The 144,179-nt window shown below is 35.3% G+C and overlaps 3 protein-coding genes across 3 annotated transcripts; 1 reads left to right on the top strand and 2 right to left on the bottom strand.

The window, feature by feature from the left end:
* The first annotated feature begins 68,541 nt into the window (after nt 1-68,541).
* ptrh2 (peptidyl-tRNA hydrolase 2) lies at nt 68,542-70,764 on the top strand. Its single transcript, XM_073830152.1, has 2 exons — nt 68,542-68,623; nt 70,088-70,764. Exon 2 carries the CDS (start codon nt 70,096-70,098, stop codon nt 70,618-70,620), a length of 525 nt encoding a protein of 174 aa, XP_073686253.1. The 5' UTR covers nt 68,542-68,623; nt 70,088-70,095; the 3' UTR covers nt 70,621-70,764.
* Nucleotides 70,765-71,741: 977 nt separating this feature from the next.
* On the bottom strand, nt 71,742-122,889 carry cltca (clathrin, heavy chain a (Hc)). Its single transcript, XM_073830151.1, has 31 exons — nt 122,617-122,889; nt 107,588-107,795; nt 103,909-104,177; nt 102,569-102,730; nt 102,155-102,268; nt 98,643-98,816; nt 93,160-93,357; nt 91,916-92,116; nt 90,135-90,287; nt 89,347-89,469; nt 89,063-89,200; nt 88,820-88,984; nt 88,544-88,724; nt 86,702-86,865; nt 82,360-82,485; nt 82,136-82,278; nt 81,449-81,683; nt 81,222-81,344; nt 79,613-79,758; nt 79,281-79,464; nt 79,003-79,195; nt 78,750-78,907; nt 76,910-77,182; nt 76,657-76,824; nt 76,236-76,385; nt 75,283-75,414; nt 75,071-75,181; nt 74,813-74,983; nt 74,503-74,724; nt 72,503-72,578; nt 71,742-72,404 (listed from the first exon to the last, which is right to left on the bottom strand). Exons 1-31 carry the CDS (start codon nt 122,656-122,658, stop codon nt 72,256-72,258), a joined length of 5,052 nt encoding a protein of 1,683 aa, XP_073686252.1. The 5' UTR covers nt 122,659-122,889; the 3' UTR covers nt 71,742-72,255.
* A 2,245-nt stretch (nt 122,890-125,134) lies between these two features.
* Nucleotides 125,135-129,663, bottom strand: btg3 (B-cell translocation gene 3). Its single transcript, XM_073829942.1, has 5 exons — nt 129,573-129,663; nt 128,362-128,568; nt 128,097-128,234; nt 127,427-127,628; nt 125,135-125,831 (listed from the first exon to the last, which is right to left on the bottom strand). Exons 2-5 carry the CDS (start codon nt 128,532-128,534, stop codon nt 125,616-125,618), a joined length of 729 nt encoding a protein of 242 aa, XP_073686043.1. The 5' UTR covers nt 128,535-128,568; nt 129,573-129,663; the 3' UTR covers nt 125,135-125,615.
* Between the last annotated feature and the right edge of the window lie 14,516 nt (nt 129,664-144,179).

The following is a 144,179-nucleotide window of genomic DNA, read 5'->3' as shown; positions in this document are numbered from 1 at the left end:
GCATTTCCCATATTTGCATCAGCCATAAAAGTCTTGCTATAACGTAAAAAGACCAGCAAGTCATTTTAGACTTCACATCGCCACATGTCGACATATTTCATTAATCTTTGATGTTTCAAAATGTCATAGCTACAGTGTCTATGCACACAATAGTTTGAATGATAAACAAGACTAAAATAAGCCTATCTATTTGCACAAATAGCAACTCTCATAATTTTTAGAGCAATATTAACAGTAGCTTACAGGCCAAACACACAATTAACTTTCATAACATGCTTCCACAATGCCAATAACAAGATACAATCAATATAGCAAGAAAGCAAACAAATAAAATAAATGTAATAAAACAGTTTATTTATATAACAGCACGAACAGTTGTGTGTGAGGCAAACACACTACTTACACACCCTGCTTGTCAGAGCAGGACAAGAACATATTTTAAAATCATACGCAAGAATATATTAATAGGTGTAAAGGTCTCAAAGCATAATTCACTGATACGTCCTTGATTTTGCCCTTTAAAGTGCTGTTCTATAATTCAAGAGATACGCTGAATTAAACCTTCACTTTACAAAATTAAATGAATCTCACCCTGCTTTTCCTGAATAGATGGATGGCTTTCCATAGCTCTTAAAAATCACGTTACTCAACAATGAAATAACACTTTAAAACTACTGAACTAACGTAATTAAGTCGAGCGAAGTTCACAGATTATTGATGGATTTTTTCACACCTATAAAATCAAAGAGGAGGCTATAACAGGAGCAAGGCATGATCATAAATGTAGAGGAAGAAGAGTTCATAAGTGGAAGGTAGTAAAAGAGGTAAACATTAACATTTATGTTATAAAGCCCAGGATATGCTGCAGGCTTGCAACAGTAAGGCCCGCATGACTTTTTACTGGGTTACGACTAAATACTGAAAATTTATTGCTCCAGAAAGTTTACAGCGACGACATGAATATTCCAGAAATAACAGGATTTTATTTCTCTTTGATTGTGTGGTGTTTGGATAATTGTAAATGCTCTCTAAGGGATATTTATGGGCTGAGTGTAAAAACTAGTAAATGTAAACTCTCGTGTAAGAGAGCTGAATGTATAGCTTGCGAGATTCTGCCAAAAATGTGAAATCTGGAACGAGGAGGACAGAGAAAAACAATTTAACTTGTTTCTCCGACAGAGAAAATGACTTAAAATGGCAGTAAATAAAATTAATCTTTTGATGCCTTGAGAAAAAATGAGGGAGGGAAAATCTGTGATAGGGCAATCTGGGTACAATCCTACAAGTCGTAAAAGGGCACATATGCTTTTTTTTATTAAAAAGAAAAGAAAAAAAAGAAAAGTGAGGGTGTTTCTGAGAAGTATAGATATTTATCCAAAAATTCAGAGCTTTAGTTTCACAGTTTTTATCTTAATATCTATTCGCAGGTTAGTTCACAAGCACTCACACACCTAGGATTTTCTATCAGGGTGGGGACTTTCCATTTATTTAATAATATTTCCCATCATCCAAACCTAAACTTAACCCTTACACATAGCTTTCTACATCTTCATTTTTTTATGAAGGTGCTTTCACTTTTCACTATGCTTGTGGGGACATTTGCTCCCCACAAAGAAGACAAAACCTGACCTAGACACACACACACACACACACACACGTCTACAAAAGACTTGAAGTAGTAAACATTCTGATCTGTGGTAAATTTGATATTTTTGCAGTTTTACCTACACTTTCTCTTACAAACACAAAATACCACAACAACCCTATTTGTACCTCACAACAGATGCACACACAAACACATATTGCATCACATCTGCGCGTGTACTTGGTAAAACCACAAAAGGACACAAAGAGATAAACAGTAATGACACGGTAAAAGCAGCTCTCAAATCACATCCAGTTCTTTGAATACATCTTCATTTTCTCTGTACTACGTCTTGAGAAAAACAAGTCCATAAATAACCCAAATCTGCTGATATTCCCCTCCACTTAATTTTGGGTCAAAAACATCATGTGGACAAAAAGTGAGGAAAATAATGTTTCTTTTTTTGTTCCTTATTGGAAACAGATTTGTCAGAAATTCCCTATAGCATCAGCAATTTTTGGAAAAGTAAGAGGGCAACAAGCTGTTTTCAAAACGAAGGGCTGATGCAATCTACATGTGCCGTTGCAGTTATGGCCGGGGTGATTGACGCTTTGCATTGTCAGATGGGGCTGCCCCGAAGACAGGTGTTCACAAGCCAAAAACAGCAGCGCTGATCCCCACCTATAGCATCCTATTACCCTCTTGCAACACTACTGGCCACAGCACAGGTGCTTAAAGAGTCTGGGGTTTAACACAATACGGCATGTGTTTGTGATTCAGCGTATAGCAGATGGTATTAATGTAGATCTTAACAGCTCAATTTATACAACTCTACTTCCTGTCATTTAGTCTCTACTATGGCAGCAATGCACTATAATTCAAAAGACTGTAGCATACAACTAAAAGCTAGACTTAAGAATTGAATAGATTACACAACAAAATATCTAACCTAGAAGCCTTTACAAACTTTTTAAGGCCTAAGGTGATTTTTAGTGGATATATGAAGTCATTCAAGTCCTTCAAGTTCACACAGGTGTCTTAGCAGGTTAGTTCATCACATTAACTATGAACCAGGGTCAGACATTTTTATAATCACTGTATTATTATAATCACTATACTACATTGTCTTTAATGTCATATACTTAAATTTATCCAATTACTTTAATCAATATTTTAAACTGTTGTCAATAACAATAAACTGTTTAAAATGTTATCCAAATTATACATAAAACAGGAGCCCACAGGGCTGCAATATTATGACAAAAAGCATTATTGTAGATTATTGCTCTTTGTGTTTTAATAAGGAATATCAAGATCGGTATAGAAAACACAATATAAAAACATCTTCAGCATTTTGGGCACGTTACGTTCTGGCTTCACAGACAAACATAGATTTATGACATTAGTCTAGTCTAGCGCAAGTTATGTAAAACTCCCGTTACAATCACTGAAGTTACGAAATTAATCTTTTATTTATGTCACACACTACAAAAAATGCTGGGTTATTTTTTTTAACCCAAATGCTGGGTTCAGCCTGTTGGGACATTATATTGGGTTGTTAAAATTTTTAGGTGCTGAGTTGTTTTTTCTATGGAAGCTTGTTTCCGCGAAAAAAAAAAAAGATATAAACTTGCAATTCTGAGAAATAAATTAGATTAGATGAACTTTATTAATCCCCGACGGGAAATTAAATTGTCATGGCAGCTCAATACTATCAATAAACACTTATTGTATCAATGAACAATACATGTGACTACAATACCCTTTGACTACACTAACTTTGACTAACTTCTCTAGACTGACAAATTATACAATTATATGATTTCCAGTATCGTTCCTTCAAGCAACAAGGCTGAATAAGCCTGTTGCTAAAGCTATTCTTAAGGTTATCCAGAGTTTTATGGAGGGGACAAGCTTCATTGTCCATGATCGCTAGCAGCTTTGCCAGCATTCTGTCCTTGACCACTTTTCCTCCAAAGTACCAAGCTCAGAACTGACTTTCTGATGAGTTTGTTTAGTCTGTTGGCATCCTTTGCTTTAAGTCCCGCACCCCACAGCAAAGAAGATAGTATTCGCAACAACAGTCTGATAAAGCATCTTAAGTATCCTGTTGCACAAGTTGAAAGTCAGAATTGCATGATATAAACTCGCAATTGCAAGAAAAAAAGTCAGATTTGTGAGATAAAAAGTCACAGTTACCTTTTTTTTTTTATTCAGTGGCCGAAACAGGTTTCCATATTTTTCTACACTCTAAAAAAATGCTGGGTTATTTTCCCCAAGCAAACAGCAGCCCATCACTGGATCAGATTCCAACGAACACCGGCAAGAGAATTAGCACTATTTTGCTGAAAAGTGATTATAGAGAATGCTTGAATACACTTTTAACATTTTTTTTTATTTCTAAAATGATGAAGTTTAATGGTATGTAATATGCTGTATTCACCCAAATAAATTCAACTTGTCTTATATTTTTATCTATGGACGTCCTTGCTTAATAATAAATGTTCATCTTTTGATTATTGCTGTTGCCTCTGAAATTCTGTGTGCGTTTTTTAATTTCCAGCCAATTTTAAGCCAGCAATACAATCATTTTTAAACAATAGTTGACTTAAATAAAACAACCCAGCACGTTGGGTAAAACATTTAACACAACCAGCTGGGTCAAAATAACCCAGCATGTGTTCTGTCCAATATTTACCCAGTGCTGGGTTGCCAAATAACCCATGTTGGGGGTTTTTGTTTATGATGAGGGAATTCGCAAGCGTACGCACTCAACACAGCTCCGGAGTTTTCAGCACTGACTAATCAAAGCGCCTCTGATTGGCGCATTTTCAGCACTGACTAATCGAAGCGTCTCTGATTGGCGCATTTTCAGCACTGACTAATCGAAGCGTCTCTGATTGGCGCATTTTCAGCACTGACTAATCGAAGCGTCTCTGATTGGCGCATTTTCAGCACTGACTAATCAAAGCGCCTCTGATTGGCGCATTTTCAGCACTGACTAATCGAAGCGTCTCTGATTGGCGCATTTTCAGCACTGACTAATCGAAGCGTCTCTGATTGGCGCATTTTCAGCACTGACTAATCGAAGCGTCTCTGATTGGCGCATTTTCAGCACTGACTAATCAAAGCGCCTCTGATTGGCGCATTTTCAGCACTGACTAATCGAAGCGTCTCTGATTGGCGCATTTTCAGCACTGACTAATCGAAGCGTCTCTGATTGGCGCATTTTCAGCACTGACTAATCAAAGCGCCTCTGATTGGCGCATTTTCAGCACTGACTAATCGAAGCGTCTCTGATTGGCACATTTTCAGCGCTGACTAATCTAAAGTCTTCTGATTGGTGCGTTTTTAACCCTGACTAATCTAAGCGCCTCGGATTGGCCTGTTTTCAGCACTGACTAATCTAAGCGCCTCGGATTGGCCTGTTTTCAGCACTGACTAATCTAAGTGCCTCTGATTGGCACATTTTCAGGGCTGACTAATCTAAGAGCCTCTGATTGGCACATTTTAAGTTCAACAGAAACATGTTTTGGTTATAAGGCTCAGCTATGCAGTAAAGAGCACATGAAAGCAATCTGATGCAGTGTGAGCGAACCTACGTGTAATCCCGCATACTGACACTTTTTATTCATTTTCACAATTCATTTTAATCGTGACAGCCGTAATAGATTGCTTAGTTGTGCAGGGGCATCTTTTTGCCCCTTTGTCTTGAATTTATACAGCATTTCTGTTCATGTTGGAGGCATTTTTGCCATAAGACCTTGAACATGTTTCACTAACATTTGACAACTAAACAGTGAACAAATACAGCATCTTCATTTTGAACAGTATCTTAACTAAATTTATATAATAGTACATTTACTTTGCAAGAATGAATTAAATTGATCTACAAAAATATTAAGCATTATAAATTAGTAAGCAGTATAAATATTGATTTTTGAAGGACCATGTGACACTGAAGACTGGAATTATCACTGCTGAAAATTTTGCGTTGCTATCACAGGAAAAAAATTACATTTTACAATATATTAAAATAGAAAACAGTTTAAATTTGTAAAAATATTACGCAAAAATTCGCAAAAGGGACAATTATTAAAAATCCAAACTTTTTAACTGTAGACTGTAGAAAAAAAGATTGTGATTTTAATGGTAAAAGAATGTAAAAATGCTGCAGTAAAAACCTATTAGGTGGTTAACAGTAAGTTCCCTTACTATATACGCTCAGAAACTGTAATTGTATTAGTAACTGTAACATAATTTACATTAAACCTTTGATGTTTTTTCGTTGAAATAACCATGTTTCTTACCAGTTATGTTCATTAGGGTTATATGGTACATCTAATGTTGTTAAATTAATATGTACGGCATTATTTCAGTATCGTGTGTTACCATGATGGTCTTTAGTATTTATGTGAATGACACTGTGCACCTTCTATATTTATTGGTGTTTTTTTCCTCAGCTTGTGGAAAAGCTGCTTGTGATGAGCTTTGGTACATCATGTGACTTTTTCTTCACCACCTGGTACTAAACAGATTTCAGTACTTCAACAGGTTGGTATATGAAGATTATATCAGTAAATATGTTTTTTTTTTAAATGCAAACTAAATGGCAACCACAGCTGCCAGTTTTTTTTTTTTACCATAATTTTTTACAGATTTAATGAAATCTAATGAAATATAGCTTAAGCACACTTTTTAATGAAAACATTTCACAAATGAGGTATGTTAAGTTAAATAGGAAGCAATAGATAAATTGTTTAAAACAAAAATGTGGCAAAAAGGCTTAGACATAAAAAATGACAAAAAGTCTTAGACACTTTCTAGCTGTCAAACCTCGTGGAACATGTTCATAGTTAATATGATAAACTACACCGGTGGTTCCTCTGATAGGACATCTGTGTAAACTCGGGGAAAACTGATTTCATACATCCATGAAAAATGACCTTGAGACTGGTTGGTTAAAAAAAAATATGCAAGGAGTAGCTCTACTCTGTGGTTCAGTGTCTAAATACTTTTTTATGTGCTCTAGACGGGAAGTGTCTAAGACTTGACATAAGATGCATTAGATTGCATGACTGTGTTTGTCTCCATCTCTCACTCTCCTTCTTTCTCACACACACACACCCACTCACAGTATTCCAAACAGTTCTTTTAACCATTATGGGATCTTTATGTGAAGTGGCGGTTCGTATGAAACACTCTGGGTGGGCGTCATATCTTCAGATTAGAAGGACCACAGGCCACAGGCCAATGACAGAGACCACGTCAGATCCATTACATGACTGCACCAAATCACCATCCTGCACTGTCAACAAAACTCCAGCCACACACCAGCACCAACCTGAGCTATGCCATCACATTTGAAGCACAACTAATCAACCGTGTGGGAAAACAATAACTAATACAAGAAAAGATAAGCATTTAAGTTGCATTAAGGCAAGACTGCAGGCAAAACCATTGTTTTTTCATTCACTGGTCAGTTTTGAGATTTTGGGCTTTTTTTGTTGTCTACAATACTGTATATTTAAATGCCATTTTCACAAAATGACTCCCCCCCACCACCACATATTCACTATTAACTAAGAGTTTTCCCTCAATAAACTCCTAATTTGCTGCTTATTAATAGTTAGTGAAGTAGTTGGGTTGGGTTAAGGGATCCAGATGGTCATACAGAATAATGCATTAATATGTGCATATAAGTACTAATAAACAGCCTAATATGCATGCCAATAAGCAACTAGTTAACAGTGAGAATTGTTTTTTTTTTAAATAAAGTGTTACCAAATGTGACCCTGGACCACTAAACTTTCTATTCATGTATTGTTTATTAGGATAGAAAATATTTGGAAATCTGGAATCTGAGGGTGCCAAAAAACTATATATTGAGAAAATCGCATTTTAAGTTGTCCAAATGAAGTTCTTAGCAATGCATATTACTAATCAAAAATTAAGTTTTGATATATTTAGAGTAGGAAACTGACAAAATATTTTCATGGAACATGATCTTTCCTTAATATCCTAAAAAAATTTGGCATAAAAGAAAAATTTTGACCGATACAATGTTTTTTTGGCTATTGCTACAAATGTACCCATGCTACTTAAGACTGGTTTTGAGGTCCAGGGTCACAGATATTTTCTTCCCTAGGTGTTTGTCTTGTTTTCCAGTACAACTATCTAAACATTCTTAAGATACATCTACTACTAAAAGCAAAATTACATCTAAAAGCAAAATTACTTCATATAAGTTACTTAAAAAAAAGTAATCTACTACAAATTACTAATTACTTTTTTAAAATTGTAATTTGATTACATAACTGATTACTGCATTTAGTAATCAGATTACAAATTACTTTCAAGTTACTTTCAAGTTTATTTTACTTTTCAAGTTAACAAACTTTTAGAGTGTATTATGTGTGTAAACTCCCACTATCAACTATAATTTTTTTGTTTTGATTTGTAAAATAAAGAAAACAATTAGAGTGTGCTTTCTGCATTCTCAGTCTTCACGTTCGTTCAAACCGCTCTCTCACTGTTCCTCCGTAGTAGTCAGGTCTCATAAAAATGAGTAGGCTATCAGTAACACGACTTTCTGTTTCTATTTGGCGTAGGCTACTATTTATACACAGAAATGGACTTTGGCGTGCATATTATAATACGCGGGTTTTGGCGTACATATAGGTACTATTACGTCAAATAATAAAAAAAACGTGCTATACGCAGTTTAATGAGATAATTAGCCTATAACAATTCATTTGTATTTTACAAATGGAAATACAATTAATTTACGACATATTTTACATTCATATTAGCCTACCCACAAAAGTTATAGTGAAAAGTTCTTTAAAAGCATCTGGAATGCAATAAATTAAATGCAATAAATTGTAATAAATTAAAGTTTTTTAGCAAAGCTTTTTTTTTTTTTTTACCGTGGGCTATTCAGAACAGAGCAACACAAAAATCAGAAAATATAAGCAGCTATATTACAGCTATATTATAAATAAATGCCATTATAATTTATTTTAATTCATTATTGTATACAAATTAGAATGGCATTCAAAAGCCAATTCTAATTTAAGAAACTGAAACGCACCTACATTTTTTCCCCACGAAAGGCTCCGGCGCGATCACTTGGATTTTTTTCCTTATAGCATGCAGCGGAAACGACTTTGTCATTCAGATAAGAATAAGACATTATTCGGAACTATAAAGAGTTAAATTTTATTTGTGTATGCAATTTTAAAAACAAGCAGTTTCCTTGAACTTGTGGCATGGTCATAAAAATAAAACAGAACTCGATGTAGACTTGTCGCGCAGTTTTTTTGTTTGGCTTTGTTAATAGGCCTACGCTCGTTATTTAAAGGTCCCATATTGTACACATTTCTGGAGGTTTATTTTAGTTGTTGATCTCCTTAAGAATATATATTTGCGGTATAAGTGCCAAAATCATCTCAATATATTTTTACAGCTCCTTTTTTAGGAGCTCTGTCAAAAACAGGTCGATTTTGGCCCATCTAATTAATATTCATGAGCCTCTCTTCTGATTGGCCTGTTGTTTTCCGAGTGACGCACAGCCAGGCCAATCACAGGTAACTACGGTCATGTATGCTTTAGCCGAGCCCAGAGCCATAGAGAGAGCCTAGCTTGCTGATATTTCAGGATATTTCAGAATGATCATTAATGTTTTTTCTTTTTCAAACACCGAATGCAGTAAGCTACATAACTGTTGCTTTAGTAAAGCCCCTTTCACAATGTGCGCTGATTCTGGAAAATTACGGGAACGAGCGCTGTGTGAACAAAAGCCAGAACCATAAAGGCAGTGTTGTAGTGATGATGCACGTTATCATGCGACTCTTCACGACGAAAAAATACGTGCAAAGTGGAATGAAGCGGCGATCGGGCAGAGCCAGCTCCTCACTATCAGCGCTGAAGCAGTTTGTTCAGGTTAGTTTCAGTTTAGTGACTGAGAAAATCACCTTTAAAGTTGTCCAAATTAGGTTCTTAACAATGCATATTACAAATCAAAAATTACATTTTGATATGTTTACAGAAGGAATTTTACAAAAAATCTTCATGGAACATGAACTTTACTTAATTTCTTAATGATTTTTGGCATAAAAGAAAAATCAAAAATTTTGACCCATGCAATGTATTTTTGGCTATTGCTACAAATATACCCCAGCGACTTAAGACTGGTTTTGTAGTCCAGGGTCACATATTGTCTGGGTTTGACAAAAGGAGGGTGGGACGGTGGTTGGTGCTCGGGGTGGTGACTGAAGGCGGTGACTGAGTAGATCGGACGTCACATCGTTACGGAAGTCACAGCGGCTCCTGAAAATGAACAGCTACTTTAAGCAGGCTGTGTGCAGTTTACTGTGGATTGACTGTTTTGAAACTCATATGGTAGTTACATAGCCCCTAGACCTCAGTTATCATGAAAAAAGCCAGGAAATTTCGATTTTGACAATATGGGACCTTTAAGTGAAATAAATTTAGTTCAGGACTACTTATTTTATTCATTTTATGTTGTTTTATTCAGTTTTTCTCCTTACACAGAAGCGCTGCAGGTGCGTGATGTGACGATGTGTGAATCCTTATAATTCTGATGTTTGTGCAGCTATTTGTGTAAAAGTTCTAATTTAATTTAAATCTAATTGAACTTCTAATAATGATAATGATTGGTTAACAAGCGTCTGTTGTCAGTCCGGAAAAATAACGAAATGAACTGCATGCCCTGCGTGCCCGTCCGCTACGCCACAATGGAGAGGTAGGCTAACTTTGAGAAAATTAAGTTATGTAAGATGTGTTAAGATGTGTCGTCAATATGACCATTTGGACCAGGCCAGCAGATTTTATGTTTGTTTTTTTTTGTTTGTTTCTTTTGTTTTTTAATCGTGAATATCCACTTCATCCAATGCGTCTGTGCGTACCCTAGGAAGAAATCCTGCAGGCGCCCCTGATGATAGGCAAACTTTCATTGCATCCATGTTGTAGGATTAATCTGCATTTTAGCTTGCATTCTTAGGTGATTTATTAAAGGACATACTGACGTGCAAAACATGATTTTAACTTCTTATTTTTTAACACTGCATTTGTAACTTAAGTAACGTAATTTATTTGACATTAGTAACTGTAATCAAATTACATAAGTTTACATAAATGCATTAGTTGAATTTGTTACCAAGAAAAGTAATTAGATTACAGTAACACATTATATCAAACTCTGAAATTAAGTGACTTGTAGCTTGAAACAAAGAAGAATATATGCCAGTGGGGTAAAAAAAAAAATTAAAAATAAACATAAACATTCCCTTTGTTTGTGTTTATTGTCCTTACCCTTTAAGCATAAAGTTGGTTAATTTTAATAATTTTTTTCAGAAAACCTTTTGTCTTCTGTCAAGTAATAATATCTTGATTTGAGAATATGTAGATATTTGAACTTGAAAATAATAAAAAATAATTTTTGCACTGCAGTAGCACTTAAACACACCAAACGTTCAAGTTTTTAATCCTAATTATGTCTTTTTTTTAAACAAAGTATGTTGATCATACCAAATCTGTTGAGTTTATATATCATTACATTTCTAAAACATGATGAAAATGTATTTTTGACAGTATTTTCTGACTTATGGAGAGCTAAACTAAGACATCCAAATGTAAAAGATCCTCTGTAAAAACGTTAATATGTCAATAAAATGAAACATGAATTTTAAAACCGAAAACAATTGTTATAACACTGCAAAAAAATGGCTTATCTTATTTAGTATTTTTGTCTTGTTTCTAGTCAAAAATATCTAAAAATTCTTATATTAAGATGCATTTACTAGATAAGCAAAATTAAATAAGATATTTAGTCTTGTTTTAAGCAAAATGCATTTATTTAGTTTTTCCCCCTGGAAACAAGCAAAATTATCTCCCAGTGGGGTAAGTAAAATATTCTTAAAACAAAGGTACTTAGCCCACTGGCAGATAATTTTACTTATTTTAAGCAAAATGCACTTAATTTAGTTTTTTTCCCCTGTAAACAAGACTAAAAATCTTGTAATTTTGCTTATCTAGTAAATGCATCTAAATTTACGATTTTTTAGATATTTTGACTAGAACCAAGACAAATATACTAAAGAAAATAAGCCATTTTTTGCAGTGAATGTACTGCGATTTATTAAAATTAATTAAAACTTTGACTCTATCCACCTGTAGCATCTTGCCTTACTCTTGTTGTATAATTGATCTTTTAAATGAGGGGTTTGTGGAGCGTTTTAACTGTAAGTAACTGCGGTTTCCATTTTAATGTTTTTAAATTATAATGTATATAATGTTTTTTTATATGAGGGGTCTGTGGAAATTTAAAAAATGTGACCACAAAACCAATCATAAGGGTATTTTTTTTAAATGCACATACTGAAATGCTAAACTTAGACATCCAAATGTACAAAATCCTCTGTAAAAACTTTTAATGTCAATAAAATAACACAAGAATTTTAAAACTGAAAACAATTGTTATAATGTACTGTGATTAATCAAAATTCATTAAACTTTGACTCTATTCACCTGTAGCATCTTGCCTTAATCTTGCTGTATAATTTATCTTTTATATGAAGGGTCTGTGGAGTGTTTTAACTGTATGTAACAGCCGTTTCCATTTTAATGTTTTTAAATTAATGTATATGTTTTTTTTTTGTTTTTTTTTTATGAGGGGTCTGTGGACATTTTTAACTTTATGTAACTGATGTTTCCTTGTTTCCATTATTCCATTATCAATAATGATTTTTTAAATAATTGTTGTATAATTTATCTTTTATATGAGGGGTTTGTGGAGTGTTTTAACTGTATGTAACAGCCGTTTCCATTTTAATGTTTTTAAATTAATGTATATAATGTTTTTTTTATATGAGGGGTCTGTGGAAATTAAAAAAAAATGTGACCACAAAACCAATCATAAGGGTATTTTTTTAAAAGCATATACTGAAATGCTAAACTAAGACATCCAAATGTAAAACATCCTCTCTAAACACTTTTTATATGTCAATAAAATTAAAAATGAATTTTAAAACTGAAAACAATTGTTAAAATGTACTGCGATTAATCAAAATTAATTAAAACTTTGACTCTATTCACCTGTAGCATCTTGCCTTAATCTTCTTGTGTTATTGATCTTTTAAATGAGGGGTTTGTGGAGTGTTTTAACTGTATGTAACTGTTGTTTCCATTTTTCCATTTTATTGTTTTTAAATTATAATGTATATAATGTTTTTTTTTATATGAAGGGTCTGTGGAAATGTAAAAAATGTGACCACAAAACCAATCATAAGGGTATTTTTTTTTAAAGCATATACTGAAATGCTAAACTAAGACATCCAAATGTAAAACATCCTCTGGAAAAACATTCAATGTCAATAAAATAAAACAAGAATTTTAAAACTGAAAACAATTGTTATAATGTACTGCGATTAATCAAAATTAATTAAAACCTTGACTCTATTCACCTGTAGCATCTTGCCTTAACCCCGAAGCTACAACCACACGCCATTTCATGCCTTCCCAAAAGCATATATGGCTTTAAAACACATATTAAGCATACAAACTAAGCTTAGTCTATGTTTGTGAAAGCGCTCTCACAGTAAGTATACCAACAACAAGCAACATGTGGGCGTAAAGCATCAACAACTCCTGTCTATCTAGGCCATTTAGCAACAATGGGAATTTCAGAGAAACGGACACAGTCTGGACCCCACGGTCTCATTTGGGCCTGTAATTTACCAATGGCACAGCCTCCATACTAATTTCCACAGTCAAACTGTCAATTTGATGTTTTATGGGAACTGTAGGTAGACACCTTACAGACCATGTACAGGGTTTCCCCAGCGTACACAACAAAGGAGCTCAATGGCACATTTGTCGGTGACTTTCTCTCCTTGTTTTCATTTAACTCTTTCATTTTCCTATACATCTAAGTAGTCCGCCCACCCTCTCTGACACACCGAAACCACTCACACTCACACATATGTCCATGTGCACACACACCGTTTTGCCTTTCCATTTGCTCAAGGGCCCCCAGATATAAGTCAATGTCTTGAATTACTCACCCAGTGAGGGCCACCATCTGCTCCACTATATGTTCTTGCTGAAGGTATCACAAAGACTTTCTGTATGAGAGAGAAAGAGAGAAAGACAGAGTCACTCCATCGGCTATCCATGAGTGATACACTCATAACCACATCACATGCCCCCCTATGGACACAGCAAATGAGCAGGCAGTGGTCAGCAAAAAGGTTTTTTTTTTTGATCAGAGGTTAAAACACAGCATGACACATCTTTGGGATGACAGGCATGGAAAAGGCCTTATACAGATGGCGTGAGCTGTACAAGGCCCAGCGCTACAGCTAATACACTCGAGGGAGGGGGACTGTGAAAAAAAAGAAAAAGGAAAGAAACAAAAACATGTCTGAAAACCTGCCTGGAAGTAAGACAGGATCAAAGATGGCTCCTGTCCAGTCTAGATCCTGCTGACTCACAAGTTCAGCCATGATAAAAGGCAGGATGGGCGGCGTGGGTGTTGGGGGTCGGGGTTTGTTGGCTGGTGCCTGGTGCAACTCAATCAGTCGGGACTTACTCATTATGTTTTTCTGCTTCAGTGTTTGTCACAGGCGTCACGGTTGAGTCGCACAAACACCCTCCTTAACGTCTGGGGCCTGCATGATCACATCTGCACGTACTTTCAATAAGCTGCATCATTTTTTAGTGTTGTTGTGTCATCAGTTAAATTTAGTATTTGTGTTTTTTGGGGCCCTGAGGGAATTACAGGCTAGTTTTGTTATTTGTAATAATCTATGTTTAATACATTTTTACTTTTAGTTTAATGTATTTTTATATAATGACAACGTTTAACTGCATGTAACTGTTTACTAATGTAATTGTTCCAATGTTGCATCAATAATGATTTTCATTTAATGTTTTTGAAAAAAACAGTTGAATATTTTATTTTTTATATGAGGGGTTTGTGAACATTTTTAACTGTATATAACTGATGTTTCCATTATTCCATTATCAATAATGATTTTTTAAATAATTGTTTTCAATTTGTTGTATAATTTATCTTTTATATGAGGGGTTTGTGGAGTGTTTGGACTGTATGTAACTGCTGTTTCCCTTTTTCCATTTTAATGATTTTAAATCATGATGTATACAATGTATTTTTTATATGAGGGGTCTGTGGAAATTAAATGTAACCCTGGCCCACAAAACCAGTCATAACGGTATTTTCATATACTGGAAGTGGAATAAATAAGCTTTCAATTAATGCATTTATTGTTTTGATAGGACAACATTTGGTCGAGATACAGCTATTTGAAAATCTGGAATCTAAGGGAGCAAAAAAAAAAAAAAAAATCTAAATATTGAGAAAATCACCTTTAATGTTGTCCAAATGAATCAAAAATTAAATTTTGATATATTTACAGTAGGAAATTCACAGAATATCTTCATAAAACATGATCTTTACCTAATATCCTAATGATTTTTGGCATAAAAGAAAATTTGATAATTTTGACCCATACAATATATATTTTTGGCTATTGCTACAAATATACCCGTGCTACTTAAGACTTGGTCCAGGGTCACAAATAAATATTTCTCTCTCTCTCACACACACATACACACACACTGGTTTCCATTTTGTGTGGGACATTACATAGACCTAACAGTTTTTATATTGTACAAACTGTATTTTTAACTGTATTTGTATCTTTTTACCCTAAACCTACCCCTCATACAAAACTGTCTGCTATTTTAGATTTTCAAAACACTTTATTCTATATGTTTATAAGCTTGTTGGACCTAAACAATGTCCCCACAAGCTCAAAAAAGACTGGCATTAGTATACTTGTGAGCACATTTAGTCCTCATAATATAGGGAATACCAGGTACACACACAAACACACACAAAATTTCCACAAACCCTTCATAAAAAAAAAAAAAAATTATATAAAATATATGACCCTGGTCTACAAAACCAGTCTTAAGCAGAACGGGTATATTTGTAGCAATAGCCAACAAAACACTGTATGTGCCAAACTTTTTCTTTTATGACAAAATAAAGTAAAGATCATGTTCCATGAAGACATTTTGTAAATGTCCTATCTAAATATAGATTCTTAATTTTTGATTAGTAATATGCATGTATAAACCTCAATCTCAAATGCATGGATAAATCTCAATTTCAAAAATATGACCCTTATGATTGGTTTTGTGGTCCAGGGTAACATATATTAAAAAATGAAGCTAACAATTACAGATACTCTTAATGACAAGTAAAAAAAACACATGATGTATATGGTTATGTTGTAGTACAACAGCGTAAATACTCTTATTTCGTTTTTCATCTTTATATACCAATGTGCAAAAAATACTAATACTAAAACACAAGTAGAGCAGTAGATCTCAGTTAGAGATTGTTAGAATCGGTAAGGGTTATTTCCAATGAAATGAAAGAGAACATTTGAGATGATTGTGTCATCTTATATACAAAACCATATTGTGTATCTGAATACACCTGATCCACAGGTGAGGTTATTCAGACATTTTAGATGTATGACTAACACTGACACTATCACACATTTTCTGGCTCTCTCACCCTTTGCACACTTGCCTAGAAACACACACTTTCTGTCTTTCACTTGATTCTTTTTTTGCTCACACACAAGTTCTTCATTCATTTATATACACAACAATACACACACTCCTAAGTCTCTGTCACTTTCCCCTGCCTAACCGTCACACACACACACACACACACACACACACACACACACACACACACACACACTTTACCGTAACAGTCCAAAGAGAGCAAATCTATTCTTATCAGAGCGTTGCTTTTGTTGCTATTGTTCTACGTGTGCAGTTTAGAATATGCAGAATACATATTTCTTAATTAAATAGTAGGGAGGCTTAAATATGGCATTTGCACACAAACTTACATTTGTCTTTAAGAAAATAATTATTGTATACATCCTTGCTACAGTATAAAGGAATAAAAGAAGTGTCTCCCCTTTAAAGCATTTAATTCTGACTACGAAACAAGATTAAAATCTTCAACAATTACATATTTGAATGAGATTAATTTCATTTTTGTATGTTTATATGTTTATTTATCACTACGTGGGTTGATTTCAAACCCTGATATGAAGGAAGTATTTTTTCATTTTCGCTTTGAGTGTTTTGTCAGCTGTCATAACGGTTATGTTAACAGGTTATGAGTATGCACTCCTGACATTAGTAGACGAAAAATTCAGTTCATATTTTTCAGGCCCACTTCATCATTATGAATATGAAGAGGCTAAGGTAATACACTTTTCCATTTTGAACTGTAGCCATTTACTGCACAGGTATTTAACTATTTATAAAACATAGAAATGCATGTTAAATACATTGGTGTTGTATAAAACATGAAGTAGCCTGTATGAAACGTATTAAAATTGAGTCTGAATTCCTAAACCTACACTATATCACTCTGCAAGATGAAGAACAACTACTGAAAGTATGCGTTACAGCATATTTGGACAATTTCCACCATAATTTAATACATCTGAGTATGGAATGAATGTCAGAGCGTCTCAATCGAGAGGCTACAGCTGCAACTTTCACAAAATGGAGGCGGGTAAAACACAAAATGGCCGCCTCTTATATTACTTTAGAGTTACAGTTGATCTGAATGCTCCTGCTGGCATCCAAACTCCACAAATATGAAGTTATAGAAACATTACACTTTAGTAACATACATTTATATTTAAAAAAGATGAATTCTTTATATTTATGGTTATATATGTATATAAACATCATTTTTAACACACATAGGCTACATAAGGAAACATATATTGTGCATTTTATATATGTGTTTGTTTGTATTATGCATTTAGTTTTTTACCTATTTATTTGTTTTTGCATTAAAGTAATTAAGAACTAAAGTACACATTATCTTTGCACATTTTCAAATGTCTGCACATTGAACTGCTAATTCACAATCTTTCCTGTCAGCTTCTTGTTAAGTGATTATTGTTAATATGAATCACTCATATAAAAGCCCAAATACACAGAAGTAACTCTGTGAACACATACATCTCATAAACTGCATGAATAAAATCATTTCTCCTTTTCTATCTGAGCCTCAGCATCGCTTCTATATGTTTTTTTAAGTAAAGTCTTTACTCACCTCAGCGTGTGTCTTTATCATTGTTTTCTTATAGCACTGAAAATAAATTCCAGAAAGGGTTTGGGGAAATGTCCAGACGTGACCCATGATCGATGAGATCTGCAATATACAAAAAGATCTTCAAGGTCTAGGAAAGCATTAGGAAAAAAAACAAATCTGTTGTTCTGAATATATATTTTAAATACATGCATGCAATAGAGTGATGGTTACTTTTTGCTTTATTAGTAAGTAAAACATTTAACACACAAGGAAGAAGAAGAATCCTTCAGTCCGATTCCATATTAAAACAGTTTTTTCTTAAGTGGAAGCTCTGAATACAACTATGCATCACTGTCAAAACGTGACATATTCATGCCATTACTAATAACCTTGAAAGCACTTTTATTCGTCAGAACACTTACAGAAAGACGGGAAAGAATTCCTGAGGAATCTCTCGGATTGCAAAAACTGTTCTGATGGCAAAGATCTAAACAAGAAAGGCGTAAAAGAAAAGTGTAAGAAAAAAGCAGTATCAGAAAAATGAGTTAAATTAACACAAATTACTGCTAAAAATTAAAAGTTAGATATTTAGTTAACCCTCAGAATACACAAACGAAAAACTAGTTTTTAACCTGTGATCTCAATTTTTACGCAGAATAGCTTTAGGAAAACCTTACAGATACTAAAAGTATATTTTAATACTTTTAAGCATTAAAACTGTGTTTATTAGATGTTTTTAATATGCAATATTACATTCAAAAACTTGAAATGATTTAGCCAACACACACTACACACGAAAAAAAAAGAGGAAAAGCATATATAAACATGAGATTTCACAGTTTAGCAAAAATAATAGTTCGAGCTCATTAAAATCATTTTCATCAATTGTCTAAGGACTTTATTTAAAAGCTGACATTACTCTTTACAGAGCAAAATTAATTTGTGGCTTTCCAAGGTTTTACAGAGCTCCAAAAATAAATTGTAGTAAAAAATATTTACATACTACTTTGCCAACAGGCAAATAGAAATCAAGTTATGATAATACAGAGATGGTAATGAAAAAGATATCATTCAATTTAAAATATAACTGCTTGATTTAGAAATAAAGAATAAGTGAAATTAAACATCTCTTAGGGATTTAAAGCACCGGTCACATTTGATTTTAGTCAAAGAACCTATTTCACCTTTGAATACACACACAAAAAAACTGCTTACTCAAATTTCTTTCATGCATCTGTCATGCTTCATTGTTTTTTATTTGTTTGAAAAAACAAAAAGGAAACGAACACAGCTAAATAGTATTAACAGGATAATCTAATTTATGATAAACTAATAACCCAATTGCAGTGCAAAGACATTCTAACAATGAGCTAAATTTATTAAATCATCTGTGCAGCTTAGTCAGACATCAAAAGACATTTAAAATCAATCTCAACATTTGCTTTAAACTGTTCTTCATCTAAAAATAATTTTTCCATTTTTCAATTTGTTATTATTTAACATGATAATGGGAAGGTTTTAACAACACAGCAGGACAAAATGTTGCTACGTATTCTGAGAATATATTGCACAATCATTTTTATAAAACTGTTTCTCTGCAAAAGCATGTCAATATGAACTGATCTCGATGAAACAATTAGAACAAATCAAAACATCTTAAAAAGGAATTGTAGGAAACAATTAGGTGGATTTTAGCCAGCACACAAACTGATAAAGCAGGAGAAGAACAGATTAGAAAAAGAACGTTTCTGATTTTCTAAAAGCAAGTTTTCAGCACAAAAAGATTTGTAATAGTGCATTTTTGTGCATTTTGTTTCTTATTACATTTTTCTCCTTTCTTTTTTCTTTTTTGACCTCACTAATTTAGAAGGGACTCTTGTATTATTAGAAGAGAATGAAACAGAGAGAGAGAGAGAAGCTCTGTGTGCATTTAAGAGCAAGTAGCTAAACTAGACTAATTACATGAACTTACAGTTCTGTCACACTCCTTAGAAATAGAACAAGATAACTATATCATTTTAAACAAACAATTTGGTATAGAGCAGAACTACAGAAAGCAAGATGCAAATGCATGATTTTTGCAGGATTTTCTTACCAGAAACATTACATTAATATGCTTATGCATCTTACCTAACAGATTTATTTCCTGTGTTCCATGCTAAAAATAAATGTGCAAAAATATCCAAATGTTTAACCCTTATTAGAAAGATCCATGAACCTTTAAATGACACATTTTCAATTTCCATTTGAATTGGAATGGGGGGACAAGACCAGACGCTTAGGTGCTTCCAGTGAGTCACTGAAAGCTTGAAATATCTGAAGCTTTATTCCTCACAAAAGGCTATTTTACTGAAATGACATGGACTTTCCTGTTGATACCCTATCCAGGAAAGAGGGGTGGTATATACAAAAACTATACAGTATATAATGAAAAAAAAAAATCTAGAAAAGATAACAGCAGATTCTAAGAGAAAAGTTTCAGATGTTTGCATAAACACAAGCAGGCATGCATAGTTTTAATAGGATTAAATAAATTGACAAATATACAGATTTCATTTTTATTTTATTTATTTTGATTAGCTTAACTGACTGGACTAGATTAAGACAGGTTTAGATGGACAAGCAAACCAGATTGATATTTTTAAAACAGCAGAATTCGTACTAGCTGTCTTATAATGAAAATTTAAGTGCATTTGAAAGCATTTTAATTATACAAAGAGAATACTTATTAGGCTATTAAACAGACATTAACAAAAAGGCAACAAATTATTCTAAACAATACTTAACCTATTCATGCTTTTACTAGGATTTAGTTCGTTGTAAAAGCACTCTAGATTTGTCTCTTCTATAAATGCATTTCATAATCCTTCTGCAAATATTAAACATTCACAGTTAATCTCAGGATCAATGCATTTAGATGTTTTCTATCAAATTTTTTTTGCAGTTCAGTACATACACATATAACTCACATATTTATCTCGTATGATCGAAAATGGACGTTTAACACCCACTGATCATAAAAATGAGAAGGGGCGCAGCGAGAATCGCTGACAGGTGGCAAATACAATTAATATATTGATGACACAGGCCAATGAGATCATCTTTAATTCATTTACTGTACATAGGCTGAGAATGCTTTTTGCTGCTAGAGATAAAAGTACATTAGCACTCGATATAATGGTTAAAGGGCATGGGAGGGGATTTTTACTGAATCAAACCTAATATGGACATCAAATCGGTCCAAGAAAAGCTGGCAGGGGAGAGAAAGGAGGGGTGATGAGGAGCAGGCAGAACAGCTGTGTTTTGATTGGATGAACTTGAAAATTCCGAATTTGTTCTGTCCAATCACAAAGACTGTTTGGACACATAGCAACAGCACTTTTCATTCCATTGCCGTTTCTCTCTCTCTTTCTATAGATTCCTCTGTTCATTTTTACAGTAAACCAGACATAAAAACTGTTGTCGAAAATGTCAGGTTGGTAAGAGAGGAATGTCTTTTGTTCAGAGCATGAGCATTTCGGATCAGCTTTAAACCGCAAGATGAAAGCGTTTGATTAAAGAGCGACATTCATGCCCAGCCCCGTTATAAACACATCATTCTGCTTCGAGCTGTGAGTCACTTTCAACCGGGCATAAGAAACTGCTGAGTAATGTCAAGACTAAATCACTGCATTCAGGTCCAGTCACAAGTCTCTCATCTGTCTTCAAAGGTATCTTTTATCTCCAGACATCTGTATACAGTATTCACCCACCGCCCATCTACCCCACGCCGAACAGACGCGGCTAAATGTGTTTATTTCCAATATTAACAACAAAACAGTGGATTGAAAGTTATTCCCAGAATGTTTTGTATTGTCCGTGCCACTGACTAATTCCTCTTAGTCATTTATCTGGCTGCACAGGCTAACTTTAACCCAGAAAACAACTGATGAGAGCTAAATCGAGCAGCTATTTCAGAGTTTTATAGAGCGGTGCACATGTAATCATGCCGTTATGTGACGTATTCATAATTCTAGTGGGAAGTTTCCCTCTCTAACCACAACAGTGGCCATCTGACACGATGAATGAATAACCAGGCTGCTTGTTCTTTATTATTTCAATCTATTTCCAACTTTTTCTCATGCACATGGAAAATTACCATTTGGCAAGACACTTAGCCACCGCAGCCTCCCCGCATTTACCAGCTCCGACCCAGCATCCCTCAGGGCAGGGTTTACCAGCAATTACATTTAAGAGATCTCGTCAAAGGTGCGCCTTCAGTAAAACCATGGGAGACAGTTTCGGCTCTCTGATACGTTTCCAGCGCTATTCAGCATTTTTTTTTTAAAGCTTTGATGTTGGTCATCATCACTTTTGATTTTTTTTTTTCTTAGGGCTTATTTTTAAGTTCATAAGTTCAGAGGGCATATCATTTTTGGAAGCAGTTTTCAGGACATGGATTTACCAGAATACTTTTTTTTGTACAAACTTATTTATGCCAAAAATACTATGCTTATATTTAGTGAAGCATTGTAAGACATGACCGACTTTTGGTAACAGAGGAATGACGAAGATTGACGCATATAGACCAAAGACTTCCCTAATCCACATTCGCACCTAATAATATTCCTCTTTCCACGCCACATTCTACAGTTACAGCTTCCCCCTTACGTCAATGGCACCTTGGTAACAATAGCAACACTCCTATACATACACCATAAACGTTTACCTGAACAAAGCTAATGCATAGTTATTTAAAGGGAATAGCTCACCTCAAAATAAAAAATGTACCCACTTTCTTTCTTCCGTGGACTTTTATGTTTTTTGTGCGTATAATGAAAGTCAATGAGGTCCAAAACAACACTGGAGTATATTGACTTTTCATTTCTTTTTTTCACACAGAAAAAAAAAACCTTACAGGTTTTTAACCACTAACAGGTGAGTAAATGATGACAGAATTTCATTTCTCTTTATTATTATTATTATTATTTTTTTTTTAAAGAAATAGGTTAAGTAACAGATTTCAGTGGTAGCTCAGAGTTTATTTGCGTCAGTTTCCGTTTCATTTACACGAAAAGTTAATTTGTCTGTCTGTGGAGCAAGTGAGTTTGCAAAAGCAAATATTACGCATGATCTAATACCGGAAAATCAGATCGCCAGCTGGGAGAATCGCAGGAAGATCGTAATCGGGTTAAAAACTAAATTGTACTTTTCCCCCCTTTCTTGGATTATTCTTCCCGACTTTTTTCTGAATGAAACTCTTTCAGACAAACGTCTCTGGCACACATGCCGCCAAATATCAAAGTCTATTATATGAGCCGCTCTCTCTCTCTCTCTCTCTCACACACACACACGCTCTCTCTCTCTTTCTACGGCATAGCGCAGGAAGTGATTATGGGTGCCTGACGTAATCGGACCGTTCCAGGGAGGGAGAGACGAAAAAAATTCAAATCTATCTATCACAAGGAGGAAAAAAATGTGCACCCTGGAGTCCACGTTGACAAATTCTTTAACAAGCTGTGGTCAAAGGGAAGCTGGTTGAAGACTGACTCAGCCCCTCCTTTCAGCAGTTTACTGGAAACAGGGGGGGAGGCAGGGGGAGGAGGGAGTTTCAGAGAAGTCACATGACCCGTAAGGGCAGGGCTAACCACAGCTCCGGGAGGAGGAGAGGAGTGGAGAGGAATCAGGGCGAGGGGGAGGCAGATACACGCCCTTCCCCGAGCAGATGCCTCCGAATTGGGTTACTTATTCGACTGCCTGGGAGTTGGCAGGGGAGAATTCACAGACTAACTAACCCTTTCAGTGCCGGAAGCAATGATTCAGAAGCCTTTTTTAACAGTGTTAATCCAAGTTAAACAAGAAAGCAGACATTTGTGCTTCTCTTGTTGCCACTTGTTTTAAATAAAATAAAAGCACACATAAATACCAATGTAAAAACAATGCTGTTTCAGTGACTAAAACAGCTGTTTGTGACTATAAACGGATGCAGTTGATGATGTCTCGTCTGTTGAGCTGCTTCGTGCCAGCCTTGCTCGTGTGTGTGCAGCCGCGCACGTGCGATACGTCTGATGATCTCTACAAACCAACATGACGACACAAACACTTGATATACAATCCCATGCCCTTGACCTTTGGGCAAAGGACGTCTGGAACCATTCTGTTACGGTGTTAGACGTCATACAAGCACAGAAACACACCTAGAAACACAAACAAATTAGTAAAACACAAATACCCATTTAATCACTTCCTGTGCTCCATCAAAGCTGCAAAAAGTAGACAACTACTCAATATTAGTAATGCTATTGCGGATACTGTCCTGGACAAAATGTAGTTTACAAAAAAAGCAAGCTACATCTTTTTAAATCCGTTTCGTGGAGACAGGGACCCACTTCATCTTCGCTTGCAATGCTACTGACGGATGTTTTCGGATTCAAAGATTTCAGTAGATTTCAAAAAAGCCACAGAAGTAGAAAGCGTGTCGTCTTCAGTCTCAGAGCACATGAGGAGAGATTTGGGGGGGAATCAGGCTTCAGACTGCACAGGGAACTCTCCTGCAGCGCCAGCGAGAGATGCTGTGAAGCGGACGTCAGAATGACCAAACAGCGACCGAGAGGGAGTGAGAGATAGAAAAAGAGAGTAAGAGAGAGAGAGAGTGCAGGGGAGAGACAGATAGGAGAGGTAGAAAAGGCAACCGAGAAACATTGCAACTCGAAAAAGTTGGTTTTCTTTAAACAACTCTTTCAGCTTTTATCCTCTTCTCTCGTTTTTGTTCTGAACTCTTCTTAATTTTGCTATCCCTCCCTCTCTCTCTCTCTATTCCCGCTCTCTCTTTTGGAATTGTGGAGAAATGTGAGGATAGGACAAAAAACAGACAAACATAACAAAATTAACACATTTATACAAATACATCAGTGATACTCAACTGGGTGGTTCGTCCCCCTATCTGTTTTTATGAGGGTATGGGCTACAGGGGAAACTATGGGAAATACAAATAATCACAACTCCTCCCATATTGTTGACATCACAGCCTAATCGAAACTACAATATTTGGCACAAATTCATTTGTTAAAAATTAGCCGAATTAAATGCCAACATGTTTTTTGATATCTAACCACCATTTGAGAGATAATATGCATTGTTATTAGTTAGAATAGCATGCCTGTCTAAGTATAATAAATAAAAGCATACAACAAAACAAATATGGGTTGTACATTTGATGGAAACTGCACATTTGTTCTAACTTTTTTTTTTTTTAAAGTAAAATAATTGGCTGTTAGTGCAGAGTAATTTAGAAACAAAATGACCACATGACGAATGAGTCACGATACACGCTTCCATCAGTGACGGTTTGAGGTTAGCAACCAAGATAAAGGTTCCCCGTAAGTCTGACATGACCAGAAACTTCCCATTCACACGAAAGACTGTTGAGAAAGAGCTACATCTGTCATAACATATGTCAGAACACGCACACATAAGCTCAAAATGTGTTCCGAGATCTTTTTATTGGCTGCTTGTTTTAAGATGGGTGCAAAACACTTCTGAGGAAACGCAAAACCTGTGCAAAACCTGACACCATACTCCCAGGATGACTGTCAGGGTGCTTTGCAGTCGTTAAACTGTTTTGAAAGGTTAGCATGTTGTTATACCATTACCAGACTGTTCCAAATGGTTATTAGCTATTTATTTGCTATGCCATTGCTAAGGTGTTCTGAGTGGTAAACATTTTGCTATGCCAGTTCCAAAAGGGGGTTTCTGAATGGTCAGCAAGTCGCTATGCCATTACTAATGTGTTCTGAATGGTTTATCCAGCTGTTATTCCATTACTAGGGCATTCTAAATTGTTATTAGCAATTTATTTACCATGGCATAGCTAGGGTGTTCTGAATAGTTAGCATTTTACTATGCCATTTCCATGGGGGTTCTGAATTTTCATCAAGTTGCTTTGCCATTACTAGTGTGTTATGAATGGTTAATAAAGGTGTTATGCCATTACTGGCCAATCTAAATGGTTATTAGCAATATGAAGTGGATCAAAAGTTGTCCTGAAACCAAAACAATACCCATTCTTGTCATAGGAAAATTTTTAAGAACTATTTTGATCCACTTCAAATGTTGACAACAGTACTGTAGTACACCATTACTAGTGTGTTCTGAATGGTTTCTAAAGTTGCTATGTCGTTACTGGCCAATCTAAATGGTTATTATCAATTTATTTGCTATGCCACTGCTAGGGTGTTCTGAATGGTTGACAAGTTGTTATGCTATTATTATGGTGTTCTGAATGGTTAGCACGTTTCTATATCATTTCTAGATTGTTCTGAATGGTTAACAAGTTGCTATGCCATTAGTAGGGTGTTCTGAATTGTTAGCATGTTGCTGTGCCATTACTAGGGTGTTCTGAATGGTTTTAGCAAGTTATGCAATTTCTAGGGTGTTCTGAATAGCTAACAGTTCGCTATACCATTGCTAGGGTGTTCTGAATGGTTAGCATGTTGCAATGCTATTTCTAGAATGTTCTGAATGGATAGTATGTTGCTATGCCTTTTCAAGTGTGTTCTTAATGGTCAGCATGTTGCTGTGCTATTGCTACCATGCTAAGGGTTAGCATGTCGCAATGCTGTTTCTAGGGTGTTCTGAATGGTTGCCAGTAATCTGTCATGCCATTTATAGTCTGTTCTGAATAGTTACATTTCTAATGTGTTCTGAATGGTTAACAAGTTGCTATTCCATTGCTAATGTGTTTTGAATGGTTGTAAGTTAGTTGTTATGCCATTTCTAGGGTGTTCTGAATGGCTGGCATGTTGCTACTGTATGCCACTGCTACCATGCTAAGGTGTTATGAATGGTAAACAGGTTGCTATGTCATTTATAGGTTGTTCTGAATGACTGTTAATAAGTTATTATGCCATTCTAGTATGTTGTAAATGGTTAGCATGTTGCTATGCCATTTCTAGGGTGTTCTGAACGGTTAGCAAGTTGTCATGCCATTTTAAGTTAAGCTATTAAGGTTAGCGTGTTGCTATTCCATTTTGTTAGGGTGTTGAATGGCTGTTAGCAGTGTTGGGCAGGTTACTTTAAAAAAGTAATTAGTTATAGTTACTAGTTACTTCTCACAAATAGTAACTGAGTTAGTAACTGAGTTGCATCATTATAAAAGTAACTAATTACCAGGGAAAGAAACTATTGTGTTACATGTTAAATAAATAAAACATTGTACACTAATTTACACTATTTTAATGTTGCTGTGGGACAATGTGAGAGATACCTTCCAGAGACTAAATATCATGTCATTGAAGGCGCTTCAACCCGCGGACATAAAAAAAAAAAAAAAACATCCTGCGGCAACCTTCAGTGGGTCTGTCTCGTTTTTTTCTTGATGACCACAACTAAAAATACTATTTTTTTTTTTTACTCAGTCTACTTTTATTTGTGTATAGCCATAATAACAAGAAAACAGACGTGCAGGGATGTAGGTAAACGCCCACATCACCTCCATAAACCAACGTGAACATTCATTAACTTCATCTCGGCTACTTTTAGTTTCTAAAAGAAGACCCGCTGAGAGGAATAAGCAAGAATGTACCTCAGAAGAAGAACGCAATGCGAAAAGTATAGTAACATCGCATTTTATTGTCAGTAATAGTAATAAGGCAAACAGTAATTCGTTTGATTACTCGTTACTGAAAAAATAAATGTTGTTTATTTATAATGCTGTTATCTGAATGTTTGTTGGTAAGTTGTTATGCCATTTCTAACTTGTTCTAAATGGTTAGCATGTTGCCTACCCTGACAAAAAAAAACAAAAAAAAAACAGCTAAAACCAGCCTAAGCTGGTTGGCTGGTCTTAGCTGGTTTTAGCTGGTCTCCTAGCCTGGCTAGGCTGGTCAAGCTGGTTTTAGCTGGTTGTTTCAGCTGGTCTCCCAGCCTGACCAGCTAAGGAAGTGGCCAAAACCATTCTAAAAACACTGCCGAAAGTAAATTTTTTTAGAGAAGGGGAGGGTGAAAAAAAAGAGAAAGGGAATCATAATCAGAATTCTCAGCACAGCGTACAACTGACATAAATAGTCAATTGGTAGGGTGTTTAATGGTTGTTGGTAAGTTCTGAATGGTTGTTGGTAAGTTGTTATGCTATTTCTAACATGTGCTGAAAGGTTAGCATGTTGCTATGCCATTACTAGGGTGTTCTAAATGATTTGCAAGTTGTTATGCCATTTCGAGTGTGTTTTGAATGGTTAGCATGTTGCCTACCCCGCTGAAAAAAGAACAGCTAAAAGCAGTTTAAGCTGGTTGGCTGGTCTAAGCTGGTCTTCCAGCCTGGCTAGGCTGGTTAAGCTGGTTTTATCTGGTTGTTCCAGCTGGTCTCCCCACCTGACCAGCTAAGGAAGTGGCCAAAACCCTTCTAAAACCAGCCTGCTGGCCAGCTATGACCAGGCTGGATGACCAGCTAAAACCAGCCAACCATCTTAGGCTGGTTTTAGCAGTTTTATTCAGCAGAGAGTCAATTGTTAGGGTGTTGAATGGTTGTTAGTAAGTTCTGAATTGATGTTGGTAAGTTGTTATGCTATTTCTAACTTGTGCTGAATGGTTAGCATGTAGCAACATTGTTAGCAAGTTGCTATGCTATTCTAGGATGTTCTGAATGGTTGTCAACATATTGCTGTGCAGATGCTGGGATGGCAAGGGTCAGGTTGCTGCTACAGTGTAAGTCTACAATTTTTTTTTTCAAAAGTAATAGCACACCTCTTCAGTGCAAGACAACTTATACTGAGGAGTTCTTCAAGAAAAAAAAAAAGTGTAATCAAATTATAAAACAAGGAGATGTCATATTGTTGGACACCAGTTTCCAGAACAGTTGGTTGTGTTTATGAGTGGAAGAGGCTATTGTGGTTAAACTCCTCTCAGTCATTATCACAGTTGCCATGGTGATGGGCCTATTGGTTGCAGATTAATCAGAGGAATAAACCATGTGACAGGTCTCCTTAGTAATGCCTCTAAGTGATAGGCAAAAAGCCACCAACTCTTCCTGAAGTTTCATGGGATTGTGATCTATTTGAGGTTTCATGCATTTAGCTAAAGTTTAATACTTTAATACAAATCCCTAAATATAAGTATTAGTACTAACAGTGATGATTGTCTGAGTAATTCCCTCTAATAAGAGGTTTTTGAGAAAGGAGAACAAGAAGCAGGCATCATGTGAAACGTGGGGGTGTGGTTGTGAATTGAATGCAGGATAGAAAAGAGGAATAAAAAGAGCACTGAAATAAAAGATAGCAAGAGAATAAGCAGGTCAACTGGAAAGGTGAGAGAGTGGGAGGGATGAATGAATGTGATATGACCCACCTGACGGCTCTTACCATTGTTGAGTGGAACATCTCTGCAAACTCCTCACAGGCTTCATCACCCGGGCCTGTCCCTGACAACCTGGCCGCCCGGGCTATGAAGAACGCAGGGACCTCCCCATCTCCGTTCCCACACCATACACCCTGTGAATACACACCACACGTGAACGCTGACATTGTATGTATGACTGTGCATAAAAAGCCAATGAATTCCTCACAGAACCGCATGACTTCACGATTATTTTATCTGAAATCAAAAAGCATTGTTCCGTGGCGTATCGAATTATGACAGCTAAAGTTCAGTAGAGTTTTCTCCTCTTCTGCGCTGTTGTCAGGCTGACATTAATAGGTCTGTTATTTAATCTGGACATCCTGCCTCACATCCTGTCTCTTCAAAACAACTGGCTTTGATGGTGAGCGACACTGCATTACTCACAAAGCAGTTGGCCCTAATCTCCTGGGCAGCTGTCCTATTCAATGCCACTCAGTAGGAGGTGTTTGGTTAGTGCGAGTGTGTGTGTTCCACCTGCCCCTTGGGTGGGGAGTGTGGAAAGCCCACTAATGTCTACAGGGGGTTTGCAGGGTGGCACAGGAACAGATGAGCTCTGCAGGAGAGGAGAGCTCCACTTTCCCTGATAAACCGCCGCCGAAATGGATCGGTGTGTATGTGTGTATGCGTTTAAGTAAGTAACCCTGAGAATACTCACCTTTGAACAGACAGGTACACGTGTTTGTGTGTATATGTGCGGCATGAGTCCTGCCCCCTTCACTGGAGAATGCCCTGAGGGTAAAACACACACACACACACGCGCGCAAATGTGTCGTTAATGCCCTTTCTGCCAATGACAGTGCTATGAACAAAAGTTATTACATCGTCAGTCTCCTGGGACTGGGCGCAGCCTGGCAGACAGTCTGGCACTGCCAGGTGTTTTGAGACCCGTATTGCCGCCTTCACTCCGGGTTTGCTTTACTGAAATGAAGCTAACACAGGCTAGCAGGGAGAAGACCAGATTATTCGGGGGTTAATGAAACAGAAAATGTAGGAAAACTCATGCGTTATACTAAATACACTGAGTTAATAATATCAATATCTACATTATTTTTTTTGTATTATTCTTAATTTATCAAAGGGATAGTTTACCCAAAAATGATAATTCTGTCATTAATTACTTACCATCATGTCGTTCCAAACCCGTAAAACCTTCATTCATCTTTGGAACACAAATTAAGATACTTTTGATGAAATCTGAGACCTTTCTGACCCTGCATAGACAGCAACACAACTGACAAGTTCAAGGCCCAGAAAGGTAGCAAGGACATCATTAAAATAGTCCATGTGACATCAGTGGTTCAACCGTAATTTGATGAAGCTATGAGAATACTTTCTGCGCACAAAGAAAACAAAAATAACGACTTTATTCAACAATTTCTATTTTAATGATGTCCTTATTACATTTCTGGGCCTTGAACATGTCAGTTGCGTTGTTGTCTATGCAGGGTCAGAATGCTCTTGGAAAAAATTCCATCAAAATTATCTTAAATTTGTGTTCTGAAGATGAACGAAGTTATGGGTTTGGAACGACATGAGGCTTAGTAAGTAATGACAGAATTTTAAATTTTTGGTGGAACTTTTATATTAACCTCAAAGTGCATCAATTGTTCATTATTGTAAAAAAGAGTGAAAAAAGACAATTCTACTGGAGCTATGAAACAGGAAAAGTAATGACTGTCCATTGTGGGATTTCAAACTGGGGCTTTAAAAATGCTATTTCATTGCTTCATTCATTACTATTTAGTATTTGACAACCTGAAACATATTTAAAAATGTATTTGATAAATATAACAAAATGTATAATGTAACAATGGCAGACATATGGAGTGTTTAAAACACGTTTAAAAAATTACATACTTCACCTTACCTTCACCTTTTTGTTTTATTTAGTCTATTATGCTATTTTACAGTATAAAATAAAAACACAAAAATAAATGAAAATGAAAAGAAAATGATGAGAAACAGAGAGGCACACCAGACTCAAACCTGCATCCTCAAAGCACTACAGTAGTGGGCACATTAAATTTACATTTAGTAATTTAGCATGTGCCAAGTTCTGCAACAAAGCCCTGACAAGAACTGTTTTTTACAGTGAAATCTGTTGTCATTTACAATGAGTGTGTTACAAACTCATTAAAGTTGAACTTCACTCTGCAATTAGCATCAATGGTACAATGACGATCTTCGAACATCCATGTTTCAAATGCAGAAAAGGTTTTTATAGTTGAAAAAGGTTTTTCAAAATAGGGCTGCAACGATTCGTCGACGTTGTCGACAAAAATCGATAATAGAAATAGTCGACAATGAATTTCATTGTCGATGTTGTCGCCAGACAACCGAGTGAGGCATCTTTCTGCCGAGAGTCGCACATACGCAGCTTCTATGCTGAGCGATAACATACAGAAATGGCGGCGTCCAACGCAGCAGCTGCGCGTACCAAAACACGCCCGTTTCACACATACTCCGTCTGCAGTGCGTTTTTTTTTTCCCCCACACCCATGTTAACGGATTAGAACGTTCACAATGTACGGACTGCAAACGCGTTCTGTGTGAAAGCAAAACGAGTCTGTGCTGCTTCTGCACCGCATACGTAACGCACACGGCCTGTAGACGCAATGCAGACTGAGTATGTATGAAAAAGGGGTAAAGTTTGGGAGCATTTTAGCCTGCTACGGCGAATTAAAATATTACCTGCATGGTTTGTAAAGCAGTCCTTGCGCATCACGGCAGCACCTCTGTGATGCAAGAACATTTAAAGAGAAAGCACGTCGGACAGTTGAATGAAACGGAGTTTGGCTGGCCTCGGTAAGATTTAAATAACATGGAAGCCAATACGTTTTGTTTTGGATATACATTTTTGTTTACTGTTTTATTGCTGCTGATGGTTTACAGGAAGAAAATGTTTACTTGATTTTAATTTATTTTTTCTTATAAAACAAATGTGCCTGTCCATTAAAAAAATTATAGAGTTTCTTAATTTATGCATTTATGTCTGTACTGACCGAGCACTGTGCCTAATTGGTTTTAGACAGGGCATTTTTATTTACTTTTAGTATGAATTGGCCTATCAGCAGCAAAATATGCATTTTTTATTGAAGTACCCCCTTCTTTCTTGTGTTTACTATAATTTTCCACATAATTAAAGCAATCTCATGCTAAATTTGAGAAAAATTGAATAATTATCCGATTAGTCGACTAATCGTTTCAATAGTCGGTGACTAGTCGACTATTAAAATAGTCGTTAGTTGCAGCCCTATTTCAAAATAGTTCTTTTTTATGAACTGTTCACTGAAAGGTTTGTTGGGGAACCAAAAATGGTTCTTCTATGGCAGGGGTCACCAGACTCGGTCCTGGAGGGCCTACAGAGTTTAGCTCCAACCCTAATTAAACACACCTGAACTAGCTAATGAAGGTCTTACTAGGTATACTTGAAACTTCCAAGCAGGTGTGATGAGGCAAGTTGGAGCTAAACTCTGCAGGACACCGGCCCTCCTAGACAAAGTTTGGTGACCCCTGTTCTATGGCATCACTGCAAAAAAAACCTTTTAGAACCTTTTCTGTTCTCAAAATATATTTACTGAGAAACGAGGACCTCAATGGTCAGTCTTTGTTATTGGAACTCGCTTTTTCCATGAATTCAAAATTATATTTATAAAATCTTATGCACACATGCACTGAAATATCACTTTACTTTTTACTGTTAATAAATAGCAACAACATCTCAGTTATTTTCTCGACAAGCAGAAGGTCTTCGCTGCTCCTTTTGCATATCTAGAAGTTTTTACACAGTTCTGAAGGAAGTCTTTTGCAAATGACGTGTAGACAGACACGAGGTGATAATGACATCACAGATATTTGAGTGCACTTCTCAATTCTGAGTGAAAAAAATAGCTCAAGAGCATCATTTACTGGAGGCTTCTCACTATTTCTTCTTACATTAGCAACCAAAATGCCGTTTTTCCACGTAATCAAACTTCCTCAGAATTTTCTAAGAAAGCTTCTTGATAACGACCCCACAAAGGTTATTTTAAGTCATCAGCAGAAACGAAGTACACTGTACTGGTGCGTCATAATCAGCCAATCATTTTGCATTCGGGTTAACATAAAGAGCACCACAAACACCACAATACTGGCTCAACCTGAGTCTGAATCTGAGTTTATTATTTTAGCTTTATAGATACAGACTTTTTATATATAAAGATGCAGTGAGTCAGAAATGATAACAGGACATGACCCTGAAATTTAAAGCCACAACAGTGAACTTGTTGAGCAAACAACTTTGCATACGCACATAATAAATAAAGTGAGTGGCAGGAAGATGGTAAGAACATTTCTAGATCAGTCTGTACCATCTTTGCCGCGTCAATAGAATCACTTCCTCATCAGGTCATGCAAATGTGTGTGCAATTGGAGGAGCGCGTGTTTTAAGGAACATGCTGTACTACTCATAGTAAAAAAATGCTAAACCACATGTCTGGTGTGTGAAGTGTGAAACCGCTAGTAAGCAGCAGCAGGGAAATTCGCAAACATTGACAGGTTCTTTCCCCACCGCGCACACTTATCATTCAGAAAAAGAGACCTCAATGAAATCAGGCATCAATATTAATAACATAAAACTGAACCGTAAGTCATAAGCAGGCCCAAACAGAATCTCCAACCTTTTCTGGACATTCTTTGCAATCTGCTGAATGAATTTAAACATAGCTAAACGCATTAGTGAATTAGCCAAATTATACTGTGACCCAAACATAAAAATATGACATTTAAATCTGGAAATAAACAAATTGTGTGGTCTGCTCGATTTAAAATAAAGTAACATTATAACATAAAATGAGTAAGAAATATTTAAGGGCACTAATCTTGTGGCATTAACCATGTAAACTCCTTTGAACAAAAGGTCAGATTTCCTTGCCTCCAGCTGTGTGACTCTTGTGCAGTCCAGATCTGGTCAGCGTAGGGTGGTCTGGTGGAGAGACACTCATGAGCCGGTAGAATTACTTGTGACGGCACTGCAAGACAAAAAGAGATGATTATAGAAATGTACGAGTATGATGACTGACATAAAGGAGACAAATGACTGTATACAAAAAGACAAACCTGATGACTTTCCTCCTTCTGTGTAACATTTAAAGAGAAGCAAAATGTTTGAGCTGTTCTCAATACTGTGAATGTGAATGGGAACCAGGGGCTGTGAAGCTCCAAAGCAATTTAAATTGACCAAATCTGATAATCGATTAAGTTGCTTTTAAAGGAGTAGTTCACTTTCAGTACAAAAATGTACAGATAATGTACTCACCCCCTTGTCATCCAAGATGTTCATGTCTTTCTTTCTTCAGTCATAAGGAAATTATGTTTTTTCCTTATGACTGATTATTTAGAGAAAACGTTTCAGGATTTCTCTCCATATAATGAACTTCTATGGTGCCCCCGTGTTTGAACTTCCAAAATGCAGAAAGAATGGTCTTATCAAGCAAAACGATCGGTTATTTTCTAAAAAAAATTACAATTTATATACTTTTTAACCTCAAATGCTCATCTTGTCTAGTGCTTTGTGTACTCTGCGTGGAGATTAAAAAGTATATAAATTGTAAATGTTTTTAGAAAATAACCCATCGTTTCGCTAGATAAGACCCTTCTTCCTCGGCTGGGATCATTTAGAGCCCTTTGAAGCTGCATTTAAACTGCATTTTGGAAGTACAAACTCGGGGCACCATAGAAGTCCACTATATGGAGAGAAATCCTGAAATGTTTTTCTCAAAAAACACAATTTCTTTACGACTGAAGAAAGAAAGACATGAACATCTTGGATGACAAGGGGGTGAGTACATTATCTGTAAATTTTTGTTGAAAGTGAACTACTCCTTTAATATTACAATCTTGCTTAACAAAATCTTGCTTGACAGTTGTGGTCACCATTCACATTTACTCTTTTGAAAAGAGCTGTATGGACTTTTTGTTGTAAGTAACTCCTTTTGTGTTACACAGAACAAAACAAGACACATGAGTTAATAAAGACATAAGGATAGAATTGTCTCTGAAAACATTATAATATAAATATTAACAGTATCTAATCTCTAAATAGTGTCTATTTACACTCCGCCTTACAGGCAGAGGCCATTTACACTAATTCAGCCCACCATTGTGTTTTTGGGCTTGACAACATTACAAAAGACAGGTCCAGTGGCGTAGGCAGTAAAGCATGTAACACACAAGAAATCACATCAGAAAGACATTTATTCTCAATAAAAATGAAGGAAATAATCAAAAAGTGGAAAAAGCGCCTCATGGGTGTTTATCGTTTAGGGTTAGGTGTAGGGAAGGCTTTATTGTCCCAATAACATTTTGTCGTGACGGCTCGACAAGCGATAAAAGCTATATTTTTTTTTATTTTAATCAGAGTTTTTGTCCTAACTAGCTGCGACGGTGACACAGGCAATTTCTATTTTAGTAACAGTTTTTATTTCTGCAACGTTGAGGCTGGAACAGCAACATACAAACTATATGACTATGACTATGATTATGTGCTTTATTCAAAGTTAAATGTGTCTAATGTGAGTTTAAATATCATTTTGCATGACCTTATAGCCATACTAAAAGCAAGAACAGTTTACCTCAGATCTTAAAAATTCATAAAAGCAAAGATGTGCGTTAAAAACTGCGAGCTCAATGTGAACCAACAAGCATATTCCTTTTAAATAAGCAATCATTTTTTCCATTAGCTATCCCTTCTTTTACATTTTACATCTTATTTATGACTAAGCGAAATGTTCTGATGATTAAAAAGTAGGGTAAACGTACCTATCAAGCTCACCAAAATTTACATTGAGACATTTTTAGTGCACAAGACAATGGTTTTAGCAAAATGTTATGTTAAAATAAAATATTAATCTCTCACACAAAAATATGTAATTTTATTTTAGGTGACAAAAGCATTTCAAATAAGATGTACATCATTAAATGCAAAAAGTCTGACTGTATTTAATGGGTACAAAAAACAGTACACTTAAATCAAGCAACAAGGCATCGGAACATCTAGACTAGTCCACGTTCAGCTAAGTATCAAATATTCAAACGTCAAATAAAACAAACCAATAAAATATTTAATTCATGGGGATGAACACAGAAACTATTTCTGTGCAAGTTTGTTGTGATTGGAATAAATTTAAAGTCTGCTAGTGTGTGATCCTTAGTCATTTAGTGTATGATGTATGACTTTCCTTTGTGAGTATTTACAAAGTCGGTGAGTGTATGATGCCTGATGTTTTAAAAATCTCTTGTAGTCTTGTAGTGTATTCCAGGCTTTAGTCATTTTTTTCCTGGACAGACAGGTTTCTGACGACTTCTTTGAATGGACGACATGCCTCTTTTATCTTTGGGCATAAACTATAGTAACATCTAGATTTTGTCATCCTAAATCTGTGAAAATAATTTATTAATCATTTAATAAATATTAGCTTGAAGTGACAACCATCAGTTAATATAAAGTCTGTTTATGAAGTATTTACATAGATGTTCAATGTGGAAAAGAAACAGAGCATATACTGTTCTTAACTGGAGCAGCAACAATTTTTAATAAATTTTAATATTTATTAAAATGACAAGATTTTACTAAATAAATAATCTAGGTCATGTATTGCATTCATACATATTTTAATATGAACAACTATTATTAGCAATATCTATGAAATTATTCTTTTTCTTACTGATGTCACACTGAAACTGTGATTTTCATAGTAGTGTATCTTAGTAGCTCACCTTAAAAATAGCTCACTCTTTAAAAATAACAGCAGTGTAAAACCACAGACCAGGAATAACCTGTAAATTTATAATATTATAGATTAAAAAATGAGAAGCCAGTAATTCCTGTGAAGTTATATATTAGTGTAGCACAGTCAGCTAACTGTGTTCTGTAGCATCTACACTGTGTTGCTAAAACTATCTTTTGGATCTAACTGTAATTATTTCCCACATCCAGGTAAACACTAATCTCTTAATTTTACAGTAAGTAGTGAAACCTATTCAAAATAAAGGCTTAAACATCTAAAAAAACCGCACCTTTAAAGGGCTCCTCTTTTAGTGAAAGTTTTAAGACAGCTTTCAAAATGGCCGCCAGACAGTGAGAACACATGGATAGCCACATCTCAGTGTGCAACGGTCTGATACATAGACTTGAAATTACAGGAGGTATGTAGTAACAAACACATCTATTGTTTAAGACATCAAGTCGGATAATACTTCTCTTTTAATAATCTGAGTTTAAAATATAAGCATGCTTAATGGGTATGTGAGCTTAATAGGTACGTTTACCCTAGATATCTTTTAAAATATATTTTTTAGTTCTTCATACAATTTGATATTACTTTGATATTTTGTGTCAGTTCATCAGGAAGTGACGATTTTGTTCTCTTTGACTTGCTGGACTGAAACAGTGCTTATTCGCAAATGTTTTATGCAATATTCCAATTTGCGCATACGTTAAATTCACAACTTTGGATGCAAACCCAGCTATAAAGACACAATTTTAGTCGTGAACATAAAAACTATGAAAAACTGCATAATTCAGTACTACATAGTTCACAGTCTTTAAATTTTCTAACATTTATAATGTGTCGAGAGAAACAATTCTCTCAATTGCCTTTACACTGACTTTAACTAATTATTAAACTACTAGAATAAATAAAAATAAAATACTTTCCCTGCACATCCCCTGAATGTACACATGTACACAACATTTTATATTTTAATAATCAAGCGGAAAAGGGTCTATGGGTCCTCTTTGCATGTTACTAAGTTTTTCAATAATATTGTATAGTCACATAAAATTCTTTATAATTCATATATTTCTTTCCCAAATGCTTCAGCCTTTAAATGAGACTACAAACAACATTTAATCCAGAAATTAAAAACATGCCACATCACAGAGTTGGCGTATTCAAGTCATGATTTTGCATGAATTCTATTTGAATAACTTATCAGACTGAGACAAAAACTGAGCGTCACATCATTGACCCTTGTAACAAATGAGTGGGAGACAAAATGGAGGGTAGTGATAATTGGAAACCCAGGGGGCAGAAACGAGTCCCCGATCAAAGGAGGAAAAGAAACTCTGGGGAAGAAACGGCCGTTACTAAGGGTGAGTCCTGCACCTGTGCCAAACGCACTCTGACAAAAAGGCAAAGAAGCATGAATGAGCATCAGAGAACTTTCCATTATACACACACACAAGAAAAAAGCACAGGAACACACATACTCACTGCTTCTCTGCAATCCATTCATATCACAAATACAGGAATGATGTGTCACCAGACAACTGTTGCTCCATATAGGGAGATATGCATGCTGAGAGTGGGAGGAGAAATGTAGCTGAGTGACCCCGTGACCTTAATCAGAGATAGCGCTGTCATTACCTTACCTAGTTCACTAAGTCATGAATGAATGGCCTTGATCAACAATGGGATACTGTTAACTCAGTTTCCTGCAAAACCTTTGTTGACATTAAATAGCTCATCAAGGCTATGTTTATTTGTTTAAAAATACAGAGAAATAAAATGTATGTTCTGAAATATTATTATGGTATAAAACAATGATCTTCTATTTTAATATATATTAAAAATCGGATTTATTTCTGTGATCAAAGCCGAATTTGTCAGCATCATTACTTCAGTGTTCAGTGTCACTTGGTTCTTTCAGAAATCATTCTAATATTCTGATTTATTATCAGTGCTGGAAACAGTTGTGTTGCTTAATTTTTTTTTTTTTTGGAACATGTGATACTTTTTCTTCAGGATTCTTTATGAATAAAAAGTTAAAAAGAACAGCAGTTACTTAAATAGATTTTTTTTCTAACAATATACAGTACTGTTCAAAAGTTTAAGGTCAGTACATTTTTATTCTTTCTATTTTTGAAAGAAATTATTACTTTTATTCACCAAGGATGTTTTAAATTAATAAAAAGTGATAGCACAGATTTACATTGTTAGGAAAGATTTATATTTTGAACAAATGCTGTTCTTTTAAACTTGTTATTCATCAAAGAATCCTCAAAAAAAGAATCATAGGTTCCAAAAAAATAATCAGTAATCGGTAATCAGTGCAGTGAGAAACAAGGAGCAGGTGAATGCAGTGATTAGTGCAGTGGCTTGTGGGGAATGAAGTCCATGATGTGTAGCGCAAGAGTTTATGATGACAGGACGACTCAATTCGTGACAGAGCCCCCCCCCAAGGAGCGGCTTCCAGACGCTCTAACCACATAATGAAACCGGAGGGTGGTGGAGCGGAGGCGGAACAGGGGGAGGGATGGAGGGCCAGGTTCATGTGGGGGTAATGGAGCTATGGACCTAGACGGGACCGGCGGAGGGAGAAGCCATGGTGGAGGAAGGGTTGGCTCCTCCATGGGGCCGACCGACGGAGGTGGAGCCCGAGGCGGAACCGGAGAGTCGATGGTCCTGGGCGACACAGAGGATCCGGAGGGCCAAGGCGGAACCCAAGACTCTGGCGACCAAGGCGGAGATGGAGGTCCGGAGGTACACGGCGGAGCCGGAGTGACAGAGGACCGAAGCTGTGCCCGCGGGAGGGAGGAGGTCCACAGAGCCGGTAGGACGGAGCGACGAGGCGCAGCCGGAGGAGTAGAGTCCAGAGGCGAAGGTGGGGCGACGACCGACCAGGGCGGAGCCGGAGGGACGATGGAGCCCGGTGGAGCTGGTGGACCGACGGCCGACAGCGAAGACGAGGGAGCAGAGAGCCGGGGTGGAGCCGCAGGGTCGGAGGGCCGAGGCGGAGTCCAGGACTCTGAGGCTGGAGGCGATGGTGAGGGATCCTCTAGCCAGGACACCGATGGAGACTGGCAGTCCCACGGCAAGTCCTCTGCACCGAAGGTGGGTTGAGGGTGAGCAGAGGGACTGTCAGGAGACAGAGGTGGTGGGACTGGAGCAGTAGGGAGGGTGGGCGGGAAACTCAACAGTCCATACATGGCCTCCGTAGCTCGAATGGGGAAAATATACAGTCCATAAATGACCTCCGTGGCCTGAACCTGGCAGACAGGAATCTCAGGACGGCTGGGCGGAACCAGCGGAGGCTCTGGAAGGCTGGGCGGAACCAGCGGAGGCTCTGGAAGGCTGGGCGGAACCAGCGGAGGCTCTGGAAGGCTGGGCTGAACCAGCGGAGGCTCTGGAAGGCTGGGCTGAACCAGCGGAGGCTCTGGAAGGCCGGGCGGAACCAGCGGAGACTCTGGATGACTGGAAGGAATCAGCGGAGAATCTGGACGGCTGGACGGAACCAGGGGAGACTCTGGATGGCTGGTCGTGTCTTGGCTTGACTCAGGATATGAGGTCGCTGCTTTGGCAGGTGCTGACCGTAAGAGACCGACTGTTCGTGCTGACAGCAGTGGTGGGTCCTCCAGGCTGAACATCAATCTTCGCCAAGCCGTGGTAAAATGTGGGTGCTGTGGTTCTGGGCTAGTGGCCATCTTGTGTAGTGGCTCTGAGCTGGAGTTTACTGTGGGAACATTGTTGTCTTCTTCTTGAATTCCCACAGTAAAAGGAGAGCCACTCATTTGCAGAGCAATGTCAACAAAATATTGTAAAGTCCAGTTAGGGTCGATCATGGGCATCAGTGAAGCCAATGGCTCTAAGAGTCCTCCACGGAAGAAAATCATAAGGCATACATCATCCATAGTCGACTGATTCGCCAATTCGATAAAGTCCATCGCATACTCCTCAACAGACCGCTCACCTTGTTTGAGATGCATGATCTGTACTGTAGGGTTCTTGCTGGAACCGGATGACACCATACTAGCTGCTGGATCCTTGTAGTGGCGAAGTCTTCTGTCACAAGGACGGTCGGAGACGAGCGGATCCATATGCAGCATTTAATGTATAGGCAAACAAATACAAAGGGGCAGGCAGAAATCGTAGTCAAACACAGGCAGAATGGTCGGGGCAGGCAGCGAGAATCAAACACGGGAGGGAGTCCAGGAATCAAAAACACGGGAAAACAAACACGGGAAGAAACGCTCAGAAATGCAGCCGGGGCAATACAAGACTTTGCGAAGAAGCTGAGTGTGAGAGTGGCTTAAATGCAGTCCTAGAAATGAGGTGCAGGTGTGAGCGGTAATCAGTGCAGTGAGAAACAAGGAGCAGGTGAATGCAGTGATTAGTGCAGTGGCTTGTGGGGAATGAAGTCCATGATGTGTAGTGCAAGAGTTTATGATGACAGGACGACTCAATTCGTGACAGTTAATATGATATTAGTGTTAATATGATATTATAACATAACATTATCTGACGATAATGATGTTACTGAATGATTACCACATTTACACACAAGATTATTAAGGTACTTTGACGTATGGTTATTTTAACATTTTTATTTTTTTAATTGATAACCAACAAAGTGGTGCTAGGTGGCTTGCAAAACTATGTTTTATATAAACTACTTTTTAACAGGAAAGAAAAATTTGAGTCTATAATTTTGTGAAAATCTCTGAAATGCTGTTAACTTCATAAATATTAATTATTTTACAGATAATAAGTTAGCAATTTGCATCAAAAAAGACATTTATTAAATTTGGAAAACAATGATTTAATATTCTGGTAGCACTTTACAATAAAGTGTCATTTGTTAACATTAGTTAATGTATTAGCGACTGCTGAAAACCCATCTTTTTCGACACTATTTGACTCAATAATATTATAAAAAAAAAAAAAAAAAACTTTGTTCTCCTCTCTTTCTTGATCTTCCCTTTCTAGCCTGTACTCATCTAACAACGCCTAATATATGGTATTTTTGAGCACTTCCTATGTTGATCTGTCTCCTTAGGATGAATCACTTGTATTCCCAATTTGTAAGTCGCTTTGGATAAAAGCGTCTGCTAAATGAATAAATGTAAATGTATTAACTAACATGAACGACCAATGAACAATACATTTATTACACTGTTTATTAATCTTTGTTAATGTTATGTTAATAAAAATACAGTCGTTTATTGTTTGTTCATGTTAGTTCACATTTTAATAATCCATTTGTAAATGCTAGTAGTAAAGTAAGATGCTGTAGAAATATTGTTCATTCTTAGTTCATTTTAACTAATGTTACAATATTGTTTTCTTTACAACATCACAAAGAAATGTGTATACTATATAAATGACTGTATAAATCCTTTATTTTGGGGTGGTAGGTCATCTCATTATCATCATATTTGAGGGTCACTGCCATCAAAAAGTTTTCAAAACTCTAAAATATGTACCACAGAGAACAAGACGGCAAAGAGTTACAGTGATGGTTAAATTCTCATCTTTTATATGAGTGCAGCTGCAGCAGGCCGTGTTTGTTTTTATTCTGCCGTGTTTTTTCCCGAAAGGAGGCACAAAAAAAAACTTGGAGCAAGTGCATGGATCAGTATGACTTAGCACATAAAGGAAAGAACGGAATTCTGATGATAAATCCTAAGCTTGTTTCAACACATCTTTACACGCACACATACAGCTGATGACCAACATCCAGCCTGTCCCGACAAATCAGGAAGAGCACAACTGAATTAACGATACATTCTCCTACACGGCATTCACATGCTTCTACTTGTACACACATACACGCACACACAGCCATTGTGTAAACAAACGTGGCCCTTTCAGTTTGTTTATGAATGATTGGTTGTTGAACAGGGTGTAAGACAGGAGCGCTTGCTGACGCACTTTCTACAAACAAGCCGGAGAAGAATTATGCAATTGAACACTGAAAAGGCCTTTTGCAACAGGGTGGGGACCTGACTTCCGGTACAAAGTAGGGCAAAGCCACCAGAACTAAACCAGGCCAGAGAAACAGATCCTTTAATAACGGCACTCACCGGCGGGCATATTCCTCTCGTGTCAGGAATGCTTCTAGGAGTCTGAATCATCTAAGTAATCATACCAAACTGTCACTCTGTTTTCCAGGGTTTTCATATAGGCCTTAATGAGTCAGAGCACTCCTGATATTGAGCCAAGGTGAGAGCTTTCTTAAAACAAATGCTTACACAACAATGTGAGAGATTCCGAGGTGTAGTTTCTACCTTAGAGGGGATTTGTCGCAACGGACCATTACATTGTAATTGTTTAACAATGATGATTTTATTTTTTTGAAAGTGTACAGTATGACTTGTAAACAAGAGACAACTCCCCCCCCAAATTTTTGGTGAGTGAATATGAGAAATGATAAGCATTTCTGACAGTATTGCGTGCATTAGATGTGTTCACCTCTGACCTGCTGTTCTTTTCAGAGTCACGTTCTGATGTCTCATTGTCTTGAAATGCCCTCTGTGTGTAGAAACAAAATAGTGGGCAGATGAACAATAGAGCGGCACATATTAATTTTTTTTTTTCTGGCACTGAGGCTGTGAATAGAAGGTGTGAGTATTTACTTAAATGGATGCATAAACTCTAGTTATAATATATATTGAGTAAAGATCATGTTCCATGAAGATATTTTGTAAATTTTCTACTGTAAATATATCAAAACGTATTTTTTGATTAGTAATATGCATAGCTTAGAACTTCATTTGAACAAAAAGGTGATTTTTTGATATTTTTGCACCCTCATATTTCAGATTATCATCATACATCAATAGAAAGCTTATTTATTCAGCTTTCAGTTGATTTATAAATCTCAATTTAAAAAAATTGACCCTAATGACTGGTTTTGTGGTCCAGGGTCACATTTTAAAAAATGAGTTTGGGGCCAAATTACCAGTTTGTCTGACTATGGCAATATCAACATACTGTTATTTCTAGGCCTGTAAGCAAGTACGTAAATTTGTGACTTTAATCATGTGATTATTTGACCAAAAGATCAGATTTGTGCGTCAAACTTGCAACTTAAGCGCATGATTTCATGATGAGTCAATAAAGGAAAAATGATTGTGAAATGATGTGCTTTTTAATTAAACATTTCACTTGTATTGCTGATATACTGCTGTTTAACTGGAAAACAAATATTTGTAATTATAAAAAAATATATAAATAAATTACACAATTTGTAATAAATAAATAAAATAAATTAAGCTGGTAAACCCTTTACAATAAGTTCCATTAGTTAACATTAGTTAACTACATTAGCTAACATGAACTAAGAATGAACAATACTTCTCCAGCATTTATTAATCTTAGTTAGTTAATTACAGCATTTACTAATGCATTATTAAATTCACAAGTTGTGTTTGTTAACATTAGATAATGCACTGTGAACTAACATGAACTAACAATGAATGACTGTATTTTTATTAACTTACATTAACAAAGATTAATAAATAGTGTAATAAACGTATTGTTCATTGTTCATTCATGTTAGTTAATACATAAACTAATGTTAACAAATGACACCTTTTGAAGTGCTACCAATAAACTTTTGTATTAAATAAAAAAGCAAATTACAAGAGTTTTCACAAGTGGATTTTTGCACTTAACAAAACATACACATTAAAAAAATGCTGGGTTAAAAACAACTTGGCGCTGGGTGAAATATGAACAAACCCAGTGGTTGGGTTAAACGTTCTTTCTGTAACCTTCTGGGTAGTTTTATTTAACTTAACTATTGCTTAGAAATTACTATCTCTCTTGCTTAAGATGAACCAGAAATAGGTTGGAGTTGAACATGTATTAATAAGTTGAATAAGTAAATAATAAACATTTTTTTAAATTGCTTATTAATACATTTTCACCATTTGATTATTGCTGATACCTCTAGTAATTATGTGTCTGATTTTTAATTTACAACCTATTTTGGGTTCATTTTAACATTTAACCCAACTGCTGGGTCAAAACAAGCCAGTCGCTTGTAGTTGTAGTAATTGTAGTTGCAGTAAATGGTCACCAACTGCTTCATCTTTTTAACTTTTTGCACTCTGTTGTGTTATAAATGAACTCTGAATATATGACACGGCATGCATAGTAATTAAAAAAGCATTACAAATACGTTTTTAAAAAAAACATTAAGTGCAGCAACACTGCAAAACACAATTTTGTGAGTAAATGTATCTTGTTTAACATAAATATTAAAAAATTCTCAAAGAATATATTTTCAAAAATTACTTTTATAAATTAAATGCAGGTCAATTTTTATTTTATTTTTAATGATAAAACGTGGGGTGTAAAACTAAGTTCCTCAGCACGTTTATAGGTAACAGATTAAATTGAGAATGGGGCACTTGGCTCTTAATTTGAGTGGGAGTTCGTAATCGTCTAGCAATAACAAGACAAGAGGAGGGAAAGAGGAGGAGATGAGTGAATAAAAGGGGAGTGAATGAGAGAAGATGTGAGGAAAAAAAAAAAGACAAGAGGGGTGTACGGATAACGGCCTCAACACAGGGAGCCGTTTACAGAGGTGTAAAATACTTGAGTAATTTTACTTGATTACTGTACTTAAGTATTATTTTTGGGGATTTGTACTTTAATCAAGTACAATTTAAACTGACTACTTGTACTTTTACTTGATTACATTTCTGAAGAAAAAAACAGTACTTTTTACTCCTTACAATTTTATTTTATCTTAAAAAGTACATTACATTTTTATTTCATCTTATGCACATTAAATATGGTAAACAGAAGAGAATTAATCAAATTAGGTGCAAATAATTATCAATATTTGCTGAGAAAAAAACTCTTAAGTGCCCCAAATAAACAATTAAAAGATCAATTATCCTTTTAGACAGTGACGTTTAATAGACACCACAAAAAGTGGCCTTTCAAAGTGTTAATGTTGTTTGTTTAATTCTATGACTCTTCTCATTAATTTAACACATTGTATTCTGTCTGGAATATGTTTTATGTCTCTGCATCAAATCTTGCTCTTCAAAGGGATAATTCACCCAAAAATGAAAATTCTCTCATCATTATCTGAAACCTCTGTCATGCCAGATGTTCATGACTTTCTTTCTTCAGATGAACACAAGCAAAGATTTTTAGTAAATATAATGCAAGGGGACAGGAACACATCAGAAACCACACAAAGTGAACTTGACGGTCAAGTTTAAAATATTAGTCTTTGTATTTTTCTTACATATCTTACATCAGTTCACTTAAGGAGACCCTGATTCATTACCAGTGGTTGCCTGAGTTACTGTCATATTCATTTGTGTATAGTTTTTGAAGTGTCATTTTTAGATGTCCCATACACTTGCATTACATGGAAAGTAGTTTTTTTTTTTTTTTTTTTGAAAACTCTTAGTTTGTGTTCATCTGATAAATGAAAGTCATATGGGATGGCATGAGAGTGGAAAGGATGGCGTTTCCTTTTAATACCTTTCCCCGTTTTGTTTTTTTCGGTGTTCTGTGCTTCATTTTTATTGTTGTTGTGGCACTAGATATATGTGTTTGACCTCTGCCATTGCATTTTTGCATCTTTCTCTCCCTTTAATCATACTTCTGTATGTCTGTCAGTACTTTTACTTTTTTAATACTTGAGTACAATTTTAAGTTGTACTTTTTTACTTTTACTCAAGTATGTTTTTGGCCAGATACTTGTACTTTTAATTGAGTAAAATTTTCACTGAGTATCTGTACTTTCACTTGAGTAAAATTTTTGAGTACTTTTTACACCTCTGGCCGTTTAGCCTCCCTGATGTTCCGCAGCGGAAAAAAAAAAAAAATGTTGAATTATGTCAGCAGCTGTGAAGTCTATAAAATGGCCTAATACTTGTCTTTTTTTCCACAATAGCCCGTCTGCACCAAACACCGGTCCAGAGGCCTAAGCCATGGGATAATGGAAAGAAAATAGCGGACATTCTTGTGGCGGCCCACAGAAACCGGGGCCGTGCAATAAAGACAGACGAGATCACTAGTAAAGTGTACACACATTCAAACAGAGGAAAGATGCAGCCAACTTCACCACATGGGAGGGAAGGACCTGGGGTCTGGCAACCCTCCCTTATGATCTGTGAACTGGCAACCTGCTGTTCTCTAACTGCTGGGCTCAACTGATGTTTAGCTATGAAAAATGAAGGCGATGAATTATTACTAATCTGTGGATCGTTTTCTGTATTAAGGCCCATCAGACGTTTTTTTCTAATGTTTGTTTTTAATCACGAAGGAAACAGGAGAAGAAAATGCCTGACCACATGCGCAATTTCTAATTTCTTCTACAGAACATGTACAACAGGAAGAAAAACAAACATGTCATTAACAAATTAGCGTTATATAATGCTTAACATATCTGTTTTTTCAAGTGAAATATTATTTTATGTCATAGCTGTGGTGCACATGCTCATGCATAAGAGGTGTTGGCTCAGTGTCCCAGGTTTGAGTCCGACTTGGGTCACGTCCCATTCCCATTCCCACTCCCCCTCTCACACCCATGCTTTCCTGTCTACACTCTGCTGTCCTATAAACAAACAAACAATTTTCATACCTTTCATATATTTAAGTGTAGGGGTAAAAAAAACTGACTATATTGACTATAACTGGATAAGATTTACATTTACAGTTCACACCAATATTTTTATTTATTTTTATTATTTTATTTACTTCTTATTACATATTTACTATAACTGGATAATTCTGCTAAAATATGAATTATGTTGATAATGTAACATTAGACAATACACAATAACTGACAAAATAGCATTTTGTTAAATTTTAGATGAGTAATGTATTGATTTACACATACATTATTTAATATTATCAAACACACACACACATTTTACACTCATACATCACATTTCAGTTATTTACTTCAAAATTATATATTTAATTCAATGTTACTTGCTATTTCTCTGTAATTGTTGTTTAAAATTTATAGCAGTTTTTGAGTTATTCTACACTAATTTCATTCTATTTTATTTTAAATATTTAAACATTATTTTATTTATTTATTATTACATATTTACTATAACTGGATCAGTCTGCTAAAATATGAATTATGTTGATAATATGGCATTACACTACACACAATAACTCAATAACTTTGAAGAGTAATGTTTAGATTATTTACATTTACATTATTTAATATTATTAAACATGCACACATATAAATATATTACACTCACACATCATATTTTAGTTCTTCAAAATTTCATATTAATTCAACGTGTTACTTGATATTTCTTTGTAATTGTTTTAAAAATTATTTAGAAATTTTTGAGTTCTACACCAATTTCTTTTAATTTTTAAAAAATATTTAAACATTACTTTATTTACTTATTACTACATATTTACTATAACTGGATCAGTCTGCTAAAATATGAATTATGTTGATAGTATGGCATTAGACAATAAACAACTAATCTTTTTTTGCATATACATATACACACATATAAATAGATTACACTCATACATCATGTTTCAGTTTTTACTTCAAACTTTCATATTTAATTCAATGTGTTACTTTCTATTTCTTTGTAATTGTTGTTGAAAAATATTAGCAATTTTTAAGTTCTTCTACACCAATTTTTTTTCACACACACGAATACATGCACATAAACATGCACTCTCACACATACTTTACATGCATGAAGGTCAGGTATAATTTAATAAATAAAAAAGAAATATAACAGATAAAATTCCTTGAATTATATCAACCAATTACATCAACAATCAATCCCTTCATTAAGATTTTCAAAATAAATTTGATTTCATTTCATTATGCTGTTGGACGATCACTTCAGACTCAGTGAGGTCATCTGTGGCACCCACAAAGCTTCTGTGAAACTCATTTGCACGTGTTTAGGAAACATCATCCAAATCACTTTGGACGGCATGATCAATCGCCAATGACGGAGATTGTTCAGTTTGCAATCTGGAGTGAGAGACAGTGTGTATGCGTGCATCTTGGTGACTATGAGACAGCGTCCCCTGGGTTGAAATAATGTGTGGTAGGGTGTGTGTGTGCAAGCGTGGGGGTTAGTCCATGATTTATCAATGTGGGATTTTCAACCACATGAGCTCATTTTAGTTCCTCCACCCACTGCAATGCCACCGGAACACACATACACATGCTGTCCGGCCCAAGGACAATGAGGTGAGGCTGCCGAGGAGACTGGCCTCAAACAATTATGATGACCATTCCTGGCATAAAAAGACACAAAAAGTGCATGGTAACAGACACATTGGGTCTTGCATACATCACCGATGACATAGGCTGATCGGAAGATTTCTAAACAATTAAAAGCCCAGCCATTTATGCCTTAATTCGTTTTGATCTGTCAGGAGGGTAGGGAGTGTCCCGCTCTAGAAAGACATCAAGCGGCACAAACACCAACGCCTTTCTAATTCATAATTTATTGGCCTCATCACAAACAAAACTGCCAAGCCTCCTATTCAAAACTGCAACAAACCAGATTCTCTAGATTTCGAAGTTTATATTCTTACAAATATTTTAAGACAACGGTCTGCAGGTGACGTCAGAAACTGACAAAGAACAAAACCTGCAACTGAAAAATGAATAAGTTTTACAATAAGGTCTCATTTGTCTCAATGCATTATCCAACAAACTAACAAAGAGTAAATTCTGGTAACACTTCACAATAAGGTTTCATTAGTTAACATGAACTAAGAATGAACAATACATCTGAAGCATTTATTAATCTTAGTTAATATTAATTTCAATATTTACTAATGCAGTATTAAAATCACAAAATGGGTTTGTTAACGTTAGTTAATGCACTGTGAACTTGAACAAAGATGAATAGTGTAATAAATGTATTGTTTACCGTTCACTGTTTGTTAATGTTAGTTAATACATTAATGCTAACAAATGTAAAGTGAATCTTTTAATTTAAAATATATATTAACGTTGAAATTAACATTAACAAAGATTAATAAAGGCTGTAGAAGTATTGCTCATTGTTAGCTCATGTTAACTCCTGTTATTTATCTAATGTGAAACCTTAAATGTAAAAATCTTGAAATATGTTAAAGGACTACAGGATGTGAACGAGATTATAATCTACGATACAGGTTTCTTACACAACCCTCTAAATAAAAAAATAAACTTTGCTGCAATTGAGCAACATTCATTTTCAATGACAGTTGGTGACGTCTCATCCCCTTGCAAAATCAAATGACCCTTTATCAATTAAAAATGTTGCACACTATCTTGTTTAAGTCAAGAGCTATGCTAATCTCACAAGCTAAAATGCTAGTTTTATCAGTCAGTCACGGAATGAGTGTCACGTCACCGTCCTTCTGGTGAATGAGAGAAATGAATCAATGAAAACGCCTGCGTTTCATTCATTCATCCCACAAACAAGTTTCTCCAGATATAAAAGAACTTTTGTCTATGTTTTAGAACAAAGAGGATATTTATCCAAAAAAAATGTGGAATTAAAATAGAGAGAAAAGGATACTGGGATCTGAAGATCTCGTGCCGAGCATCAGCACTGCTTCACCTTTAACACATAAACAGGCACGTCTGCACACATTTACACCTGTCATATCACCCGTATGAATTGGCCGTTTCCTTTCGTGTGTCTCGAGTGCGGTTTCACGGCCCTGAGCAGGTACAGATCTGACTCAGAGCTCAATCCCGCCCACAATCATGAATGATGTGCACGATTACAATGCCATTGTGTGGCGATTGAGGGGGACAGGGAAGGGTGAGGTATGTGAGTGTGCAATCGTGTGCACCTGGGCGAAGCTGTTCATGAGTGGATTTGGTATATTTGATTTTATTTAGTTTCATGGTGGTGACAAAAAGAGTTTTCCAAAATAGTAAAAGGGGCTTCAGAATCTGTGCGTGTGTCTAGCAAACTTGGACAAAAAGTCTTTTTGGGATATCCTCAAAACAAAACTTAAAGATATTGCAGTTTATGTTCTCACAAATATTATAAGACAACTGTCTGCAGGTGACGTAAGAAAATGATAAAGAATAAGACCTGCAACTGAAAAATGAATAATACTCGACAATAAAGTCTTATTTGTTAACATTAGATAATGTATTATCTAACAATGAAATGATCGGTTAAAACTGTTTAATGCTAGTTAAATACAATACAATTATTTACTGTTTTAACAGTAACAATTTTATTTAAAAATGTATTAGTAAATGTTAAAATTAACATTAAAGATTAATAAAGACTGTATAAGTATAGTTGATTGTTAGTTCATGTTAACTCATATTACACTATTTATTAATCTTTGTTAAAGTTAGTTAATGAAAATACAGGAGTTCAGTTGTTTATGCTAATTCACAGTGCATTAACTAATGTTAACAAACACAACTTGTGATTTTAAATGCATTAGTAAATGCTGAAATTAACATTAAATAAGATTAATAAACACTGAAAAAGTATTGTTTATTCTTAGTTCATGTTAACTAATGAACCTTATTGCAGTGTTACCAGTTCACTGGATAACATTAGTTAACTAATTTAGGTAACATGAACTAAGAATGAACAATATTTTTACAGCATGTCATTTGTTCAATTTAAAGTATCAACTAACATGAATGAACAATTGTTCCAAAAAGCACTATTTATTAATCTTTGTTAATGTCACTTAATAAAAATACAGTTGTTCACTGTTGTTAATGTTAGTTCACAGTGCATTAACTTATGTTAACAAAAACAAAGTGTGATTTTTTTATGCATTCGAAAATGCTAAAATTAACATTAACTAAGATTAATAAATGCTGCCGAAGTATTGTTCATTCAAGTGTTACCAAAAACGAGATTATACAGATTTTCAATGTGAAAATGTGTTTAGATTAAACTAATATTTTTGTTTCCTGAATTTTATAAACTATACGTTTTATTTAAGGCATAGGAGTTTGTGTTAAAAATGTCTCTATAGCCATTTGAAAGCAATTAAAATTGTTTCATGGCACATAAAACATTTGAATAGCAAGAGAAATTTGCCTGTCTGTGCAAGTTATCGGACAGGCAGACTGTTTAAAAACAAAAAGTTTAAAGAAGTATAAAATGTTTTAAGCAACCTGTGCAATTTTTGTCAAAATGTATGTATTAATTGTAATTATACTTCAATTAAAAAAAATTAAATGACAAGAAACTAAAACTGTTGAAAATAAAGAGATTGTGGAACAATAACGTAATAAAGCACCAAACGCAACACACTGAAAGTCTCCTGCGCGTTTTCTTTAATGACAATATGCCAAAACGTGCTGAACAGACAAATATGTCCACTTTTTATAGAAAAGTAACTTTTGCATTCTTTTTGAAAAACCTGAATTATATAGAAAAGTTCATTCATTTTTTTTTTTTTGGCTAAGTGCAATTGAAAGTTTGTGAATAAACGGCGACACACCAAATCTATTGGAAGCTGATATGAAATATAATATCACTGTACACTGACCCAACCCTGACGTTTTTATTGACATAGCTGGTTACAGCTTCAGGGCAGCAATAGCAATTTTATTTCAGGATCTTTTTAATTTGGGCACACAGCACAATCCATCAAACACACTTTGCTCTTTCTGAAACGGTTGTAAAACTTTATATAGAGAAATGCAGTGTACGTCGCCTTTAACTGATGGAAGCCAGGTGCGTTATTTCAAATAGCTTAAATCACACTGATTAAATACACTAATAGTTCTTTCCCTCACATCCTACACAAACGTGTTTCAAAGCTGATTACGGCAAAATGATATTGTAGGAACACACTGGCTGTGTAAATAGCTTCAGGAAATCTGCCACACACACACACACACACACACACACACTTGTGTGACGGATTGTCTAAATGACGGCATTTATTCAAGTGAAAACACTGAAATAAAACTACTAATGTAAGTACTACTGTTTTTTTGAACATGGTACCATGATAATACCAGCTTTTTGGAAATATACTATTGTACTTTACCATCATCATGTTCCTTAGAAAATCATGTATATACTATAGTATATGCTATATTTCAAATCATACATATGTGTGTGTGTGTGTGTGTATAATTTTGTTTACTTTTTATCATTATTACACACACACACACACACACACACACACACCTAAGACAATTTAAGTCCATTTAACCTTACACTTGAGTTAATACCTCTGAAATAAAAAGAGGGACAAAGCATGATACTTTACATCGCAAATAAAATAGCGGTCAGCGGACCAGTTCAAAGGTCTATAAAAGTGCCCGCTGGTTGAAGTTATAACAACTGACTTTCGTGCGAGGGGGTAGAGTACACGTGGTCTTGCCTCCCACTGAGAAAGACACAAAGGGAGATGTTGGGGTCGAACTGTGACTCACACAAGTCTGCGAGATACTAGACAAAACAGCCATCAGAAACAAATCACCAGAACTTTGTAAAAGCATGGCTTGTCCGGTGAGTAACGGTCTTTTGAAGCTCTGGATAAGCTGGCGATTGGGTCACCTGTCATTCATTAGAGGCTAGTAAAAACTTACAACTCCATAAATTTATATTGAACATTCTTATCGGTTTTATGTATCCTTTCCATATTCCTGATGGCCTGACAGCTCCATTAGGAAATAGAGATTCTGCAAGAGTGAGACTGAATTAACATCAAATAATTAAAATAATTATACCCTTCACCCTCTGCTGGACAACAGTAAAAACTAAACGTGCTTCCTCAGTTGTTTAATTAAAACTCTGTGGATCAAACCATCAATTAATGCGCAGAAAACAACAAAATTTATCAAATAAGATCAATTTGATTAGGAAACTAAGCATATTTGTTCAATAGCACTAAATGAGTTCTGAGGTGAGGGTGAATGGGAAAAATGTGCAAGCCAGAATTCATTAAGAAAAAAAAGATAAAATAAGATAGTAAAGCCTTTATGTGGATCATTGTAGGTTTTACCTTATAATTAAGCTCATTTTCCTTAAAATTCCTAATACTGTGTAAAACACAGTTGAAAAAATTGTTAATATCAAGAGGTAATAAGTTCAACATAACTAATGGAACCATTACGTGTACTTACAATTGTATTTTTTAACAACTGTATCATAATTTAGATAATATCATTATCAGTTTTCTCCATTACAGCAGGGGATCATTTATTGTTCAATCTCAAACTATTTTTGTGAAAAAAAAAAATTATAATAATAAATATGTACCAAACAAAAAATACGAAAGAAGGTAAAATTCTAGGTGACCACCTAGAATTTATTATTTTTTTTATTATTTATTTTATTATTGTATATTTATATTATTTGTAATAATTTATGTATGTATTTTTATATATTTATTAATTGATAGATTTTTTTAAACAAAGTACAATCTATGTTTTTTTCGGGTTTCGGGGTGGAGATTTCTTGACTTCTTGATTTCTTGAACCACTACAACTGTATTTTTACTTCCAGCAATGTATGTGCTTTTAAGCCCAAAAACGAAACTTGTATTCCATTCTGTATTGTATTCAAATTGCATAAAAATGGCATATATTATATACACACAGTGTATCATATGACTGAGGCGTGCCATTACATCATCCAACAAAGTACATTTGTTCTGTGTCATAAAAGACCAACAGGAAAACATGACTGCCGAATGCAGGTCAGACAACGTCACGGGCTGAAAGAAAGACACCAATTATCTCTACATAACAGATATTCGTATGTTATAAAAAATACAAACAAGCCTCCTTTAATAGTTTAATGCCAATAGAGGTAACAAGCCTGTTAATTTCTTAAACCTGATGTGGGGCAAAAACATGTGGATCTCAGATAAAGTATCATCTGAGCTTTTCAGTAACAGCAGGGCCTAGAACTCATACTGGTCTATGACGCCATCTTCTGGACACTCTGTAGACTTGAAGAAAATAGAACAAAACATAAGGAAGGTCTATGATAAATTCTATGTATGATGTTTTATGTCAGTGTTAGACCTAATATTTCTGTTTTAAAATTTTCTAAATTGTTAAACTGATTATTATTAGTTTTAATTTAGATGTTCAAATCACAGATTTTAAAGTCAATTGATTTTTTGAGCCCCATGATATGACAAAGAATTTTTAAAAAATCAGGTCTGCATCAACACTAAAATCTAGGCAATACAGAAAAGCAAATAATAAATTTAATAAGATTAAAAACAAATTAAACATACAATTTTATTAATCTATTTATAAAAGTCTACTTTGACAAATAAAAAAACTTTAAACTAATTAAATACATAGATAAAATAGTAAAATAAATAAATAAATAATAAAGAAAGAAAGAACTTTTATGCTCCAAGCAAATTTAGGAATTTTAACATTATAATAAAAAGTATAAAAATAAATACATACATAAATAAATATACAAAAATATGGTATATATACTTGTTTTTCCGCATTTTTTATATGCACTGCCACTCAAAAGTTTGGGATCAGTAAGATTTTTAATGTTTTTTTTTAAAGTCTCTTATGCTCATCAAAGTTCCATTCATTTGATTAAACTTACAGAAAAAAGTAATATTATGAAATGTTATTACAATTCAAAATAACAGTTTTTTTATTTTAATATACTTTAAATTAGAATTTATTTCTGTGATGCAAAGCTGAATTTTCATCAGCCATTACCTCCAGTCTTCAGTGTCACATGATCCTTCAGAAATCATTCTAATAAACTGATTTATTACTTTTATTATCAAGGTTGTTACACAGTTGTGCTGCGTAATATTTTTTTGGAACCTGCAATACCTTTTTCAAGATTTCTTTGATGAAAAAAAAGTTAAAAAGAACAGCATTTATTTAAAATAGAAATCTTTTCTAACAATATAGTCTTCACTCTCACTTTTTACCAATTTAACACATCCTTGCTAAATAAAAGTATTTCTTTCAAAGAGAGAAAGAAGTAAAAAATTTACTGACCCCAAACTTTGATCGAGGTGTTTATTGTTGGAAAAGTATTATATTTTAAATACTTAAATATGTTTTATTTATCGAAGAATCCTAAAAAACGTATGACACGTTCCCAAAGAAGTATATTAAGCAGCACAACTGTTTCCAACATTGATAATATATCAGCATATCAGAATGATTTCTGAAGGATCATGTGACAGTGAATACTGGAGTTTTAAGGCTGAAAATTCAGCTTTGCATCACAGGAATAAATTATATTTTAAAGTATATTAAAATATAGAAAAACCACTATTTTAAATTGCATTAACATTTTACAATATTACAGTTTTTTCTGTATTTTTAATAAAATGATAAGCAAATTTATAAGCAGAAAAGTCTCCTTTAAAAAGCATTAAAAATCTTACTGATCCCAAACTTTTGAGCGGCAGTGTATTTATGTGTAATATATATATATATATATATATATATATATATATATATATATATATATATATATATATATATATACACATAAGAAAAAACAAGTGCATATAATAATATACATCTGGGATGCTGATTATTTTATGCACACAACATTACGCAATAATTATTTTGTTCTTTAAGGAAAAACTTTCTTCAGGATTAAGTATTTTTCATAATGCATCACGTATTAAACTAGTGCTAAATTATTAGAAATAGTGCAAAACTAATCTTAAAATAAGCAAAAACAACTTAACATCCAACTACCAGATGACAATAAACAAACAAACAATAAATCAATTTCAGACAATAGTGTTAATATAATTAATATCTCTAAATCCATATCCCTAACATTTCCACTAACTACAACTCAGCATCAAACTGCTACTTTTGTCAACTCAATTATAATTTTATGTAATACTAATCATATTTACAAAACTGTACACACACACACACACACTCACACACACTTACATAACCATGAACCTATAAATATCATATCTGCCTAAATAACATCAAATTATCGTTAATATTTGTATTTTCTATCTAAACCAACTATAAGCTAACAGTTAATTAAAGCCTGTGATGCATGACTAACTTAATTTATCAGTTCCTAGTAAGCCTCAATGAATCCGAGGGGTCATTGGGTTCGTCTGTTACATAATGAACCACACGATGTCGCTGCAGCTCTAGCAGATAACAAGAAGAAACATAACAACATGCCAAACCGTAAAAAAAGACAAGTCACTAAACCTTCTCAAATTACATTTAGGGCAGGAAAGTTCTCTTTTCCAGAGGAAGTTTCGAGTTCATTCTTTCAGCACTTGAATCCAGTGATGGTGCCAACTGAAACATAGCAACTGCGTAGCCCGCGTGTGACGCAGAAGGATATTCACAGCTAGTCAGCCCTCTCTAAAACCGACCAGATGTTTGAAGCATCTGTCTGGGGCCGTGCCAACACCTTTATGTCAAAATAGAAGCCTAAACCAAACAACTTTGCGATACAGGACGAGAAAAACGCGCCAGAGCGACACGAAGAGAAAAACACAAGAGGGCTCAGTGAGTACAACAACAAGACAGAGCGACGTGCGTGCCTGCGTAAGGGAGGGGCGTGTCCTTAGCTAAACCGCGGGTCAACGGGTTCGTTCATTCCAATAGCCTCGTGAAATGACAACCGATCCCAAACACGATGTGCAGTTCTGACACACACACACATGCACACAGCACGGAACCAAACACCACCCGTTATCGACACATTTAACACTCACACGCACCTGCAAACCCCAGACACTGCTGTGTGAACATCACAAACACGTGGATTCACTTTCACCCTCAACAACATACATTGTTTACACACATATGCAACAAGGAAGCAATGTGTGAGTTACACAACCACTTATACAAGAAAAACACCATTACACAAGCCTTTAGGAAGATGCAACCTTAAACAGGCTATATACAAGTAGACTTGTGCATGCAGCAGCTACTATAATAAAACACGTTTGCTTGGTACAGACATGATGCAGGTGGTTCTTACCAGATGAAGAAGCCATGCACGCCTGTTCTCAGTCCAGAAAACAAAAAGAAAAACCAGCAAACTTTCTTCAAATGCAAAAGGTGCAGCAGCACATCTGAAGCAGACAAGAACATGTGGGAGAAAGTGAAAGACAAATGAGCAAGGAGCAGAGAGAGGTACGACTTATGGGAAGAGAAAGAGAAGTGCGACACAGCAGGAAAGGGGAGAGGGAAATAGATAGATAGAGAGTGAGAGAGAAAGAGAAAGAGAGAGAGGGGCACCTCAGTGTGAGTTCTTGCTGTTGCAGAGAGGGGTGGTCGGAGCTGTAGGGTACCAGAGTTCAAAGCACTGAGAGAATAAGAGTGTTATTCTGCTACAGCCAGCCAAGTCTTACACAACACCAACCAGGGGCAGCAAGTTCCTTCTGCCTATCTCTCTCTCTCTCCCTCCCTCGCGCTCATTCACGAACTCGCTCACTGTCTCGTTTCCTCGCTCACAGATTCTCTATTCTTTCCATTTCATCTATTTCTGTTGCACTTCTGTGGTTCCTCTTTCCTTGGAGTTTTCTTCCTTGCTGCCTACATGAAAACACAACTGAAATCCATTTAATCTTCTTTCAAATTACATACAGAGCAAATTGCTTATTACATTCATGTCTGTACAGTAGAATGCAGGAAAAGAAGGTTCAACACTCTTCAGCAATAAAAAAAAACAATGAAGCACAAATCTCTAAAGTCATTTTTGCTTATTAGTATGGTTGAAATGGATCATCAAAGGTCAGCAGCAAAGACACACGCAAGTAAAATAGAATTAAATACATTTGTGTTATTTAATATATTTAATTATTGCAGGTTTGTGCCATATGCTGCGGTGCATTTCACTGTTTTAATTCATTTTGATGAATACTGAATCTGTTTTTTTGCGAATAAGATGAATTAATGCATGTTCACATTTAGTCTAGAAATACAGTAACATCATGTTTACACAGCGCACACAATGCCTCTATACTTACGATTTCTCTCAACATGGGGACAGGATACTTGGGAGTCAATAAATGGAAAAACAAAGTAACTAGCGTTACTTATTTGAAAAAAAATAATTGAAATTAAAAAGTAATGCGTTACTTAGTTATTTGAAAAAAGTAATCTGATTACGTAACTCGCATTACTTGTAATGCAATATCCCCAACACTGATCACAGGAATAAATTACATTTTGAAATATATTCGAATAGAAAAGTTATTTTAAATAGTAAAAATATTTTAAAATTTTACTGTTTTTGCTGTATTTTGGATCAAATAAATGCAAGCCTGGTGAGCAGAAGAGACTTTGAAAACATAAAAAATTTACTGTTCAAAAACTTTTGACTGGTAGTGTATATTCTACCAAGATCTTTCCTTGAACAGACATGATTCACGTTTATTTTATAGCTCTACGTTTTTATGGCATGTCAACAATTTCGCATAGCTTGTGTCTATTTTATTGCTCTTGAGGAATTTTAAGAAAAACATCTGAGGCGAATCTATGGCTATGAAAGAGGATGATCTGAGTTGTACAATGTTCCTCTGGGTCACTTCATCCCGTTGGTGAAAAGGGCAGGCTGTTTTGCTGTGAAACTTGCGGGTTTAGGTTATTATGGAAGCATTGAAGGGTTTCTGGAAGAGGGCTCGAGATCTGCATCACTGGAATTCCAGGAAAGTAAACAGTAAATGACCTCATTCCTTGCGTCATACGACACATACTTTATCAGTGTAGCCCTTTCAATGCCATTATTAAAGCATGCTGACTTGCTTTAATAGCTAGAATAAATGAATGAGATTAAGCACAGCATGTACATTAGGAATTTGGTGAAGATTTGGTTTAGATGTAACAGTTTAGGTCACAGCTGGGCTAAGGTTGTTGGTCACAAATGAATTTGGATTTAAAGAGATAGTCTGTCCAAAATGTGTTGCTCCAAACCTGTATGAATGTCTTCTGTGAAACACAAAATATATTTTTAAAATATGAAGATAAGGACTCTGCTGACTTCCATTATATGGACAAAAATGGAAAGAAAGTTATCCAGGTTTGGAAAGATTTGACAATATGTAGAATAAGTAGAATAGAATATCCCTTTAAGTATTTGATTTATGTTTTTTTTAATGTGATTTTTTACAAGATGCAGGTAGAAACTGTTTATATAAGTCTGATATAAAATCTGCAGAATCATCGTTCATAAATCACTGGTGTTAGGTTTAGCAATAATGAGAGCTTGTTGTCGTGAAGAGATGGAGATGTCAAGGCATGTTTTTGTGCTGAGCTAGAGGTGGTATTACGCAACCACATTTGCAAACAAAAAACCTACAATAAATCTTTAAAATAACAGTGCTGTAAATTAGAGTTCTAATGCAATCAAATCAATGCACAAAGCGATCCAAGATCATAACCAGCTCATCATAGTTTCAAAGACCTGACAATATTGGAGTCTAAAAATAGATAGAAAGATTTCATAATTGTTACATAACAGCAGGCTCAGCTTCACCTTCTAATGTGCTGGCTGCATGAAGACAGCAGCAAGGAGGATGAGGAGGAAACAAGGCCACAATTTGACCCCATGTACACAATTAAATAAACTGATGATTTGCTAATATGCAACAGCAGCAAAGCAAACTAAACTGAAATCTTGAGTCAGAAACAGACTAGGACTAAGTAACTACATTGTAAAAGAGGCTACACTGTCAAAAATGGCTTGTCTGGACATCAACAAATGTGCTTCATGTGGTAACACCTAAATTAGGTTACCAGTGAAAAGTTTTTTAAAGGAACAGATCACCCAAAAATGAAAATGTGCCTGGAAATTTACTCAAGCCATCCAAGATGTACAGTTGAGGTCAAAGGTTTACATACACCTTGCCGAATCTGCAAAATGTTAGGGATAATACAAAATCCATGTTATTTTTTATTATTTTATTTAGTACTGACTTGAATAAGATATTTCACATAAAGTGGTTTACATGTAGTCCGCAAAAGAAAATAATAATTAAATTTATAAAAATGACCCTGTTCAAAAGTTTACATACATTTTGATTCTTAATACTGTGTTATTACCTGAATTACTTACAACTGTTTTTTTTCGGTGATAGTTGTTCACAAGTCCCTTGTTTGTCGTGAACAGTTAATATGCCTGCTGTGTTTCAGAAAAATCCTACTTTAATCCTTTCCAACAATAACTGTATGATTTTGAGATCTATCTTTTCACACTGAGGACAAAAAATCAATACAATACAATACAATACAATACAATACAATACAATACAATAAAATAAAATAAAATAAAATAAAATAAAATAAAATAAAATAAAATAAAATAAAATAAAATAAAATAAAATAAAATAAAATACACACACACATTTGCATTCTGTTCAAAAGTTTACACCCCTGGCTCCCAATGCATTGTTTTAAACCTTCTGGAGTATCAGTGAGCGTTTGAACCTTCTGTAATAGTTGTATATGACTCCCTCAGTTGTCCTCAGTGTGAAAAAATCTCATACAGTCATTGTTAAAAAGGGTTCAAATACACAAAAATGCTGAAAAACCAAAAAAATGTGGGAACTGAAGGATTTTTCTGAAGAAAAGCAGGACTGTTCAGGACAAATAAGGGACTCATGAAAAACTATCACTAAACAAAAAAACAGCTGTGGATCATTCAGGTAACAACAAAGTGTATGTAAACTTTTAAACAGGGTCATTTTCATAAATTCAACTATTATTTTCTCTTGTGGACTATATGTAAACATCTTTTACTAAATAAAAAAATAACATGCATCTTGTATGATTCCTCTTGCAGATTCTGCAAGGTGTATGTAAACTTTTGAACTCAACTGTAGATGAATTTATTTCCTAATGAGAACAGATTTGGAGAAATTTAGCATCACATCAACTGCAAATTGAATGGGTGCCATCAGAATAAGTGTCCAAACAGCTGATAAAAGTATCACAATAATGCACAAGTAACCCACATGACTCCAGTTCATGAATTAACATCATTTCCTGTTGTTCCCTCACATCAGAATCGACCAACCAATCCAACCTTTGCACTGAAGAAAGCAATATTGTGGATATTTTAGCAATGGTTTAAAGTTAAAACACCTTAATGATGGATTTGTTTCTAACAAACATGCAGCTTTTCACTTTACAAGATGTTAATTGATGGACTGGAGTCTTGTGGATTACTTGTGAAGTTTGGACTCCATTCTGATGGCACCCATTTACTGCAAAGGATCCACTGGTGAGCAAGTGACGTGATGCTAAATTTCTCAAATTCCTTTTTGTTGAAGAAACAAACTCCTACATGGATGGCATGAGTGAATTTTCAGCACATTTTCATTTTTGGGTGAACTATGTTTTTATGGCAACGATGACGCTGTTTTACTCTAGAACTACTATCCCGTTTCTTCTCATATTAAAAATATGCTGTGAACAAATGGGGACTTGCTCAGGGGAGTGGAGCATCCGTTGGCCTATTTTGCAGCAGTGATTTGCGTCAATTGAGCGCAGCAGTGTTGGAAAAGCCAAAGTCAGACGCCTGGTCCGGGAATGTCAGACTTAGTCATATTAGAATCATTTCCACGTCAGTCTTACGAGTCAGAGCGGTTCGCCTTATTAAACACTCCCACACATGCTGAGAGATGACTTGAATTTCTCTACATGAAAGATGTGTTTTTCCATGTAAACGTGCCAGTTAAAGCACAATTAAAGCTGCACATTATCAGCGCCTGAGCAAAAACCAGTCAGTCAGTAAGAAGACGGTAGGCTGAAAGAAGCGAGCTTCTGTATTATCTAATATATACAGTACATACAATACAATATTTACAAATTTGTCATGTGCATCACACTACATAAACAAAGTGGCCTTCTTGAACAGTATGTGCTCTTGAAGTGCACGTAGAGCGCACACTCTATCACATTCAGCTGTGTGGGAGGAAACCGCGCTGAGGCCCCCGGTTCTAAGTGTTTAACTACTGGTATTACATACCCGCGGCTGTTTCGCAAGAACAGCCTTACTCACCTAAGCCTTTTCAAGCCTCTTCTACAGAACTGAAACAAAATCTATTAAAATAATCTCAGGGGGTTTTAATAAACCCAGACTAACTTGGCAAAGACTCCAACTTGCAGTTAGATGTCAGTCTTAATTTGCAAGAACCGCTGTGAGTGCTTTTATTGGATTATGACGAGGCTTTGAGATGTAAATGACACTGTTAATGGTGATTTAAGGCTGAAAGAATCAAGCAGTTTTTCTGTCTAATGGATTTAGATTTAATTTTGAGAATTTTTCCTATTTCTTTATCAACATATATGAGTGTCCTCTCAGTGGGAGGACTGGCCTCTTCCACAGCACATCTTCTTATCCAGTTGTTTCTACTGCTTTTCATGGTCGATGTGACCAAAATCTTATAATCACAAGTAATTTTATTTCATGCTAACGATATGTATCAAGATATAGTTATTTTTGCTTTAAATAAGGTCTTTATGATATCCAAATTTTTGATTCCATAGAAATTTAATAAATTTCATTAAATTAAAAAAACGAATTACAAGCAATAAAACAAAAAAACTACATTAGAACAAGTAAATAAGAAATGCTACATATATTGTATAAAGTAATCAAATGTATAAAATCATAGCATATTCTTCACTGTGTAAATTAAATATAAAATTACAAAAGTGATTTAGTCTAGAGCAGTGAGAGATTTTCTCTTTTGTTGTTTGATTAACATGAATGACAGACAGCGGGAATATTAGACTACTGTGACTTTAAGAACTGCCCAAATCCAATATACTGTTACACATGTGTTTTCTTTTACTTAAGACCTCAATTACTGTGTTTATGAGGATACTTGCAAAGATGGCAGTTTGACACATACAAGTAAAGTCAAGCCCGAAATTATTCATACCCCTGGCAAATTCTGACTTTTATTCAACCAGCAAGTTTTTTTTTTTTTTGACCAGAAATGACACAGGCTTCTCACAAAAGATAAAAAGCCGATGTACAAGAGGCATCATTGTGGAAAAAAATATTCCTCAGCTTTTATTTACATTTGAACAAAAAGTGGCATGTCCAAAATTATTCATCCCTTTGCAAACTGTCACAGTCTATGGGAAAATCCAAAGTTCTATACCATTCCAAATAGTCCAAGCTGTTCTAAAGCATCCTAATTACCCTGATTCATTGAGAACTACTGTTTTAATCAACTCAACAGGTGAAAAACAGAAGCTCTCTGCTGTTGGTTTGTGGGCAGTCATGGCTAAGACAAAGGAGCTCACTGAGCACCTGCGGCTGTGCATTGTGGCTGCTCACAATTCAGGAAAGGGCTGTAAGACCATATCTAAATGTTTTGAAGTTCCAGTGGCTACAGTGCACATTATTATTAAAAAATACAAAACGTTCCGCACTGTGAAAAATCTCAGAGGACGTGGTCGGAAGCCAAAAGTGACACATGTGCTGGCCAGGAGGATAGTGAGAGAGGTAAAAAAGAATCCAAGGATCACCACCAAGGCCATCCTGATGAATCTGGGCTCTGCTGGTGGCAACATCTCAAGGCAGACAGTCCAACGGACACTGCACACCACTGGGTTCCACAGACGCAGACCAAGGAGGACACCACTTCTCTAGATAAGGCACACAAAAGCCAGTTTGGCCTTTGCAAATGCTCATCTGGACAAAGAAGAAGACTTCTGGTCTTCTGTTTTATGGTCAGATGAAACAAAAATTGAATTGTTTGGCCACAATGATGTAGCCTTCATTTAGCATAAAAAAGGAGAAGCCTTCAACCCTAAGAACACCATCCCCACTGTCAAACATGGTGGTGGGAACCTAATGTTTTGGGGTTGTTTTTCAGCCGGTGGACCAGAGAACCTAATCACAGTAAACGGCACCATGAAAAAAGAGCAATACATCAAAATTCTCAACAACAACATCAGGCAGTCAGCAGAGAAACTTGGCTTTGGGCAACCAGTGGACATTTCAGCACACAGCAAAAGTGGTGAAGAAAGCAGACAAAAACATTAACGTTTTGCAGTGGCCCAGTCAGAGTCCTGACTTAAATCCAATTGAGAATCTGTGGAGGGAGCAAAAGATCAGGGTAATGGCAAGGAGACCCTCCAACCTGAAAGAGTTGAAACTCATCACTAAAGATGAATGGGCAAAAATACCAGTGGAGACATGCAAAAAGCTGGTCAGCAATTATAGGAAGCGTTTTTATTGCTGTAATAGCCAATAAAGGCTTTTCTATTGATTATTGAGAAGGCTATGAATAATTTTGGACATGTCACTTTTTGTTCAAATGTAAATAAAAGATGAGTAATCATTTTTTCCACAATGATGCCTCTTGTACATCATCTTATTATCTTATGGGAGACATCTGTGTCATTTCTAATTAAAATAAAAATTAAAAATATAGCATAGTATATTAGAATGATTTCTGAAGGATCATGTCACTGGACTAATGACTGCTGAAAATTCAGTTTTGCCATCACAGAAATAAATTACATTTTAAAACATATTAAAATAGAAAAGTTATTTTAAATTGTAATAATATTTCACAATATTACTGCTACATTACTGTATTTTTGACCAAATAACTGCAGCTTTGGCAAGCATAAGAGACTTAAAAAAATCTTACATTCATATAAAATTCCATACAGAAATTTCATTTGAATTGCCTGTAGTTGTACCACATTCAAAATCAAGTTTAGACACAATAGAGCTCCTACTCAAATACAGTGCTTGCCAAGACTCAGCATGGTCAGCAAGAGTGTTGATAAATGTAAATCTGCAGGATCCGGCAGTGTTATTTTAGTATCACTGAGATACTTTTATTTCAGTTTTCCATTTTTCATTTTCATTTTAGTTAAAGTGTTAGTAATTTGGTTGTGTCTATGTCAAATATACATATACATATATATATTTATTCCAGTTTTAGTTTATTTTAGAACTCAAATTAAATGCAAATGAGAAATGTTGGCAAGTTTTTAAAGGGATAGTTCACACAAAAATGAGAATTCTGTCATTAATTACTCACCCTCATGTCGTTCCAAACCCATAAAATGTTTGTTTATCTTCGGAACACAAATTAAGTTGAAACCAATAGCCTTCTGACCCTGTATGGACAGCAACGCAACTGAAACATTCCCAGGCTCAGAAATGTAGTAAGGACATAATTAAAATAATCCATCTGAACCACGTTTTTGGGCCTGGGAATGTTTCAGTTGTGTTGCTGTCTATGCAGGATCAGAAAGCTTTAATTTCTGTTCTGAAGATGAATAATCGACATGAGGGTGAGTAATTAATGACAGAATTTTCACTTTATTTTATTTTTCGCTTTAACTTGTTTTTATTTCAGTGTAAGTTTGTTTTATTCTAACTAACAATGTTTTTATGGTTTTAGTTTTAGTTAACTATAATAATAATAATAACCCTGGGATGCAATAATATAATGTATTTATATCTGAAAATTGCCTTTAAGCATTAGGTGTGCACATTTCTGTTCTAGTAAGGTGAACGAGTACATTAGAAGGAAGCCTGCAGGACTGACCTGTCTTTCCAGAGCTATGATTGTGCTGGTCCCAAAGTCCCACTCTTCTTCAAGGAAACTTCAAATCTGTCCCATTTTCAGCAATCCCATTATAGACAATCATGCACCTGTGGGACATAATCACAATGTTTAAAATTTCTTAAAACCCACTCAGAGGAAGACAGAGAGGGGGAAAAGAGCGAAACAGAGTCTGCTTTCACATTCTGGTCTGTTTTCTCTCTTCTCTGTCTCTGATCATTTTGGCGACTGCAGTTCTGTGCTGTTGTGCAGATTACTGTAACCCAATCGTTCCTGTGTATGACCCAGTGATACAACCATCTGCATTGCCAGAAACATCATGGATGCCAAGGCAAGAATGCAAACCACATTACAGAAAGCTAAAACCAACAAATCATGGTTCATTTTCATAATGAGTCCAATCTGGAATCGCAATGATAGTTCACCTAAAAATGAATAGTCTGTTATTCCCATGTCATTCTAAATATGAATGTGGAACACAAAAGGACTTTTCCATACAATAAAAGTAGACATCTTCTCTGAGATCATGCTAAACTTTCTACAGAAGAAAGAAGGTCATTTGAAATGACCTCTTTCATTATCAGTTGAATTATCCCTTTAAGACTGCATGTGATAAACTCACAGGAAGGATGAGTATTTGTGCACTTAACGATACTCTAGTGAGGTCTCACATTCACTAAATAGGCCAGTGGCATGACAGTCTATATAAAGACTCTCATTCCAGTTACCAACCACACAAAAAACCCTGAGGCCCACCACAAATGTACCAAAAATAACCCCAAGTACTGCAGAGTTTTGACAACAGGCATACAAAAAAGTTTTAAGAGTAGTGTCAATGCGGAAAGTACTCTGCGTTGCTGTGAAAACACTTTGATGCCGGTTTTATCCTGAACTCAATCTTTTCACATCTCTCTATCTTTTGTTTGTCAAAACGTTCAGTACTTGTTCTCACTTCTCCAGTTTCACTGCGCAGCAACACAAAGACATCAGGGAAAATGTCAGATCTAACAACCTGCACAAGCTCTGCTTTTGAAATGCATGCTTAACATAACATTACGTAATGTAGATTTGTAATTTAACTGCATTCATTTTTGTGCTCTTTATGATTACCGATTTTACGTCCTTCACCGGGGATGAATAACCTTCAAAGCAGCAGATGAACAGCAGCCTGGATCAACAAAAAAAGAACAAGCAGGTAAGACAATCTTGAATGTCAGAATCAAGAACATTTTGTCAGTAGTTTAGGTCTTACACAATCCACAGCACACCTGCTCTCCCAGGGGTAAACTAAGGGTGTAAAACCATGAGAGGCCAGGCCCGAAAAGCACAGTGTCTGGTTTCAAAGCTTCTTTACACTGTCTTAAATTAGGCTGGGCCTCTGGGGTTCAAAAGAGTAAAGAATTAAAAGTAGCCTACCTAGATAAGAGTTTGGGCCTTAATTGTAGGAGTAAACAGGGTGCTGTCACTACATGCACCTGCTTATGAATGAACCGTGTAGCTGTGTCCTAACCCTCAACCACACAAAATGTGGTCTAGGATGGAAGTTTGCTAGATTTTGAGATGTAATGAACAAATGCAATGAGCATCATTAGCCAAAAAAATCAACAGCACCTTTTCAGTGCCTAGTGAGATGGTAGACACTTCCTCTCCTAAATATTTCAGAATTAAGTTCCTGAAGGTGTAAAAGGAAGGTGAACACACTGGAACGTTCATTTCAAGATAAAATACACACTTTAGAAACCTGACACGATTTAAAAAACATTTCTCGTTTTTTAGCAGTTGCTTTAAACACTTTCCTAACTAAATAAGTCAGAATAAAGTCCATGAAGGTGTAAAAGGAAGGTGAACACACTAAAACATTCATTCATATGGATAAAATACACATTATAGAAACCTGGCTCGATTTTAGAGGAATATTTCTCGTTTTTTTGGCGATTGCTTCAAACACTTTCCTAACGAAATAAGTCAGAATAAAGTCCATGAAGATGTAAAAGGAAGATGAACACGCTAAACATGAATTCATAAGGATAAAATACACATTATAGAAACCTGGCTCGATTTTTGAGGAATATTTCTCGTTTTTTTGGCGGTTGCTTTAAACGTATGACGTCATCATTCAGCGTCGCCTTGCTAGAAGCGGCTCGTGGAGTTTGCAGGAAAATTCAGGTTGCTGAATCATTTTGATTGCTGGTGAGTCTTATATCAAATGTTCATGAACATATTTATACTTAATATTCTCACCAGCACCGGTTAGTGTAGTTAATAAAACCTCGAACACGTTTTAATTAGACTTAACCCAACCGGCTAGACTGACAGCATTGCCGAATGTAAAGCGTGTGCAGAGAGTAATCGTTTTATAGATTATTAATAGCACAAATATTATTGCTTATTTAATTTTGTACCCATACAGCAGGTATCAGTGTTTAATCTAAAATACTATAGTAACGTTAACCGTTATTGTTTCTAATATAGAAACGTTAGCTAATAAACATCAGATTTCTTCCACACGGCGTTTTCATAGTATCTTTTAGTTTAAGTATATATGCTCGTTTTATCTTTTTAATTGGACAGCGATGTTAATATGATAATTTCTGAGAGCGTTTAGATTTAAAACACTGGATTTTTATGTCAAACTAGCTTTTAAGTCAGACGTGAGTATTAGCATATTTTTATTTACATGAATGTAAACAAGTTGTAACCACAGTTTCCTGTGGTTAAATACTATAGTAACAGTTACTAATATAAACATAGTAAATTAATATGTTAATTCATACACACACAGAGCTTTGAGTCATTTAATACTAGTCAAAAGTTTTTGAACAGTAAGATTTTTAATGTTTTTAAAGAAGTCTCTTCTGCTCACCAAACATGCATTTATTTGATCCAAACTACAGCAAAAACAGTAACATTATGAAATAATTTTTCTATTTAAAAATATATATCTTATTCCTGTGATTTCAAAGCTTATTTTTTAGCATCATTACTTCAGTCACATGATCCTTCAGAAATCATTAATATTCTAATTTGCTGATCAAAAAATATTTATTATTATTATTATTGTTATTGTATTCAGAAGAACAGCATTTATCGAAAATAGAAATATTTTGTAACATTATAAATGTCTTTATCATCAATTATAATTAATTTAAAGTAGTGCTGCAACAAACGATTATTTTGATGATCGATTAATTGACTAATTATCGATTATTTCGCTGATTAATCAGTAGACTTTGATTATTTAGCTTTTGCAAATAGTTAAAATATTCAGTTATACATATTCTAACAAAAAGAAAGGTCACTTCAGTTTTTGAAAATCATATTATGTAATTACGATTATAAAACTATTAATTTATACAAATTGATACACTACCAGTCAAAAGTTTTTGAACAGTAAGATTTTTAATGTAGTCTCTTCTCCTCACCAAGCCAGTTTTTTTTTTGATCAGAAGTACAGCAAAGATAGTACAATTTAAAATAGGAGTTTTCTATTTGAATATATTTTAAAATGTAATTTATTTCTGATTTCACCTGTGATTTTTAGCATCATTACTCCAGTCACATGATCCTTCAGAAATCATTCTAATATTCTGATTCTGACCAGCATTTATCTGAAATAGAAATCTTTTGTAACATTATAAATGTCTTTATCATCAGATACAAGGATGGATTCTCTGTATGGGCCGGTCGCTTTGGGTATACTGGCAGGTGTAGGCTGTGGGCTCTGCCTCGGGTGGCACCTCAGTGGGCGTTTCGGCAGATCGTCCCGCGGCATGATGGCAGCTTTAGGAAACAGCACCGGTGCTGGCAGCGAGACCAGCGTGATGGGCGAGAGCGGAGAGTTCAAAATGATCCTGGTGGTCCGAAACGACCTGAAGATGGGCAAAGGTAAAGTGGCGGCCCAGTGCTCGCACGCCGCCGTGTCCGCCTACAAGCAGGTCCAGCGCAGAAACCCAGAGCTTCTGAAACAGTGGGAGTACTGCGGTCAGCCCAAAGTGGTGGTCAAAGCTCCAGACGAGGACTGTCTGCTGGAACTGCTGTCCCATGCCAAAGAAGTCGGATTGCCTGTTAGTTTAATCCAAGATGCTGGAAGAACCCAAATTGCACCAGGGTCTCGGACGGTACTTGGCGTGGGACCGGGACCATCTGATCTTGTTGATAAAGTGACTGGACATTTAAAATTGTATTAAATAACACTATTGGATGGGACCAATTTTTATACAACTAGAGTGGTGGAGATGAATTAAAAGGGTTAAAATCACACATTGATTTATAGGTTTATCCATTTATTTTAAGTAAACAGTTCACCTGTTCCATCATTAAACATGAGTACATTTTTTTGTCATTATAAGTCTTATGTACAGAAAATGAGTTATTTGGGAATCAATTTCAATCACCCCCTCATACCCAATAGAATAAATCACTTTTTTGTTTGTTAATCTTCGACTTTGGTGTGAAAAATCACCGCGTTTCCTTTTCAGTCGCACAGAAGTGCTTGTGTGAACATTTAGATTTAAAACACTGGATTTATGTTAAACTAGCTTCTTAAATTAGGCTTATTTTTATTTACACGACTGATTAAGCCACAAGTTCCCACCCTAAAGCTTTATTTCTGAATGAAAGCAGTCCAGTGGGTAATTAAGTTGGGGGAAAAGAATACATGGCAAATAAAGCTGTTTAACCAGATTTTTCTTGACAAACAAGAAGCCTTTATTTATATGGTAATCTGGGGAGGAAAAAAAATCTTATTCTCTTTGTGCACAATCAAATCACTACAATATATGTGTATGATTAATCTCAACTCAGTGAAAACTGAGTACAGGACACACAGGGAGTTAGTTTAATCTTCTTTCTTAAACCACTGTGATTTCTCTTCTTTACAAATAAAGGGTAAATCGAGTTTAGGAATAACTGGCAGGATAAACTGGCTTTCTAGTCTCACGTCGGTGCCGTACAGTGACCTAAACATCACAACAACCAGCATACACACATACGCACACACACACTGCAGCACAGAGAGGTAAGGTTAGTAAACACACACAGGTGTGGAGAGCCGCATATATATTTATATATATTTTAATCATTATCCCTCTTCAAATGGATGGTCCCACACGATGAGCACGGGTTACTGCACAACAAAAGTTTGTTTTTTTCAAGTGGAAATCGAAAACTGGAAAAACCGGCGTAGGTCAGGGTTTGAAGTTACCGTATGAATGCATCTTTATGCATAACCTTTTATATATATATATTTCGAGATCTACGCACCCTTGTTGAATTACTTGTATTGAGTAGTGTTTGTTTGTGGAGGTGGTATATTACATCTCGATTTTATTTTTCTTCCCTGGAATATACAATATTAAATGCTGACAGACTGAAACAGTTGTTCACACACATCAAAAAAAATGATACATTAGTTGTTTTTCTCTGACTACGGAGTGCAAATCTGATTTTTTTTGTTGTTTTAATTAAGCTGACTTGCTTCTTCCCGCAAGTCTCCTCACTGTAGACACCATTCCCCTTTTTATTAACAGATAAAATTGACAGGAAATTAAATCTAGTAAGTATCTGGAATGTGAAAAAAATAATTCTCGATGAAATCTCTGACAATATAGAAATAAAGTCCTTCATGATGGTATAAAGAAAACACGATAAACAAAAAGATCATTTTAAAAAAAAAGGTAAAGTAAAAGAATATTTTGCTCAAATCCCCCGTTGTGAGCACAAAGTGGTAGTAGAGTCGGACTGGTAGAGGTTTGAGGGAGAGAGAGATCTATAGGGATGCTGGACCGAACCAAGCGGCAGGCGGGTGGGAAACGGGGAGGTCCTTACATGCCGTAACCGAAACCCGGCTGGGCCTGAGGAGCCTGGGGGTAGCCAGGCGCTGCTGCTCCTGCTGTGTACCCGTAGCCGTAAGGCTGCTGCGGGGGAGCAACAGGCACACTGGGACCCGCTGTCAGCATGAGCTGAGGTGTGCCTGAGGAATGACAGAGATTGAGAAAATTAATAAGTAGTTGATTTAATATTTATTATATATATAGTTGCACTTCATGCAATTTGCTTTTATTGTTTTACCATAAACAATGGGTTGAGTTTCTGTCGCCTGCTCCTCCTCTTTCCTCAAGGACTCCGAGGTCTCCAGCTTGTCCACCTAAAACCATGAGAGAAGATGAGTTTTTAGTCTGTATATATATATTTTTTCTGTTGAGTATGGAAGCCAATTTCCACCACTGAATAAAAAAAAAAAAAGATAATTGCGACTTTTTCCTTTCACAATCACTTTTCCTAGCAATTAAGTCAAAACTGCGTGATATAAACTCAATTCTGGCCTTTTCTCAGTTTTTCAGTATCTTTACAATTTTGACTTTTTTCTCAGAATTGCCAGTTTGTATCTCGCAATATACTTTTTTCCCCTCAGAACTGCGAGGTTGTACCTCACAATTCAGACTTAATAACTCACAATTGTGTGTTATAAAGCCAGAATTGCGAGTTTGTACCACGCAATTCTGGCTTTAGAACATGCAACTGCACAAGTCTGAATTGTGAGATATAAATTCGCAATTCTGAGAACATATCAGTCTTTTTTTTCCTCCCTCAGAATTCGAAAATGCCAGTTTATTTATCACAATTCTGAGAAAAAAGTAAGAATTGTGTGATAAAAAGTCACAATAAGACTTCCATAGTTGAGGACTAGGATTGTCTCTTAAAAATAAAATTATTAATCATTGAATACTAATATAATTATCAAAATGATAATATAAATATTAAAATATTTATCGCTTTTCAAAATCAACAGAGATGTTTAAAATGCTTTTAATTCATGTTTAATTATTTTTATATTTAACTTTATATATTGATAATTGATGTTTTCATTTGACGTATATTGATAATTATTTAATAATAATAATCATCTATCTGTAATTGTTTGGTGTAACCTGGAAAAAATAATAATTATACTAATAAGTTTCTATTTTTAAATGTTTAAATGTTTAAATGTTTTAAATCACTTTTTAAATTGACAGATTTAAAATGTTTTGATTAATATTAGTCACTTTAGTTATGACTGTTTTAAATATACTGATGTCTTTGTTATACTAACAATTATATTGAATAATAATTATACTAATCATTTATATAATTTAAGTGCGTAACTTAAATCAAGTTTTCAAAGTGACAAACAGATATTTAGATTAATTCATGTTTAAAATATTTGCCAGATTTGTTCACCTTTTTATTTTTAATATACTGATAACTGATGTTTTCATTTTTGCTATACTAATAATTAATAACAATTATACTTATTCTAATATAATTTACTGTATGTTAAATAACTGTTTAAATTAAATGACATTATGAATTTTATTCAAGTTTTTATTTTCAAATGAATAAAGGCATCAATTATCAATATGTTATACTATTAATATACAAATATAATTTACTGTATGTAGATGTTAATCAGTTTAACATTTAAAATTTATAATTCGTTTTTAAAATGTTAGTCATCCCTTTGACTAAAGGAATAAATAATTAATATCATTGTATTTTTAAAGGTATAGTTCACCCAAAAATGAGAATTCTGTCATTAATTACTCACCCTCATGTTTTTCCAAATCCGTAAGACCTTTATTCATCTTCAGAACAAATCAGGATACTTTTGATGAAATCTGAGAGCTTTCTGACCCTGCATAGACAGCAACGCAACTGACACTTTCAAGGCCCAGAAAGGTAGTAGAGAGACACTGTTAAAATAATCCATGTGACATTAGTGGTTCAACCGTAATGTTATGAAACTATGAGAATACTTTTTGTGCACAGAGAAAACAAAAAGTGTTAAATAAAGTCTTTTTGTTGATGTCACATGGACTATTTATACAATAGACTTATTGATCTCCTTAGTACATTTCTGTGCCTTGACTGTGGTAGGACCCTTGCTGTCTACACAAGGTCAGAAACTCTGATTTCATCAAAAATAATAGTAATAATGACAGAATTGAAATTTTTGGGTGAACTATTGCTTTGAGCGTACTCCTATCCCCACATTTGAACCCCATTTTTGAATAGCAGCTCATCCTTACCTTGCTGAGGTATTCCCTCATCACCTGGATGAAGTAAGGCATGGAAAAGTCCATGATGTTGTGCCTCCATGCTGTCTCCAGCACCACGTCAGGCCTGAGCAGGTCATAGCAGGAGAAGAGGCAGGCAGCGAAACACTCCTTCTTATCTTCCAGAAGGAACCACTGCAGCAGCTCCTCGGCCAGCTCTATGTCCTTTGACTCAGATGCATACTGCATGGCATCCTGGGTAGAAGAACATGTGTGGTTGTCATGAATCTGATCAACTGTATTTACAAATAGCATGACTAGACAACCGCGTCATCCACCTCACCTTATAGAGTTTGTCTTTCTTGCACAGCTCCACGCTCTGCTTCCATCGGTTGTTTCCTTTAAAGAGGTAAGCAGCAATTCTCCTGAACTCAATCAGCTCGTGTTTCTCCAGACGCTGGGCCAGTGAGATGTTGTCGAAGTTATCGTATGCGTCTATAGATGTCCTGAGTGCCTGTGGATGGGACAGATGATGAGGTGTTAAAGCTACTCACAACTGTTTTTTGTTTTGCTGAAAAATACTTTACAGTGTTGTTTGTACCTGATAGTCTTCCTCTGAGATGAAGAGGTTGTTAAGTGCTTCATTGACAGACTTGTTGTTGTGGTTTTGTACTGACCGCAGATAAGGCTTGACCAGAGGAAGCTGCTTAACCTGAAGCATGAAAAAAAAAAGTTATTTTAGCTGAATTTAAACAAGCATGAAGTTCAAATGCTTACTGCACAAGTGAGTGTGTTTGTGGTTGCTTTCTGTACCTTGCTGAAGAAGCTGACGGCACGCGAGTGATCCAGTCTTGGGGAAAGAACTATGAGCAGGTCGTTCAGTAACAAGGGCTTGAACTCCAGATAAAACTGGATTGCTTTGTAGTACAGTTCCACATTTGCCACCTAAACAAGACAAGAAACACGATCCCTGTAATTTAATTCATTTCCTGGGGTTGTTATAGTATTGTTTATATGCTATTATATAGTTTATTTATATTCTGTATTTATTTATTTATATATGGTCAGTATTCATTTTAAAGTTTTGGTAATTTTATGTACTTTGGTCATTTTTCAGCGTAAATTTAGTTTTTTTTTTTTTTATGTAGTTTCATTTAGAGAATATTTCTCATTTTCATTTATTTTGTTTTCATTTTAAATTAATAATTTTATTTTGTATATTTATAATAATAATAATAATAATAACCAATAATTATAGTGATCATTATTATTTATTAAATGATGTCTTGCTATTTTTTTTGTTATACTAATAATTATTACTTATACTTAAATATATATATATATATATATATATATATATATAATAAACATAATAAAATAAAATTAAGACATCAATTTTTATATATATATAAAATTGATGTCTTAATTTTATTTTACTAATAATTTTAAAATATTGATAAATATATTTGATTGTGTGTGTGTGTGTGTGTGTGTATATACAAAATTAACAATAATTATATAATTGTCAATATAACGATGTTAACAAATTACTTTCAAATGGACAAATAAATACATATTTAGAAATTGTTTAGATCATGTTAATTTTTTATTTTACCAATATTTCTATTTCTGTAGCAAACACTGATTGTTATAGTTTTAGAAAATATTATCAACACTGTAAAAAGTCATAAAGAGTTTAAACTCGAAAGAAGTTCAAATGGAAGTATATTTATATATAAATAAAAGAAAAGCACTCAACACTTTACCTTGGTGATGATGTCTTTGAACTGTCCCTCTTTCCAGGCATCTGAGGGATGGCTCATCATGGTGATGATGGCGTTGTCAAATTCTTCATACTTGTCATAGAGGAAAACAAGTTCTGCCCACAGGTGAGCCTGCTCTGCAGCCCTCAGGACCTGATAGAGAAAGAAAAAGAAAAGAAGTCAAGAAGCGAAGAAGACAGACTTTGTAACATCTGTGCATTGCAGATGATGCTACCAAGATCGTGTCTTTGGAGAATATCAGATTACATTTTAAATTAAATTATAGCTGAAGGGGGACGCTGGAAGAAGAAATCAATGAACTCCTGCTGTTTAACAGAACTCAGCGAAGGACACTTACCAAAAAAAAGAGGAGTGTTACAAACCAACATCTGAAATAACAATTAACTTCAGTAGTGCTGTGTACCTTTGGGATGTTGACTCTGGACCAGAAGAGTTCCAGGTGCTCCCTCATCTTCTGTGGTTTGAATTTGGAGTAGAGGATGGCCAGCTCTGTGAACATGCCCATGTGAGCACGCTCCAAACCCAGCGCCGCCTCCAGCATGGTGATCAGCTCCTCAAAGTAGCCACGGTCCTACAGAGAGCATTTTTTATAACCATATAATTCAATTCTGTTTTTATCACCTGTTAGTTGCAGAATGACCATGATCATAACTTGCCTGGTAGTAGTTGATGAGTTCTTCTAGTTCATCGGCGTGAACCACGATGTGAAGGCCGCACATCTGAGCCAGTCTGAACTCTTTCCCGTCCACGCAAGCAAAGCACACCTCCTTCCACGTGCGAGTGCTGTTAGCCTTGCGGGCACCGTCCACGGCAGCTTGATACTCGCCTAAGTGGACCAGGGTAGAAGCCAAGCGACCGAAGTTGGAGACGTTGTTGTACAGAAGTTTGGCTGCATCGTACATCTTCTCGTCATAGCAGCGATCTCCGACCTGTGAGCAATAATAAAGCAGTGTTATATAATATGTTCAGGGGCTAAGCACTGAAGGATAGACAAAAAAAATAGACAAAAGCACCCACAATTACCAAATAAAAAAAAAAAAAATAAAAAAAATAAAAAAACTGAAAATATAAATATAAAAGCTAATTCATTTTAATTTAATTTATTTATTTACTTCACTGCAAAAACAATTCAGCTGCATAATTTTCCATACATTTAATATATAATGTTTACAATAATTTAACAATTTTGCCTCAAAATGTTAACATACAAAATTAGGCAAACAAATAATAAATAATGACAGCGCGTTAGTGCCACGTAAAAATAAATAAATAAATAATAATAATAATAAAATAATAATAATATTACAAGATTAAAGTTGTAATTTTTCGAGAATAAAGTTGAAATACCACAAGAATAAAGTATAAATACTATGAAAATAAAGTCAAAATATTCCAAGAATAAAGTTGAAATTATGAGAATAAAGTTAAAATATTTCAAGAATAAAGTCGAATGTTTTGAGAATAAAAAATATTTTGAGAATAAAGTCTACATTATATGTATTTTTTAATTACTTTATTTGACTTTATTCCCGTAGTATTTCAACTTTATTCTCATAATTATTTCGACCTTATTCTCATAATATTTTGACCTTATTCTCAGAATATTTCGATTTTTTTGTAGTATTTCGACTTTACTGTAATTTTTGATTTTATTGTCGTAGTAATTCAACTTTATTCTCATAGTATTTCATTTTTTTTGTAGTATTTCGACTTTAACGTGGCACTAAAACAATGTCGTAATAGATAAATAAAACAAATTAAAAATATTAATAAAAAATATAATACTAACTATACAATACTAAACTAACACTATTAATTGTATTTAAATATATATGTATATATTCAGATAAAAATAATAATAATAATTTGAATAAAAATTTGAAATGCTGTCCTGGCAGCTGAAATAAGTTTAGGTTTATATACTAAAATGACTAAAACTGAGAAAGAAAAAAAAATAGAAACATACATACACAAGCACAAATGAATAAAAATGACTAAAACAACATAAAATTACCAAATATATAAAATTACCAAAGAAAACTGAAAATACAAAAATAGAAGCTATTTCAAAATATTTATTTATTTATTTATGATTTAACGTCATGTCAGCAGCAATGGCCATATTCATGGCAAAAACAATTCAACTGCATCTTTCAAGTTTTTTAATACATACTATAATAGTATATATATAATAGTAAAATAGCACGGTTAATAATAAAGCTGAAAAAATAAAATATAAATACTATAGGAAAAACTTAAAATGAAAATATAAAAAGCTACTATAACAGTATTTTTTTGTTTTTTTACCAGTGTTATTTTAGTATTTCTATACTACTATAGTATTTATTAATAAAAAAAACGTAATAAAAGTTTTACTTTATTTATTTGCTTTAATTACTTTTGGTAATTGTATGTGCTTTTGCCATTTTTATTAATTTTTGTGGGTGTTAAAACATAAAAGTAATATGGAATTCATTAAAAGCAATTGTACATTACCTGCTGGATGTGTGCATTATTTGGTCCATTAATAAACTCCTCCAGTTCAGCGAGACGGTTTGTTTTGGCCAGTGCGAAGATCAGCTCTGTCTCCACGTATGACTCTCTGGCCTTCTTTCTGGCCATCTGCAGAAACTTCACCAGGTCCTCCCAGTTACCTGAGCCAAGAAATACAGTTGTGAATACAGAACCACAGAAAAAAATGTCCTTAATTACACTAATTTATTATCCAGAACTAGAACAGTAGACATACCACTCTGAGAAGCAACCTGAACCACCTCCATGTAGGCCGAGGGGTCATCGGCTTTGATGTAGGAGTCAATGGACTCTTTGACGAGACCCTTTTGAAGCTGAGCCTTAGCCAGCTGACTCCACACAGCAGGTTCATTACAGCGCTCCGCAAACTCATATGCCCGGTCCAGATTACCAATGTGCTCAATCAGAACCTGAGGAGGACAGGAAACATCAGCTCTTAGCTTCTCTGCTATTCAATAAATCACAAGTGAAAGCTACTGAAAGTAAAGCATATACCTGCACTGCAGAGGTGTTGACATCAAACTTCCTGAAGATAGCAAAGGCCTCCTCGAACAGTTCGCTGCTGATGGCGATGTTGGCGATGTCTGGAGCGTCGTAATTGTCCAGGCGGTTGATGTATTCCATAACACGGGTGCGATCCGCTTTGATGGCTGTTAGGATGAGCAGGTTCTGCAGGTTTCTAGGAGCAAGATAAAGATTGGACTTAAATTAAAAGATTGCGCAAGACTGTTTGGGCAAGGAATTTCATATCCGTAGAAGTCAGAAAACACACAAAAATAGCCTGTTCCAAATGTTCATATGTTGGAATGTTTTTTGGGCTTATGCACCTGTGTTCACTAAAGACCGAGTTGTCCAGGACGATCTTTTCCAGCAGCTCAATGAGCTCATTGGGAAGGTCAGCAGTCATGAAGGCCTTCACTGTGACGGACACCTCCTCTGGGTCTTGAGTCTCTGACAGGGCTGTCTGCACCACCTAAAGACACAAATAACAACTTAATATTCAAAAAACATACAGGAAGGTCAACCAGGGACCAGTGATTTTAAAGGGATAGTTCACCCAAAAATGAAAATTCTGTCATTAATTACTCGTTGTTCTAAACCCGTAAGACCTCTGTTCATCTTTAGAACATGGTAGCTGTGTTGCGGTCTATGCAGGGTCAGAAAACTCTCGGGTTTCATAAAATATCTTAATTTGTGTTCTAAAGATGAACAAAGGTCTTACAGGTTTGGAACGACATGAGTAATTAATGACAGAATTTTCATGTTTGGGTGAACTATCCCTTTTAATAATATTTTACCACAGTTATAGTATACACTACCAGTCAAAAGGTCTTGAACAGTAAAATGTTTAATGTCTTTTTTAATAAGTCTCTTCTGCTCACCAAGCCTTTATTTATTTGATCCAAAGCACAGCAAAAAACAGTAAAATTTTGAAATATTTTTACCATTTAAAATAACTGTTTTCTATTTAAATATATATTCTAAAATGTAATTTATTCCTGTGATCAGAGTTAAATTTTCAGCATCATTACTCCAGTCTTCAATGTCACATGATCCTTCAGAAATCATTCTAATATGCTGATTTGCTGCTCAAGAAACATTTAATTTTATAATTGTTATTATCAATATGTAAAAGAGTTAAGTATATTTTTTCAGGATTCTTTGATGAATAAAAAAAAAAAAAAAAAAAAGATCCAAAGATCAAATTTTTTTTTAAAAAGATTTATATTTTAGAGAAATGCTGTTCTTCTGAACTGTCTATTTACCAAAGAAACCTGAAAAAAATGTATTGGAATGATTTCTGAAGGATCATGTGACTGGAAAATTGATGCTAAAAATTCAGCTTTAAAAATCACAGGAATAAATTACATTTTAAAATATATTCAAATAGAAAATATTTGGCGAGCAGAAGAGACTTTTTAAAAAAACATTAAAAATCTTACTTTTGACTGGTAGTGTACATATATTTTTATAGTTTGAGTTTAAAATATTTAAAATATTTTTTTCCAGGATGCTTGGGTGAATAGAAAGTTCAAAAGGACATAATTTATTTGAAATATAAATATTTTGTTAAACTATAAATGTCTTTACTTTCTTTTTTGATAAATTGTTGAATAAATTACTATTTTCTGTAAAAAAAAAAAAAAAAAAAAAAAAAAAAGTTAAGTTTATTTTAAACTTTTAATTGATTGTCTGTTACAAAGCCTAATGAGCCTATCTATGGAGAATTTTACAGAAGGAGGAATAACTATACTAAGATATTCATCAGATTATGAAACACAGAATGTACTGGAACAAACTCATCTCATATTATTGAACGGCAATCATAAATTCATTGCATTCAATCCATTTAAAATGGACTATTCCACCCAATATTAATGTGAAATTAATAAAACAAAACAAACAAGCACTTTCAATTCCTGTATATGTGTGTACCTGGTCAATAAGAGGTCTTCTGAAGGGGTTGGTCTCCAAAAGCACACTGGCCCAGAGGTCTGGGTCTCTGCGGCGCACCAGGTAACGGGACAAACTCTTGAACAGCGAGTTCTCATTGCACACCTTTGGAGAAAAACAAAAAGAAACATATTTTATGTTTCATATTGTTGACTGGTTGCACTGAACTTAGTATAAAAAGGCGCTTATTTACAGACAAGCATACTAACATTGATGAGCTCCTGGTCGCACTGTCCTCTCTCATAGGCCACACAGGCCAGGTGAGGGTCCCTTTTCTCGCAGTATTTCCCCACCACACGGCTGTCGTAGTACGGGTTTTCCCGCAGGAAGCGTTCTGGATGGTTGTTGCTGTCAATGTAGATCTTGGCCAAGGCATTGTGGGTAGCTGGCTCCTCACAGCCCTCGTGGATACGAGACTCCAGCCATGGCAACAACAGCTTCAGTCTGCAGAGGAAAGAAAAGTAAAACTCAACCCATCCAAAGCTGTTTGTGTTTAGCTCTTTTTTAGTAATTTTTTTCACTCTCACGAAATTACTATATATCATATTGCAACTGCTAGCACTGTTGATAAATAATCATGGGTGCGTTTCCCAAAAGCATCGTCAGCTAACTATGGTCGCAAGTTCCATTGAAGTCTATTGGTAACGACGGAACTTGCGACCGTAGTTGCTTTTGGGAAACAGCTACTGCTGTTTGTATTCTTTGTTTACTTGTGCAATCAAAGTTTCATCTGGAAACTCTCATGATGTACACAAACAAATGATTAAACATCACCTAAAATAAACAGAAGCGTCATGTAATAGTTTTGAATCCAGCATAGCATAACATCATCGTCTCAAGTGCTTTGTTTTGATAACTTATGGTTTGATATTGACGTTTTGATGCAAAGTTTATACCTGTTTCTCTTCTCCACTTCTGCCACCAGCTCATCGGTGGAAAACTGGCCCCGCACAACCAGGATCAGGTTTTTGATGACATCCTCGGAGCAGTCGACATCCAGGAGCCCGCCAATTACCACAGGCAGACGGCTTGGGTTCACCTATATATACAAATTATTAGTTACTATTTCTTCATTGCTTGACTACAGAGGCTATGTAAGCAGTACGAAAAGGTTACTCACCTTTTGCACATAGATTTCGATGTACTTCTGCAGGTTGTTTCGGTACAGGTAGAGTACAAGATCATGGACGAAGTCGAAACGATCGCACACAATAATGAGAGGCAGCTGGTCGGTGAGTTTAGCTTCCTGTCAGTCAAACGATGGGAAAATGAGAAGATAACGTCAGATTTTAGACACACGAGAAGGCATGTGTTTAGTAATACAGTCAAATCTGCAAAAGGCTAAAACATTGCATTAATTTTTCAGTATAACACCTTACTTCAAGGATGACAAAGCTGATTTAAGTTAGGGTTAGATTTGACTGTATTTGTTAAAAAAAATAAATAGTACTAAAATTACTGACAATGATTAGTTCTACAAAAACCTACTAAGTAGTTTATTATTTCAAGTAAAGCCATAAAAACTAGCTCTACAAAAACCCACAAAGTAATTCATATTTTAAAAATTAAAGCAATACAAACTAGTTCCATGAAACCTACCAAGTAATTATTATTTAAACATTTTTATATAAAGCAATACAAACAAGTTCTATAAAAACCTACCAGGTAATACATATTTAATAAAATAAAAATAAAAGCAATACAAATTTGATCTATAAAAACCTACCAAGTAATTGATATTTTAAAAATTAAATATTAAAGTAATAAAAACTAGTTCCATAAAAACCTACCAAGTAATTCATATTTAAAAAAAGTAAATATTAAAGAAATAAAAACTAGTTCTATATAAACATACCAAGTAATAAAATCTTAAAAATTAAATATAAAACCAATACAAACTAGTTCTATAAAAACCTACCAAGTAATACATATTTAATAAATTAAAAATAAAAGAAATTTGTTCTATAAAAACCTACCAAGTAATTAATATTTTAAAAAATAAATATTAAAGCAATAAAAACTAGTTCTATAAAAATCTACCAAGTAATTCATATTTAAAAAAAGTAAATATTAAAGCAATAAAAACTAGTTCTATATAAACATACCAAGCAATTAAAATCTTAAAAATTAAATATTAAAGCAATCCAAACAAGTTCTATAAAAACCTACCAAGTATTTCATATTTAAAAAAACTACATATATTTTTTTTTAAAAGCAATAAAACTAGTTCTACAAAAACCCACAAGGTAATTAATATTTTTAAAGATTAAAGCAATACAAACTAGTTCCATGAAACCTACCTGGTAATTATTATTTAAAAATTTATTTAATAATATAAAGAAATAAAAATTAGTTCTATAAAAACCTACCAAGTAATACATATTTAATAAATTAAAAATAAAAGAAATAAACATTAGTTCTATAAAAACCTACCAAGTAATTTATATTTAAAAAATTGAATATTAAAGGAATAAAACTACTTCTACAAAAACCTACCAAATAATTAATATTTTAAAAATTAAATATTAAAGCAATAAAACTAGTTCTATATAAACATACCAACTAAATTAAAAATTTAAAAATTTAAACATTAAAGTTCTATAAAAACCTACCAAGTAATTAAAAAATAAATAAATAATAAAAAGTAATCCTAACTAGTTCTATAAAAACCTACCAAATAAATAAAAAAAATTCAATACTGAAGTAATCAAAACTAGTTCTATAAAAATCTACCAAATAAATTTAAAAATGTAATATTAAAGTAATCCAAACCAGTTCTATAAAAACCTAAGTAATTAATTTTTAAAAATGTAAATATTAAAGCACTACAAACTAGTTCTATAAAAACCTACCAAGTAATTAATATTTAAAAACAAAAAAAGTTAATATTAAAGCAATAAAAAGCAAGTTACTACCAAACTACCAAATAATTCACAATTTAAAGATACAATAAAAATGACAAATGTTAAAGCAATAAGGGAGAAAAAAAATCAACCTTGACAAATTGAGAATGTTATAAACAGGATTTGAGGATAACTGAGCAGTCCACAAAATATGTTTTTTGAAGAAGTGTGTGGTTAGTGGTTAAAAGAAGGTCTATAACTGAAAACAAGGCCTGAATCATGACAAACTCTGAGGTGGCAGTACTGCTCCACCTGCTGGCTAAAACATTTAACCTTTTTTTCCCCACACAGTGCAGTTTTACAACACATATAGGATTAATGAACTGGGATTGTACAATTCACTCCACAGAAATGCCACAAATCAAACCTTCAACACATGAAACGTGTCTACAAATATTTACAGAGGCTGAACACTTGCAGTGAAGCCTTAAACAAGACTATATTAAACTTGAGCAAGTCTCAAAATCATTCCACAAAACCAGGCTTTCCGGATACACCCTCTGAAGCTGGCAGAGTCCAACAGTGAAGTCAACTTCATAAGAATCGTGGAATAGATTCTGAAAAAGACCCGAGGTTTCCATTTCTGCAGAACATGGTCACCACAAATCAACCACAGCTAGACACACATCAACACACTACCACAAAACCACAAACTCAATCTCAGCCCGGTCACTCGCTACGATTTCAAGCTCAGGCCAAGAGAGGGTTGTTCCCAGCAGTCAATGCTTTTCGAAACCTCCCTGTATGTGCATAGCACACACCAATCCCAGTATTAATCCTTCAACTAACCACCAGGAGAAAAGAAGGGATGACGAAAGAAAAAAAGAAGGGAATAAAGAATGTCTTGTAGTACTTAGGGTTAATTTACCTGATTCAAGTCCTGAGCATCCCAAAAGTACAGGGTAAAGCACAGGAGATAACAACAGCCACCATCAGGATAAAAGACTCAGATCAAGTCCCTAAAACTACAAAACTACTAGCTGCCTGATCTAAACAGATAATTGGATTTTAAATGTTCCCTTTTATTGTACATATTTATTCAATGCAACTGACACTCGAATAATGTACTAAATCCAAATGTGACCCTGGAACACAAAACCAGTCTTAAGTGGCACGGGTATACTTCTAGCAATAGCCAAAAATACATTGTATGGGTCAAAATTATGAAAGAAAAAAAAAAAAAATCTAATTTTTCTTTTATGCCAAAAATCATTAGGATGTTAAGTAAATATCATGTTTTGTAAATTTCCTACTGTAAATGCATCAAAACTTAATTAAGTTTTTTAAAGAACTTAATTTGGACAACAAGATTTTCTCAATATTTTGATTTTTTTGCACCCTCAGATTCCAGATTTTCAAATAGTTGTATCTCGGCCAAATACCGTCCTATCTTAACAAACCATATATCAGTGGAAAGCTTATTTATTCAGAAAACATTGACCCTTATGACTGGCTCTGTGATCCAGGGTCACATATAAATCAAACTCTTTCAATAGCATTTCTAACCATGTTAATAAATACATTTTCTTATTTATTTTTTAAATATTTTATTTTGCTTATTTTTTATTTGTTGTATTATTTTATTTCATAGTTTATTATTTATTCATATTTTTTATTATTATTTATTTATTTCATTTTCACAATAACAGTAAAGCACTTCCAATGAATGTAAACCAGGTCAGTGTTCTGGAAGCAGAAGGTTTAAGAAGCAGAAATCTGAAGTTGGTATTTTTCTTGAAGCACTTTATTGAATTATTCAATAAAAATGTCTTATTATTTTAGCTGGAGAGTTTTCCAAATCATTCCTTTGACTCTGAATACTTTTCAAAGTAGATGATTTTTTGGTTATGCATTTCTGACGTAATTCCTGTAGCCATTATGTCATCAAACGAAGTGGAATATTGAATTAATTTAACACACACAAGGTTAGTAAGTGATTTTATGTGCAAGTACAATTAAGCAATTATACGTTTTAGTTAGAGACTATTTGTATGGAATCACTTGCTAACCATGTCTATAAAATAAAAGAGTAATAAATAATAAATAATTATCATAATAAATGAGTTAAAATTATTTAATGCACTAATCAACATCATGCCACAAATGCTGTTAAAAGAGCTTAATTTGTTATCATTATAAAGACTTAAATCTTGTGGCTTGTTTTTATTTTTTTTAACAGTGTTTACTTACGGTTACCACAATTTGTGCTGCATTTTTAACTGACATTGACAATTGCCACAAATGGAGTTAATGGAGCTAATATAACTTGCATTAAACCCAGAACTTTCCTTGATCATACAGGATCAAACAGACATTTCTGTTAAAAAAAATTAATAAAAATCAGTTAGTTGGAAAATTAAATCCACTTGCATCTGAAATTGCAAAAGGCTTGCATGTAAATGATAAAAGACAGATCGGTAGAAATGAACAAAACAGGAAATGTAATGAAAAAAAGATGGAAAGAGTTTTAACAGATGAGAAACTAGAGAATATAATGTGCTTTTTGAGGTCGGCTATGGATCATTTCGAGGGGTTTCACTGACAGAATCTTGGCGGTACCTTGAGAAAGTTCTTGACACGTTCAGGGTCATAGCAGTTGCTTTCTCGACAGATCCGCTCCACCTCTTTGATTTGGCCCGTCTTGCATGCAGCCTGGATGTATTTGAAATGCACCTCTGGGTCCTGGCTGAAGTTCACAATTGAGCCAAGGAAGTAGAACAGACCTGCATCCAAGCACAGAACAATAAATGACGCTTGACTGTTACTGGACAGACATCTGATTGTGGTTATGGTTATATCTACACGTTTTGTATATGCAGATTTTGTGTGAGACTTTAATGGGGTTTTTGTCCTTTTAAAATATTTTATGTTCCACACAGGAAAGTCGAACGGGTTTGGAACGACATGAGGACGAGTAAATGATGACAGGGTGTACAAACCCTTTAAATTACAGATCAGGACTCTACATTTGCATGAGCATTGCGTTTCCATTAAAATTTTGCTCCTTGTCAAAAGTACTCTTGCTCTCGCTGTCATGTGGAAAGCCTGAGGGATTGTGGGTGGCCGCAGGCCCTGTGTCACCGCTTGCACTGATTGCCAAATCTTTTGTCCTACTTAGCCCAGAACGGAAGGCTACATGCTGCTCCACACACAGAATAGAACCATTATACGGCCAAGATACCAGTCAAATTGTGTCTGCACTATGAAAGGCAACCAGCAGAGTGACCACAAGTGTTTACGTACAAGTTTAAGAGTGATTTTCTAGCAGTGACTGCCAACACAATTGTCAGGCCTGCCAGATGTATCAGATGAAACTACACGGGCAATGTAAACTCTAGGTGGAATTCATTGGAGGAAAAGAGTTGTGTTTGTCCAACACTTTTTATTCAGACTTTGTTTTTGAATGTACTTTATGAACTTTACAGTTGTTTGCCATTACTGGATAAGGTTATTGGTTAAGCTAACCAAATTGTGGATCTACCTGTTAGTGATCTCTTAATTATTTAATGTATGTTTAAATAAATCGAAACAAGTTATGACACTCTGTGTAAATTAATATTTCAACAACAAATAGAAATTTTATAATTTAGAAGTTAATTTAAAAAATGCAATATGTTTAATTTACATGTTTACATACAATGTTTTGATTGTTGATTATTATTTATTTTTTAAATAATGAACTAACTTTAAGTTGGAGCTCCGTTGATTATTGTAACCTTATAGTAAAATAAAAGGACTCTCTGTAGTTCAGAGCATGAGCTGAGGTAGATCTCTAAGAAAATGTTTATTCTAATTGAATTTATTTCAAGAAAAAGTAATTTGGTTCAGTAAACCACTGTTTCTGTACCGAAACCAAACCGGACTGTGATGTCAAAAACGAGGTACGCATTGAACCCCTAATGGACAGCAACGCAACTTCCACGTTCAAGGCCCAGAAAGGCAGCAAGGACATTGTTAAAATTGTCCATGTGACATCGGTGGTTCAACCGTAATGTTATGACGCTCTGAGAATACTTTTGTGGGCAAAGAAAACAAAAATAACGACTTTATTTAACATTTTCTTCTCTTCTACTGTATTTCAGTCTTTGTCACACATTAGTACCACAACGTATGCGTGTGGTGCTGCTGATGCAAGACAAAAGAAATTGTTGACTAAAGTTGTTATTTTTACTTTATTGCGCACAAAAAAAGATTCTCAGAGCTTCATAACATTACGGTTAAACTACTGACATCACATGGACTATTTTAATGGTCTTACTACCTTTCTGGGCCTTGAACGTGTCAGTTGCGTTGCAGTCTATGCAGGCTCAGAAAGCTTTCAGATTTCATCAAAAACATTTTAATTTGTGTTCTGAAGATTGAACGAAGGTCTTCTTAAATTATGAGGAATCTTGTTCTTACCCTCAAAACTCTTGAAAGACTCGAAAAGCTCAGTGAGGGCCTGGGTTGTCAGTTGCTCATGATACTTGGAGGCCACCTGCACACAGATCTGCAGGTTCTGCCTGATGTTAGCCGACAGCATGGCTCTCAGACACTCCACAGAGTCCTCCACTGACAGAGAGCCAAAGTAGTTCACCAGCCACTGCAGACATTAACAGGGTGTAAAACAAAGAGATTGAATGAAAATGAAGTTTACACTTCAATTCAGCATGATTAAAAAAAGAATTTGTTGGGTACCTCTGGGTTGAGCAGGTGCGTGTGTACGACAGCTCGTTTGATGTCGTACAGATCGGTGTAGTGCTCTAAAGCTCTCTGCAGAAGCCCCGCCTTCTCACACAGCTGGGCAATGTGGGCACGATCGTAGTTAGTGAACATCTGGTTTCCTAGGATGGCATCTGCAACCTGCAAGAGACCGTTTTGCTCGAGTCAAACGCAATGACAGTAAGTGTATCCAGATGGGTTTCAGTGTGCATCGCGTACCTGTGGTGCATGCATCAGGTTCATCTCTAGCAGACGGGTCTGCAGTGGACCTTCGGATGGGCGGTTGTTTTTCAGAGCATCCAAAAGGAAGGACGTGCACTGCTGGACCAGGTTATACTCCATAAACACGTCAACGATCTTAGAGAAAAACACATTTTTTTGGTCAACATCCTTCTCAGCTCATTAAATGAGTTTTAATAAACAGCCTCTGGGTCACATGGTTTCTCTCTAAATCATTTAATATTCTCCCATTCCTCTTTCATCTCCTCTCCTCTGTTCCTGACCTGTGTGATGTCAGCCAGTGGTTCTTCATCCTGGACAAGCATCTGAGCAAATTGGAGACCCTGATCCGGACTGATCCGCATCACGTTCCTCAGCAGGAAGATCCAGTCTGGAGTGTAGCCCACCTATAAACACCAAATGAAATATGAGTATGTTTGCAAACCTGTTTTATTGAAGTCAATGCGTTTAATTTAAATTTATTAAACAGTTTTTAACCTTCAATGGATAGTTCACCCAAAAATGAAAATTGTGTCATTAATTGCTCACCCTCATGTCGTTCCAAATCCAAAAGACCTTTCCAAAAGACCTTTGTTCATATTTGGAACAAAAATTATTATGATATTTTTGATGAAATCTGAGAGCTTTCTGACACTGCATAGACAGCAATGCAACCGACACATTTAAGACCAAGAAAGATAGTAAGTAAATCATTAAAATAGTCCATGTGACATCAGTGGTTCAACCTTAATGTTATGAAGTTACAAGAATACTTTTTGTGCACAAAGTTATTTTTGTTTTCTTTGTGCACAAAAACTATTCTCGTAGCTTCATAAAGTTGAGGTTAAAGTTAATGTCATTACTACCTTTCTGGGTCTTGAACATGTCAGTTGTGTTGAAGTCTATGCAGAAACAGAAGGCTCTCAGATTTCATCGAAAATATCTTAATTTGTGTTCCGAAGATGAACGAAGGTCTTACAGGTTTGGAAAGACATGAGGGTGAGTAATTAATGACAGAATTTTCATTTATGGGTGAATCATCCCTTTAAAATCGACTGATCAGTCAGCATACCTTTTTGGCATACAGGACAATCTTGGGGAACTGGCCGGTTTCTGCGAAACACTGAATGACTTTGTTGGGTACGTTGGCCCTCAGGTAGACACTAAGAGCAAGAGTGGGGTCCACAGACTTCACCAAGTCGCCCAACTCCTCCGAGCATTCAAGCTAAAGAGAAACAAGAGAAATTTAAAAGTTAAATCAAATTTAAGAATGCTGTGTAAATACAACGACACTGATTCCCAAGAACCGCTTCTTTTGACAAAATGTTTCACAAAAAATGTGCCTAATATTTGTGTCTAATATACTGATCTGGTGCTCAGATAACATTATCATCACCATCAATGATAAAAAGCAGTTATGTTGGAGCACTGGAAACTTAAATACAAATTATTTGTAACATGTAATGTTTTTTACTGTCATTCATAGACAATTTAATCTATCCATGCTGAATAAAAAAAAAAAGTATAATAATAAATAATAAAAAAGATCTGATCTCATTATCATCCAGTCTGTCTGAAATGAAACAGAATAAAACAGAACAAACTGAGACAGACTTAATCTGAAAAACAACAACAACAACAACAACAACAAAAAAAAAAACGCGGCAACGTCTTTAAGATGTTTTAAGAAACAAAGCTACAACACTGTTAAAAGTTTTAGGCACTTGTGTAAAAATGCTGTAAAATTAGGATGTTGTCAAAAATAATGACATAAATAGATTTTCTTTATCAATTAAATTAAATCAACATTTGGTGTGACCATCCTTTGCGTTTAAAGCAGCTTTTGCTCTAGATGCACTTGCGCATGGTTTTTCAGATAACTTTGCACGGAGGTATCTTAAAGCATCTTTGAGATGTTGGCCCAGTTCTTACAGTCTCAGTCTTTCTCAGTTTGTTCTGTTTCTTCATGTCATTCCAGACAGACTGGATGATGATGAGATCAGATCTCTATGTGGAGCATTGGCTGTTGTCAGACTCATTGTGCAAACAAAAACCTCACTGGATTTATACAGTTATTGGCAAAAATGAATGTTTGGAAATTTAAACTGATATGTCCTACTGACACACTACAGCAGAAGACAAAAATAACTGATTTAAAACCATTTTTAGGTTGTGAAAATACTAGTTTTCCAATAATTTTGGTCACCATTGTAAATAGCACTGACCCCAATTTTTTATGGTTTTGAAGTATAGTCCAGTTGTAAGAATTGAAATGAATGCAGGGAAAACTTTTTTTGGTTAAGTGCTCTGTGTGTGCATTTTTTCCGTTCAAAGTTTTTAAGGATTGAGCATAAGATCATGGTCCTCAACTCTCTAAATAAATCACGTAAGCCCAATCAATAAACCAAGTGGAGATGTAACTTGTTGAGACTATGAGAGCATTTTACTTCAGTTATATTAAGAGCGGATTGTAAAAAAAAAACAGGCTGGAATGAAACCCAAGACTTTCCTCTGTGCTTTAGAAGGAACAAACCCAAACACCCCTTGCCCCACATTACAAACACATGACATCACATCTAAAGCAAACATCTTAGATAACAGACATACACAATCACACACAAACACAGTCGTTCTCACAATCCACACCGTCTGTTTTCACACAGACCCTTTCTTTGTCACAAAATTATGGAAGCATTCTTTCTGTTTGTGGAAAAAAAAAAAAAAACATGCAAAAAGCACACCCTGTTCCCTGAGTCTCTCACACAAACACACACACATACATGCATACAGAGGAAGAGGCTCTTGTGGGTGTGCGTGGAGATAACCATCTCCCCTGCGACCTCCTCCACATACCTTGTCCTCCTTCAGCCATTTCTCCAGAAGTTGTTTGCGGCCCTGCTGAAGGACGGGTCTGCACAGCTCCAGAGACTCATACTTGTTGAGTTGGCCCTGGTCCAGCAGGATCCCGAAATACTGCAGTAGTGGGGATGTCTGGCCGGGCTGGGCCGGGACGCCCTGGAACCGACGGATGGTGTCAGGAGTGCGCAGGATACCCTGAGATAAACAAGAAGTGAAGAGAAGTGGAAGTGAAGAGAAGCATTATATAATTAGTATAAAAGTGCCTTATTTCAAATAATTATAATAAATGATTCTATTTCATTTAATTTCTAATATTAAGCTATTATTAAACATCATATTTAGGCCTGTATATAATTTCTCTCAATACGCGGGGGGCACAGGGGAAATGTCACCCCCATTTTTAATATCATGTAAATTCACACTTTTTTCTGGCAAGTGTGATCACATGGAGGATTTCAAAGGCCGGTGTGAATAAAAATAGATTAAATTCAAAGAGACAGGATAGTCTGTGCATGACTTGATGTTTTATTTGTACCCAGAATGAGGCAATATGCACAGAATGCTAAACCATCTGATGCAGTGTATGTTTCATTCATACTCGGAGCCAGAAACTCCATGATCGACTAGTAATAACTTACGATGTACCAAGAAATGAATGAGATTTTTCCAGTAGCCATAAAGATCCTAAAATCTACCATGTCATTTATTTTTGTTTTGTTCTCTCTTGTGTAATACTGTAATATTGTAAGTGTTTTTTCTCTTTTCTTTATATGTGTAGGATGCCTCATATCGGCAGAAAATTCCTTGTATGTTATGCATACTTGTCTAATAAATGAAGTTGAAATCCCTAATATGGACAAAAGCGCCTAGCTATTGCTGTATGAACTGATTAAAAAGCAGAAATGTTTGGAAACGTTAAGACATTAAACACATGATTGCGAAAAAATATATGATTTATTTGTGTATGAACAATGTAGTGCTATTTGACCTAGCATTTAAAGAAACTATTCTGCCTTGTTATGTGATAAAAACGAATGGAAAAAAAAGTGTTTGTAGTATATAAACAAATCATTATTGGTTATTGTCCAGCAGTGCATCTGATTCCTTAGCCAATTAAAAGCAAGAAATAAGATTTATTTTTTTTATTTTTTTATTTATGTCCCCCTCATTTTGAAATGATGGCTACACTCCTGTCGCCCAGCCCTAATCATATTACAAAAATATTCAGCCCTACTCACCTTTGGAGCATTAGCGGCCACTTTAGCTGCCTCCGAGTAGTTTCCTGCGGCAAAGAGGTTGTTAAACTTGCGGGCAAACAGCTCCTCGGCTCCTGCCAGATTATTTCGGACTGCCATCCGCAAAGCCAAGTCTGGATTCTGCAGCACATTGGTGATGTACTGGATGATGTTCTCCTCCTCAACACACACTGACAACACCTACGAAACAAAAACACACACAATGGAGTGATAAAGTTTGTGACTTAATTTTGCAATTAGTAATTCACCTTTGGACTGACATACAGGAAGGTGAGACATTTAGGGTGTGTTCAGACTTTTGGTTAATTTGGTCTGGACCAAAAAGGAAAATGATACATTTGGTCCTGGTCCGCTTAGCGTTCACGCTGGCATTTTTGACAGCGAACCTAAAGATACCAAACCTTAAGTCATAGTTATATGTTCACAACCTGATTGGTCGGGTTGAGTGACATATATTTAATGATGGAACTCACCGAAAACTCTAAGCAAAAGGAAAAGGTGTGTTCAACTTAAAGTGAGTCGAATACACCTAAAGCCGTCTGCTGGACTAAGCGTGCACATCGTTGGGTGCATACGATTTTATTTTCACCACTTGCAAACTCTCAAAGAGCTCATAAAAGGCACTTTACCTCCTCGTTGCTTCACATTTGCCCTCTGCTCATTTTGTTTTGGATACACCGTGTGCTCCCTTCATGAAATCATGTCGCACAGCCTTGTATCTTGTCATTACTTCCTGCTTTTGGATTTAGAATTTACTCGAACCGTACTAGAGTTCGCTTGAAAGTGGACCGAGACCCATCTTTTTAGTGGTCTCGGTCCACTTGTTTGGTGTGGACCACGGTTTGGATGGCAACGTTCACACTTGAACTGCACTAACAGAGCAATCGCACCAAATTTTGTTTTAATCGAACCAAACATGAACATTTATCTTTCAAAGCACACATGTAAGTGTTTTGAATTAAACGTACTGAGAAATGTCCTCACTCTCAAACGGTTGTAAACAAACAGCATTGATGTCACATGGACTATTTGAACAATGTTCTTACTACATTTCTGGGACTTGAACGTGTCAGTTGCATTGCTGTCTATGCAGGGTCAGAAAGCTTTCGGATTACATCAGAAATATCTTAATTTATGTTACAAAGACGAACAAAGGTCTTATGGGTTTGGAACAACATTAGGTTGAGTAATTAATGACAGAATTTTAATTTTTGGGTGAACTCTTCCTTTAATGTACTTCAGCATCTTTACAGGAAAGAGAAACAACCAGGAAATTGCCTTGATAGTTTTCTTGGTCACTTTTACCTGCATAAAAGCAGCTGGAAAAACCATCACACACACAACGCAAGTGATCCCTTAATGAGAAAACATAACACCTGGTATCAGCTGACCTCCTCACACTGAAGCTAAGGTGCATACTAATGCTCGTCTCGAGTATGTAACACGATCAGACCCAGGAGTGTAGCGAGACGTGAACGGTGTCCCCTTTCAACCAAGATGTCTTTGCTTTGACCGAAAGTCTTGTATCTTTATTTCCAACAAAACAGTGCTACTAATACGATCTCTAGGAATTACTAACCAGCCAAGAGGTTGTTTTAGAGATGCTTATAAAGTTTGACATTAATACTGTAGATGTTTGGCCAAGAGATACAAGCTGAAGCAGCCAAAAGTCCATCAAAGCACAACGTTCTGCAATATTTCTCTGGAGGTACAGTACATAACGAAACCTGGAAGGATGATTTCTTCAGCTACTAGGGTGAAACACTGACATCCACAAACCAATAAAACAGATTTATGATGCTTAATGCATGCTTAGCTTGTGTGAACATGGATTAGACTAGGCAAGGGAGGGCAGTTTATTATAAACAAATAAGACTGAAACGTTTCCCCCAGTCTGGAACCAACCAGGTGCACTGTAAATTTCAGTATCTCTGCTGTATGCCGTAAGAGTTTGTACGCTACTGTGTGTTTGAGATCGGCATCAGCAGGTCAAAGTCACAGACGTTATTCTGCATGGATGAACATCACTCTCGGCTTAAACCAGCATGTCCCACCCCCAACAATATGGGTCAGCTCGCCCAGAGATGGAGGGAGGCAGAGACACTAAAGAGAGGAGTAAAAATAGAGCAGCTCATTGTGTCTATCAGCTTTACTCCACAAAGAGGCAGTGAGAGAGAAAGAAAAGGAGAGGGTAAGCGAATGGGAGATTACATTTGTGTGTGTGATAGACAGAGAGAAGCTGCAGTGGGCCATGGGGAAAGAACGCTGCATTGACGTTAATAAAAGCCCAAGGCCTGAGGAGATGATGATAGTAATAATGAGTCACTCCTGATGAGGACCCCAAACAACACAAACATCTGCACAGAGCACATCCCAGTATCTGTTATCAATGGGACAAGATAATATCCATGCCGGTTTCTTACTGAGATGCATTTTTAGGCAGTGTTGCAAAACTCAGTAAAATAATAAAAATAATGCAACCATTTAGATTTAAAGGTTTAAAAAAAAAATACAGTATTAAACAACAACAATAACTATAATGATAATAAACAAAATTATTATTGTTAATAATTTAAATGTTTTATCTATCTGTGATGAATTGCTTATGTTCCTTGGTTATAAGTTGCTTTGGAGAAAAATGTGAATTTATTTGTTTATGATGTTAAAAAGCAGAAACCTTTTTTCAATTGTATTATTACTATTATTATTAATAATAATATTATTTTATTATTATACAACTATAAACAGATAAATAATTTAAGAAATTAAATAAATAATTAAATACATTTAATAAATATTACTGCCAAATTAATAATATTACAAATTATTAATAGCATTTTAATAATTATTATTAACAGCAAAAGTAATAATAAAAATAATAAGCAGCATCAGTTTTTTTTGCATAAAAAAAAATCAACATTGCTATTAAATTTTATTGTTTATTATGCCAATTTTATTTTGCCATAATACAATAACAACAACAATAACAATAATAATAATAAACAAAATTATTATTTTTAATATTTATCCATTTGATCTATCTGTGAGTAATTGCTTATGTTTCTCTGTGGAGAAAAATGTCAATTTATTTGTTGTTTATTTGTCATAATAAATATTACTGCTAAAATAATATGAATAATTATTAATAGTATATTAATAATTATTATTAACAGTAGTGGTAGGATTTAAAAATAATTACAATAATTATGAGGATAATAATAATAATGATGATGATAATGATAAGCATCTGCTTTTTGGCATAATAAATAAAATAATACAATTTGGCATAATAAACAAATTAATTAAATTAATAGCAATGTTTTTTTATTATGCCAAATTTTATTCTGCCATCATAAAAGAACAAATTTAGATATTGTTATTAACCATGACAACAACAATAATAATAAACAAAATTATCAAAATTATCATTGTCAATAATTTAACTGTTTTATCCATCTGTGATGAATTGCTTATGTTTTTCTGTTGTATTTTGCTTTGAAGAAAAATGTGAATTTGTTTGTTTATTAGGTTAAAAAGCAGAAAAACATTTTAACTGTATTATTATGATTATCATTATTATTATTACTACTACTATTATTATAAACAGATTAACTATTAACAAATAGCTACATTTAAAACAATTTAATAAATATTACTGCTAAATTAATAATATTACTAATTATTAATAGTATATTAAGAATTATTATTAACAGTAATAGTAGGATTTAAAATAATAATAATAAACATTGCAATTCATCTAAATTTATTCATTCATTTTTTATTAATTTATTAATAATATTACTAATTCTTAGTAGTATATTACTATTTATTATTATTAAGAGTAGTACTAAGACTTAGAATAACAACAATATAACAACAACAATAATAATAATAATAATAATAATAATAATGTGCATCTGCTTTTTTGCATAATTAATAAAAATTGTTAACTTTAATCTATTGTTTTTTTTTATGCAAAATTTTAATTCGCCATAATACAAGAACAAAAAACAAAACAATGGTGTAGTTGTTCTATGATCTGTCTAGAACCTAAAGTACCAACAGACCAGACATTTATCTTATTGAGAGTCATGTTACACCAGTATAGTAGGCCTGATCAAAGAAAAAAGGGAGGGCAAAGCGTGATGTCACAGAAGCCGATGATGCACTCTGCCTACGCACGCTGTGATTGGCGGTCAGGTTCTGCCTGTGTTAACGTGAAAGGATTAAGGACACCAGTCAATGCCTCCCACGGCAAGATCACATGATAACTGCCACTTTTTTTCTCTCTCAGTCCGTCTCCCTCTTGCATTCTCCACAGCTATTTTCAGTGAAGGCTCTCTCTCAAGGTCACTCCGCTCACGAGTGCAGACGCAGCTGGTTAGAACACGGCTTTTCATCACCCACTAGTGCTGACTGGTGCAGGGGGACAGGAAGATGGAGAATGCCAGTACGAGCAGGGGAAACAGAGACAGGAAGAGAGATCTGCATTCCATTTTTTAACCTAATCTTAATGTATTTATTGGGTTAAATAACAGAAAAATGTATCGTAAGCAATTATGCAACGTTGTACAAAAAATGGTAACAACCGTAAACTAAAACACATAACCCTACAGACGATCAATGCATTAACGCTTTCACCTTTGTGATGTTTTGCATGTCACTATTGGCTGACCCAGGTGGAGGTTCTGTATTATTGACAAAGGTAACAGTGCTCTTCAGGTTCAGCGTGACACAGTTTGGATTGGCTTTCTGTCACCCGCTGAATAATTGAAGACTTTCTCTGGCATGACTGGAAAATTATTTACACGCTCGCGAGATCCATTAACAAGCTCACAATGGAGCTTTGTGAACCTAGAGAGCTGGTGGACAGGAGCGTCGACTCAACCTGAGATACCGAACACCTGTTTATTCATAACTTTATGAGATCCAGCAGAAATGTATACCGTTTTGACATAACCAGGATTGACTACGGTGGTCTTGATCTCAAAGTTTCAAGTGAAAATTTCAGGATGAGAGATGCATCAAGCTATGCTGTGAGGAAATGAAAAAAGATGAAATGTGCAGAGGGAGGATGGGTGGTTTCCACGTCTAAGTAAGACGAGGGTATTAAATGTTCTGCCTCTGGGGTAATCAGCTGAGTTGTATCGTGTCCTCCTTATATTCCCTCTGACAGAGCAGAGATACGACCAAACACACACATATTGAGCTCCACGGTGGAGGATCAAAGTGACACAGCTGCTAGAAATTTGAAATACTGACACTCATTACAGCTGGAGCATGTAATTTTACTTTAGTTAATATACTTTCTTCTAAGCTAGCTTAATATGCAGAGACAACTGTTATAAGTAAGCCATTTGAAGGTTGATTTCACTGGAAATTGTAAACATTGGGCCGCTTCTATCATTTCTCGGTTTCATTTTACCATTTATACTACTAATCTGAATTTAAGGCTCAGCATGTACCTGTCCTTTCCTGTTCACGCCGATGATTCCAGCTGTGGCTTCGTGGGGTGCCGTCACAAAAATGGTCTCTCCGCTGATTCTGTTCATGTAGATGCAGGTGCCCGTCTCCAGGTCATACAGATGAATGTAACCGTATTTAGTGATGAGAAATACGACGTCCTGTTTGGAGCTGATCTGTGTACCAAGAAATAAAAAAAAAGGTCAAATTAATTCACATTTAGCATTCAAAACTTTGGAGTCTGAAAAAAAAAAAAAAAAAAAATTCTCATTGAATATATTTTAGAATGCAATTTATTCCTGATGAGAAAGCTGAACATTGAGCAGCCATTTCTCCTGTCATATGATTCTTCAGAAATCATTCTAATATGCTGGTTTGGTTCTCAAGAAGCATTTCTTGTTATTATCAATGTTGAAAACAGCTGTGCTGCTTAAAGTGATATTAAATAATTACTCAACTTCATGTCGTTCCAAACCCATAAGATCTTTGTTCATCTTCGGAAGACAAATTAAGATATTTTTGATGAAATCCGAGAACTTTCTGACCCTGTATAGACAGCAATGTAACTACCATGTTTAAGGCCCAGAAAGGTAGTAAGGATATTGTTAAAATAGTTCATGTGACATCAGTGGTTCAACTGTAAGTTTATGAAGCTAAGAGAATACTTTTTGTGCGCAAAGAAAAAAAATAGCAATTTTATTCAACAATTTCTTGTCTTCCGTGTCAGTGTTCGATTCACGTTCACGAGAGTACCACAACATACGTGCATTCTAACATAGAATGCCCATCTCTCTTAGTTGATCGTCTGTACAGTGCCTTCCACAAATATTGGCACCCTTGGTAAATATGAGCAAAGGCAGCTGTGAAAATAAATCTGAATAGTTTATTCTTTTAATCTTTCATTTAAATAATTCACTGAAGTAAAACAATTGAAAGTGGAGAGAAAATCGCATTATGAAATAATCTTTCTTTTCCAAAGCATGTTGGCCACAATTATTGGCACCCCTAGAAATTCTTAGAGTAAAATAGTATATTCCCTCTGAAGTATATTCCCATTCATATTTAAATTTTTAAGCACACCAGGGTAACTAGAAGCATGCTACTTTAATGAAAGGTTATAATTTTGTCAATTTTTGGAATGAAAGATCAAAAAGGATAAAAAAAAAATGCATATTTATTTCCACATCTGCCTTTGTTCATATTTACCAAGGGTGCCAATATTTGTGGAAGGCACTATATTTTCTAGTTTAAATAAGTACAGCTGGGCAAAAAATTGCAAGTCATCCTCTCTGTCAAAATCTATAGATTTACAAAGTTTACGAAGAAGTTTTATGTACAGTGCGCATTTTCTGTTTGTAAACAAGGCGCAGAGCATCCAAGTTCTACATCAGAATGATGGCTCCAGCGTCTTGTGAACGTGACACATAAGAGAATACATTGCTGAATAAAGTCATTAGGGGCCAAGCACTTCTTCCGTTTCTTCCGCCGCAAGTCTATGGCAGCCCATAGAACCGCTTGCGGGAAAGTTGTATAACTTTAACCATAGCAAGTTTGATGTCTCTAACTCAAACTCTCTAGCACCACCACTTGTCCGAAATTTCACGTTCTTTTTGCTAATAACTTTTGAACCGTAAGCCACAAAATTAAAATTCTTTTTTTCTCTGAATCCTTGGGTCATGCCGAGTCAAAAGTCGTAAGGTTTAGTTTTTTTTCTATAATTTATTGTTTGTAAAACCTACTTTTCAAACTCGTCCTAGACGGTTTGTCTGATTGTCACCAAAATTGGCTCAGATCATCTTCAGACCATGCTGGCAAAAAGTTATGGAATTCAAGTTGATTGGACAAACTGTTCTCGAATAACGCGCTAATTAATTCTACGAAAAGCGTGCAAAAATGGATGTGAGGCCATATCTCCACAATGGTTTGTCGTATTGAGACCAAACTTGGTGTGTGCTATAATATGCATGACCTGAGGCTACCTGCAGTGTTTCGTCACAGTGCCACCTAGTGGTTAGGACATATGAAAAATGGCTATTTTTGCTTATAACTTCTCAGTGCTTTGCCAAAAAATCTCAAAGCTCATCCCGTTAAGAGTCGGAGGAGCATGCCAAGTCGAACCATATCCAATTTTCCCCATGTCAGCCATTTTGGATTTAGCTTTAAAATGCTGTATCTTGAGAACGGATTAGCGTATCGTTTCGACATTAATTACAAAAATGCTCGGCACTATGCCCTGAATGTACATAAAAATTTTGGTTATAACGAAATTTCGAAAAATGCTAATAACTTATGTGAAAAATGACTTATTGTAATGAAACTGATCTCAAAATATTTATTGGGTCAGGCCGAGAACATTGATACCAATTTTGGCCGAACTTCCTGTCCGCCATTTTGATGAATGTAGAAAACCTACTTTTTCGAATTCCTCCTAGACCGTTTGTCGGATTTTCACCAAATTTGACTCGGATCATCTTCAGACCATGCTGACAAAAAGTTATGGATTTTGTGTCGATATTCAAAAGCGTTTTCATTTAACGCATCAACGAATTTGCCGAAAACAGCATTAGCCTAGTGTAATGAAATTAGTCTCAAAATATTCCTTGGGTCATGCCGACAACATAGATACCAAATATGCCACAGTTGGTCAAACTTCCTGTCCGCCATTTTGATTTATGTTGAAAACCTACTTTTTCGAACTAGTCCTAGACCGTTAGTCCGATTTTCACCAAAATCGAGTCAGATCATCTTCAGACTGTGCTGACAAAAAGTTATGGATTTCATGTTGATAGATGAAACCATTTTCGTACAGCGCCTCTACAAATTTTAGGCTTGATGCCAAAATGATTCTGAGGCTTTATCTCTGCAAAGCTTTGACATAAAGTCACCAAACTTTGAGTGTGCCTTTGTCACCTCACACTAAACACACCACATCGATTTGATAACAGCGCCACCTGTTGGTCAAACCTAATAAGCCATTAAATCGTATCAGTAGGCGTTCTACATCATTTTTCTGTCATTTTGACTAAAATCATCCTAAAATGGCTTCTTTTTACTTATTGTTGCAGTTGGTCTGCTGTTCCTGCCATCCTTAGCTCCTCATTTTCCCCTTTGAATGCTTGGCCCCGTAATTGCTGCTTGCAGCTATATTTATTTCTGTTTTCTTTGCGCACAAAAAGTATTCTCATAGCTTCATAAAATTACGGTTGAACCACTGATGTCACATAGATAATTTTAACAATGTCCTGCTGTCTATGCAGGGTCAGAAAGCTTTTGGATTTCATCAACAGCTTTGGAACGACATGAGGGTGAGCAATTAATGACAGAATTAAAATTTTTGGGTGAGCTATCCCTTTAATATTTTTGTGGAAACCATGATTTTTTTCTTTTTCAGAATCCTTTGATGAATGTTAAGCTCAAAAGAGCAGTGTTTAAAAAGTTGGAACAACCAGTAAAAGCATTAAGGAAGAAACAAAGTAATGTCTCTTTCACTGGAAAAGTCCAAGAAACCACATACCTGCATGGCAACGGGGAAGTCATTCTGTGCTTCTGGAGGGAAGAACACATCCACAGCTTTCTTAGGGAACGGCTGGTTGCCGGTCGGTGGTGTCCCCACTTCGATAATGTGAAGCTGTGTATTAATTCTTTAATTAATTTCATGTTGCAAAGGGAATCACACAAAATAATGAAAGTATAAGTGATAAACTAAGTAATCATCAAACATTGAATATTAGTAACAAACATCTGAAACTAAAACCAGCAAGCTACATGACCTCTTCCTCAAAAATTGCAGTTTACACCCAAAAATCTGCCCAGACCACTTCCTCTCGTTCTTAGACAATTGTGTAAGGAATACTTCCAGTTAATGCCTTTTTGTTGAATAACATGTTTCTAATTAATGCAATCAAATGTGACACAACTGGAAACGCACCTTTCCTCCTGCCTGACCTCGCACAGCGAAACAGAAGAGAGTGGATTCTTCTGAATTTCCCTCCATTTTGAACTGGCCAAAGGCAGCGGCGTGACCCTCGATAGGCTGCGACACCTTCCTGTCAACTGAGTATAGCTGCATGGCACCAACCACTCTGTTTTGCTGTAACAAAAAAAAAAAAAAAAAAAACAGTTGAGAGATTTGTAAAAACAAAGTTGATTCAATGTCGAATGTTTGACTGGAAGACAAAGATATAAAGAAATAAAAAATAATAGTAAATACAGTTAAGGTCAAAAGTTTACATACATTTCGCAGAATCTGCAAAATGTTATTATTTTACCAAAATAAGAGGAACCATACAAAATGCATGTTATTTTTTATTTAGTACTGACCTGAATAAGATATTTCACATAAAAGATGTTTACATATAGCCCACAAGAGAAAATAATAGTTGGATTTATAAAAATGAATCTTTTCAAAAGTTTAAATACACTTGATTCTTAATACTGTGTTGTTACCTGAATGATCCACAGCTGTTGGTTAATAATAGTTGTTTGTGAGTCCCTTGTTTATCCTGAACGGTTAAACTCCCTGCTGTTCTTCAGAAAAATTCTTCAGGCCCCACAAATTCTTAAATTTTTCAGCATTTTTGTGTACTTGAACCCTATTCAACAATGACTATGACAACCGAGGCACTTATATGCAACGATTACAAATAGTTAGGTTCAAATTCAAGAAACCTTTTTAAATTTGAAGATCAGGGTAAATGTAGCATATTTTGTCCTCTGGGAAACATGCAAGTATCTTCTGTAGCTTCTGAAAGGCAGTACTAAATAATATAAAAAATGGGATATTAAGGCAAAATAAGAAAAAAGTACACATCTCCATTCTGTTTAAAAGTTTACACCCCTGGCTCTTAATGCATCATTTTTCCTTTTGGAGCATCAGTGAGTGTTTAAACCTTCTGTAATAGTTGCATATGAGTCCCTCAGTTGTCCTTAACGTGAAAAGATGGATCTCAAAATCATACATTCACTGTTGGAAAGGGTTCAAATACACAAAAATGCTGGACTATATGTAATCTTTTATGTGAAATATCTTATTCAGATCAGTACTAAATAAACAAATACCATGCATTTTGTATGATCCCTCTTATTTTGGTAAAATAATTAACATTTTGCACATTCTGCTAGGTGTATGTAAACTTTTGACCTTAACTGTAATACATAAAAAAAAAAGGAAAACATCTCAACGTGAGCATGTATATGTCCAGAACAACAACAATAGTGTGTAATTCTAGATCAAAACTCCAGAATGATTATGCAAAATGATTATGACACCTGAGCAGAAATGCCAATGAGCAGCAGCCACTTTTGCTTGGCATCGGTGCGGTAGTTGATGATTTGACAGCCTGCCAGGCTGGAGTGTCTGTCAAACACTTTGACCGGCTGGGAATCTCCCTCCATGCTCCAATGATAGACGGCGTTATCAGTCACCAGGGCGATGGTGTTAAGAGAGATCCACTTCCAGAAAGTGACATCATCAGTCATGGTGTGGGCTTTCATCTTACTCTTCATCTCGATGTTAAAGATCTGAAGGGTTTTGGCAGCTGTGAGGAATAAAGAGGAGAAACACCATAAAGAAAACATTTCATATTTACACACACACAAAGCAATTGAATTAGATTACAAAGACTAAGACATCAGGGCAGAAATATTGTCAGTCATGGCTGGAAGTGCATCAGGCAAGCCCACCATGACAGCTCATTCAGCAGTTAAGACAAATGAAGCAAAGCAATCAAAAAGCAAGTGTAGAGCGAATTTGTGAAAGGAACACAGTTTAGACAACTCAAATTAAACACCAGAGACTGATTTCATCTTTGCACATGGCTTACTGTACACGATGACTTGCGAATAAATGCGTGTTATGGGAAAGGGACTTGGCGGCAACTCACCTGATTAACTTCCAACTGATTATTTATATATATATATAAAAAAAAAAACACTGATCTATGTGGTGAATTATTTCCTTCAGGCCTCAGTTAATCTAAACTTTGTGTATCAATTCAATTAAGACAAGGATTGAAGTATAACACAAAGGTTTCTAAAGTCAACATGAAATGAACCCGGTTTTACTTTCCCAGCTTGGTTTTAGTACAAGCTTTCGGGGAGATCTTTTGACCAGGATGCGGAGTATGAAAGTCAAGTTCACTAAAAAGTTATACATTTTTTGGTAACATTTTACAATTAGGTTCATTAGTTATCATTAGTAAACATGAACTAAGAATGAACAATACTTCTACAGCGTTTATTAATCTTAGTTAATGTCAGCATTTACTAATGTATGATTAAAATCACAAGTTGTGTTTGTTAACATTAGTTAATGCACTGTGAACTAACATGAACTAACAATGAACTGCATTTTTATTAACTAACATTAACAAAGATTAATAGTGCAATAAATGTATTGTTCATTGTCCGTTCATGTTAGTTAATACATTAACTAATGTTAACAAATGACACCTTATTGTGAAGTGTAACCATATAAATAAATAAATATAAATCCTAAATATTGGGGATTAGCTAATGTTTCCCCAGACTCTTTTATGTACATTTTTATTAAAATATTATATATATATATAATTTTTAATCTCATCTTGACTTGACAAACAGCTTGCTGGTCAAATGCTGGCATTCTTAAAGCAATGAAATAGAAGTAGTGACAGATTGTTTCTTCCATATTATGATATACATCTGAGAGACACAAATTATCAAAAAAGAGATGAAAAAATTTAGGTCAGGGACAGGTTCTACTCGTCGGTTGTTGATTGGATTTTATAATGTGGCTGTTATGCCTAAAAATGAAAAAAAAAAGAAGAAGATCTGAATTCTACTTTGAAAAGAGTTTAAGTGGCCTATTATTGGAAAAGTGCTGCATTTGTCAGAAAGAAGTCTGTTTTCACAGAAAGATTGCGTTTGATCAAGTTTACATAAAAAAGAAGAAGAAACGTATGCATGCATGAATCATTCACACTAAGATCAATAACATGCATTTGGAAAATAGATTGGGTGATTTTCATTTCATGCCCACTTTAAATTCTTAGTAGAACTAGTCTAAGATTGCAGGCTGCTGTGAAGCTGATTACTGCAGAGGTCAGAATTAAATCTATAAGCATTATTTACAATGATTCTGACACCTGCCGACACTACATTTCAGGCCTGTGTGGATAGATTCCCATAATACAGCCTAACACTCAAATCTCATGACAAATGTGGGAACGTGAGCATTACAAAGGGATAAAAGGGATTTGAAACCACATTCAAGACTGTCTCAACATAATAAGTATCTTATAGAGTGGCATTCCAACCAAGCTCTAACTTAAAACCATAATGAATTGGTTCTGTTTATATGCAGTGTGAACACAGGCTAAAAGCAGGACTGAGCATGTCTAGATCATTTCAGGTTAAAATATCACTCAGGAAACGTGCTGCTTGTTTCATACAGGACATTGTGAATCTAAAATAAGGTAATAAAATGGTCTGTAGCCACAAACAAGCAATCGATTAAAAGCTAATCTAATTTTAAACTGCGACAGTGACTGTTCTGGCTCTCCAATGCAAGGCAATCACTGTTCTTTTTGCTCTATTGAAAAGGCAACTGGTTTGATGCTACAAACAATCTTTGTTCAAGCAGATAATCTGATTTATTATTCCATGCCACCCTTTAACATTTTACGTAGCAATTACAATTAATAACATGCTAAGAATTGAAGTGATGACTCAAATCTTTCAACTCTACACCGAGACTGAGTTTAGTGTAAAAGCTACTGATATTTACCCAAACATCAGCTAGGACACTGATACAGTGTTAGTCACAGAGTTTCTATCTAAACACAAGCTGCACAGTGATTAAAACCTACTGGACTATGAACTACCACAAGAACCATAAATCTAGAAGGCTACCTTTACCCAGGTTCATTTACACGAACTTGAAATTTATATGGAGACGCTTGATGTTAAGATTACAAAGTGAGGGTGGAGAAAAGGACTCAATATGGCAAGCATTTACAATTATAATAATTAAAATTAAACAGAGAGAAGCAAATGTATGCCCAACAATATTTCAAACCCCAGAAAGAGAAACTTATGTCTATAGAAATCAACATGATGTGAACAGTCAAGCTATGAATTTTGTGAAAGCTAAATCCTGTTTAACCAAAGTGGGTTAATTATGTGGTACATTGTTGGCTAAACAGTCTTTATCTATGTAAACAATATCTGAGAGATGCTAGGACATGTTTGCTTCACACTGCCTATCATGGCTTAAATTTGCATGGGGCCTAAGTCCGAACCTTGAGGCACACCTCTGCTATATTTACAACAGCAATATTGTTGCCGTTGTTCTCATAACACATTCACTACAATTGAGTTGAGAAAATATAAAAAAATCTATTAGTTAGGTTCATGTCATAAAAATATACTTTTTCAAACGGACAGGAACAATGTGTATGTGTAGCCTGAAGTATTATTTATTACATTTTCTGGCTTGAAGTGGAAGCTCTAGAAACACCTACACAAGGTTAAGCAATGAGGCCAAACAACTCTACATAATGTTCATTTTAGAAACAGGATTATAACTTTCACAAATCATTGTACCAAAATGTTAACTCACCGTCTGCATACACATGAGAAAGCAGCAACAAAAAAGGAAACAAAACAAAAAGACAAAGCAATTATGGCTGCATGACAGAAAATACACAACATATCATGTTACTGTACACTAAGATGTAACCTATAATGAGGAAAATGTAAAAAAAACATTTGCTACAGATATCGGTCTAGTATAGTTTAAACTAAAAAGGAACTGAATGAATGAAGCCAAGAAAACAACACACTTAATTTCTAGTTTAAACAACAATGGATTGGATCTGTCCTATGATTCAGTTGAGCTAAAAATACAGTAGTCATTACAATTAGATTAATATGAGTATCTTTGGAACTAATCATTTATATCTCCTACCTTTAAGTGCGATGACTTTGCTCGCAGGGTTCATGATGGCGCTATCTGCCGAGATGGGCCTGCGGATGGGGGTGTTTGGGTCCGCCATGTCGATGATCACCACCTGTGCCTGCTCTCCGACCTTCTCCCGGATACAGATGAACTTATCGGACTCCATCGTCAGGGTGCTGAACCCGATGTTGGCTGGGTTGATCCCCAAATTTTGGAGCTAGAACAAAAAAAAAAAAAAAAAAAGAAGTTTTATTTTTTAATTTCAGTTTGAATTAATGTATGGAAAATGGAAATGAAAATATATATATGAACGTCGTCGCAAAACCATTTGGGAGTCCAATTTCCATTTTAACAATACAAACAAGACCCTTTTCATAAGTCATGAATGAAATCTTCACAATGATATCTGGTTTCTCTTTGACCCCGTGAACCTTTCTAAGAATTGATCTTTTAGGAAAAATCAACGACTACGTGTCCCACACTATAGATTAAAATGGATTTGAGACATAATTTACAAGGGACACAACCAGACCAAACAGTAGCAGCAAAGAACTTTGTTCCAGTGTAAAAGTGCTTTTGTAATCACAAAATTTAAGCAGTAGCGGTGTCTCCTAAAGCTTATTATGAGATTAGCCTTTCAATAACAGCAATTTTTCTTTAAAAAATAAATAAAAAAATGAAGGCACAGAACCAGCAAAACAGCTCTTTCCCCACCCCACTGGTCCAAACACATGACTTGCCCTTGAGGACTTTATCTCAGGGTCAAACAAAGAACAGATACAAGAAAAAAAGACTTCATTTTTCATTCATTTTTTTAACTTTGTTCCAGAATCACGGACAACTAGCAATCATGAATATGTATCTAATTACTTGGACATTTTTGATCAATAGTGATTTCAAAAATATTATACAAGATGATACTAATATTTTTCAACTTTTTTTATAATCATGTCACATTTTGGCATTCCAAAGATGCTTTTCAACAAAAACAATTCAACTAAAATGGTAAAAGTGTTTTTTTTGTTATCGTCATACTAACATTCAGTTATTTCCACTGAGTATTAATGAACAGGCTCAACAGGTCTAAATTATAAGATATGCACAAAAAAAGAATGGTGTAATTTGTAGAGACTGTACAAAACTATACAAATGCTATAGTAAATACCTGTTAATTTGTTAATTCTAAGTTATCCTTTTTTGAACAGTAAGATTTTTTTTTTCAATGTTTTTTTATTGTTCTGCATTTTAATGTTTTAAGGGAATTTCTCATCTGCTCACCAAGCCTGCATTTATTTTATTCAAAGTACAGCAAAAACAGTACAATTTTGAAATATTTTTACTATTTAAAATAACTGTTTTCTATTTGAATATATTTTAAAATTTATAATTACTGTGATCAAAACTAAATTTTCAGCATCATTACTCCAGTCCTCAGTGTCATATGATCCTTCAGAAGTCATTCTAATTTCAGCAGCAAATCAGAATATCAGAATGATTTCTGAAGGATCATGTGACTGGAGTAAAGACGCTGAAAATGTAGCTTTGAAATAACAGGAATAAATTAGATTTTCAAATATATTAAAACAGAAAGCGGTTATTTTAAAGGAACACTCCACTTTTTTTGGAAATAGGCTCATTCTCCAACTCCCCCCGAGTTAATAAGCTTTATGAGTTTAATGAGTTTTACCGTTTTGAAATCCATTCAGCCGTTCTCCTGTTCTGGCGATACCACTTTTAGCATAGCTTAGCATAGATCATTGAATCCTATTAGACCAATAGCATCACGTTCAAAAATGACCAACGAGTTTCGATATTTGTCCTATTTAAAACTTGACTCTTCTGTAGTTATATCGTGTACTAAGACCGGCGGAAAATGTAAAGATGCGATTTTCTAGGCCGATAAGATTAGGAACTACACTCCCATTCCGGCGTAATAGTCAAGGAAGTTTGCTGTTGTAATATGGACGCAGAAGGCGCAGTAATATCAGCGCCTGAAATTAGTTCCCAGCTAAGTAACTTCCAACGAGGAACGCTCACTGTGCATGCAGTTGGTCACGCTGTGCTGCGAGATATTACTGCACCTTCTTCGGCCATGTAACGTCAGCAAACTTCCTTGACTATTACACCGGAACGGGAGTGTAGTTCCCAATCTTATCGGCCTAGAAAATCACATCTTTACATTTTCCGCCGGTCTTAGTACACAATATAACTACAGAAGAGTCAAGTTTTAAATAGGACAAATATCGAAACTCGTTGGTCATTTTTGAACGCGATGCTATTGATCTAATAGGATTCAATGATCTATGCTAAGCTATGCTAAAAGTGATATTGCCAGAACAGGAGAACGGCTGAATGGATTTCAAAAAGGTAAAACTCAATTTATTAACTCGGGGGGAGTTGGAGAATGAGCCTATTTCCAAAAAAAGTGGAGTGTTCCTTTAAGTAGTAAAAATATTTCAAACTTTTACTGTTTTTGCTTTACTTTGGATCAAATAAAAGCTGAGCTGGTTAACTGTTAATTAGTTAATTGTTCAGTATCAGGTAAAAATGTTTGGCATCTAGTAAATGCTGTATAATTTACATAGAGAAAAAATAAATAAAAGGCCATTCCCAGAAGTCTATTCAGTTATTAGAAGATGTAAAAATGGCAACAGTCACTAACAAGCTAACCTTTTTACAAGCACACAGAAGCTATGCAACCGGAAAGATCAGAGGAGAGACAAAAACACTTGCATCATTTATAGAGCACTCGAACATCCTCAGTTTCCCTCAATTACATCAGATACAGACACAGCAGGTAAGTGTTTCCTGGCACAAGATGCTTATAAAAACCAGTAAAACAACAACCAATACCATCTAACACACTGGCATAACTTGCAGATTTCAATCATTGTCCTCAAAAACCTTTATTTCTTCTCAACTAAGGAAGGCATGAACATTTTGGATGACATGGGGGTAGAGTAAATTATCAAGAAATTCTCATTCTGGAACTTCTTTAAGCAATCACTCTTTAGCATTTGCCTTTTAATGCTTATGCCGATGGTTTTAATTTGATCAATAGTCAACTGATAAATATCTGTGCCATTTCTACCCGCTCATTTGTTCTTGTCAGAGGGTTATAACTGTTAACACTCAACATCGAACTCAAATCCGCTAATGAAGCATGTTTCAAAGCCGGATTCAATTCATTAAAGAGACACTTCTTAGGTCTTCCTAACTATTAGAGCTAAACCAACCATGACGAGACTCAGGTATCAGTCAATAACAGACAAAAATAAAAGTCAGTGGGACTTCAACTCAGCAGCACCACACAAACTGCCTTACAAGTCTGAGTCACCAAAGGCTCGTTCAGAAAGACTGAGAATAAGATCCGCACGTCCACACAGAAAAACCATGTTAATAAACGCTGATCTTTTCTTGTACAGTAAATTAGTCTAACTCTAATTCTATGATTCACACCATATGACTAAGCACCAAATGTATACCAGAAAATGCAGCGACATCAAATCTAAAAAAAAGACTTACATTTGAAATGGGTTCAGAGAGGAGCAGAGGAGGATTTAGTGTTGGAGACATCTTGACTTCAGGCATTTTCAACTACACTGACAGCTGCTTCTGTATCGAGTCTTCGAATACCAAGTCAGATGGCTAAAAGGGTGAAGTTGTAGCTCTATTACTGATGAGCAGCCAAAACCCAGCCTTGGTTTTATCAGCCGCCAGACAGACCTCAAATACCAGTAAGCTCAAACAGAGGCGGCAGTCGGGTTCGTGACACTGACATATCGCCCATCACGATTCTAATGCACCGTGCACCAGCTGCCGCACATGCTGAATTACAGAGATCAGAGCTGACAGCTGGACACACAGGGATGGGAAGTCTTGGTCTTATGTAACACCACTTACAGCACTGAATGATGCTGGACAGGGGGAGAGTCCTCTGTTAACAAAGCTTTCAATGATCAGTGTTTAGCAGTTAGCTGCCAAAGAGTTTAAGTGCATTTGTTTTGTCTAAAATTCACTTTACAAATGTTTACGCATTGCATTTTTGGGCTGATAACTGTCTTAAAGAGCAAAGCTTACTTAAACCTGACTTGAAAGTACAAGGAAGAATATAAGAGATAAATTAGTCAAACGTCAGATGCTGTAAAATGAAATTCCAGGACTTTCAAAGACTTTTCAAGCACTACTTTTTTGATTTTCAAAGATTTTAATCAGAGATCTCAAAAAATGGCAAAAATAAAGTGAAGCACATGCAAAGTATCACTACTGAAGAATTACAAAGTATACTACACTTTTACTATAGTAAAACCATGATTAGTTTTCTTAAGGGATTTGTATTTGTATTTATAACTGTACTGCCTTAATGGTTTGATGTTTTATACTGCTTAGAAAAAAAAAAAAAAAAAGATTTGTGAAGTCCCTCCGAAATCCTGATCTGAAAGAAATGATTTGTGATTCACACTCAGAAGTTCTCATCTAAAGCAAAAGAAAACGCATGTGTAACATTATTTTTAAATCCGTGTGCATTCGTTGTTAAAGAGACAGCAGCCTAATAAACGTGCTGTCCGTCATTAATATAAATTCAAGAACAAAAAATCATTCACTGATCTTGACTGAATTTCCTTTGCAAATCTGGGGATTAATCTATATTTTATTTATAAAAAACAAAACAATGTAGTGTTTTTAAACTTTTGATTGAAATTTCTGTACCTGCAGTTTGTTAAGTTGTATTTAATTATGCTATTGCTAATTTATTTGCTTGTTCCTATTTTATTACTGACTGTTTAAATATCTTTAACAATTTAATGTTTGCTGTGGTATTTTCTGTTAAAACCATAGGCAAAAGTTCCTCTTAGGCCTAAGTGTTCTGTAGGCCCGCGATTTTTGCTCATGTTATTCAACTGCAACAGAAAGCTTTAAAAAAAACACACACACACACACACACACACACACACACACACACACACACACACACACACACACACACACACACACAGAATAAAAATGTTTGACTTAAATTTTGATTTACTTTTTTATGTTATTGGAATTGAAACTAGGAATCGTTAAGAATTGTAATCGATAGGTAGAATCGTAATCGATCAAATTCAAACAATACCCAACCCTATTCACAAACCTGTTCCGATCTAAATCAAATGATCTGCGATACATGCTCCGGAGTCCCGATCAAAGCCAAATGATTTGCGAAACCATTCTGAAGTCCTGATCTAAATCAAATGATTTGTGATACACGTTTTGAAGTCCAGATATAAAACAAATGATTTGTGATACAAGATCCAAATGGAACACTTTGAAACAGTAAATCACTTTGGTGATTCACAAACCTGTTCCGTTCTGATTTAAATCAAACGATTCACCATACGCGCTCCAAAGTCCCGATATGAAAGAAATGATTCACGATACAAGAAGTTCAGATATAAATCAAATGATTCATGCTAGGCAATTTTAAATCTTGATCAAAGTCAAATGATTCACAAAACCGTTCCGAAGACCCAATCTAAATCAAACGATTTGCGATACGCGATTTGAAGTCCCAATATGAAACAACTGATTTGCGATACGCAATCCAAACAAACGTTTTGAAAATGTGGTTTAACTGATTCACAGTTTCAAAAAGCTATGTTTCACCCATCACTATGTGCTTTTTAAAATCATCACAAGTGATGTTGAAATTTGAAAATAAATGACTCTTTTGATCTGGTTTTTGCTAGTGAATCGTCTGAAATGAATGACGGAGGTCACAAGTTTGAATCAATCAGAGCTGTTCCAGCATAAATGACTCACTCAATTGATTCGGTTCATCTATTCCTCTTTGCATTTTCAGCCATGTTTACACAAGACATGTTTAGTACTACTACTGGCTTAGTTCACAAATTTTCTGACATTAACTGAAACAAGCGAAAAATGTATGATGTTTTTTGAACCTCTTCAGGAACATTGCTATTTTCAAGGGTTTTTCTAGGCCTGAAAGGGGTCATCGGATGCCCATTTTCCACAAGTTCATATGATTCTTTAGGGTCTTAATGAAAGGTCTCTAATATACTTTGGTTAAAAATTCTCAATAGTAGTGTAAAAAAACACCCTTTTACCTTGTCAAAATCAGCTCTGCAAAATATCAGCTCATTTTATCGCAAGGGCCCTTTAAATGCAAATGAGCTCTGCTCGCCCCTCTCTGCTGAGGGATTACGAGCTGTAATGTTTACTTTAGCTGCATTTAGCCGCGTTTATCGGCGAAACTTGCAAACAAGCACATTATTAAGAAAGGCCATTTGCAAAGATGCATAAAAAACCCTCATACTCACTTCTGCTGTGGGTGAAGCTGCATCACGAATGATTCACACGAACATAGATGCATATGTAGATCGGGATCGGCGCTTTCCTTTTAAAAACGAAAGTAACGTTGTCCTCTGCCTCTTAAGTGGCTCAGATGTCAGGAGTAAATGACTACTGCTATGTTCATTATTACATTCAACAACAGAACACCTCAATCACTCAATTAGAGTCTTCCTCTGCACCTGAGTCACACAATGGCAATCGTATTCTGACTGTTTCAGCTCGGTGAGGGCGGGTCTAAGGTAAGGCGCTCATGTCAATCTACTATTGTGGGAGTGCCCTCTGACGGTGTACTGTCTGAGAATGACCTGATTTTAAAAAGGGGATATTACTTTTAAAGATTAAAAAAATACCACTGGGTGGATATTTATCATTGTAGGGTGGTTGTGTACACAGAAATTAATGTTCAAACAACATGTAAAAGCGAGTTCTGCATCCGATGACTCCTTTAAATTTATAAAAAAGTCAAATTCAAGTACTTCAAGCACTTTAGGCACCTTGTACGATAGGGGTGTGCTCAAAATATCGATTCTTAGATACATACCGATATAATAAAAAAAGATACAGTATCGATATTCTAGCCCTTAGTATCGATACTCCGCCCAGCCGTTAGGGGGCGCAGCGCCGCCCGTGAGTTTAAAAAAACTCATAGAGTAACAGCACAGAGAAGTGTACTAAGCTCAAAGCATGTTGACCAGCTTCTGTTTTTGAAGAACAATCTTAAGTCATAGGATAAAGCTAGCATTACCAAGAGTATCCTCAGGTTATTGTTTTGTTGCTGCAGTGATTTTTGTTCAACTTGCCTTTTTGAGGACTAACCTGGTTTAGACTTAAGATTTTAAAAATCCATCCTGTTATGAGGTACATTTGTTGTTGAGCCAAATGTTAAAGCAAGATGTAGCATTTAAGTGATTTCACAGTGAAATATGTTATGGCAGTACATGGTGTCACAAAAAAGGAATTATAAGATTTAATAAGAAGTTAAGAATAATAAGAAGATTTTGTGCTTGTGTGAGCAGACTGTACCCTTGGAAAGTTAAATGTTGACTTGTGGTAATTTCCAGATTAATACAATTTGTGTACAATTAATCAGAGCACTTAAAGTTGCAAATATTTAAGCAAAATGCACTTTGTTATAATGCACTTTTGTCTTCAATAAATTGAAGAAAAATGCAGAGCTCTGTTTGTTGAGTAAATGTGTTCAGCATTAACTAATTGGCTGTGGCCCATGTATTTTATTGAATCGTATCGAATCGTGTCACATTGTATCAAATCGTATCGAGACAGCTCTGTATCGAGGTACGTATCGAATCGTGACCTGTGTATCGAGGTATGTATCGTATCGCCAGGTTCTCCAAGGTATACAGCCCTATTGTACGACCCCTGTTTATTGTGATATTATTCTGCTTAATACAAAGTTATGCAACTACAAAAATATGTCTTTTAAAAATAGTGCAAATAGTGCATGAATCTAAAAAAGAGCACTGACAAATATTAGTCACCATTAGGGCTGGGCGATATGGCAAAAAGCTAATCTCGATAATTTTTTCCCATATTGAACGATGACGATATATATTTCGATATAAGCTGTTGATGTTGCCAGCTTTAAAATAGTATCCCAATAATGACTAAAGCCACAAAAATTAAAGGATTCATTAAATTAAATGTTTAAGTATAGTTTATTAACAAAAATCAGATTACAGATTTGGCCTTAAAAATTAAAATAACTTACTAAAATAAATGAAAAAAGTTGTTCAAATTGTGACAGAGTATGGTAAATGAGAGTAAATGTACAAAATGTGAACATAAAATTATTGTAAAAACATTATTTGTAACACATTTATTTATTTATTTATTTATTATTATTAACACAATTGTTTATTTTCTCTATTATAGGTTGAGCTATTTAAATTAGAGGCAACCACTGCATTTTGAAACAATCTACGGTATAAATATCAAAAAATTACGACACAGCTCTTTCTTAATCGTATTAAGTGCAGACAATTCAGCCAGAATCAAAGTAGGCTACTCTCTCATTATTCAAAGTGCAAATAGAGACGGAATATTTCAAGCATGATACAGAGCTATAGACATACACAACCTATTATAGTCTACATGCAGATAACAGCCTAGATATGTCATGTAGCCTAATTTGCGCGCATTGCGGAGTCACTCTCTAAACAAGGGGGATTTAAATTGCTTTTGAATGCGCGTGCGTTTTTTGCTTTCGGTTTCAGTTTTAACAATCGCGCCAAACTCTCAGCTGGGCTGAGACTCACTTTTCAGATAGCCAAACCACTTACGGAATTCGTGCTACCTTTTTTGTCGACAACTTCAACTTCTTTGGATAATAACTCGAGGTTAGTTTCTCTTTCGTCGCTGCTTCCACTCTCCTTTTTTTTGTCGTCCTGGTGTAAGTTTGCTTCGCAAAGTGCTGTAGAAAATGAACTTTGTACTTTGACGTGCACACGCACGCTGCACGCTGATTGGCCGCTGTCGCATATTTCTGCTGTATGATTGGCTCTTAGATTAATCCATATCGAGCAAAAAATGTCTATAGCTTATCATCGTTATTAACATAAATTTTATCGCGATTCGATATTATATCGTTTATCGGCCCAGCCCTAGTCACCATCCACTTTTATTGTATGGAAGAAAACAGCGTGAACCCATGTCAGAACTTCTGCTTTTGTGTTCTACAGAAGAACGAACGTCATGGGTTTGAGATGACATGAAGGTGAATAAATGCTGACAATTTTTCATTTTTGGGTGAACAAACCGAAATTACAATGAGTTGTAAAATTATATATGTAATACAGAGGTTGTAGGTTAAATTAAACAATAAACATCACTGACTAATTATTGAGAAGGGTGGCAAGGCTTTGAAGTTTTGTACTTTAATTTGCTAAATACTAAATTACTAAACTAAGAGACTAAATATTAACTAATACTAGACAGTGAACCCTCAGATACAGCATTTCATCGCTGGCTAAAGGTATCTCTGGCTCACGCAGCTGCAGCTCTAAGGCCTAATCAAAGAACAGGAAGGAACAGGAAGCACATTTTCTAGGAAGAGCTCAACGGAATCAGCAGCACCTTTTATCAATAGACAGCGGACCCCGGCACACCCGAAGCCACACCCACATTCCTTTGTCATGTGGCACAGAAAGCCACATCATCACTAGCTACTAACCGAGAATTGTGAAATAATAATAATAAAACATTTAAATACAAATAGGGCTAATTCTGAACTTTCCTTTTATTAGAATAACAATTTGTTATTAAATTAAGTTATTTTCATGGCAGGAACCCAGTTCAAAATAGGTACATAAACAATTTGATGAAATTACTTTAAAAATGAGATAAGAGATAAACAGAAAAGACGAGAAATAAAAAAAAACTAATCAAAAATAATTAATAAAAAATCTAAAAAATAAATAAAAAACACTGCTACTAGAGAACACTAGCCTGCTCACGCACATTTCTGTGACCTTTATTACTGCATCTCATAGATGACATCACACATGATGACATCACTGCCAAGCAGGGCGTTCCAATTGGCTGCAGGGAAACCCTGCCCTTGCAAGCTCTCAAAACGTAACGAGAGACGCTGAAGCAAACGTAAGTGAAAGAGCTCTTGCTGTCGTAGCATCAGCCTTAGGCCAAGCGTGATTCATCCACAGCATGTAACTGCTGCTTGCTTCAGTGTTGTCTCAGACATGCCCAGAAACTAACGCTCTTTCCCATTAGGCAGCTCAACAAGCCCACAAGAACATGCTGTGTGACTCGAGAAACATCTACTCGAAAATAGCTGGCCAGTTCCTTCCTGGATTTTTGAGGACGTCTCTGGTCGGTGCAAAGGAGGATGTGACATTGATTTTATCCTGGCAAAGAATTTGAATCAATAATTGCTAGCTGGTACAAGGAAAGCTGCTCTTTTTGTACCACAAATAATTCAAGAGGATCATACTGACTACAGATTATTAATTTAAAAACAGCACAAGATCCGATATACACTAATACAGGTCTTATTCAATATTAATAACTAAAATAATTGTATTATTCTTTAAAATAGTATTCTTTGATCTTGTATCTAACAAATGAGTTGTATGAATTACTTCACGAGACCAAAATTAATTAATTTGCTGGCAAAGGCATGTATTCATTGACAGAGACTGTAGCAAACAAATTGAAACGGTTGACAATCTCTCCTCTGTCTGCTGGTGTACCGACTTCCCATTTTAGACTGTTTATTTTACAGCGGTTAGATAAAGATCACTGCTGCGAACTTCACCAGTGAGTTAGCAAACTACAGGCAAGATACAAGAGATGGCATAAACAACAGATGAAGAAAGGAAAGACAAACGTTAGTTTAATCATGTCTCCTAACAGTGCTTGTCTTATGTACACACTGAGGTTTATTCGAACTGAAGATTTAGATGCAGAGTATAAGAGAGAGTCATGTGATTCACTCATTTATACACTAAATACTAAGTTATTTTAAGTAAAGATGCACTAAATTGATCAAAAGTGACAGTAAAGAATTTTGTGTTTTCTAAAAAAAAAAAGTATTAAGGTTTCCAGAAAGATATTGATTAGCACAGCCATTTTCAATTTATTGATAATAAATGCTTCTTAAGGAGCAAATCAGCATTTTAGAATGATTTCTAAAGGATCATGTGACTGCAGACAGGTGAAGATTCAGCTCTGCCATCACAGGAATAAATGACACTTTAAAATATACACTACCAGTGAAAATTCAGATAAACAGTGTGCTTCTGAACTTTATATTAATCAAAGAAACCTAAAAAAGTTATGTTCAGCTGTTTTCAACATCATAATAATAATAAATGATTTTTAAGCAGCAAATCAGCATATTAGAATGATTTCTGAAGGATCATGTGACACTGAAGACTGGAGTAATGATGCTCAAAATTCAGCTTTAAAATCACAGGAATAAATTACATTTTAAAATACATTCATTTTACTGTTTTTGCTGTACTTTGGATCAAATGAATGCAGGCTTGGAGAGCAGAAGAGATTCTTTAAAAAACATTTAAAATCTTACTGTTCAAAAACTTTTGACTGGTAGTGTATTAAAATACAAACTGCAATAATGCGTCAAAATATGACCGTTTTGACTATTTTTGATATATATAAAAAAAAAAAACACACCTAATGTACTTTTCTAGAGGCAGGATCTTGTGCATGTAAATATATTCCCAGCATTCTTAGCATACTGCTTCACAAACACTCACATACTGTGCTACCACCAGAGGACATTAAACGTGCCCCCCTGCTGGCACTTTCACTGACCACCACCAGTGTGCCATTTCACATTAACCCTCAAGAACAGCCACAGACACTTAACTTGTTCTGTTATGCTGACCTACACCACTTTTGAAGTGTTCATGCATTTAGCACATTTCAATGGGCAAGCTTTGCTTTCTCAAATCTGGGCGAGTGAGAGAAACGTTTCATACTTGAAGCGTCAAGTGCCTCTCTGGGTCTGAGCAGATAAATTCAGCCATCATTTAAATCCATGACTTTTTAAAGCTGTCAGCACATTCTTTTCTCCAACCTCCCATGCTCGTTTAACCCTTTTCCTTCTCTGTCCAGGAAAAAAAAAAAAATGCCACCTTGCTCAGCACAAAAGCCGTACTCCTGATAGCAGGAGACTCGGGGAAGGATACGCAATATGCTGAGGCTTGCACCGCACTGTCACCGTCCTCCACAACAGGAAGCCGGGACCCATTGTGTAGAAAGTTAAATCAACATGTTAAAAGCTCTGACCATATGACCATAGGTGACATGTGACCAGGTTCAGAATGGACAGCAAAGCGGGAAAAGGAAAAGGAGGAACGAACACGCATTGAATCCTTTCTGAATCAGAGTTCATTCAGTGCTGAGCCGTTCAAAATGTATAACGGATCTCCATCCACACGAGATAGTCATGTGTGATCAGCAGGTTAGAGTTCAAAGATCAAATGCATTCGCAGGGCTTCAAGGTAACGTATTAAACAGAATCACATAAAACACACGAAACCCATCTGCAGATCATCTGACTTGCCCCCTGTAACATGCATATGTTACTCTTAAAACCAGAGAGGAATATACAATGCACTACAAGTTATTAGAAGCAACTAACTTGCTGCACTAAAATGCATAACTAATGTGCAGTCAGCATACAATAAAGAATATAATACATTGTATTCAATTAAAACATTCATTTTTAAACATACCCATTATTATACTATCCATTTCGCCTTAGAGGTTTCAGCAAACCAAAATAAAGCAGCGCTGCAACGCAAAACGAACAGCATGAGCAAGTTTTGTCTTAATGATACTGTCTTCCTTGTGCCATTTACAGCATTATGCCACTGACTCCTATTGTACCCTGACCATTAGCTGGCAATTCGCTGGAAAAGTGCTGTGCCACATTTGCATTTCATTAGGTTAAAATACCACCAGAGGGCTTCAGGCTCTTTTAGGCCCATTATGCTCTTTACTTTTGCACTACTCTAGAATTACTATAACAAAATCGAACATACTTTGACAGGATGTACACGTAAATATGACATGCCTGAATTAAAAACACATATTTATTCATGCACACAGATAAAATGGCAACCCTGGACATTTAGTATATAAAAAGGCAAACACCAAGATGTACATTGAGTCTGTGGACTTTCTAAGACTAGAAAGCCCTAATCTAATTGGCTACAATTTTATTTTAATATTATTTGAGAGCTTGGACCACAAAAGTCTTAAGTAGCACGGGCAATAGCCAAAAATACATTGCATGGGTCAAACTAATCAATTTTATGCTAAAAATCATTAGGATATTAAGTAAAGATCATGTTCTATGAAGATATTTTGTAAATTTCCTACTGTAAATATATAAAAACTTAAATTTTGCTTAGTATTATGCATCAATAAACACATAATGTAGACAACTTTAAAGGCTTTTATTTTAGTTTATATGCTTTTGTTTTTAATATTTCTATTTAGCTTAATTTCATTTCAGTTGTAGTTTTAGTCATTTTACTACATAGGCTGCATTTTTAATTTCTTTTTTAATATATTAGGTTTAAGATTATCTTATTTCAGCTTTTTTCAATTAACAGAAACTATTTGAATAGTTTTAGTTTTGTGTAACAATAATGACAACACTGGTTGGCTTACATAATGTAACTGCACTGGATAATGAAATAACGAGTGATCAATACAGCAAAGTTTGCAACATTATTGACATCTGATCATTTCTAAATTGGTGTTTTTCGTCCAAAAGCAGCTGTGATGTGGACGTGGTCACTTACTACGCAAAAGCTATGACAAATGACAAACACAGGCCATTACAGGCCTGACACTGTGTAAATATGATGTTTAACAATAGCTAATTGATTCAGCACTACATCTGCTTGTCATAATATGTGACCCTGGACCACAAAACCAGTCCTAGGTAGCACAAGTATATTTGTAGCAATAGCCAAAAATACATAGTAAGATTTAACTTTATGCCAAAAATCATTAGGATATTAAATAAAGATTTTGTTCCATGAAGACATTTTGTAAATTTCCTACCATAAATATATCTAAACTTCATTTTTGATTAGTAATATGCATTGCTAAGAACTTTATTTGGACAATATTTGAATTTTTTTGCACCCTCAGATTCCAGATATTAAATTAGTTGTATCTCTGCAAAATATTGTCCTATCCTAACAAACCATACATCAGTGGAAAGCTTATTCAATCAGATGATGTATAAATCTCAATTTCAAAAAATTTACCCTTATGACCTGTTTCAAGGACACAGAAGCAACAATACTCTTAAAAATATATAAAAATACAGTCAAAACGTTCATAGTTACTTCAAAGATGTATAACTGTTGACTAAAATGTTACACCAAGTCCTAAAGGCCTTTAGGCTGACAGAAAGCCTCAACTGATATAGACAGTGACAGCAAGAAGAAGTGACAGCAAGCAACGTGTACGTTCAGTGCAAATAATAATAAAAAAAAATTGCAGAGGCATCATGGGATCATACACATGTCTATAGGTGGGGCATTTTACACCTGCTAACTGAAGCAGGTAATCTCGACACCTCAATCACAAATCTGTCTTATTATAATAGGAAAATTGGGAATAAACAAGTCTGAATTATTATGTTTTATACAGTGATTCATTAAAAAAAATAAACAGTATTTATTGTTTTCCTCTGTGTTTTTTTAAAGGACACATCCAGAGGCAAAGACAGCTGACTGGCTAGTGTAGATAAGCCCTGTGACTGCAAATCTCAATATATTTTCGAAACAATTACTTTTTTAATTTTCGAGCCATAAATCATTTTCAAGCTACATTATAGTTTCAACACACTGCATTTATATCCGTGTAAGTTCACAAGCCCTCTAAATTATTGAACAGATATGCTCACAAATGCTGTCTGGGAAAGCATCTCACTGGGTTTGATTTGTGACACAAACAGAATATTTATTATTCAGCTGGTTAACACCGACAGTAGCTAAGCTAACTCCCCTGCTACTACTACAGCAGCTGATGGGAGGTCATATTCACCGGGGAATAGGTTACTACAATTGCTTCTTTAAAAACACACTGACGTTTTCACTATAAACTCACGATAAAAGAAACGACACCCTCATTTGAAGATGTTTTAAAGTGCTTACCTGCAGGTGCTCCTGGAATCTGATGGGCAGGATTTGAGCCATGATGATGGTGGTTCCTCTTCGCTTTCCTCTCTAATTCCTGCTATTATTTCTGCCTAATCTAAACTACTCCAGAGCCGGGAATGAATGGAGGTGGTCTTGTGTTTTTTGGGGGGGCAGATGAAACGGGAATGTGTTAGGTTACTCTAGTCGCCCGCTGAATGTAAATGAGGCGCTTCAACTCCAGAATGTCAACCGCCGCTGAGAGGAACTCTAGAAACCTGCAATGGCGGCGGAACCCGTCCGGTGGAGAAACGCACCGGAAAGAGACGTAGACCTCAATGGAGGCGGAGGGATACGTGTATTGTAAGGAAGATGGATTTTAGTTTATTTGGCAATAACCTTTTACTACTTTGATGCCAAATACACATAAACATGTTGCGAATGTGTTATAAGCATATTTGAAGATGGGAGAAGTTAATAAAATAAGTTTGAGCGTAAAGGCTAAGGGCACTAGTTCCTTGCGAATCGCCCTTTGCTTTTTGCCACATCATTCGTCCTCGTGAATTGACGTCAGTTCCGATATTATTTCTCATGTTTTATTTGTATATTACAGGCAGGGGCGTTTCTAGGCCTCTGTCAGTACTGGAGAACGGTACTTTGAGTACTGTCAGTGTATTGGTACTGTTTTGATTTTCTATTGATAAGAAAAAGCAAGAACAGAGTCGTCTGCAAGCTGCAAATGGAGGTGTTAAACTTAATAAAGATCTTCTTCGACGTTAGCAAACGGTAGGATATATTTGCAGGTTTGGTTTCAATTGATTGTAAATAAAAGGCTATTTTTGTCATTTGTGTTTTATCACGGTTGTGTCATCACGTTTTAGGTTTATAAGCGCTTCGAACGATTCAGTGTCTGAGATCCGACTCATTTGAACTGATTCGCGATCCATTTCTGACCGTTAAAGTAGATTGTAGAAAAGAGCCGACTCAAAAGAATGATTCATGTGTGAAAGATTCCTGAATCGTCTAGAAAATTATGCTGGAGTTTGTCTGTTTTATTTACTTGACTGTCAAGATTTTATTTATTATTTGTAAAATGTGCATCCATTTTTGCAAGTTTGATAAAAAAAAACAGCATGCTGACTATTTAGGACAATTACCTCAATAGATTGAACAAATTATTTTTATGTACAATATATGTAAAATTCCGCCCATCAAACAACATATGATCACCCATAATTATTAATAATCTACCATAAATTTGCAGATTTGATTAGAATTGTGCAGGCGGTCTAAACGATTCAGTGCCTAGAGCTGTCCGACTCATTCGAACTGATTCGCGATTCATTTCCACACCGTTTTGCCGACCCGTTTGACTAGTTCGTAGATAAGAGCCGACTCAAAAGAATGATTCATGTGTAAATGATTCCTGAATCGGGTAGAAAATTACATTGGAGTTTGTCTGTTTTATTTACTTGACTGTCAAGATATTTATAGACAATTTATATATAATTCAACACATTACATAGCAACATATGATCACCCATAACTGTTAGGAAAGGAAAGGAGGTGAAGTGAGGCCAAGTATGGTGACCCATACTAGGAATTTGTGCTCTGCATTTAACCCATCCAAGTGCACACACACACAGTAGTGAACACACACACGGAGCAGTGTGCAGTTGGGGGATCGGTGCCTTGCTCAAGGGACTCACCTCAGTCGTGGCATTGAGGGTGAAGAGAGTGCTGGTTATTAACTCCCCCCACCTACAATCCCTGCCGGACCTGAGACTCGAACCTGCAACCTTTGGGTTACAAGTCCGACTCTCTAACCATTAGGCCACGGCTGCCCCTGTTATTAATCTACCATGAATTTGCAGATTCATTTGATTATAACTGTGCAAATGTAACCAGCACAAGCACTAATTAATTCACCTTGTGCAATTATAGAAACTGGGTTAGTGCAATAGAAAAAAAAAAACAATTAAGAAATTGTGCAATATGAAACATAATGAAACACAAACGCTATTGAACAGTGCACAAACAGCAACCAGTTTCCCAAGCACATGTAGCATATTGGATACACACTATTGTAATGTCTAACAGACAAGGGTGTGGAAAAAAGCGAAGTGAATTTGTTAGGCAATTCCTCTCGAGTCTGTAATGGTGGGGTTGATAGCCATGAATTGTAGTCATTTCCTCTTAAACTTGGTCAGAGTTTATGAACAGTTTTCTCTGCTCAGAAGGTGTGGCAAGCCCAATGAACTTGCTGAACTGACTCATAAAGCAACACATCTGCAGTACTTGTGTCCATGTAAAACTTCCATATGCCACAAAATAACTGCTTGAGAATGAGCTAAATAAAACTGTACTATAAAACAATACTGAAGTTCTATACTATTTAGAAAACAAGTCAGTATTGTACATTAAGATCTTGTTGGCTGTCTTAATTTAAAGTGCGCAGTTATAAAGTAAAAAAGAAGTGAAATACTATGTCGTACTGCCACCTAGTGTTTGTTTAACAAAACTACAAACACAACCATAACCGCAAATAATCATTAAGATTTAATATTGTTGAAAATGTTTTTTAATGTTACTCATAATTTAAGTGGTCTATGCAATACATAATACTTTACTGTGAATAAATAAAACATTTGGTCACTGAAACTATGACATAAACATGATGTAAAGTGTTATCAAATGATCCCATATAACATAAATACAGCACATATTTCCATTACCATAAAAATTGAAATACTTGAAATATTACTAATCCAATATGTACGAAGTTTTACCTTATACATGTTCTATTACAAATACTCTAAAGTGCAAACAGTTACTGTTATCATTCTTTAAAAAAAACTGACCGGTCACAAATTCCAAAAACAAGTGACAGCAGAACTACAAAAATACATTTTTAAAAAATTTGGTCAGTCATCTTAGTGGTAACTTCAAAAAACACTTTCCAATCAAACACCCCCCCACACTGACACCAATGAACTTTCTTTTTGTAGTAAGAGTGGTCACTGAAGCTGGTTTGAAACTAGGTTTGAAGTGCTGCCCCAGTAGCCGTGCTTGCTGCGGTAACCCTGCTGGACCCAGCTGTGCGGTTTATAGGAATGGTTGGGTCTGCAAGGGGGGCGGATCATGTAGTGTGGCCGCTGAGGGTAATGCCCTTTCCCCGGGCCGAACTTCTTCCTTGGTATAGGATGCCATAGCGGGGCACTGGCATATACAAGCTGTATAAATGAAAAAGATAACAGCAGAAATAGTTAGAAACAACCCTTGAAAAGTTTTTGAACAGTAAGATTTGTAATGTTTTTTTTTTTTTGTTGTTGTTTTTGTTTTTTAAATAAGTCTCTTCTGCTCACAAAGCATGCATTTATTTGATCTAAAGTACAGCAAAAACAGTACAATTTTGAAATATTTTTACTATTTAAAAGAACTGTTTTCTATTTGAACATATTTTAAAATGTAATTTATTCCTGAGATTTCAAAGCATCATTACTAGTCACATGATCCTTCAGAAAGCATTCTAATTTGTTGCTCAAAAAGCATTTATTATTATTAGAATGTTGAAAATAGCTGAGTAGAATTAGTTCAGGTTTCTTTGATAAATGGAAAGTTCAAGAGAACATTATAACAACATTATAAATGTCTCTATCATCACCTTTGATCAATTTAAAGCAACCTAAAAGTATTAATTTCTATAATCCCCCCAAATTATACTGACTCCAATCTTTTGAATGGCATAGTGTATAATGTTACAAAAGCTTTTTATTTCAGATAAATGCTGATCTTTCTACTCAAAGAATCTTGAAAAAAAAATTACTCAACTGTTTTAAATAATGTTAATAATAATAAAATATTGCTGTTTCTTGAACAGAAAATTAGTATATTAGAATGATTTCTGAAGGTTCATGTGACACTGAAGACTAGAGTAACGATGTTGAAAATGTAGCTTTGATCACAGAAATAATTTACATTTCATTTTAAAATATATTCTAATAGAAAACTTTATTTTAAATAGTACAAATATTTTACAATGTTACAGTTTTTGCTGTACTTTAGATCAAATAAATGCAGGCTTGGTAAGCAGAAGAAACTTCTTTTAAAAAAATCTTACTATCCAAAAACTTCTGACTGAAAATGTATAAGTACATATTATTTATATTATATATATATTTTACAGATTAAAACTCAGCTAAACTAAGTCTACAATTTATTCAAATAGCTTAATTTTTAATCAAATGTACACTAAATATTATATTTAACGCCATATCAGCTATAATCAACGCATAAATACAAATCAATGAAGTTTAGGTTTATTTTTCTAATAGTGTTGCACCTTTTCTTCAAGCAATGTGTGAAAGTTGGGTTTTAACTGTAAATTTCTTACAAAATTAAAAAGAAAAAAAACTTTCAGTTAAATATATGATAGAAATAGTGAAAGTATTTTTTTTTAACAATTAATCAGCAGGGATGCAATAAATTGCTTAAAAGTGATCCTAAAATACATTTATAACGTTTCAAAAGTATTAAGTAGCATAACTGTTTTCAACAGGGATAACTGCACCAATTGAGCAAATTTAAATAATTTTTGAAAGATCATGTTACACTGAAGACTGGAGTTTGCCATCATATGAATAATAAAAACATTATAAAATTAATTAAAATAGAAAGATCTTAAATTATATTTCACAATATTACTGTATTTTTGATCAAATAAATGTCACTTGATGAGCAGAAGAGACTTTCAAATGCATAAAAAGTAGCAACAGTAGTGTACCTGTGGCAATCAAGGCAATACAAACACATTTAGGACATTTTGTACCTGGTATGGAGTGTGGTTGTGGAGAGGTGGGGTGTACTGGACCTCTCTACAGCTGGTGTCCTCATCCGAGGAGGATCCGGAATGGTAATCTGACGTGACCCTTTCCACAGCGCTCGTCACTTTCTTTGTCACATCCTCTTTATCATCATCGTCATCACTTGAGAAGGTGGCTACAGTGAAACCATGATTCCTCTCGCCATACCTGTAGCCAATTCAGAAATATGTCAAAAAACAAACCAGCAGAGCACTTCTTAAAAGAAGAGTTCACCCAAAAATGAAAATTCTGTCATTAATTACTCACCCTCATGTCAGTCTAAACCAGTCTTTCATCTTCAGAACACAAATTAAGATATTTTAGATGAAATCCAAGAGCTCTCTGACCCTTCGTAGACAGCAAGGGTCCTGTTTACAAAAAGCATTCTCACATAGACGCGTGAGAAGTCACATAGACTATTTTAAACTATTTTACTTAACTGTGGTAGGACCCTTGCTGTCTATGTAGGATCGGAAAGCTCTCAGATTTCATCAAAAAAAATGAAGATGAACAAAGGTCTTATGGGTTTGGAACGACATGAGGTTGAGTAATTAATGACAGAATTTTCATTTTTTGTTCATTTTGAACTATTCATTTAACAAACAGAAAAAAATCAGCTTCATTTCATACACTTACCTACAGCAAACCTCTCCAGGGTCCACCCAAAGCGTGAGCTCCTTAGGCAGACCAAGGTCCTTGTACTGCACTCCACTCTCAGCACACGCTCTGAGCAATTCAGCATCCTCTTTATGGAAGCGGTTCACCCTGATGCACCTGCACAGGATACATTTATGGCTCATTTTAACATGTGACGCATCACACGTATCCTGTTCTGACTGTCTGTGAAACTAAAGAATGTGAGATTACTATTACTACAGTACTGCTTATCAGAGTGCTGTACCTGAATGCTTGGCCCTTGCTGGGGTTGTCAGGATACCAGTGACCCTTGTACTTCTCTTGCAATGCTACCGTTAACCGCACCACAAACAGGTCCACCTTTTCCGCATCCAACTTCTCAGCCTTCTTTATCAGCCGCTTCAGGAAAAATACCACCGCTGCTATTTCTTTCTTCATCGTTAGCTGTTCAGCTGAAATTCAGGTCCAACTTCTGGGAATACAGAGACTTGTATGAGTACATATATTCATTTGCAAGAATATAAATTCCTAACCAAGTTCTTTAAAGAATTCTGAAAAATGCCCACGCCTGTTCCACAAACATATTAAGCAAAATATTTTCAAAATTGATAAGAAAAGTTTATTGAACAAGGAATCAGCCTATTAGAATGATTTCTGAAAGATCATGTGACACTGAAAACTGTACAATAGAAAGCAATTATTTTAAATTGGACATTTTTGGAAGTTCAGATCAGGTTATATTCTATATATTATGTCCAAAGACATATGCTCCTAAGATCTTGGCTGTCTATGTAAATCTAGTGTGCACTACAACAAGTGATCAACACAAAGCTGGGCGGTCAGACGGCGGGACAGAGCAGCAGGATGGCGCGCTAAATACATCACGACCGTTTGAAAAACAAAACTGTGACGGAAATGACCAGTAGTAGTCAATGGACCTAAACAGCCATATATAACTCGTATACATATAATTTAATATACATATAATATAATTTTGAAATTCTGTGTTATAGTTTAACCTATTAATATATTATCTAGGGCGCTTGCGGATTAAAGACGTGGAACATTTTTTTCACTTTTGTTCATTCATACATATTGCTGATTACTGCTCTTTATAAGCTTATTTGGTCAGTTAACGTTACTCACACAGGAAAAATGCAGTTGCCCAACTAAACTTAAGTAACACGAGCTAACGGTGGCCTAGTTTTATATCTCATATATTAAAACTTCATTCAATATTTACATTTCTACATATTTCGCTTTTAAAAAATACTTAAAAATAATTATTACAAACCGAAACCGCTAACTTAGCCTAGCCGAAGTTAACGTGGCCTCGATTCTATCTTTGGTTGTCTTTTCTTACCGTTTTCTTTACAACTATTAGTTTCAAATAATTTTTAATTTAATAACTGGAGCTTTTAAACGTATATTAGCTATAAGCAAGCTCGCTACATCACTACAAACAGATATACTGACCGTGTTTTCCTTTCATCCACATGTGGACAACTCCTGCTGCCTGGCGCACAAGACACTTCCAGCAGATCCGCTCCGCGCGACTACGGGTGACGTGACTTTGTCTTGTGCGCATGCTCGAAGGAAATGATTCAAGATTCGACTCCTTTGATTCGAGAAGCGAAAGATTCATTGTAGTTGGTAGAAGCATACAGATATACATTGTCTATGGAAGCATACACATCATAAACAGAGCTAGTGGATTAATTACAAATTGTAATCCGTTACGTAGCGTAATCTATTACATAACAGTGAAAGTGTATGTGTTTGAAAGACAAAAGCCTTCTGGTTAAATAACCCACAGAGTAATAATTCAAACTAAAATAAATGTGTTCATCAATAGTTGAAAACAAATATATGGGTAATGGGCCCTTGGTAATTCAGGCAGAATATTTTGGCTTTATTTTTTATTCGAAAAAATGATAAAGTAAAGACTGAGGGTGCAATGGACCGGCATTTTTATAAATTGGACAATGGCGCCCTCTAGCTAGCAAAGTTGTGTTTTGCAGGAAAAGCTGTTACACAGAAGCCTGCTTGATGAATTGATAAACTGTTGAACTTGTGATAGGTGTTGTGAAAATCCACTCAGAATCAGTAATCTACCTTTAATTTCAACAAGAGCAGCACATCCTGTCAGCAGGAAAAATTTTCAGAGCATACACTACAGTCATAATAAATGAGCTGAACTGAGCTTGCACATCTTTGTCAACAGGAAATACCTATCAGGATGTAGCTACTCTCACTCTAATAAATGTGCTAAAACGTGGGTAGCACTTCATACACTATCACAAGGATAAAATAATTGATTCACGATTACACGTACAAAGAAGAAAGTCTGTTGATGATTAACAAATATAGTCCTATATTTAAATATATTATTGTCTTTTTTAACACAAGTGAAGATTATTAGTTGGCTCTATGTCCACACTACAGACCAGTAGGTGGCGGAAATGCATTAGCTACATTTCTGGCAGGCTAAATTAAGTGATTTCACTGAGCAGATGATTGATGCATAAAATAAATGGGTGGCTCTGATCAAAGAGATTCATATTTATGAAAGCCTGAGAAAGACATTGTGTTGGAAATGGGATCATATTTTAAATTCAATAGCATACTCACAGATTGCTACGATGATCAGGAGGAAGCTAGCAGTGCAGAGATGAACAAAGATATCTGAATAATATAACCTGTAAGTGAGAGTTACTGTAGGGTAATTTTGTATTGTAATGTTTCTATACTGAATAAACAGGTGTATTTATATAATGTGTAATACCGTTAAACATGTCTCTGTTCCCGTAACAATCAGTAGGACTCAACTGGCGTATTATTGGTTGGCTCAGGGTTGAGTGGTTTACCCAACAGGAGTAGTTCACACAGTCAGTTATATTCAGATATGAATGGGTGGTGAATGATCCATCTGAGTTAGTTTTGTTAATGCTGTATGTGAGAGAGGCGTTCTGAAATTCTCCATTTCTCATCCACATCTGCTCTAGAGCAGAAGGGTAAAACCCCTCAGAGTGGCACACGACCGTGGGAAATTCACCCAATGATCTTCCATGTGACACAGACACAATGGGTTGTGCTATAAGAAATATAAGACAGTTATATTAAAATGCTCATTTATTAACAGCACAAAGTGTATGTGTTACATTTGTGTTACTGGTCATGACTTACCAATCACTTGGACAAATGTTCTTTCTTCTCTCAAAAGCACACGCGGAGGTGGTATTACTCTTGTCACAGCACATTTGTAAGTGCCAGTATCATTTATCTGCAGATCTGATACCTCAAATGACATTTGCACAGTTTCTGAAATCCAAATGAATCTACAGTTATCTCTACATGACTGATTTATCCATGATTTGTTGCTTTTCATTACTGAGCACAATTTATTATTAGTTTGCAGTTCCACTGTGAAAATAATATTATTAATAATTTAATAATACAAATTTATATAATAAATAAATATTTTAATAAAATAAAAATACATTTCAACCTGGTGTTCAATATTTGAAATAAATTTTACAGATTAAATAGTATCATTACCGAAAAACAAAGACACAAGCATCCACACACATGCGGTCATGGAGTTACACTTTGATCTATGAAGAAAACAAAAAGAGAATATTGTGATACATATTTGAACTACATTATTGAGCCTTTTCACATTTTTCCGAGATTAGAATGAGGAAGTAAACTGGCAGGGTAAACCTCTACAGAGGTGAATTAGAAACAGTAGCGAATATTATTTTTAGCTATTTTTAGCTAGTTAGAAACCTCATCGCAGCAGTGTTACCCGTTTTGTCAACTTCAGTATATAATGTACATCAAAGTATAATGTAGCCTGCATGTTTAATGTAAATTATTTAAAATGACGATATTAATTTTTTTTATATGCTTTATAATAGTCTGTGAAAAACGTCTATTATTAAAAAATATTTGACTATGAATGCTACGATTGACCAATCAGAATCAAATATACATGTACCAGAGACACAAAATTACTCTTTCCACAGAGTAATGCTTTACAAGGCTACAAATCTGACATGGATACATACATAGGCTACAACATAAAATACTCTACATTAATATGATGTGTTTCCAAAGATATAGCTTATTATTACTGATCTTGATTAATGTATTACAAAATTACCATAGTCTCACCTTGTCAGGTTTTAGAAATGGCATCCTCTTTTGTGCTAGGCAGAGACTGGATGTTCTCATAATGGTGCAAATGAAGAAGTGATGCTGGTCTGCAGTGGTGGTGTAATTTTGGTCAGCTCAGAAACAAGCTTAACCAATCCAACTGAGGCAGACTGAGATAGTACTCAGTTTGTAGGTTAAAGAAGAACAAATGAAAGTTTTTTTTTTAATCTATTAATATTCATTTAGCAAGCAGCCATTCACAACAGCTCTCTTCTTTTAGGCCTTCATTGATTGGATGAGTCTAGAAGAACTAGAGTGACCATATTTCAGTTTTTCAAAAAGAGGACAGTGGGAGCCTGATGCAGATGAGGGGGCTTATATAATATCAGAACTCAAAATATGTCATTTCCATACCTAAAATACATATTTTACAGTCACTGTTATGCAGACTGATCATAAATCCTTCACAAAACTTAACATCTACCACAGTTTATTGTGGGCATTACAAGCATTTCAGTCAAATGTAATTTATGCAATATTTCAAACCTTAAACCCACAGGGAAAAAATCAACAGATGGCAACAGTAGCCCAATTCCACGGGGGAAAAAAAACACAGATTTGGCAACCCTGCATTCAACATGAGCTGCAGGAGTTAGATTTAACATCATGGTACGAGAGTAAGGAGAGATGACTGACAGACCATGCTGACGGATGGCTATGAAATTAAAGCCTTCTGTCTGAATAAGTTATGTCCCAAATTTGAAGTTAATGTAAAAATTTTGGTTCCTGTGAGATATTATTTAGGGGGTTAATTAGTTTTAAGCTTTAAAATGATATATAATTCATGATGATTCTTAAAATATGTGATAGGGAAAAAAGACAAACGAAACATAGAGTTCCAAGTGTCCCACAGGTGGGACGGTGACAGCAAAAGTTGAAAGCAAAAGCTGAATCCTGGACATTTTGCATCAAGTTGAAACAACAAATTACCATTAGTTTAATAAATTGTAAAACGTAACTTCTTGAGTTGAAACAAATAGTATTATATTCTTAAGGCAGCAGGTGAACTTTCGTTTTTTAAGTTTAACCAACTTGAAATGTTTTACAGTGTAGGAATTCATATAGTGAATGTCCTGTAGACCTTGTTTGTTGTATTTGTCTCAAACAAGACTACTTCTAGAACAAGATCTTCATGCTCTGACTGGGCAGCTGAACTGAGAAAGTAATAAAGCGGTTGGCTATTTTAACCACACAGTGACACAAAGACTGTACATGTGATATAAATAAAGGACTTATTTATTGGATTAAATAGTTAATAAGCCAACACAGGAAAGAAAACTACACTGCAAGGAATTTCACTGGTTTTTAATTGCTAAAGCTAGCAAAGAACACAGGTGTAATGTTTATTTATTTTTTGGTATGTGTCATATATTTAGCCGTATATCCATATATACAGTCAACAAAATGTTATGGAAGGGTTAACTAATCACATATAAATTATTCAACTCTATAAACAACTGTATTACATATAAAAGTTGGTCAGGTTAGTGGATATTTATCAATGTAAAATGTCCTTATTTGGTGTTTATTGTGGAGATGAGCGAACTTCGACAGGGCTGCATGGGACTGGACGATGGTCACCCAACATTGAATATATTTCATACTGCAGATGAGAATCAAGATCAGGCCTAGGTGTGACATTCACTCTTACAGGAGACCTGTGATGTGCTCTTCCTGGATGAACATGAGAATAAAGACTTGATCAGCGGTTTTCTGATTATTATAGTATTTGTGTTTCTTTGTTAGATTTCAACAACATTATTCTACCATGGTAAACTTTCCTTACACTCTTAAAAATAAAGGTGATGGCGATGCCATAGAAGAACCATTTTTGGTTCCACAAAGAACCATTTGGTCAAAGAACCATTTCTTTCTTACCTTTTTAATAATCTGAAGAACCCTCTTTTACAACAAAGAACCTTTTGTGAAACAGAAAGGTTCTTTATGGAACCATTTAGACAAAAAAAGGTTCTTCTATGGCATTGTGTATAACTTCCCTTACGAAAATTATCCATGGTTTTACTACAAATAATAATAACCATAGTAACCATAAATTAACCATGGCTTTGCTACACTAACCATAGTTTAACCATGGTATTTGTAGTAAAATTATGGTTATACAAATGGTAATCAAAGCGGCAAAAAACATGGTTACACTTTTATTAAAACCATAGTTAATTTTCGTAAGGGCTTGGTTACTGGTGTTTTAATTAAAAAAAACCTTGGGCCAGATTTACTAAACAGGGCAAACATTAGACCACAATTCCATAAAGGCACCAATAGGAGGGGAAAATTCAGTGTGTGATTTACTGACAATGCACACATTAAAGAACAGACGCAACATCTCCATAATGACCAGCACAATCTACCAAGAGCAGTGCAAATTACCGCCTGCTTTAAGACTTTTTTGGGTGTTAAATAATGGCACAGATACCAGTAGTTTAACATGCGCAAAGATTAGTAAATTGCATTGCATTCATTTTAATGCTCTCTTCTTATAAATTCTGTGTTTGAAAGAGAAACTCCACAAAAATAAATGTGTAAATTTCAGCACTAATTCTTCACTGGACGTCTTTAGTAAATCCTGACAGTACTATTTTAACTTCAAAAGAAGGCTTTGTGCTGGTGTAAGCTGTCAGTAAATCTGGCCCATGGTGTGTTAAAGATCAAATGTTAAACTTACTGGAACGCTCACATACAATCGTGATTATCAGTATGGTGAGAATCAGCAGCGCAGAGGTGACCAGAACTATCCATATATTTTTACCTATAAAAGAAGGTTATTGAGAAGAATTACACAACGAAACTGACAGCTCTGCAAAAAATGCTTTTTTTACTTAGATTTTTTGTCTTGTTTTCAGCCAAAATATCAAAAAAAATCTAAATCAAGGATTTTCTAGACAAATAAAATTACTTTTCTTGCTTTCAGAAAAAGCAAGAGTTTTTGCTTAGAACAAGCAAAATAATCTGCCAATGCAGGCAAAAAAATCTTAGCTTTTTTTTTTTTTTTTTTAATCTTTTTCTTACCCCATTGGCAGATTATGCCAAAATTAAGCAAAAACACACTTAATTTTAGAAAATATAGAAAATCCTTCTTGATTTAAGAATTTTAAGATATTTTGTGTGGAAACAAGACAACAAATCTAAGTAAGAAAAGCATTTTTTACAGTGTGTGTTTTAATTTGGTAACAGAACCTTCATGAGACACACTGTTTCCCCGTAAGAGTGGGTGCGGCAATTTCTAAATGTTATGGGTCTGGCTTTTATCTGTGTCCAGCTATTTTTAGCTGTACAAAGGGGCTTGTTTTGCTGCTTGATTTTGCAAATTGGTGTGTCTTACCATATTATTTGAATGTATTGTCTTAATTATGGTTTAACTGTTTACGGCACGTGGTAATTCTTCTCGTTATTTCCCTAATGAACCAGAAGTCTTGCCCATAGGCTTACTTCCACATTGAAGAATAAGGTTAATAAAAAAAATGAATAGGCCTACCTCTGTTCCCGTAACAGTCAGGACTCAACTGGCGTATTATTGGTTGGCTCAGGGTTGAGTGGTTTACCCAACAGTAGTAGTTCACACAGTCAGTTATATTCAGATATGAGTGGATGGTGAATGATCCATCTGGGTTAGTTTTGTTAATGCTGTATGTGAGAGAGGCGTTCTGAAATTCTCCATTTCTCATCCACATCTGCTCTAGAGCAGAAGGGTAAAACCCCTCAGAGTGGCACACGACCGTGGGAAATTCACCCAATGATCTTCCATGTGACACAGACACAATGGGTGGTGCTATAAGAAATATAAGACAGTTATAATAAAATGCTCATTTGTGACCATGGACCACAAATCCAGTCTTAAGTAGCACAGGTAAATTTGTAGCAATAGCCAAAAATACATTGTATGGGTCAAAATGATTCTTTTTCTTTTATGCCAAAATCATTAGGATATTAAGTAAAGATCATTTGTAAAATTGATTGTTTTGCACCCTCAGATTCCAGATTTTCAAACCATACATCAATGGAAATGTTATTTATTCAGCTTTAAAAAAAATTATGACTGGTTTTGTGGTCATTTATCAAGAGCACATACTATACATTTAACATTATTATACAATATTTGCACTCAAAACACTTGCCATTGTGATTTCTGTTAGTAGTGACTTACCAATCACTTGGACAACTGTTCTTTCTTCCCTCAAAAGCACAGACGGAGGTGGAATGGATCTTGTCACAACACATTTGTAAGTGCCAGTATCATTTATCTGCAGATCTGATACCTCAAATGACATTTGCACAGTTTCTGGAATCCAAATGAACCTACAGTTATCTCTACATGAATGATTTATCCATGATTTGTTGCTTTTCATTACTGAGCACAATTTATTATTAGTTTGCAGTTCCACTGTGAAACCATCACTGTCATTTGAAGGTTGGTAGTTACAGCCGATGTTGACTGACATTCCTCGATGAACAGTCTGAACTGAGCTAATGTTAAATAATTCATGTCCAGCTATAACAACTGAAAAAGACAAGACAGCCAATTAATATTCAGTACATTTAAATCCACTTTGTTTTCACTGTTGCATCATAGTATTTAGGTTCAATTAAGATTTGTCTAACAAATTATTACAGTATAATCTCTGTTTAAAATTTGAATAGAACTGCATAATCATTACCAGGAAACAAAGAGAGCAGCATCCACGCACATGTGGTAACAGCGTTACACTTTGACAATATCTATTGAGAACAAAAAAGTTAAGATAGTGATACATATTTGTATTACAGATTTGTTGTGGTTGTATTGTAATAATTATCAGCTCTGCATTATCTCACTTATTTCATGGGTACTTATGTTGTTATGTGAACTATTGATTTGAACTTTAATAACTTTAAGTTAAACGAAAGAAATGAGATACGAAATACATGAAACTAGCACAAGTACGGAACTGCTTGCCAAGCCAAACTCTTAGTTCTACACATCAATGGTTACTTTATATATATTTGACATTAGAATGCCACAATTAACCAATTAAAAATTAAGCATTTCAAAATATAAGCTTTCTGTGGTGTGATACAATGCAAGACTAAATTTCATTGTATATGCGTCATAAAACATCCCAAAACGGGTATTTGATTATGTCAGAAAACAAAAGCTGATTCAAGCTATTTGCCGAATTCATCAAGAAAAATTGCATAGATATATTATTAGTAATCTTAGGTAATATGAAAAATTCTCACCATTTTGTATTTCAGAAACCGCATCCTTTTTTTTTGCATTTTACAGAGAGTTGATGTTCTAACTCATGATGGTGCAAATGAAGAAGTGATGTTGGTTTGAGGTAGCGGCGTAATTTTAGTCAAGTGAGAAACAAGCTCGAGCAATACAGAGATGTTGTAGACTGAAAAAAAATGCTTAATCTAAAAAAATGCTTAATCTAATGCTTAATTTTTTTTTTTTTAAATGGCTATAATTTAAGTCATGACAATCAAGAGCACTATGTGTTCCCATGCAGTTACTCCCTGACAAACAACCAACAAATATCTTTTCTTCTAGTGCTTCATTCATTGGACCAATATAAAAGAGGTGTTGCCCATTGTCTCAGCTACAGTAGAGAAGCAACATCACAGCCTGCAGATGTGGCAATCTAAAACGGCAAGGGACCTCAAATGGTTAAAATAAACGTTCTCCATACCTCATTTGCCTTTAACCTATTTGCAGAGCATATTCGTGCACTGAAGAACCGGTGAGGTCTAGTTATTTTAACCACACAGTGTGGGAGGTTGTAAGCAAGCGTGATGCAGGCATGCTGTCATTTAGGTCACGTGTGAAAACGTAGATGTGAAATAAAATGCATGAATTATATGACCACAGTTGGTACATGGATGATGTGCTCTGACCGAATTTACTGCCTGCAGTTGCACACAAGTTTCAGTTGCATCTTAAGGTTGTCAGAGGAAGCTGTTTGAAGGCTACTTCCTCACGTTTATTTATACAAAATGTGGAATGCTATTTTTAGACTGTTAAAGCTATTTCCAGGTTGGAAAACTCTACACAACTTTTAACAACTGAACAGATTTTAAAACCGTATAGGCATCATACACTTTCTGACTTCTTGAAAACTGGAGATCATACACTAAACGGCTTTCGAACACAACAAATTAAAAAGATTTGTGCACAGAAAATTCTCGTAGCTTTATATAATTATAGTTGATTTGAACCACTGATGTCACATGAACTATTTTATAGCTCTCAGATTTCATTAGAAAGAATTTTTAAATTTTGAGTGAACTCGGCTTTCAAGAGACATTGCATACTTCCCTACAATATAGTAGGCAAAATGTATGTGACAAAAGAACTATGTCCGAACCGTACACATAAAAGAGTAGGCAAAAAGTGCCCTGACGACCTAATACTTCCAGAATATTCTGAAATGTGCATACAGTGAAGGCCCTGCGAGAGAATTTATGAAATTTATGAATGGCAGTGACAAGTGATGCCTTGTTAAACTGCTTTAAATGTCTTTTTCCACATAGGTCTACACTCCATACACCATAATGACAAAGCACAGAACAGGTTTTTAACATCTTTGCAAATATATTAAAGATTAAAAACTTAAATGATCCGATTGCATAAGTATTCATACTCTTTTCTGGGACAGGTAAAAATTTAGCTCAGGAGCATTCATATCGCTTGTAGATGTTACTACACTTTGAGTGGAGTTAACCTGTGGCAAATTCAATTGAATGGGTATGATCTGGAAAGGCACACATGTCTTATTAAAAGATCTAACAGCTGAAATTGCATATCAGAGCAAAAACCAAGCCCTGAGGTATAAAAAAACTGCATGTAGAGCTCAGAGACAGGATTGCATCAAGCCAGACATCTGGGGAAGAGTTCAGAAAACATTCTGCTGCACAGAAGCATGTAGGCTCCATTACTCTTAATGGAAGAAGTTTGAAATAACCAAGACTCTTCCTAGAGCTAGCCTCCTGGCCAAACTGAGCAATTGATGGAGAAGGGCCTTGGCTAGAGTGGTGACCAAGAACCTGATGGTCACTCTAGTTGAGATCCACAATCATATATGCAGATGGGAGAAACTTATAAAAGGACAAACATCACTGCAACACTCCACCGATAGGCTCTATGGTGGTGTTGCCAAACTCAATCCTCTCCTCAGTGAATTTTGGTTTGGAACCTGTAAGACCATTGTTCCTCTTCAGAACACAAATGAAGATATTTTTGATGAAGTCAGAAAGCTTTCTGACCCTGCATAGACAACAACGCAACTGAAATTGTTGAATAAAATCTTATAAATAAAATAAAATTTTAGTTTTCTTTGAGCACAAAAAGTATTCTCGTAGCTTCATATCATTAACGTGTCAGTTGCATGGCTGTCTATTAGAGGTCAGCATGGGCTTTAAACTGAAGCCGTCAAATGACCCAATCCGAGTGGCACTGTTACATGTAGAGCCCGAACCTGACCCAACCCCAAAATTGTTTTTTAACAACAAAATAGCCTTTTAAATACGCTGTATTTCGCTATTGCATGCAACACCTAGTAAACAAACACAAAGAAACATTTTCATTAAGGCTTACAGCCAGTTCAACATACAAGGCAAAAAAGCGCTTACCAGTTATGAAATTTTACGAACAAATCGTATATATATTCCAACAATATAAATTCCGGCAAGTTTTTTAATGGTTGTATCAACAAGATTATAATTCTTCCACTTTGCAGTTTTCATTGTAAACCGTAAGTTTTCCTGATTGCTGTATCGCAATCATTGCTCTTAACTTGCTAATGCCTTTTGCCAGGGCTGGACTGGGACAAAAAATCGGCCCGGGCATTTTGACTAGAGACCGGCCCACTAGGTATTGTTGCCCAAGCAAGGGGGCGGGGTCATCCGACCTCCTCGGCTGTAATTGGTCCAGCCCAGAGTCGATCATGACCAATTGGCCAATCCACCACCTTTTAATATTTTATACCAGGGCTATTCAATTAGATTCATTTGACGGCCGGATTATCGAACTGAAAATTTGAAGGGGGCCAAGGGGGTGGGGGCCGTCCCGATCTCTTTCTGGGGGAGCCTATACAATTAAATTGAAATGCATATTCACTAAAATGAACTAATATTACCAACACCAACATCTATAAAAGGTTAACATTAGTGCTGTCTGTCAATCAATTAAAAAAATTTTTGAAAAAAAAAAATCACACATTTTTCCGTAATTAATCATGATTAATCGCATATTTACATATACATATTGTCATAATTTCACACTGAACCTCCAAATTAAGGTAGAAACAACAAAGTATATTTTAAATATGTTTAATGGCACCTTTTTTTTTTACCAAGTAACCTATTATTAATAAAATATTGATATCAATACTGCTACTAGTGTCTCTATTAAATTAATTTTCTCAGTTTTACATATTATGTCAATTCAACATTACAGTAGTATTGAAAGCCAATATTTTCACCATTTTAATAGGCTCTGAAATATATAACAACTTTTAATTTAGGTGATTTTAAAACAATCTTCACATAAACTACAAATTGTATATGCATAAACTATATAAATTATGATTGCCATACACTGATTATAATTGTGATTTGATGTATTTTTAATTTTACACAAGTCTTTGTTTACCACAAAGTATATTTTGGCCATCAAAATAACATTCAAATTGGATTATAAGAGCTTTGAAGTGCTAGAAATGTTTGTGCAAAATGCTTGAATATCATTGAAAAGTGCTTGAATTTCTCTCTCAAAAGGTTGTACAAACCCTGAAATGAATACTGTATTAAGTTGGCGTTGGCGTCTGACATAGCCTATCTCAGCGCGGTTTATAACAGAATTCTGAGCAGAATTGAGCTGAATGATTCTCACTGGATCTCGCAGCAACCTTAATTCATTCTGTGCAAATTTAAACACTTCTCACTGGATCTCGAAGCACTGTGCAGTAATAGTGTCACGAAATTAACTTTGGTTCCCGAGTAATGGCTGTTCTGAGCTCGGACAAGTGTGTTTGCATTGCGCTCCGAGCTGATAAACATTTGGTTTCTCTTTCGTTTTGTTTGCCGTTTTATTTTTCTCATATGAAATAGAAATAACAGCGCTTATGAGTTGAGTAACTCAGTGGCTGCGCCAGTGCAACCGCTCACAAAATTTAGTCGCACCGGCAGAAAAAAATGCGACCATTTGGTCACAGTCTGGAGCCTTACAAGCGCTTGTCAAATCTCCCGTCTATAGGCTTTATGCCGAACGTCACATGACCAACCCCGGAAAACAGGTCTCATTGCTTCCGCTTGTCGGAGAACGTGTTAATAGCCGTAATAAATAATGGCGATATCGACGGACTTTTAAGGTAATCAGTTAAACAAGCCAGCTGTTTATTGTGGACGTTTCATTCGATATTTATATATAAATGTTAGTGAAAAGAATAAAAATTTAAAACTTTTATATATCAATCCACATATGTGATGGACATTGGTTATGATCATTTTTAGTGTCTACTTTGAATGAATCTTGAGTAAATCATGTTCATATTTAAAGAGGGATATGCAAAACGCGTGAACCGGAAGCAACGAGACCTGTTTAGCAGAAAACGGAAGCCTGTTGGGCATGAAGCCTATAGACCAATTATCTGTTTGTAAACATCCGGGATGCGCGCGCATCTTGGTTGCAGAAAACCCGGGAGACATAGCGTTTACGAATAGGAAATTACACGGATATGGTACAAAACAGTTCGATTCTAAATTATTATAGATTATTTTGATTAATGTTATTTAAAAAATGTTTACCGCATATTACAACAGCTTGTCACCCAACGATAAGAATGGTTATTCAACGAAATTAACGTTAGTGGGATTGCTCTGACAGATCCGTTTGCCATAGATGTAATCGTGTACCCAAATCAAGTCAAGTGCAAATTACATGTATAAAGCATGCCTCAACAGGCTTCAAAACACAATGCAGACATACAAAAACGATCAATGTCTAACAAATTAATTTAAAAACACGATGTGACATTACTTGCCATAAATTCTCTGAATTTTGATGCCTGCAATTTCATCCCTCTTAGCAAATAAAGAGACAATATTTACCTCAAATATTTAAGTTTTGCTTTGCCTTTGTTTATTTCACACTGGGTTGAGTTGAGTAGGAAAAGACAGAAGTGACCAATACCGATCTCCTGTACAAAAAGTGTATTCTAACGTTAGTGACTGACAGTAGGATAGTTCGCTATAACTTGTCAACGTTAGTAGCCAAGCTTACGAGACTAGCCGTGTAACTTTACCCACTGCACAATACAACATTTTCACGGTTGTCTTTCCTTCATTTTCTGATTTTTCTTTCGGGTTTTACGCTGCGTTCCAGGCAGGTTTTTTAACTCGTAAAGCAGGACTTCAAATCACGACTCACATCTTTGTAGCATTCCAGGCAAGTCACCCCAAACTGCCTGAGCGCATTTATTATTATTACATTATTATTAATTTGTTTGCAATGTTATATTGTCCTAAAGTCTATTTTTCACTGTGTACCTCTTGCATAAACACCGCACTAGGTGCTGACATAGTGGTTTCGCGGGCTATGTCACGTCAGAACTCGGAACTGGGAGCACATCGATCTAGTACGAGTTCACGAGTGGGAAGTCACGGGTTTGACTGTCGTTTGGGTGCACTTTCACTGATAGAAGATCGGAAAAACGCGAGTAACGGGTTGCCTGGAACGGGACATTATAGCGGTTTCCGGTCGTCTTTTGCAACCGACATGCGCAGTTGAACCAGCGTGACGCGTGTGTGACGTAGGCTGATAATTGGTCTATTGATGTTGCGGTCTCCGGTAGATTGTTGATGTTTTTAGCTCTCTTGCTTTTCTTTTTTGGCTGGCCCGGGCCAGTGTTGCCGCCTAGTGGACAAACTAATTAATGCAAAAACAATTCAAGCCACCTGCGCGTTCTTCCCCCTCGGGCCGGACGAATATGATTGGCGGGCCGCCAATTGAATAGCCCTGGTTTATACCGTTAAAAAAAAAAAAAAAAAAACATCGGCCCACAAAATCACCATCGGCCCACCGGGAAAATGCCCGGTATGCCCGATGGCCAGTCCAGCCATGCCTTTTGCCTTGTTGTGACCATAGACTGTAAAAAATAGAGACCGCTAGATTAGGCACAAGAGCAAAATGAATTTTGTTTTAAATGTAGCTTATACAACAAACGGCAAGCATTCGTTTTATATATAGGGATAAATTCAGCTAACAAGAGTCTTAAAATATTTCAATGCAGGATTTGGAGGCAAAGGGTAAAAATTACAGTCATTTTCGGCAGTTATGGCTCAATCTAGCATTCTGTCTGCTTTAAATCAGACACAGAGATAAAGTGTGGTAAGATCACATTTATTTGAATTAATTATGTAAGGAATAATTGACGATGGGCCATTGAATTTTTAGAAAATAATGCACACCCGAGGTGGTGATTCGCATCTTGGCCATTATACCTCGCATGTGAGAAATGTCATTTAGTTTTTAAGTTGTTAATCGTCAGAACAGCGCTAACAACATTAGCGCGTATGCTAACGTGTTTGGAAACTGTGTGTGTGAGCCTATGAGGGAGAGAGAATGGGAGAAATAGAGTATGTGCTTTCCGTACATAATAAAACGTAATATCATGGCAAAAACAGAAATAATCTGTTGTTTTTATTCTATTGTTTACTGTAATTATTTGTTTTGGTTCTTTTGCTGTTTTAGGTTGTAAGGACCATTGAAATAACTGAAATCGTGTGTCGAAGTGATATAGACATGTAATGCGGTCAAGTGCTGCCTGGAACTACGTTCATCATGCGTTTCCCTGAAAATAATGCATT

This window comes from Garra rufa, chromosome 23 (assembly GCF_049309525.1).
Source record: "Garra rufa chromosome 23, GarRuf1.0, whole genome shotgun sequence".
Classification (NCBI taxonomy): Eukaryota; Metazoa; Chordata; class Actinopteri; order Cypriniformes; family Cyprinidae; genus Garra; species Garra rufa.
Note: the sequence above shows the minus strand (reverse complement) of the source record. Positions and strands in the feature narration are given on the sequence as shown.

What these genes read in the sequence shown, in the direction of transcription:
- ptrh2 (XM_073830152.1), top strand. Translation starts at nt 70,096, where the DNA reads ATGGATTCTCTGTATGGGCCGGTCGCTTTGGGTATACTGGCAGGTGTA.
- cltca (XM_073830151.1), bottom strand. Translation starts at nt 122,658, where the DNA reads ATGGCTCAAATCCTGCCCATCAGATTCCAGGAGCACCTGCAG. An exon ending in GCGTGAACAGGAAAGGACAG is followed by an intron (nt 93,358 to 98,642) that starts GTACATGCTGAG and finishes TTTGTTTCGTAG; the next exon opens with GTGTTGTCAGTGTGTGTTGA. An exon ending in AATGGCTGAAGGAGGACAAG is followed by an intron (nt 90,288 to 91,915) that starts GTATGTGGAGGA and finishes GTTTCTCTTTAG; the next exon opens with CTTGAATGCTCGGAGGAGTT.
- btg3 (XM_073829942.1), bottom strand. Translation starts at nt 128,534, where the DNA reads ATGAAGAAAGAAATAGCAGCGGTGGTATTTTTCCTGAAGCGGCTGATA. An exon ending in CCTGGAGAGGTTTGCTGTAG is followed by an intron (nt 127,629 to 128,096) that starts GTAAGTGTATGA and finishes AATTGGCTACAG; the next exon opens with GTATGGCGAGAGGAATCATG. An exon ending in ACAACCACACTCCATACCAG is followed by an intron (nt 125,832 to 127,426) that starts GTACAAAATGTC and finishes TCATTTATACAG; the next exon opens with CTTGTATATGCCAGTGCCCC.